This window comes from Homalodisca vitripennis, chromosome 5 (genome assembly GCF_021130785.1).
Source record: "Homalodisca vitripennis isolate AUS2020 chromosome 5, UT_GWSS_2.1, whole genome shotgun sequence".
Lineage (NCBI taxonomy): Eukaryota > Metazoa > Arthropoda > Insecta > Hemiptera > Cicadellidae > Homalodisca > Homalodisca vitripennis.
Window position 1 is genome coordinate 42,821,856 of NC_060211.1, and position 144,179 is coordinate 42,966,034.

The 144,179-nt window shown below is 32.9% G+C and overlaps 5 protein-coding genes and 1 long non-coding RNA gene across 12 annotated transcripts in view; 3 read left to right on the plus strand and 3 right to left on the minus strand.

Moving 5' to 3' along the window:
* Nucleotides 1-1,585: 1,585 nt before the first annotated feature.
* On the minus strand, nucleotides 1,586-3,452 carry LOC124362088 (meiosis-specific nuclear structural protein 1-like). The gene is given in 4 exon segments (XM_046816261.1): nucleotides 1,586-1,802; nucleotides 1,804-1,881; nucleotides 1,883-2,569; nucleotides 2,571-3,452. Coding segments are annotated over 4 exon segments (1,335 nt in total). The 5' UTR covers nucleotides 3,006-3,452; the 3' UTR covers nucleotides 1,586-1,667.
* Nucleotides 3,453-6,451: 2,999 nt separating this feature from the next.
* LOC124362089 (SUMO-activating enzyme subunit 1-like) lies at nucleotides 6,452-13,070 on the plus strand. The gene is made up of 2 exons (XM_046816262.1): nucleotides 6,452-6,557; nucleotides 11,754-13,070. The coding sequence occupies exon 2, from the start codon at nucleotides 11,772-11,774 to the stop codon at nucleotides 12,792-12,794; it is 1,023 nt and encodes a 340-aa protein (XP_046672218.1). The 5' UTR covers nucleotides 6,452-6,557; nucleotides 11,754-11,771; the 3' UTR covers nucleotides 12,795-13,070.
* Nucleotides 13,071-16,720: 3,650 nt separating this feature from the next.
* On the minus strand, nucleotides 16,721-46,228 carry LOC124362091 (mitochondrial amidoxime reducing component 2-like). Its single transcript, XM_046816263.1, has 7 exons — nucleotides 45,894-46,228; nucleotides 40,599-40,893; nucleotides 34,634-34,807; nucleotides 30,587-30,785; nucleotides 29,514-29,716; nucleotides 27,214-27,288; nucleotides 16,721-18,801 (listed from the first exon to the last, which is right to left on the minus strand). Exons 2-7 carry the CDS (start codon nucleotides 40,883-40,885, stop codon nucleotides 18,666-18,668), a joined length of 1,074 nt encoding a protein of 357 aa, XP_046672219.1. The 5' UTR covers nucleotides 40,886-40,893; nucleotides 45,894-46,228; the 3' UTR covers nucleotides 16,721-18,665.
* Nucleotides 46,229-56,890: 10,662 nt separating this feature from the next.
* On the minus strand, nucleotides 56,891-65,983 carry LOC124362092. The gene is made up of 2 exons (XR_006922438.1): nucleotides 65,903-65,983; nucleotides 56,891-57,048 (listed from the first exon to the last, which is right to left on the minus strand). It is a non-coding gene; the product is annotated as an uncharacterized LOC124362092 (long non-coding RNA).
* A 31,763-nt stretch (nucleotides 65,984-97,746) lies between these two features.
* LOC124362093 (GMP synthase [glutamine-hydrolyzing]) lies at nucleotides 97,747-130,990 on the plus strand. 6 transcript variants are annotated; one of them, XM_046816270.1, is made up of 14 exons: nucleotides 97,753-97,863; nucleotides 107,838-107,858; nucleotides 110,448-110,671; nucleotides 110,789-110,883; nucleotides 111,050-111,167; nucleotides 112,452-112,749; nucleotides 119,786-119,951; nucleotides 123,530-123,681; nucleotides 125,236-125,451; nucleotides 126,792-126,971; nucleotides 127,485-127,610; nucleotides 127,792-128,025; nucleotides 129,019-129,207; nucleotides 130,193-130,990. In XM_046816270.1, exons 3-14 carry the CDS (start codon nucleotides 110,478-110,480, stop codon nucleotides 130,292-130,294), a joined length of 2,070 nt encoding a protein of 689 aa, XP_046672226.1. In that variant the 5' UTR covers nucleotides 97,753-97,863; nucleotides 107,838-107,858; nucleotides 110,448-110,477; the 3' UTR covers nucleotides 130,295-130,990. The 6 variants fall into 6 exon arrangements, with proteins under 6 accessions (XP_046672223.1, XP_046672226.1, XP_046672225.1 ...); XM_046816269.1 differs by having other exon boundaries at nucleotides 110,460-110,671; XM_046816266.1 differs by lacking the exon at nucleotides 97,753-97,863 and adding an exon at nucleotides 105,919-105,991 and having other exon boundaries at nucleotides 110,460-110,671.
* Nucleotides 130,991-136,903: 5,913 nt separating this feature from the next.
* LOC124362094 (dynein regulatory complex subunit 2-like) overlaps nucleotides 136,904-144,179 on the plus strand; it is a 19,595-nt gene continuing 12,319 nt past the window's right edge. For both annotated transcript variants that reach the window (XM_046816272.1, XM_046816271.1), the window contains exons 1-4: nucleotides 136,904-137,105; nucleotides 140,658-140,753; nucleotides 141,806-141,919; nucleotides 143,846-143,984. In XM_046816272.1, coding sequence (XP_046672228.1) covers nucleotides 140,658-140,753; nucleotides 141,806-141,919; nucleotides 143,846-143,984 — 349 coding nt within the window. In that variant the 5' untranslated portion in view covers nucleotides 136,904-137,105. The remainder of the gene's footprint in view (nucleotides 137,106-140,657; nucleotides 140,754-141,805; nucleotides 141,920-143,845; nucleotides 143,985-144,179) is intronic.

Here is a 144,179-nt window from a genome sequence, read left to right on the forward strand (position 1 = left end):
CTTACTGAAAAAGTCAAAGATTAACTAATAAAAGACCTTAAAAATGTAAAGAGAGTTTTTTACCAATGGTAATTATCACATGATGTAATAAAGTTTCAAATTTAAATAATATATGTTGTCTAAAGATTTTAATTAAAAATGTAAAATACACATTTTTACTCAACAAATTAAAAAAAACATATATATATATATATGTTTTTTGTGCGACTATTTTCCTGTTATATTTTAACTCTCTAAATCTCTAATCTTCTAATGATATAGCAACCTCATATTACAAGTTGTCAACACAATAAAGATAATTCTATTCTATTCATCTTAGTTGAAACATTAAGAACTTGATATGTACCAACTAGTAAATATGTTAATATCACAATATGTGTTGCAGTAACAAATTTAATAGAATATTGGTCCATTTTTGTGAGTCATGCTGATTTATTTCAAATTTATCTTAACCATTTTAGAATATTTTTATTCAAATCATAAAAAATTGATACACTTCGAGAAAATTAACCACATGACAAAATGTATAAAACTGAAAAAATAGAGTTATTAGAGATGTATGAATCAGGCCATATAAAACAAGTCTTGTACAAAGTAACATTCAATTTTCACAGGAAGATATGAGTAGTCTGCAGAGCCAAGTGAACGAGAGGTACGAGTCTCGACTAGTTCTGGAGGACCTGAAGAGGGACAGAGAGGAAACGTATGGGGAGTACACGCAAGCCCGTGCCAGTCTCAGCCGGTCCTCTAAGCTAGACTCGACACAACTGCTCACTCTCACCACAGAGAGCAAAAATATCATCAAAGTGAGTCTTTCTATATATTGGGTAGTGCACAGACTTTTATTAGTGAACTAGCTGTTTCCTGCGGCTTTCGCACGCTTTTCGTAAGCTTTGCACTGTATGTGCACTTTTGGTTCAACTGAATTATATTTCCAATGCCGATGTAGAGTTTACCTTATTGCCACGATCAAGAAAATCCTCCAAAAGTGTATGTTTATAGCCATTGTACACGTACATGTGCTTTATTATAAAGTGGGCTAATACTCAAGCTTATACCCAGCAGGGATCACTTCTGGCTGGGTTTATACCTTCCAGTGTACCTGCCACTGGGCACAGCAAAAACTGATGGTAACCTTATGGATGTCCAGGAGCAGTACATTATTAACCGCAAATGCTGAGATACTGGGATGCAAGGGTATGTCGACAGGTCTAATCTACTACGGGGATGTTAGAGTTGGTGGAGCACCCCAAGTGTTAAGGGCTATTGCTAGTCTAGACATAAGGACATGCCACCCCCTGCCTGCTTTGGCTGTAGAGGCTGGTACAGGGCTGGCTTGCCCTTCTGCCAAGGAGACATGACTGAGATTAATGCCCAGAATCCTTCTTCATGGCTCTTGACAGGAGGTGGCCCTTACCCACAAACTTATCCATCCAGAATATCTTGTCACTCCATAAGCAGCTGAGGATTGTCAATTTAATCACCTTAAATTACCTTAGGTATACTGGAAATATCTGTAAGGAATTAAAGTACAACAAATTTTCTATTAGTGTTCACAGATTTGATAGCTTGTTTGGCTTAAATCAACAACTAGTCATTGGTTAAGGACATCAAGTTATATAGTTTGCTAAAATGATTTATCATCCAGATCCTTTCAAATCAATTTGTTACAACACATTATCATTGTTCACACTGTTCAAAGACTTGTATTTGTTAAATTCTTCAAGGAAGTCTGAACCCAAATGAGTAAGATCATCTTCACGTAGTACTCCTTTTGGCAAGAAACCAATTAAACTTCGTAGCATGTTTCTTCAACATTCGTAATCGCTCCTCTTCCACAAGTTGTCGTCTCTGTCTCTCCTCGGCTTCCTGCAAACGCTCAAGAGCTGCCAATTGCTGCCCACTGTTCCATTCGATGTCGCTGTCTTTCCTCCATTAAACGCTGTACTTGTCGTCTATGCTCTAAAATCTTCAATCGCCTCTTCTCAGCTGTTAACTGTTCCAGTCTCTCATCTTCTGCAAACTGAGCCAGAAGTTGTTGTCTATACATATTTTGTTCTGCCTCTTCCTCTTCTAATTTTTTTCTTCTCTCTGCTAACTGAACTTTATATGATTGCTGTAGCATTTCCCTATGTCTAACTGCTTTTGCTATTTCATTTCTGAGTCTTGCCATATCTTTTTCTCTTAACTCTTCTGCTGCTAACTCATGCAGGATTTGCTCCCTTTCCTCATCTTCGGTATATTTAGACTTAAGTGAGGCTTGCAGTTTTTCTTGAAGTTTTCTTTTTATTTCTTCCTTTTCTTTACGTTCTTCCAGCTTCTTTTTCTCTTCTCTATCTCTCTGTTCTAGGAATGCTTTAATTCTTCTATCTTCCTCTTCAAGAACTTCTTTTTGTCTCTGTTTCCATATTTCCTGCTGTTGTCGGAAAGTTTCAATTTCTTGTTTAGTTCGCTGCATTCGCTCCATCCGAATTTCTTCTTCTCGTTGATCTTCTTCATGTATAGCTTTAACTATTTGATCCAACAGAGCTTTCTCTTTAAGAAATTCTTGAAAAGCGTCCTGTTGTTTCTTGTATGCTTGAATTATTTGATCTTGTAAATCTATTCTGTATTGAATTTTGGGAAGAGAGTGATTCTTGGTATTGTTTATGTGCCTCTTGCTCTAAATTTTTCCTTTCTTCTTCCATAGCTTCCTTATACTTCTGCTCTTCTAATTTCTGTTGTATAGCAGCAGCTCTCTTTTCAGCAATTTGAGCAGCTAATTCTTTACTCACGTAAGCAGCACGTAATTTTGCCTCTAATGACTTGAGTTCATCACTGGATTCTCTCAATTGTTGCCTAAGTTTTAACTCTCTTAGCTCTTCTTGACTAAGCCTTGCCATTTCAGCAGCTAGTTTTTCTTCTTGTTCTCTCTTTGTAGCTGCAATTTCTGCATCTGCTTTTTCTCTAGCTATTCTCTCTTCCATTTCAGCCTCCACTCTTTCCAATTGTATTCTTCTCTCCATATTGCGATAATCAGCCTTTTTGTCCATTTTCATTCTCTCAGCTTCCAGACTGTCCAGCTTATTTTTTAGTTTTAATTGTTTTAAATCCTCAACAATCATCCATTCAGGTCTACCACTTCTTGCCATTTTTGTTAATATTAAGGTAGACTATTAAATATGGTGGATTAATACTTATTAATTTATGCCTATAAGATAACACATAGGTCGTCTGTACCTAATTTCTTCGGTTACAACTAATATTAGTTATTAGAAGGATACAAAATATTACTTACAATATCAAGTAACAGTCAAATAAGAAAATAATAGACATATTCGTATTAAATTGATTTGGTGATTATAAGCGATAAACACACACATTAAAAATTCCACTGCATACAATCAGGTAATACAACACAAAACTCAGTTTCAAACTCACTTGTTAATTTTGACATTTGTTTTTATTTGATGGGGGGATAGTATAATCTCCAAGACATAGAGTAAAACAATATGACCATCATGATTGCTATCAAAACATACCAAACGAACTATATATATATATATATATATATATATATATATATATATATATATATATATATATATATATATATATATATATATATATATAAAATTAGTTAGTTAGTTAGTTATTAAATATATTATATAGTATATATATATAATATAATATATATAGTTATTTATTATCAATATTATGTAAGGATAAAACTTCGGAATTTAAAAGATCTTAAATCCATTATGAGAATTGCGTTGCAGAAATGAAATGTAATAATGTATATTCTGTGTGACGATTTGTTATATTTTTTATTTTATGATTTGCGTATAACACTCCCATGCTAATTTTGTTTAGAGTTGGAAGCCATTTGAATAAAAAACTGGCTTCCATACAATTCTATACTTAACGTCTTCATCTTTAACTGATGATTGTCAGATCGGTTGTTTCACCAATATACTATCATTTACATATAATATACGTAAACCATATACTAAAGAAGAGCACAGAAAACACGCTAGTGACTCTTCCTCTTTCAATTTATCTAGCGAATATGGTATTCTCCTCTGTAGCTATTCTCGCAGAACAGATTCAAGCAACATTTATATTATCAAAATATTTGTTTAAACTTTTAGAACTTCAGTGGCCGTTTTTTAATAATCGTTGACATATACAATGCATGCATCCTAACTAACTCTACTGTAAACCATGAAATTGTACTTGAGCACCTTATAAGGATGATTTATGCATATATGCTAATATTTAAAAACAAACCGTAAAGTAGTGGTTACATTTTGTTATAACTATTTAAAAATAGGCCGTTAAAGCTTCCTCAGGGTCAATAACTGGTTTTCGAAATTTTCCATGCACTTTACCTTTCATTGTTTATATAAAGACTATTAAGCTCTGATACATAAGTGGTAACTTATTTCCTTTAACAGTTAATATTAACACATACCTTCGTCAAACAGTCCCAATAGTAGTCATAAACGCAAAGATAAAGGTACAAAACATTAATAAATGGTACATGAAATAAAATGTTTGACGAAGCTATGTGTTAATATTAATTTGAAATGCTCTGTAAGCCTATGATGACATGGAAAATACTTTAACAGACCTCTTTACAATAAAGTAGTTATCATAAAATGTATTATTTAGTTTTGTTAGCTCTTTCCTGATCGTAACAACAGGTTCTGTAATATTTACTATCATAAGATATACAATATATCTCGTTTTGAAGATTTGAACTTCAAAGTTTAGCAATTTTTTGTCATTATCAGAGTTCGTTCAATATAACATGTTTAATAGTTTTCTGTGCCACATTTATAAATAAGTTTGTTTCGTTTGATAGTTCGCAATTAGAATATCTCAAGAGGCAACATATTTTAGCATTGTGAATAATCTCCTCATAGACAGTTAAATAAGGGTAAATCTGTATTTTGGTAACTATTTACATAAAATTAATCTGAAAATTTTACTCGGTGAATCATTGATAGCTTGTGTATTCATAAATCACATAGCAAAAGTGTAATGGCTTCGATAGAATATTGTTTCATTGAGTGCATAAACTAATTATTTACTAACATTATTTGACTAGCAACACCTAGAACACGAAGCATTTCAATACAAATCTTATTTGAAAACAGTGCAATCAGTATTAAAACCTTAATTATTTAAGAAATTCCAATTAAGGATCCAGGACAATATTAACTAACATAAGTCGTGGGTTACTAACGAAAACTAAACTTAAAATAGTGTGGAAATTATTTGAATATATTATAGAAGTACATGAAGCACGTTTCCTCAAACAGAAATCTAAAACAAACTCATTGTACACATAAGCATTAGAAATGCTTCAAGACTGCTTTATTTTTTATTTAGCTAAATCTGTTCAGTGTGAAATATCTCATTTTATTTTATTTTATTTAAAAAAGTTAATGTCTATATTTTGCAACATATTTCTAAATAATTATCCAAAGAATGTTAAAGACATATTACATAATTTGAAAAAAAAAAGATTTGAGAAAAGTAAACAAACTATCATTAAAATAAAACTTGAGAGATATTTAATAAACAAGTTATGTTGCGATGATTAATTTCTCATTATTAATTGGTTCCTTAATCCTAATTAGACATAATTGGTATCATTTTGTTTCCTCAATAGTGCAGATTAAAATTATCTATAGTTTGTTTATGTTTTGAACAACAGGTATCGAAACTAGATCACTAAGAGTGCCCGAGTGTGGGTCCTTTCCTTACAATACTTTACAATCGGAATCGGGCACAATTCAGTTTCTCAGTGACCGTTTGTGACGTTACGACGGAGCTTCCCGGCCCAGAGTTAACGCTGCCCCGTTTACGGTCTATATCATTAATATTGGGGTGGATTTGGTAAAACCAAATATAATTAAATGGTTAGAGAATTCTAATTTAAATGGTATATGTATTCCATAATGTAAAGATATAAACATTTAAAGAGCTATTTTCCTTTTATTTGGACGATAATTCTTTCCGTATTGAGATGGTCATTTTTTCCATATTTAACAACAATACAATTTTACAATAAAATTGAAAAATGCGTTTCTGCTAAAAAATACGTGTTTCTTTAAATTTTCGATTGACCTCATTAAACAAAGAATTTTTTACATCGGAGTGGTAGTGTTTAAATTAAATATTAACAGATAAAAATTAATACTATTCTTTATATTATTACTAATTCATGGTGCTATATTTGACACTATATGATATCTCATTTACAACTTACTACAATCACGTTATTAAGTATTATTAGCATGCGGGTAATTTTAAAGTGAGCTGTGGCACTATATGTAATGTTGTAATCGCCTTTCTTCACTCTAAGTTACTGTCTCATATACATGACCACCTGTCTAAAAAAAAGAATAGAAAAGATTGCAATGCTTTTGCAGCTTGACTGTTAACGCTGCATTAGATCTGTTTTGGTTTGGTGCCGGTAAGCGTTTTGTTTATATTTGTTATAGGACGAAAATTCATCAGAGTTGTTTTCATTTACGGTTAAACTTCGTTGGGAGCTGAAATATTAGGTAAGGGCTGTTCACAATTTAATACATACACACCTTATTTATTATTTTCATGTCATTTAGTAATATACTATAGGACCTATGCTACAGCGATAAATTATAATGTATTTTATCACATATATTAAGGTGTTGTCAGACACAAATATAGCATTTCTTAAAAGGTTTACCTTTAAATTTTATTTGCAGATTTTATCATGAGGCATTTAACAAAACGTAATTAGTGATAATTAATTCTGTTGCTTTTTGGCATTATTTTTCACCTATTTTTTTATTATTAACATAAAACCAATGTTTATAGGGGACAATGGAGAATAGAAAATTCTACATTTAACCCTCCACCTGGCAATGTAGTAATTTCTGGAATGACAAGCTCATTTTATATGATTTACAAGGGTTTTTCTAAATTTTTAAATATAATATTACATGCTTTAAGCAAAGATAGGCTACATTTATTATATAGGCTATTTTTGCAAAAGGATACAGAATTTGAGTTGCTTATTGTATTGTAAACAATATTACCAGCCACACAAAAAATAAACATTCAAACATAGCAGTGTGAAACTGCCCACAGATTCCATCCTTAAAAAGAAATATACTCTGACATGAATCCAAACCTGGTTCATGAACTACTCCTAACCTAGTTCCTGAACTACCACCAACCTAGTTCCTGAATTACCACTAACTTAGTTCCTGAACCAGTTCAATTAATAAAACTAAATTAATTTTATTATTTGAAAACAAAAAGAACAAATACCAAAAAATCTACAGAATCTACTTAATAAGCATTCTAAAACCAAAAATATCGGGTTTCATGAACAAAGTGTACTTAATTTCACAGGCCAAATGCAGAAAAACCGTATCTATAAATGACCGTACCTTAAAAAAGTAGGTGAAGATTTTGATAATTGAATTGAACACATTGAATACATGGTCTGCTGAATTATATTACTACCCTCATTCTTAGGCCTCGCCTATTTTTGGAGATTTATCGATTTTACATATACCTATCAAGCGCTGAAAAACTAAATCTATGGATAGCCGTACTTCAAAAACGTACGAGCCGATTTTGATCAAACTTTCTATACACATTCATTACATGGTCTACTATACTACAATACAGCCCTCATTGTTGGGGCACGCCTATTTTCGGAGGCACACCGATTTTACAGTATGAGCTAAAAAATAAAATCTATGGGTAGCCGTACCTCAAAAATGTACGAGCCGATTTTGATCAAACTTTCTGAACACAATCAATACATGGTCTATTATACTACAACACAGTCCTCATTTTTAGGCCGCACCTATTTTCAAAGATATATTGATTTTACATGTCAAGTCATTTTTACTGCTGATAGTTTTTCCTGAAATGATAGTTATGGTTAAAATGCGTTTTTAGTGCCTAGAAATAATTATTATTATTGTTATGATTTAATAATAAATGCCTTGCAAAAACAAAATAATACTAATTGAGTATTTTTTATAGTACAGATACTAAATGTAAACGGTTTTTTTTTTTTTAGCGTATTTAACAGAATTATTATTTGATAATGAACTATTTTGTTCACCGTATTGAAAGGAAAAAAATTTAAAAAACAGATTTAGCCCTTCTCAGGTTCAAAAATATGATTTTGAACTATTTAAATTCAAATATTAAGCACTGCAGAATATTTTGCCTTGGTTCAATTAAAGTATTTTTGCTAAGGTAATTTATTTTATAATTCTTAAAATAAGAAATGTTGCTACTTTAGTAATAAATGGAGGCCACTTTGTCCCTATTTACCATTTCTAGTTAGGATATATAGAAAGTAAATGCATATATTTGTATTATAAATAGAAAATGTTAAAGTTAACAAATACAAACGCTCACAGGACTTGAGTTTGAATAGTACTATCATGAGGGATGTTTATTTTTCACCATCCATAGATTGGTTTTGTCAGCACATAGCCTGTTAAATCGGCGTGGCTCCAAAAATAGGTGTGGCCTAAGGATGACGGTTGTATTGTAGTACAGTAGACTGTACTACAATATATAATATTGTAATATGTATATTATATAATATGATTATATTTTGTATGATTTAAGTTGATGAACTAGTAGGTTAGGATTCAGTTAGGAACTATGTCCGGGTACTCGTTCCTTTTATGGATGGAATCTATGGCCAGTTTCACATCGGCTCAAACATTAGTGGTTGCTGAACAATTTTAGTATAAAAGCACAATATCGAGATTCCTAGTTTTGTACAGAAACTTTTTTTGAAACTCAAAAGGGTAAACTTTAATAAGCTTTAATACACTCGTTATTCGGTTATTTTTATTGAATGTTTTGATTGATTTTATCCAATGAACAATACCATATTACAATTTATTTAACTTAACATATGATTATTATAAAGTACCATAACAAGAAGAATCTCGTAAATTACAATTTTAAAAACATAAATTTAACGGTACTTTGGGATTATACCGACCACACCCAGACATGAATCGTTATTTGACATTTTGCTTCTACTAATTACTAGATTAGCGTAGAAACAATATTTTGTCAATATAAAACAGGAATTGTCTTATCGCAAACCCCTCCCCATCCTCAGACAGAAGTCAAAGTCGAGCGGTCTAGTAGATAACGTGATTGCAGAGTCTCGCCGCCCGTTCAGCTGGTGCGTCGCTTTGTTGTACTTCCGTGTTTTACCTCTACATTTCTCCAAACACGAAAATTCAACAAAAAACAAACATTACCAAACTAAAACTAAACTCTTTATTGAAAAAACACTCAAAACTTGTTTTTATTCTTGATCACACTCCGCCACCCAAAATGTGAGTGCCTCCGGCCATCAGCGCGGGCTTCGGCACCCTGCCCCGCGCTGATGTCGACGAAAGAAAAACATCCCTCGAGATAGTACCTATCAGTAAAATATCAAATTCTAGAGGGGCTGATCAGAAATATAAATTGAATTGTAATGGAAAGACAATTATGTACCGTGCAAATCATGTGATGCCGTGCGGCCTGCCGTAACCGGGATTCTCGAGAAAGATAAGATAACAGCGACGACAATACCGATCACAATACCTGGAAATGCTTGTAAGTTTGTAATTAAACAGTTGTTTTTTCGTTCTATCATGTTTGTTTCTATAAATTTATATTTTTGTGTTCTTCATACTGGTGTGGTCGGTATAATCCTAAAGTACCAATTTAACACTAACATTACAAAACCAAGTATGGCCTAGAATTAGATATCAAAGAAACCTTACAATATTTGTAACTTGCCCAGCTTGATAACAATTAGTAACCGCTTTTTTGAAATGGAGGAAAGAATTCTCCCCATGGGTTACCAGGAGCCAAACCCACATGTTGAAGCCACTTAAACAAATGTTTTCATTTGTGAGAAATATCTCACATATATTCCTCATATTTATCACCATTTTCAAAGTCTCAAAATATTAGTTACTTCTTGTTGTTTATTGTTTAAATTAAAATTACTATAAGGTGAAATCATATGCCAAGTTAAATAAATTGTAATATCGAGTTATTCCTTCGGATAAAACTTCGAACCATTCGATAAAAACAACCGAATAACGAGTGTAGGACACTTATTAAAGTCTACTTGTACTGGCTTTATGTTAACGTAGTCAGACCTGCACTAATGTATGGGACTGTTGTCTGGTGGCCAAAAATGGAGGCCAAGATGGTGGTAGCTTGTCTGGCTGGCATCTAAAGGATGGCTTGCCTTGCTATCACTGGGGCTTTTCCTAGTGTGCCAGGTGCAGCTCTAGACTGTTGCCTCAACCTCGCCCCCCTGGACATTGTTATTCAGGCTATGGCCAGGAGGAGTGCCTACTGTCTTCAGCACGCAGGACTCTGATCGGGCTGCAGCAGTGGGCACTGTAGAATTAGCATCCTGATTCAGGGGGATGCTCTGCACATGATCTCTGATCAGATGCCACAAAAATTTTCCTTTGACTAACCCTTTAGGATTGTGATACCTCCTAGGGTTAATTGGTCGGAGGGAAGGAAACCTCTTCCACCAGCGGAGCTTGAATGGTTTACAGACGGCTCTAAAACAAAAAGCAGCATAGGCGCTGGAATTGTGGGGGTGAGAACATGCAGGGAGCTGGTCATCCCTATGGGTCCGTACTGATAGTGCTGGACTCTTGTGTGTGTTCAAATCCAAACTTGTCTGGGATTGCTATCAAGTCGTTTTCTTCCCTTGCCAGAATCAACAATGTGACTGTTGGGTTCCTAGTCATGAAAGAGGGGGATTCCTGGTAATGAAAGAGCTGATGTCCTGGCCAACCGGGGCTCAGCTTCAATTATGACAGGCCCTCAATTATTTGCAGTATTCCAAGGTGTGAATCCTTTGGGGCTGTCTCGAAATGGGTTCGCACTGAACATGAGAAAAGGTGGAGGTTGTATCCGGGCATGAGAATGAGCAGAATGGTACTACAGTTGCCTTCCTCCGGAGAGGCGTCTGACCTTCTCTCACTAAATAGATCAATGTCTTCTCGGGTTATAGGTCTGATCACAGGACATGGTCACCTGAGAAACCATCTTCACAGAGTCGGTATCATTCAGGAGGATCCGCTCTGTAGAATGTGTGATGAGCAGGATGAAACTGCCGAACACTTGCTCTTTGATTGCCCTTCAATAGCAAGGGAGCGGTATGCCATCTTTGGTAGTTTTGACAAGGGTGGTGAATTTCGCCAGGAGGACCTGATAGGTTGTTTTCTGTGGTTTGCGGAACTGCTGAAGTCATAGACTGGTAGGCCTCATGGTGTGCTTCCGGGGTGCGCAAAAGGCCCGTGAGGCTTAAGTGCAAGGCAGTAGGCCACCCCATAGAAGGAGAACAGGTAATTCAGTGGTAACCTATTACCGGGATAATGTTTCAGTAACAGCTGGGCTGAATAATTTGTTCTCATAACGATTTTTTTGTTTTGGATTACTCAGTAGCCAGTAACAGCTAATGTGATTTGGCATTTGTCTTCGATGATTGTATTTCCGCTTACCAATCTTGCCACGAACTATTTGAAAATAGAATTTGAATTGAACTGATCTGTTACAAAATGCCCTTCCCACCATTGCTCTGGTCACCACTACACTCTTGTGCCTTCAGCCTGATGAACTATTCAAAATAATACATTTCATTCTAATTCTTCCACTAATCCATAGAAGTACAATGTGTAATTCTAGTTTATTTTTTACAGAATACATAATTCTTCAAAATGGTGGAAGCAAATCAGTCCAATCTGACAGAAGACGAAGCTGACCTGTACGATAGACAAATACGACTGTGGGGTCTGGATTCTCAGAAGCGACTTCGAGCATCCACCGTTCTTCTTATCGGTCTCAAAGGCCTAGGTGCAGAGTTCTGCAAGAACGTAATCCTTGCAGGAATAAAAGCTATCACTCTTATGGATGATGGCGATTCAACACAAGAAGATGCTTTCTATCAGTTTCTCATTCCTCGAGACCAAATAGGAAAAAATCGGGCTGCTGCTTCCCACCTAAGAGCTCAACGCTTGAACCCAATGGTGGATGTGAAAGTTGACAAGGAAGGCATCGACAAAAAACCGGATGAATTTTTTACTCTGTTTAATGTTGTAGTGGCAACAGATTGTAATCTAGAGCAGCTCCTTAGAATCAATAAAATCTGTCACAAAGCAAATGTAAAATTCTACTGTGCTGATGTGTTTGGCTTTTATGGCTACTTGTTCGCTGACCTGCAAACACATGAATATGGGGAGGAGAAGAATGTGGCGAGGAATGTGGCTAAAGAGACTGGTAATAAGAAACAGAAACTAGAAGATGTTGAGTTTGTTAAAGTCACAGTCAAGGACACACTGCAGTATTCCCCGCTGCAAGATAGTTTGGAAGTCACTGAGAAAATCAAAGAAATGCCAGCCAGAAAAGCTGCTGACACAATTCCATTCTTCCTTTTGAAGGTTCTGTTGAAGTTTAGAGCAGAGCAAGGACGAAACCCGCAAGCATCTTCACGAGTAGAGGATCTTGAGCTGCTTAAAAAACTTCGTGATTCTGAAATGAAAGACATTGGCTTAAGTGCAGAAAAGGTTCCTGATGAGTATCTCTCATCTGTATTTTCACAAGTGAGTCCAATTTGTGCCATCTTGGGGGGAGTGTTGGCTCATGAGGTCATCAAGACTTTGTCTCAGAAGGGAGAACCTCACAACAACTTTTTCTTTTTTAATCCAGTCAGAAACCACGGCATTGTTATTAAAAACTGTTGAGGTTGTGATTTTATACTACAATTACATTTTAGTTTTAAAAATCAACTACACAAGCTAGTACAAGGGTTTTTTTTATTCAACTGTGTTGATGTGAATATAATTTTCAATGAGTGTAAAATACATTAATTATTTTATAAGCAAATTGTAAAATAAGTAATGAAATCAGTAGGAGTATATTGAAAATCATTTTGTACTCAGCTTGATTTATTGTCTTCACAACTCATTTTAAAAACTATTGTCTTGTTCATTGTTTTGTCAATACATTTTTATCAAAGATTTGTTGTTTGTTCAATTAGTTGTCCTTATTAATTTTACCTAGTCTCATACTTGGTTTATTAATAGGCCTGTAAACATGTACATTATTATTTAATTTCAACAGACATTCAGTTAGTCTTGAGTAACTAACATGGGTGTACCATTTGGGCTGATGCAATAAATTAGAGAATAGATTTATTCAGTATTGGGTTTTACTTTCTGTCTAGGCCCAAAAAAAGTGTGGGTCCCCTAAATCGTGTTTCTGAGTTATTAAAAAATTAGTGATACTACTAAAAAGTGATAACAAAAGAAATTTGTAATTTCTATGTAGTTTGAAACACTTAAGAAGAAAACACATATTTTAACTAAACTAACCTTGAGACAATGTCCAATTGTATCAAAACAATGGTATAATTTAGGTTAATGAGTGTCAAGAATTCATCAATTGTATGAACAGGATGATGCAGCAACCATCTTAGCTCTCTCTTCATGGTATCACAACTGTTCTGGGAATTGATGCATACAGACAATGCATATAAAAGCTTGGATCTTGTGTAGATGACTATTCTGAATACTGTGCTGTTGTGTATTGGTAAAGTAAAATCTGCGCCCCCGCGAGTGTTGTTTGTGTGCAGGTCTCTCTACCCCTTCTCGCGTTTTTGTTGTATACACACATTGTCACTTGAAGTATGTATAAATATAAGTCACTAAATAGTAAATTTTCATAGTTTTTGACAAAAAAGTGTATTTATTAGATTATTCAATTTTCTTTTCAATTATGGAGTTTTCATAATAAAACTAAATCAATCATACTTCCAGCACAAAATTAGATACAGATAAATAAAAATAAGGAATTAAAAACATTTCACTCACATGTTTCTTGGTTAATAATTTTAAATGCTGCGTTACCTTTCAACACAATTCCCAGGACGAAGCATATAAGTAATGAAGTATTTTATTGTCTTCAACCACCACATACTGTTGGAACTAAAAGGAAAATTATCTTAAGTACCACAACCTGTATAAAAAGCGGACTGAAAATGCACACACAAATATAAACAACAATGTAATAACAAAATATTGGCTGCAACATTGTTTGCAAAAAACCAAACAAGGAGGAAAAAACTGAATTCATAATATTTAATTTATTTATTAATTAGATAATATTTTATTCATTGCATTACTGCAGAATTCAATAACTCGTTGGATTAAATATCTTCTAGTTAAGGACTTAAGATGTTTTTTTTTTTTTTTTAAACTTACTCAGGTTGGGTTGATTGTCTCGAGATGTGTGTAAACCCCTCACTGATTGGATTTAATCACTTTCAAAAATTAATACAATATTGATACTGACAAACTTCATTTTCTTTGTCAACTTCTGTTTTTAAAATGACAATACTCAATATTAGAGAATAATATTAAATTGAGAAATAACTGCAGCAATAGAAACAACTGAGGTTTATTAATCATGAAGCAAATAACATTGAAATGGTTATTTATTTATCATTCTTAACAGCAAAGATAACATTACATTTGACAAAATTAACAAAATATATTTATATAAGTAACAATAACAGTGAATAATATATTGTTAAATATAACGGTTTTAGTTTAACAACAGTTATAAAACAACAATATAAAACACGTGTTCCAATCAGCGTTTTGGAACACAAGTTTCAAATAGTGACTGCAGGATAGCCTACAACAACAATCACTTCTACTTCTTGGAATGATGTTTGTATAAAAAGAAGTAGTGTAAACATATTTTCATTTTTTTTCTTGACTGTACCACACATAGTCAAAGTCAAAAAAACATAGTGAAAGAATGTTTGACAATCTAGCTAGCAACTGTAAACACAGCTTCAAGCAAATTATTGTATCTAAGAATGCTTAAAAGAAAATCCAAATTTAAAAACAGACACTATCTGAGTTTGATTGAAGAACATTCAATGGAAATGTGAACTTTAATGCATACATTAAAAATATATATTCAGATTATATTTATAATATAGTAAGAGACATCTTTGCAAGCCTGGGTTGTGTCACATAAAACCGTTGTTTAATGGACTTCAGCTTGAGATATATTGTTTAAACTTCACATAAATATACAAGACTATTTTTTTCCGATAACACTAATATTAAATTTATTAATTGAGATCCTTTTACATTAATAAACAATAAACCCCGGCTTGCAAAGATATGTCTCCTACTTTAGCAATTAAAACACTTAAACATTAATCTTTAACAGTATTATTTTTGTTTATGGAATTTTTCAAGGATGAGCTTTTTTACTGTTATGGAAAATCTAAAATTCAAAATATTCCATGCACTTAAAAATACTTGATTTTGTTATTATTAAAAATTAAGACACAATGCATTAAAAAGTCAACATTTCTATAACAATCAAATTTGACTAGTAACATATCCAAGTAGATAACAATTTTGTGGAATTATTGTGTACGATTTTATATGTAACCCAATATGCTTTGTATTTAGTAATTTAATAATTTTAACATGATTGGCACATTATCAGTCTTACTAGTATTTCCAACAAAATTATCCCTTTGAAATACTTTTTAACAGACAAACAGATGTATAATCAAATCAACAAGTACTAAATATTTTTAAGTCAATAACTTTCTTTTTTACTAAATACGTATTTTCTTATTTATTAGACTAAAAACTTTTATACTACTAATTATTTAAATCACTTTCAGCTTTTTAGCACCAAGCAGTAAAAAAATAGGCAAAATATAACTAGTTTTAATGAAGTGTTAATTGCTCATTTAAAACATAAATAAAATAAAGTTGTTACTTAACAAATAACAAACCTATAAAAGTGTAAACAACATATTAGATACATTAACTATTATTATCAACTTCAGGTGTTAAAACAGACAACAACCAACAATCACTTTCAACAGAACAGACTTTTTTTTTAGTCTGTTTGTAATAGTGTTTTTTCAGACAGAAGGTGGAGGAATACCACAATGAACCTCCTTCAAGTTTTAAACTCACATTTTTTCATGTTTTAATTTCGAGTTCCCAGAACCCATCATCAGAAACACACTGTAATTTAGTATATAAAACATAGAAACAGAACCACAACCAAGAATTAAAAACATAACCAAAAAAAGAATGTTAACAAATACGTACAATAAACAACAAGATTCTACATACAGCTGATTGGAATCTTGTTGTTTATGGTATTTATTTGTTTAAATTCTTGTTTTTGTTATGTTTTTAATTCTTGGTTTGGGTTCTGTTTCATTAAATCAGTGTGTTTCTGATGAAGGGTTCTGGGAACTCGAAAATTAAAACATGAACACTGGATTTTCTGTTTTGTTTAAACTTTAAACTACTTGGAAGACTATTGAAGCTGATTGGTATTACAGAAGATAATATATACATATGAAGAAATAAAATATATATATATATATTATCTAAAATCATATTCTTAATCAGAAGAAAAGAATATGATTAAGAATGTGATTAAAACTATGTGCTGATAATAATGTTTTGTTCATACATACTTGACTGTGTTTAGTAGCCAGGATTTCTCAGTAAATGTTAAAAACACATATGAGATAGTTTTTTTAAAGTCTCATTTACAGCGTAATAACTTTAGTTTGTTAGTTGAATTCTATTTGCAAGAGATAAAAACACTCATGTGACATACAAAACTCATTTACTTGGGAAGTAGAAAAACTCATTTTATATATTACTGCCTTTTTAAAGTACACAATAAGGACTTCAACTTTAACATATCAACAGATACATTCTGCACTTCTAAGAAAAAACTTCCAAACCAGAACGTTTCAACTTGAGCAACTAATATATACTAAACTACATGTCCACATTTCATACACGATTGAGCTTCCAGATCACAATCACATCACAGCCTAAAACAAAAACCGTTGCCTTTCATTTGAAATATTTCTGTGCATAACATTATTACATTCAACCATTCTTTTAACATGTGATAGTAAGAAAAATACATCTACATGGTGGTTCAAAGATAAGGCACTTGGACTAATTCCATAAACTTTCCAGTGACATATTATACTCAACAGCTGATAAAAAACATTTTGCTGTTAACTGTTAATCTCATTTGGTGTTCCTTTCATTATTTGTTCTTCACTTTTGTTTATTAGCATTTTGATGGTTAGGCTTTTTTATGCAGATAAATTAATACTAGCTAATTATTACACTTTATGTAAATCACTGTCCAGGTAATTGCAGAGCCCTAAACATTGCAAGTAGACAAAATTCATAGAAGATTTTCTGGACCTTTTGCTAACCTGACACTATATTTTAATATCATCTACTAGTAAATAGTAATTCAGACTGCTTGCTCAGTTTAACACGTTCGCTGCGGGCCACTGTCCGGACAGTCCCGTAACCCTCGCCAAAACTGCGAGGCACTGTCCTCACACACAATGCACAATGCATTGCTTATTCGTTTCGCTTGTCATGTGCTGCAATCTTGCATGAATTGTTGGAAACTTTTCAAGCTTGTTCTAGATGAAGTATACTTACTTTCTGATACGTCAGTTTGTCCTGGAAATGCGGACCTACTGTCCCGACAGTGCCAGCGAAACAGCTGAAATTTCACATGTTTATTGCTATTATGAACCAGTAGGAAAACAATAAAACACGTGTTCCTAATTTCTTTTCCCTTGTGTTATTGTTTTCGTGAGTAGACGTATCAGCAGCTAGGCTTGTTTACAAATTGGATAGGTTATTACTACTAAATTAAAAGTAAGGTAATCTTTTACCGGTATTGCGATTTTATCTATATGTGTGGCGTCAACATTTTTCTTGTACATAGTATACACATATTTTGCTTTTTTGTATACAGTATGTAGGCTATTGTCTCATTAGTGAATTCATTCAAACGATGCTTTTATTTGTTTTACTGTGCGGACAGCACGCGGCGGCGATCTGCACCGCGGGCTCTGTGGGTATTTTACGCTATGTGCGGGACTACTGTCCGGACAGTAGCGTTGTCTAGCAACGGAACCTGATGCATATCAAAGTCGATTGAAGTATTCTTGATACTTTTGGACATCACACAACACATTTGGTTAGTTATAGTTAAATTTTATATAGCCTGTCATATGTTAACATAAATGATGCCATGCCAAAAATGCGGGCCACTGTCCGGACAGTCCCGATGATTACGAACGCATAAGAACGTAATATAATCGAATATCATTATTTTATAGCGCATCAAACCAAAATAACGCCAATTCAACGAAAATCGCAAGTTTGAATTTTGCCGCATATCGGGTACATCATTGGCCGCTCTTGCCGCAGCGAACGTGTTAAAAATAAACTAAATGCTTGATGATTTTAACTCGAACACCTCCAGTGAAAGCTTCAACATATTTTATCATAATTAAAATTGATCTAATTACTAAATTTGGTATGAAATTGAAAAGCTTATCTACACTATTCAGTACTGATCCGTACCACCTACACTTGATCGCTCAAATTTTATCTGGTGATTTATAAGTAATGAAAACATTTTAAATTTAACAGTGAACCTAAAAAATACATATTTACATACTCTTAAATGACCTTGCAATCGCATTACATGACAATCTACGTATCTTAGTCTGCATTGACGTAAATAGGGTCCCCTATGCGTACGACGCCGCTGCCTATCTGGTGCAATCCTGCATACAATCCCATCACTGGACTATTGTTCTCTAGTTTGCGGATGTCATCCTCCTTTACTTGTCTGTACCTGTAATTAAATATATTACAATAATTGTGGGACAAGGTGGAAATACAACAGAGGAATAAATTACAGCCAACTACCAATTATCAGGAGATGCATTGACCGTATTGTGGATTGGTCATTTAGCCGGGGCTTCAAGTTGTCTTTATTCATGAAATGCACATCATGTACAAGAATAGTGTCAAGTAAAACTCAATAAGAATAGTGTCAAATAAAAATTTGCTGTTGAAATACACATAAATTAATTATATTAATATAACAACATTTCTTACCTTCTTACCAAAACTTGCTGAAATGAATAAAGAGCTAGGTTGAACAAGTAAAATTTTAATTTCATTTTATTTTTAATTTCGTTCTTTACTTTTCACTCTTGGTAGGTATAATAAAGAACATATGTCACATAAAATCAGTTTTCTTTTTGATAAACTCAAGATTATGTTGTGGGACATTTCTGTTATGCCTTGTGTTGTATCGATGACTCATTACCTAGAATTGGAGTGTTGTTTTCTTCTTTTGTTTCGCATAAAGAACTGTTTCATAAATTTATAAATTGTACACCGTTAAAATTCCATTTTATGTAAATAATTTCTTAACAGAGGCAGTCTTTTTAAGGGTAAGGATAACTTAAGTAGAGGTCTCTTTTGTTGGACTAGTAATTTATCCAGATTCTTTTTTGTTGCTGTACCATATAAAAATGCTTTTTCAATATGATAAGAGTGAATGCACTAGAGAAAAAATTATGGATTGTAAAGTTTGTAAACTACAAACCCTTGGCGATTGTTTCAGTGCATAAATACCGGAAGACATTTTATTACTAATAACATGTTTATTCCATGAAAGGTTTTCATCAATTAAAAGTCCTAAATTTTGGTGGATTCAACTTAGCTTACTTCCTCTTCATGTATATTGATGCCAATGTTAATTTTGGTTCTGGTTAGCCTTGTAGAGAAAGAAATAAAATTCGATTTGGTGGAATTTAAAAGTAATTATTTGTTATCTAAATATTATTTTACCAAATTTATGCTGATGCAAGAAGATATTTCAATGTCTTCTTCTGAAGTAACAGATACTGTAATATTAGTATCATCCGCAAACTGACAAATTTCGAGAGACTATTTTGGGCACTCTATTCATGTAACACAGAAACAGTGAAGGACCCAAAATTGATCCTTGTGAGACTCCATAAAGTATGATTTGTAATGTAGATTTGAATTTTCTAACAATGCTGGATAACTTCTGCTTCATTGAACAACTTATGTCCATGCAATATTATGGTGTATCTGCAAATAACAAAGTATTATGAAATATAAAAAAAATTTTATTCTCATATTACTTCAATACGTTGGTTGACTATCAAGAAAACATTTATTGAAAAAAAATGTACTAGGATTGTTCAGAAAGTAACTTCCATTGCTGCCTGTTAGTTGAATGCACAGGGACAAATGCAATTTTGGTAATACTTTCAGTACGCGTCTGGCAGCGATGTTGTGAACACTTTGGACAAGATATACATCCTGTGGAGGAAATGGTCGGCCATATGTGAAACCATAACTTAAAAAATAAATTAAGGGAAAAACAGCTATTTAATATCACAAAGTCTTTTACAAAGTATGGCGTACGGTTATTTTCACATTATTGGAATTACACTAAAGAAACAAAAAAAAGCATAAAGATAACAAAAAATTCCAACAATCAGTGCGATAGCTACGATAAAAATTAACATAAATTTTTAGTAAAACATGAAAATGCCGTAATGTTTCATTTGCAGAAATATAATTTAAATTATAAAAACCAATTTTTATCCAAATACGGAAAGAATTACCTTATGCATCAAAAATTGCGGATTAATAAAATGAGTCAAAATTTTTTTCAGGAGAAATTTACATAATATGAATGAATGAATGAATGAATGAAAAAGTGTTTTTATTTTTGACCAAAATATATAGTACAATACATACAATAAAAAAACACTACATCTACAATGGCTTGAATGCCGTCTGTAGTGGTTAGCAGGAATGATACTGTACTAATCTAAGAATAACAAAAGTCAAGTTAAATGGCAATAATAATTTAAAATTATAAATCAACACACTGGGACACTTTTCCAAAAACTGAATAAGGCTAACTTAAAATTATTTAATTTCTCAATTTTAAACTAATCACAACTTTTTTCAATAAAACAGCACACACGCACACACACATACACATTTTATACACATATAACACCTTAAACTCAGAAAAATTAAAACAAAATTACATTATAAATGGAAGAAAAAACAAGGTGATGACTGAAATATACAAATGTTGTAATTAAAATATTTTCCCCTTTTTCCTACCTTAAATTCGACCCTAAAAATTGAATTCCTGGATTAATTGCCATCTATACTTCCACGCGGTGCTCATGAAACCCCCCAAAACCCGCCAATTCCTACCGTTTAAATAATGTATATATTCATTTTTGTTTAATGTTGATTTACCAAAATAATATTTTCTTATTTCCCTCAAAATTGGACACACTGATACGAAATGAAAGACGGATTCAGCTTCATTTAAATTGCACAAAGAGCAGTTATAATTAAACCCTGGTAACCATGGTTTGTAATTTAAGTCAACTAGTTCTGCCCTGGCTTTGATAGCCCACGATATTGTAGGGATATCATAACGATCAGTAAAAACACTCTTGTCACCGAGGGTCAGGTCCAAGGTTAAATACTGTGAGCGGTTGACCGGGGTGCGGGCCCTGCCTTCGCACTCTGTCCGCCACCGAGCGCTCATTCCAGATACCACCTCCATCAGCTGGTTGCGTAGATTGCCCAAGTTATCGGTCGAGAAATCCACCTCTCCACACTTTTCAACCAACAATTTCCATTGTTTACACCAATAGATGTTTTTCAAAATTATTTGCTGGGCTAAAATGTAGGGCAAACGGTGGTGTTCTAAATTTAAAATTTTACAAATATAACCAGAGCTAATTTTTTTAGTGTATGTAACAATCTTTTCAAAATTTGTTTCTAAATATAAAACATAGTTAGGCGTATTATAAGGTAGATGTAACATTTTTTTAATAAATGTTCTCTGAACTGATTCTATTGCATCATATTCTGTGAAGCCCCATACCTGAGCACTATAGCAAATAATGGATCTAATAATAGAATTGAAGCAGATAATCTTTGCACTCAGAGGAGCTTTATTAGAAAGAATCAAATTTCGCCAAATTGAATTGATTGCAAATTTAGCCATGGTCAATTTTTCTTGAAAATGCAGTCCCCAAGATAAGGAGCTTGTAAAAAACATACCCAAGTACTTGTACTTATCGACGACTTTAATTCGTTTTTCTTTTAAAGTCCAATTGTCGTTAGATTTTAGTTTTCCGCCATTTCTAAAAACCAATATGTTAGATTTAGCTAAATTTATTTTCAAATTCCAAGCTTCGCAATAATGTTCTAGTCTATTAATCATATGCTGTAGACCTGCAGCAGAAGGCGACATGAGAACAATGTCATCAGCGTACATGAGTGTATTTACCCGTGTACTCCCAAAACTACATCCCCCCTCCACCGCTTCGGGCAAATCATTCACAAATAGCGAAAACATTAAGGGACTGAGAATACAGCCTTGCCTTAAGCCTATTTTGGTATCAAAACTCTCAGTTATATCTATCTCCTTTGCACCATACATTCGCACTTGTACCATCATAATAATTAGTTAGAACATTTAACATTTTCGTTGAAATACCCATATTCGATAGTTTAAATTGCAACGCTTTCCTGTCGATGACGTCAAAAGCCGAAGAAAAGTCAATAAAGAAGCAGTATAATTTTCCTTTTTTGTTTGATAGCTGGAGTTTAATAATGTTCGAAAGGTTAAATACATTATCAATTGTAGAGTATCCTTTTCTGAACCCCGCCTGATATTCAGTTAGCATTTTCTTTTCATTCACCCAATTGTATAGCCTATTATTCAACATACTGGTAAATAGTTTACAAATACAATCAATAAAAGACAATCCCCTGTAGTTGTTACTGTCATTTACATCGCCCTTTTTGTACAAAGGAAAAACAATAGACTTCTTAAAACTATCGGGTACTACACCCGTATTAAAAATATTATTATAAATTTCCAAAAGTTTGTTTTTCAGACTGATATGAGAGTTTTTAAAAAACTCATATGGCACTCTGTCTAATCCAGGCGCCTTATTATTTTTAGCCTTTTTCAGAACTATTTCCAGCTCATGCAATGAAAAATTACAATCGAGAAACTCGTCGGCAATATATGGGCTAGCATAGCTGACGCTTGCAGCTAACAGAGGCGGATTAAGGAGTCTTCTGAAGTGTCCGAGCCACTCGTTAGGGGACAAATTTCTGATTATCTTCGGTTCTCGATTTTTAAAACTATTGATTGCATTCCAACATGTTTTGGAATCAGATGCATTATACAAATTATATATAATATTATCAAGATATAATTTATGTTTATTTTTACACGTTAATTTGTAATTTTTATTTTCTTCTAAATATTTTTGTTTAACTTGTATAGAATTTGACTTTCTAAATAAATTAAGTAAACGGAATACTTTCTTTCTAGCAGTGAAACATTCATGGTCAAACCAAGGCTGCTTAGCACTGAAAAAAGTACATGTGTTCGAGGTTTCTTTTAAGTGAGCAGATTTAATAATACATTTTATTATATTGTTTATGTTAAGTTGATTGTCATTGACAAGCTGCACCTGAGCAATTTCCCGACCAACTTTGTCGCGATAATGAATCTCGTCACCTTGTGTCCATTTGAGTTTCGGCAATAACGGTAGGGTTTCGCCCCCCACTCGCGCCCCTCCCACAGCAACAGGAGCGTCCACACTGAGGGTTACCTCTATTGGCAAGTGGTCAGAACTAGGGAACGGTACAATTCTGAAATCTTTAATCATATCAAGACAATTAATTGAAGCCGCCACGAGGTCTATAACTGAATTCCCCATTGGTCCCACAAAAGTAAATTCCCCATAAGTATCACCCGCAGATCGCCCATTCAAAATAACTAGACCCAAATTATCGAATAGTTCTAAACATTTTTTACCTCTGACATTTACTAACCGATCTTTTGAATTTCTACTTTCATTTAAACTGCAGTTAGTCAATCCGAACGTTTCACAAATATTAAAATCTTGTTCAGTTCCAATTCGAGCGTTCAAATCTCCCATAATAACTAAATTGCTAATAAAATTTGCTTTAAAGAAGGACTCTACATTACGAAAAATAGTTTCCAAACCATTAAAGTTTAAATAAAGTGGAAGAATCGATATAATTTTTCTTCCAGTGTTGATTTGTACAAAGTTAAGGTGTTCTATTTGAATATACTGTATTTTTGAATTAAATTTTGAATCTAAATTGAACAAAATAATTAATCCACCACTATAACGACCAACATTAGCTACTCTAGTTGCATAATCAAAGTGAATTCTATAATTTTTAAAATGGTTTGAGATAAAATCTTTGTCGTGTTCTGTTATGAAAGTTTCCAAAAATATAATTATATCGTAATTTCTAATCATTTCTTTAAATCCAACATCACTCACCTTATTCTTTAGACCACATACATTAAAAACTAAAATTTTACATTCTTCTGTTGCTCCATCGAATTCATCTGCACTAACGTTGACCTGCTGCCTCGTCCGGGGTATGGAATTGGCGTGTCCTCCTCACTGCCCGCAGCCTGAGTTGTTCGCACTGATGTCACCTTCCGATGTCGGCTGATGTTGTCGCCCCTGGCTCTCTGTTCTCCCCTTTACTCCCGGTGCGCGAGTTCTAGCTCGAAGTTGCTCCTCTTGCAGTTTTCTCAAGAAGTCGGAGAAGTCATGACCCAGCAGTTCGTTGAGTCTCTGGCTCCCGTCATCACGTCCCGCCATCAATCGTCCCTCTTCCCAGGTGAACCGCACACTCTCGATGGTTAGGTGGTCAAAGGCGAGAGGCATTCTGCGCCGCCCACTGACTCTCTCGACCTCCGCCCGCACAGCAACCAACTTGGCCCGTTTTTCTCGAATTTCTCGAGGAAAATCTCGGTGGACGACGAATCCTGTGCCCTTTAGTGTTCTCACCTGCGACATTATGTACTCGAGATCCCCGTCGTCCGGTATATGAGCAATAATAGTGCTGCGGTCTCGGCCTAGCTGATGGGCTCTGTTCACCCACAACCCGTCACCACTCCTCAACGTGTTCACACAAAACTTCCTGACAACCTGTTTACAATCAGACTTCTGATCAAATTTTAGCCCTTTAAAAATTAAATTATTTCGCCTGGACCTTCCCTCTAAGTCTACCAGCTTGTTCGACATAACCTTACTCTTGGATTTTAACATTACCAATTCTTTGTGAAGGGCTTTGTTCTCCTCTTCCAGAGCATTGACCTTATTCGATAAAGCTAAAAGATCATCCTTAGTAGCTAATTTTGACAACTTAGTGTCCAATAGTTGAGATAGCCCTTCCATCAACTGCTCTTGACTCAGATCACCTACACGACCGGTAGCCATGTCCGCACCTTGTAGGCCTACTGCTTCCTCCACTGCTCCGGGTGACGAGTGTGAACGCTGTCGCTTGAGTTGACGGCCAGGGGTTTGAGAAAAGAACTCGTTGATTTTCTTCCCAGTCATAGAGCACAACACGCACAGTCACTGCGACACACAAGACACGAGCCTGCCATGACCAAACGACCAAAGCCTGCCGACCACGTTGTCTGACCGCACGCACAACTAACTGATAAAAGCGAGTTTTGGCTGTTGTTCGGCACTAATTGCTGCTGCGGTAAACAACAGATAACATTAATAGCTGATTCTGAAAAGATAATTATACAAGGATTCTTATTAAATTGATTATTGAATGAATTCAACGGACCGATGTAAAACCTTGTCTCGACTATTATCGCCAGTGCTGCCAACCCAAATTTACATAATATAAGTATACTATAAGCTGTAAGACTAGTATGCGACATACTATTTATAACATGTAGTAGGTAACATTGTATTAATAGTTATCAGGTGAACAAGCCACCTTCTTTCCCATTAATTAAAAAAATATTAAACTATAAGCAGCATGCAAAACAACAGGGTCCACCATATATTATGATTATGTTGACAAAAAATGTAATGAAGTATGCATTCACTTCAACATCACAAACAGATAGTACAACAGAAACTTTGCCAGTACGTCAAAATATGTGCTGCCTGTTTTTATTGTACCAAAAAACATCTTATGTATTAAAATATTCAAGAGTTTAGGTGTGATTCTACTGAGAGTAAAATCAGAAAAAAGGAAAAATATGTTACTGATATCAACCATTTTTAGGACATTATAATCTACTTAATCCAACACATTTTGTATTTCTTATAAATAGCAGAGAAAAATTTAACACTGTGCTATGAGTATATTTAGCTTATCCCCCAATCGTGACAAAAAACAAAATTAGAAATCTCACTTGAAATTGGATATATTCTCAATTCATTAATTCTCAATTAAGACTCAACATGAATAACTTGTACAGTAAGTCAAAACAATACATTATTTTACATTATTCAACCACGTCAACTCAGATCGTTGTAAACCGCATCCGATCTGTTCTGAGCTACTCCTCCACCAAAATTCCATGCTGCTACATGAGGTTATGAGATGTAATGTTTGAATAAACACAATTATAGTGTGAGACACATCAATGCAGCCTGTGTTGTGGTGCGGTGTTGCCAGCTGTAATGAAAAAATATCTAGTGATGGAATAATCAATTTAATTCACCAATTGAGTGATCTCTACTTCTCATCTATCCTCCTAAATTCTTTACCTTCACAATTTAAATTAACATGTGTTTACACTATGACAAAGAATGTGATGAAATAATACTAATAAATAAAAACATGGAAAGTAATTTAACACTACAGAACACGGTGTAAACAACTAGAACGAAGCAAAAACATGCAAAATAATTAAATGCCACAGAACATTATGGGTGTAAATAACTGGAACAAAGCAAAAACATGCAAAATAATTAAATGCCACAGAACATTATGGGTGTAAATAACCGGAACAAAGCATAAACATGCAAAATAATTTAACACCACAGAACATAACAAATGTAAACAACCGGAATGAAGCCAGACATCGAGTAATTGTTGAGAATCAGCTGATATGACAATGTGGTGATGCTGTATGGTGAGGGAGGAAGTTGGGTGTGGTAATTGGCTATACATACCAAGGCTTGCAATGATATGTCCCGTACTATATGAGTGTATGGAAGATCAAAAATAGTGAGGACAGTACGAGCAAGACATTCATGACAAAATTGCAATGTTTAATTTTTCTATCACCAGTTTTTTTCTACTGAAGAAGAGTACACGTGAGAATAGATGTTTACCATAATTGTATGAAACAAAAACTTACTTCCTCAAAGTCATGAGAGGTTCGAATTTAGGATCCTTTTCAGCAGTATCAGGGTTGATTGTTGTCACAATGCATCTGTAATATATTATCTTAATGTTATCTAATTTGTTATCTTAAAACGAATATACAGACATCTTCATGATTATTATAACATGATTATATAATACTTTATACACGTGTAAACTGAACCTGTACAATCGTTTATTTATTTAACATTTTACATTAAATATAACTATTGAGTTGACAGAGTCTGAAAATTAATCTATAAGGATTATAAACAGGTATAAATTTATTTTAATTGCGTAATTATTAGAAAAATTCAATTAAATGGAATAGTTAACTTAATTTTAACTGCCATAGATTATATCTCTCATATATAAATTGGTTGATATTGATTGACAGAAAGCTTTGTATTTTACTAACGTCATGTATACATAAAGTCAAAAGCACTACTGGAAAAATCCCAAAGTAGTATTTTAAATTTGTAACATTTTAATTCCAGAGTAAATTCCAGTATCATCTTTGTATTTGAAACTTTTGATTATGTTATTCGCAAAGTGATAAAAATGATATGAACAGGAACACTAAAACAGATTTTCAAACTCCATTATTTCTGTCATGTCTCCTCATTTTCACTGTGTACGTCATTCATGCTCTTTGCCTGCCTCTTTCGTTTCTTTCCAGCCTGATTGTACTTAAGACTATATCTTATATTTTATTATTTGTGATGTTTGAGAGTGCTTAATTAATACATCTATTTAAAGTTTGTTTTTGACGATGGAAGGATTTGAAGGAAACTGAATTTTTCTGGACATTTGCCATTGTTTAGTGATACAAAATATCAGTAAAACTACATGAATAACCTAACCTAACACAAAACTACAATCTAGGTTAAACTAAACAAATCATACCAGAGTGCTGTGACACAGTCAGGAATCATGACAACTATGTTGCATGTCAACTCCATGCACACTAACTCTAAAATATGCACTTAAAAAAGCAAAACACACCCATAATTATTAAAACTGAACTACAGAATACAGGTCAAAATAGGTCTGGACTCACCGACCAACCACTCGAAACGTACTGTTACTGATTATTTTTGTATCACTGAATGATGGCAAATGCTTGGAAAAATGAAGCTTCCTTCACATGTACAGGGTGTATCAAAAAGAATCATCCAATTTAATAAATTCATAACTATTCTGTTTGTTGAGTTAAATGCGCCAACTACATACAATTGAAAAGAGTATCTTTTAAAGCTTTACATGGTTCCCACTAGGTAGCAGCAGCGCGCTTGAGTGAACGCCTACTTCATTTCTAGTGAAAATGGCATCTGCACCACAAAAAGCGTTTTGTGTTCTACCTTTTTTCGCAGTGTGAGTCTGTAATAACTGTTCAGTGTGACTTTCTTAATAAGTATGGTGTTGATCCTCCTACATCACAGAGCATTAGATGATAGTATGCACAATTTAAAGAATCAGGTTGTCTGTGTAAAGGCAAGTCACCGGCCTGTCCCAGAGTGTCCGATGAAGACGTGGAGCGCGTCCTTTGCTGAGAACACTGTTACAGGAATAACATATCTCGATATGCTTGAGAATTATCTTTTTCCCCAATTGGAGACTGATTTGAACGACTTCATTTATCAACAGGACGGGGCACCGCCACATTGGCATCTGGCAATATTTAAATCAAAGAATTCGTGACCGGTGGATTGGCCGCACTGGACAAAATGACGCATCCTTACATTTCTGGCCTCCGAGGTTACCGGACCTTACTGTATGTGATTTTTTCTTGTGGGGTTTCATCAAAGACTCTGTATATGTACCGCTAACAACAACAATGGATGAGCTGAGGAATCGCATTACAACAGCAGTGGAATCAGTAACTCAGGACATGCTCGCTGCAGTGTGGGATGAATTTGAATACTGCATAGACATATGCTGTGTATCTAAAAGTGGACATATTGAACACCTTTGAAAAGGTATGAAAAAAACTTTATGAGTTTTCCTTTCAGCCAAAAAAATTAGTAATTGTATATATTTACTACTGTTCGAAATATAGACATGCCAAATCGGATGATTCTTTTTGATACACCCTGTATTTAATCTGTCAAACAACTATTATTTCTTAAAGTATAGTTTTTACTAAAAAAAACCAAAGCAATTTATACAATTCTCACCTGTTAATAGTTAATTTACTTTACTCTGTAATAATGTAAGTAAAGTGTAAAGATAATGTATAACACTACACAAAGAAACACTCAACTATATAGAAATGAATTATGGAATGAACTTTACCTGGTGCAATACTTAAAGCCCCTAAATACATTGTCGCCAATCTTGATCCAATCCCAACAATCTTCGCTGAATGCCGGAGAACCTTTCACTAGTATATTGGGCCTGAAGTTGATGTGTGAAACTGGTTTGGCCAGACGATTGTTCAGATCCTTCAGTGACTCTTCGCCCATCAGCATATAACTGGCAATGTCAGAGTATGCTCCCTGAGAGAAATCCGAAAGGTTGTAACGGTTCAATTCTACAGGAATGAATAATAACTACTAACTGACATGTCTGTCAGTATAATAACTATTTCACATATTTGTATTCTTTTATTTTCAACCACTCCATTACATGATGGTCTTCTGCTCTGCTCTACACTGTGATTTCTGAGTGTATCAGTGAATTCTCTAGGCTATTTTAGGATGTGTTGCACAGTTACTTTTCTCCACTCACTTTGGTTAATTAACGATGAATTAGTGTTACCTGAGATGCTGGCAAAGCCAATGTATGTTTAATGCAGTCAGGCTTAATTAGACCTGCGTACTACTGTACCACCTTGGAACATATGGTTGTTGGTGAATGATTATATCAGAGTTGCCGGCAAAGTGGTGGTGCACTTTCTATCCTAACATGTCTGGTAACATAGGGTTGACAGTTAAACTAGTGTTATTTCCAACCTTCTTAAGACAGGGTCCGAGTCACCGACAGAGCTGGTATATTCCTAAATCCATCCCTTTAATTTCTCAACACCAACGTGATAGAGATAAGACACGAGTTTTGTCTAAGCCAGCGTATTTCAATTTTAATTTTGAGACTCGCACTGAAGATATAATTTTTAGTTCAGAAACACTTTTCAGGTAAATTAATACATTTTGAGAAACGGAATTTAAATAAAAGGTAAAGTTTGTTTTTGCTTCTATTAGAAGTTCAATGAAAACAAAGTCTAACTAACAAATTTATAAGAATGTAAATTCAATGTCGCAAGTATAGTGCTCGAACAAGAACACATGTATAATATTTGTAAGTTAGATCTTGGATTGTAATAATAATTATTATTCTATTTTCAACTAACAAAAACAATTCAATGTTACCAGATAATCCCCATGAAGTTTTTTGTAGTACTTGGAGTATTCTTCCACTAGACCATCCTTCACAATCCTCTGATTGACCAGAGACTTGATAAAGCAGCCCAGCCTGAGTCCAGTCTGCTGGTTGAGAAGCCTTTGTGAGAACCAAGTCGCCGCTTCGTCGCCACAGTCCAGTGTCTCAACTGTCTGCTTGAAATCAAAGCTACAAAAAAAATTTAAACTGGTAAAACATGATCTGAAATGTGTTTGCCATCTCATAAAGAAACAAGAAACCAAATAAAGTGGTAACTCATTAGATTAATATTCTTCAAAACGCCCAAACCTACAATATTTTCAGATTGTTAATGCATATAATCAATTTCAAACTATGAATATTACTTGATTCCCTAAAATGATAAAAGTTAATGGTTTACATATTCAATTCTTTCTGTTCAAAGGGCAAAATCACCTCAATCCAGCAAATTTGAAATAACTGAGTAATACACAAGATAAGAATACTACTTTTTTAAAAATAGCATACATCAATAATCGAGTGGGCATGAAAGTATGTAAATTTTTGCTGCATAACCTTGCATTATTTCTTGACCTCTGAAACTGATGTAAGACCAGACTACATTGCTGTCAGCTACAACCAAGCAAACAGCCACAGCAACAACTATAGGAATTTAGGCATTGATCACCTGTTTATTTGAAGTTGTACTACCTGCAGGTTGCAAAAACTTTCACTTAGCTTCATTTAGCTCAAATCTCATATAGATCACACATAATATATTTTTCACTGCCATATTGGAATGGGAGGAGATGATTTCAGTACTAGAGATACTATAAACAGTTTGCTTAGAACATATTTTCAAGTATCTTACACATACACTAGATCTGGTGAGAACTTACTCTCCACTTGATGATCTAACTTGAGTACCAAAAAAATTGGAGTGCTCTCAACTTATGTGTCTGATACATGCATAAAATACTGCAGCACTCACAACTTTTGTATATGACTCGTGCACCAGACTGAAGCACTGAAAACTTATCTGACTTGAGTATCAAAAAATTGGAATGTTCTCCACTTGTGTGTCTGATACAAGCATAAAAGACTGCAGCACTCACAACTTTTGTATATGACTCGTGCACCAGACTGAAGCACTGAAAACTTATCTGACTTGAGTATCAAAAAATTGGAATGTTCTCCACTTGTGTGTCTGATACAAGCATAAAATACTGCAGCACTTACAACTTTTGTACATGACTTGTGCACCAGACTGAAGCACTGAAAACTTATCTGACTTGAGTATCAAAAAATTGGAATGTTCTCCACTTGTGTGTCTGATACAAGCATAAAATACTGCAGCACTTACAACTTTTGTATATGACTTGTGCACCAGACTGAAGCACTGAAAACTTATCTGACTTGAGTATCAAAAAATTGGAATGTTCTCCACTTGTGTGTCTGATACAAGCATAAAAGACTGCAGCACTTACAACTTTTGTACATGACTCGTGCACCAGACTGAAGCACTGAAAACTTATCTGACTTGAGTATCAAAAAATTGGAATGTTCTCCACTTGTGTGTCTGATACAAGCATAAAAGACTGCAGCACTCACAACTTTTGTATATGACTCGTGCACCAGACTGAAGCACTGAAAACTTATCTGACTTGAGTATCAAAAAATTGGAATGTTCTCCACTTGTGTGTCTGATACAAGCATAAAAGACTGCAGCACTCACAACTTTTGTATATGACTCGTGCACCAGACTGAAGCACTGAAAACTTATCTGACTTGAGTATCAAAAAATTGGAATGTTCTCCACTTGTGTGTCTGATACAAGCATAAAAGACTGCAGCACTCACAACTTTTGTATATGACTTGTGCACCAGACTGAAGCACTGAAAACTTATCTGACTTGAGTATCAAAAAATTGGAATGTTCTCCACTTGTGTGTCTGATACATGCATAAAATACTGCAGCACTTACATTTTTTGTGCATGACTCGTCCACCAGATTGGGGGGATCTTAGCACTTGTGTATTAAAAGACTCCAATCTGAGAGCACCATGAGACAAGAAGATATGTCATGGAATAGGTATATGATGTAATAAAAGTATGATACTGTTTATCTTGAACAAAAGTACTTATTTCAGTGTATATATTTTACATCACTGTACATGTCAAGGCGACAGTAAATTCCTTTATTTTTTATGCTACATATGTATGAAAAGAAATAAAATATGTGGGGTTAAAAGTAATTTATTTTGTATTTATGTATTTCATGTATTTAACTGTCATTGAAGAATTATAATAATTTGTAATGCACTAACAGTAACAAACAAATCTTGTAGCTTAGATAAGAACTAGCTTATGAGAGGCAAAAACTTGATAAGATAATGACTTTATTACATCATACTACAACCTAACAAGTAGTAAATGCACACAAGGTTGATATTGTATAGTGTAATCATTTTTCAGGATGATAACAGTACAGTGACTGTTAACTGAAATAGGATTTGGCAATAAGGTAATAGGATTATTACTAAATAAAAACTTATTATTTATAATCTATTACATTAAAAACCACTTCCGTGTTCATATTTTTCATTGAAATAGTTTAGAAGTAAGTATTATGAGAGTCCACATTTATTATTTTAGTGTACAGTAAATATATCTATCTCTGAAACATATAAGTAAATACAGTAAAACCCTGGTCTGGTTAACTGACAAAGGGGGCACAGTAATATTGGATAACCAAAGTTTTTGGTTCACCAAACTACATCTAAAAATAACCAACTGGAATGGGTGCATAGGGGAAATGAATTATGCACAAACAATTTCTGTAAGTTTTAATTTGGGAATGGTGGCAAGAGTGGAGGAGACGACTAATAGCAGTGACGTAAGTCAGCAGGCACTGGCGGGATGCAACAAAATGGTGGTTGGTGAGGGAGGGCGAGGTGAATCATATCAAGGACACATTATTTTCCCAGCAGATGTGTCACACACATATTCTTCTGCCAGAGGCAGAGGATTGAGACAGTGTTCTGCTGTTGAATATACTTGCTATTATATGTGTATATTGCTTGATTATTTATACACATATTATCATTCATAAAACTGTTTTGGTTGATCTGAATTTGGTTAACCAGAGTTTTACTGTAATGGGTCTTTTTAAAATATCCAAACAAATTGGGTACACAAGAGAGAAATAAAATGTGATTTTTTCAGTACATTGTGTCACATTTTTGTTTTGGTTTAAAAAAATTATGGCACACACATAAAGAAGGTTAATTCAGAGCCTGTAATAGGCAAAATGTTGTTATTAAGTAAATGGATAAAAATAACAGTATCTTTAAATAATTCAATATTTATGAAAAAGAAATGAACATTCTATTGAAAATATATAATATATTTAAGTATTTTTTTCAAAATGGAAACTGTGTGTGTATATGATTGCACCTCAATTAAGTGCTGAGTAGATTCTGTGGTGGAACTTTTGCGAATTCAAGATAATTGTAATTCAAGACCACAGTTTGATCTAAGTGTTCTCTCTTTTAATGAGTTCAATTCGAGGCACATCATATTGTTAAAAGTCTCACTTAGTATATATCACCTGTTGTATCTGGAATGAAGGTGAAAATAATGTTATGCAATATTAATGCAGCATTTCAGTTCAAAATCCGCTACAATAAAAATTACTGCAGTACCAAATCATGTTGTCCTGACAGTTCTAATAAAACCATTTACTTTGTCCAGTGGTTTTGAATCACTACAACTCGGGACCTTAGCTTCCAGATATAAAAGTACACCTTTCTACCACTTCATCAACATGAGGAAATAATTATTTTATTTGTGACTAGAAACAAAAATAAAGATCAATAAATAAATTATAAAATGAAATCATTATCGTAGCATGTAACAAGGATTTATCTCGCTACTATGTAACTTTCAATGCTTACTAGACCTAGCCTCTATAAATTAACGATTACTTGGCATAGTTTCTGTGAATTATGCTACAATCACACAGAAATCGTAAACAAAGTTTGAGCAAGTTTTACTTACCCAATTTTATTTAATGTAGACTTGTCGATAGGTAACTTCACAATAAGGTCCTCGGAGTCTGGGAATGAAAATCGTACTCTTGCCTCATCTACAGCTTCAGTATCCACTAACAATAGCTTGATGTTTTTCTTGACATTTATAAACTGATTATCTTCAGTAAAGACAACAAAACCTCTGCAAAATTGTAAATTGTATTGAAAGACTGCTTCAACATTTACTAGAACATTACTGTCACTTAAGTAAATTTATATTACAATAACAAGACATTAAGCACATAAAGCATTACAACATAAAAAAACATTAAAAATTGAATTATATTATGTATTAGATTTAATACCATACAATATGAGATAGTTGTGAAGGTTAAAGACAAACAACTGATGTCAATTAAAATTAGATAGGTTATGATCCGAACTTATAGAAACCGTCATCGAATTATTAATAACAGTATTCCAAGGAACAAAAATTGTTTTATGTATTATATGCATGTAAAATTTAGTAACAGAGTTATTGGTGATGTTTTTTTTTAATGATCAATAATGGAAGATACTCAAAAAAGAGCAAACATCAACAAGAAGTTATATAGGCTAAACTGAATTGCTTTACTAAAGATGATTTCTAGCTAGGGTTTATGGTAATATGCAAAAATATATAATGGAGCATCTGCTATGATTGGAGATACAAAATTATCAAAAAATCATACATACAAATATAATATTATGAGGGAATGATTGGTTAGATCCAGAAGCATGTTGAAACAAAGAATTGGGATTACATATATCAGACTATCTTGTTAGATAACATGAAATTAAAAATAAGACAGTGAATGACTATCTATAAAAAACCTACAAAACCCTAAATTTGTTGTGAAACTTAATAGTGTCATTCAGGAAGTAAGCTTCTTCTGTAAATGAAAATACTCATAAATTTATAGCTTTCTAAGTAAGAAATTTCTAAGGGCATCTATTTATCTATTTTCATACATAACTAATCTTTAAATTTAATCTGTAATCATAGATAGCTGAAAGATGTTCAATGCTAGTGAATGAGACTCTGTTAAATCTGCACTTGACCACCCATTAACAATAACTTGATGGGAAAGTAAATTGGAAACGTAAACCAAATGCAAACAAATTGCTTAACATTTGGAAATAAATGATCATTAGAACAAAAATGATTTGTAATAATGACAATTCGATTTTCCATACTTTTCCACCGATTTTTGTGAACAAGGTTTTGAAACACTGGATGCCCAGCTACTATACTGTTCATCATGAATGCTAATGCATATTAATAAAAAACACTGGAACATTTTCTTACTGCAACATTTTTTATAATTTTTTTCTCCATATTATGTAAACACATTCATGATAACTCTTCATGAATTGCAGTTTTTGCTCAAGGAAATCTAACAACAACAAATCTCATAGTTGGTTGGAGATTCAATTGTTGCAGCCTTTTAGAACTCTAGTTCAGATCATATAGAGTGACAGAACACGTTATCACTCCCAGAATACTGACCATAGTTACACAGCGCCACCAGGATAATGTTTCTGTCTCCATCTATATAGCATCAAGATGGCAAAACAACTTCCTAAACAACTCACACATATTTATATACAGAGTGATCAGTAAAAGTTTTCCAATCAATACTTTGGAATTTTGTTCTACACATAAAAAGTAGAAAAAAAGTTCATATGAAGGTAGATCTGTATGTGTTTTTTATAAAAAAACTATATCTTTTGAACAAGTTAAGATAAAGTTATGAAACTTGAGAATTATATTAAACTTTGGTAGACCTTTTTGAAAATAAAATATTAACAATATCCTTTAACCCATTTTAAAATGGCGGACGTTAATCGTTTTTGAGTTATTTTGATGGAATAATTTCAACGTCTACATGAGCTTTTTTATTCATTTTTATATGTAGAATAAAATCCTAAAGTATTGGAACACTTTTAATGAACACCCCATAGAATGGATGAAAAGGGACCATTTTAAACGTTCATGTAAAGCACTAAATAGTGGAGCAGTGACTCATAAAATAAGTTATAAATTCTTACTTCTGTTCTAAGTATTTGTGAAGTAAACAGGAATTTTTGAAAGGAATAAATGTGGCAGAAAGAGCCAGTACAGAAACACAAATAAAAGAGTGCTTCAAATTTATAAAACATCTAAAGATAGATGTTGTTCAAAGTGCAATGAACCTACAATGTGCAAATAAATATGCTAACTGAGAAGCTACATACAAGTTTTGAATATAATAATTTCATTAGGCATCTAACAAATACAAGTTTATTGAAATTTATTGTTTTTGATACAAATTATTTGAGCATATTTAAATTTTTTTATAAATTATCAAGATTAATTCATACTGAAGAGTCTCATTATCAGATGTTAAGATGCGGCCAAGTGGGTGAGTTAATAACTTGTTGATATGTAGCAGATTCTAAGAAATACTTAAACATAATAAATGATCAAAGATAATTCATCATTGAAGAAATCTCTATCAGAAATTAAGTTGCGGCCAAGTTGGTGTTTTCAATAAACTTGTTGTTATGTAGCAGATTCTGAGAAATTCTCAAACATAATAAATTATCAAAAGTAATTCATATTGAAGAGTCACATTATCAGATCTTAAGATGCCACGATCGTTTTCAATAAACTTGTTGTTATGTAGCAGATTCTGAGAAATTCTCAAACATAATAAATTATCAAGAGTAATTCATATTGAAGAGTCACATTATCAGATCTTAAGATGCCAAGTGGGTGTTTTCAATAAACTTGTTGTTATGTAGCAGATTCTGAGAAATTCTCAAACATAATAAATTATCAAGAGTAATTCATATTGAAGAGTCACATTATCAGATCTTAAGATGCAGCCAAGTGGGTGTTTTCAATAAACTTGTTGTTATGTAGCAGATTCTGAGAAATTCTCAAACATAATAAATTATCAAGAGTAATTCATATTGAAGAGTCAATATCAGATCTTAAGTTGCCAGCCAAGTGGGTGTTTTCAATAAACTTGTTGTTATGTAGCAGATTCTGAGAAATTCTCAAACATAATAAATTATCAAAAGTAATTCATATTGAAGAGTCACATTATCAGATCTTAAGATGCCACGATCGTTTTCAATAAACTTGTTGTTATGTAGCAGATTCTGAGAAATTCTCAAACATAATAAATTATCAAGAGTAATTCATATTGAAGAGTCACATTATCAGATCTTAAGATGCCACGATCGTTTTCAATAAACTTGTTGTTATGTAGCAGATTCTGAGAAATTCTCAAACATAATAAATTATCAAGAGTAATTCATATTGAAGAGTCACATTATCAGATCTTAAGATGCCACGATCGTTTTCAATAAACTTGTTGTTATGTAGCAGATTCTGAGAAATTCTCAAACATAATAAATTATCAAAAGTAATTCATATTGAAGAGTCACATTATCAGATCTTAAGATGCCACGATCGTTTTCAATAAACTTGTTGTTATGTAGCAGATTCTGAGAAATTCTCAAACATAATAAATTATCAAGAGTAATTCATATTGAAGAGTCACATTATCAGATCTTAAGATGCCACGATCGTTTTCAATAAACTTGTTGTTATGTAGCAGATTCTGAGAAATTCTCAAACATAATAAATTATCAAGAGTAATTCATATTGAAGAGTCACATTATCAGATCTTAAGATGCCACGATCGTTTTCAATAAACTTGTTGTTATGTAGCAGATTCTGAGAAATTCTCAAACATAATAAATTATCAAGAGTAATTCATATTGAAGAGTCACATTAACAGATCTTAAGATGCCACGATCGTTTTCAATAAACTTGTTGTTATGTAGCAGATTCTGAGAAATTCTCAAACATAATAAATTATCAAAAGTAATTCATATTGAAGAGTCACATTATCAGATCTTAAGATGCCACGATCGTTTTCAATAAACTTGTTGTTATGTAGCAGATTCTGAGAAATTCTCAAACATAATAAATTATCAAGAGTAATTCATATTGAAGAGTCACATTATCAGATCTTAAGATGCCACGATCGTTTTCAATAAACTTGTTGTTATGTAGCAGATTCTGAGAAATTCTCAAACATAATAAATTATCAAGAGTAATTCATATTGAAGAGTCACATTATCAGATCTTAAGATGCCACGATCGTTTTCAATAAACTTGTTGTTATGTAGCAGATTCTGAGAAATTCTCAAACATAATAAATTATCAAAAGTAATTCATATTGAAGAGTCACATATCAGATGTTAAGTTGCAGCCAAGTGGGTGTTTTCAATAAACTTGTTGTTATGTAGCAGATTCTGAGAAATTCTCAAACATAATAAATTATCAAGAGTAATTCATATTGAAGAGTCACATTATCAGATCTTAAGATGCCACGATCGTTTTCAATAAACTTGTTAATATGTAGCAGATTCTAAGATATACACGAACAATATCACTGAATAGGCTCCTTTAACACCTCCACTGGTACATGTACCACCACGGCACCAGCTTTAGGATAACCAGAGCAAGGTGCCACAATAAGTGTGTTAACAGTGAAATCTCAAAATTAATTATATCAATAAATTTAGTACTAATGCACAATAACCTAATGCATTTAGCTTAACACCTTGTCATAGTAATATAATGCTAACTGTCTTAATAAGATCTTGAACTAATACTCTACTCTGAGAGCTTTGAAATGGAAATTGAACATTAGATTAATAGAGTAACTTAATAATTAATCAAATACAGGTTTAATTACAATTTTATAACGCATGTATTTTATCACAAACATTAAAATTTGTTAACGTGGGTTTAAAGCTAGACTCAGAAATACAATGTCAGAAATATAAGAACTGAGCTAGCTGTAGTGAAATGATCTGAATTTTTATTCCATAAGAGCAATGTTAAACCTCATGCATTTTTATACATTTATTTTTGTTGTATAATTATGTGAAATGTCTCATTTTTATATGAACCAAATGTCTATCCAAAATTCCTTTTAGTGTTTTTCTAAAAAATGTTTTTTTAGTGCTTAATTGAAGAAATTAAAAAAGTTTGAGATTTTCTCAAATAATCAGTAAAACAAAAAAACAATAACATAATCTTCTAAAGAACTATATTCAGTTATTATATGAAGTACAATGGCTATTACATCTAGTCTGGTGGTTCAGAAAAAAAGGACTAAGACAATCTAAAATGTTTAATCTCTCTTTATGATAAAGAGGGGTAACTCTCCTAGAACAAAGTAAGGAGGATATAAGATTGATATTAGGGATGTTAATAGGACATGTCCCCCTTAGAAAACATCTTATGAGGGTGGGTCTCAGTCAGACTGATGAATGCAGACTGCGGAGAAGCAGAAGAATCAGTGGAACACATATGACTAAACTGTCCTGCCATATCAAAAAGTAGAAACAAATTCATAGGGACGTATGTTCTCAGCCCCAGGGACAACAGAGAACAGGAGCCCTCTAATTTGATTGGCTTTTGTAAAAGTCTCAGATTCTGAGGGCACAAACATAAGTAAGGGAGGCGCAAATGTTCTTTTAGGACTACGTGCAGAGGCAACTGTCTCTTTCCCTTGAGAATAATTTAAAAAAATGATACATCACAAAATGTATACACTGTCTCCTCATATTAACTTTGGGACAAAACATATGTCAAGAGGCATTCAATACAGGAAAAAAATAATTACTATGGGTTTCATAATGTCCTACTCCCATATAGCAAAAATAGAGAGATGGAAAGAATTTGTTTTTAAATATGACACACATAAAAAAAGAAGACCAACTTCTACAAATTCTGTACAGGTGGTATTTTATCCTTCATCAAATTGAACATTTGTTATTTTACATTTAGACAAAGATATGAAACTCTTACATGATCTAAACACAAATTAGTATGTGCAAAGAAAAGGACTATTGTTATAATATAATATATAAGCTGATCAAACCTGTCTTGTAACGAAATTTTATTGGACTGCATCTCTCGCAGCCCACGTTCTGTAAACTGAGCTTCCTCCAGATGTTTCTTTTGAGCTCCTTTCAGTGGATAAATAACGAGATCACTAACTTCTCCAACTTTTGTCCATTTCGAAGGAACCTCTATTTCTTCAAGTGAACGCTCAGAATAAAAGAATGTTTGCTTCTTCTTCTGACGCCAAAAGAATACTCCCGCAAATATAACTGCAGCTAGCGTCACAGAAGCTGCTATTACCACAGGTGACTCTAGTTGTTTCATTTTATCATCTAAAAGAAAAATTAAACAGAGATGATATTCTTGAGACCATGATTATAATAACAGTTCAAGTTTTAGTATAGCCTAATTAAAATTCTATAATTTATTATAATAGATGTCTAAGTTACAATTAAAGCATTTTTATTAGAAAAATGTTTATACAACAGAAAACTTTCTAAGTTGATACAACAAAGCTCAGACAGACACTGAGACAAATTTACTCAACAATAAATTATTATTATTTTTATTATTCAGAAAACCACTATTATTTTATGTATTAGGAATTATGTTAAATAAAATGAAACAAAAACGGAAACATGGACAAACTGAAGTACTTTATTAATTATCCACAACTATGTAATAAAGCATCTATAATGATTCAAAGTATCAAAGAAACAAAGAATATTTGATATTGTTATAATAAGAGATATTATATGGTTGAAGGACGAGGTTGTAGTCAGAGATGGAAACCATTCATTTGATCCAAACCATGTACTGACAAAGACTTAGCATAAAGATGCATAAGTTATGAATTGAAAAACAGAGTTCTGTAGGTTCAATTGAAATACAATACCAGAATAAAAGACCAAAGTAACGACATGATCAAAATATAAAATGTTTAATAGTAAAATTACGTAAAATGTGAATATACCTAATGATTCTAAATTCATTGGATTGATTTAATTGGACAGAAATCCCACAACTAAGACCTAGCTAACTAGTTAAGTTTTCTTCTGTTTAAATGACGAGCAGCCTGCACAAAAATATCTCATGGTGCCTGGTGCATCATCTGAATTCCCTCCTATACACCCCAAGCCTAATACAATTGTCAATTTTACCCATCTCTGCATCTGTTGTCATAAACAAAACATCACCTGTTGCCGTAAATATACGATTTCATTCATCTGCTATATAAACAAGTGGTAGAATTATGCCACACCATGTGTTGCATAACAAACTTCGTTGAGGTTGCATGCAAAATTTCAAGCCTACGGCTCATTTAATTTTTCAGATATCCTGCAGACAGATAGACGGACAGAATTTCAAAAAGACAAGAAGTTTATATCTTCCTGGTAGACAAAAAGGAAATAGTGTTAGTTTTCTAAGTGATTGACTTCAATTATGATCAGCTAATCCATGTTTGGACTTGCACCATAATAGAACTCATTCTTGTCTATGTAGCAATTGGGTTTCATACAAAATTAAAGAAAAAATTTTTCTTTAAATATCTCCACATAATAAGCCTACATTCACTTTTTCGTTTATTAAGTGGGTTTCATAGCAGTGTTTAACACGTTCATCACGATGTATACTCCATCGGGTACACACTATACAACTGCCTTTGTGTACTCCATCGGGTACACACGATATAACTGCCTTTGTGTACCCAATCGGGTACACACCAGGCTTTCGTAAAGCGCATTGTGCACCTGATGGTATACATGTTGCAATGCATTTCCTTATTGCGTTTTTATTGTTTGCATGTCTTGGTTGGTTTGTTAAATTTGAATAAACACCTCAGACTAACGTGTACCCCGTTGGGCGCACGATTGCTTCATTTTTTAGGTAAATTTATTTTTTGAGGTACCTCTAGGGGTACACAGAGAAAAGTTGGAAAAAACATATTGAAATAATTGTTTTGTGCACAGTTGCAAAACATACTTTTCTCGTTACACATAGACATTTAAAATAAAAAAACCAATTACGGATTTTTTTCCCATTATAATTGAAAAATTCTATATGGCAAATAAAATAATACAGACAAAACCCGCCGTTGTGAACATATTAAATAATAAAAGTCTAACACTTATCTTTTTACCCTAATGGTACACACCAAGTAATTAATATGTATTAGGATAGTTAGTAGGCTATATGTTTTAATGTCACATGACAAAATCTAATATGACTGTATTCAGTTTATTTATTCTGCTATTTCTTGTTGTTGCCGTCATGGTTACGCATGTAGACTAATGTAGCCAAATCCTATGGAGTGACATGCACTGTCATCGAACTCTGTGTTGCATATACAGAAATGAAGTTTCTTGTCTATAGACCGGTTTGTTTTTGAGATATTGTGCGGACAAACAGAAGTGAAATTTTTCAAGCCCTTTGACTGATAGGCTTCACCAACAAGCGTTTAGTAGCCACAAAGTATTTAGGGCTTACATGTTAATACTGTTGTACTTTAAATAAATTAGAACATTGCTTACATTCTTTTCAGTGTTGTATTACATTATTACAGTAAGTTATAGTTAATATTTCTTTTGACATTATTATGGAAATGTGCAAAGAAAACATTGTCAATGATCAGATTAGTTAATTACAAGTAACCTACAAGACAATATATTTTATGTATCAAAACTTAGTAAATAACTGTAAAAAAGAGCATTAGGCCTAACAATAGTATTTGCATTACATATTTGTTTAATTAAAAACAAAATTAATTACTACAGTACTACTTATGTATTACTGTACTATAGTTTATAAACTACACACAACGAAAGACAAAAAAGATATACAAATTAATTAAATAGATATTTCACACAAAAAAAAAACATGTCCAAAATACTACTTATGTATTACTGTACTATAGTTTATAAACTACACACAACGAAAGACAAAAAAGATATACAAATTAATTAAATAGATATTTCACACAAAAAAAACATGTCCAAGCACAGCATTTTGGTGTAAAATATTACATTTGGTCGCATTGCCTATTAATTTTTGGTTTTGAAACTGTTGGTATATATGGCTTTTTATATGGGACATTATAAAAATCAGTATTTAATAAATATTAAATACACAAAAGTTGGTTTTTATTTTTTTTATAACACAGTAAAAAAGTGTATTTTCTAAAACTCAATTTTAATGTTTTTTAAAATATTTTTGTTTCAACATTATTAGAATATATGGGTAGGGTACGATAAACGGACCCCGTTTTTTATATTGATATTGACAAACGATATTACTTAATTATGACTTTCGTTATAACCAACCGATTATGATTTTTGAAAAATAACTAACTTGTATGAACTATAAATACTTTTTCATATGTATAATAAACCCATTTTCTTTTTTAGATAATAACAGACAATTGAAAACTCGCGAAGGACCATGAACAAAGTTTAAAAAGTGGCATACCAGCCGACCTGCTTGCAGATCATCTCTGTATGTGTACAGAAGAGAAGTACGGTTTTCCAGAGAAGATGCTTCAATAACTTCTCAAAAGCGGTTAATCATTGCTACCCAGGAGAAAAAAGTATTTCCTGTTATAAATGTTTATGTTGTTATCTTTTCATTATTATTTATGAGATTTTCCCATTTCCAGTTTTGATTGTTTACGTTTGATCGTTAGAGCTCATTTATTGTTTAAAAGATTATATTATGATTATGACTATAGATATCTTGATATGATTTAGGGTAGGGTACGATAAGCGGACCCGGTTTTTTATATCGAAATTGGTAAACGATATTACTTAATCATAATCATCGATATAATCAATTGATACTGATTAATTATTTTTAACAATTAACTTAAATAATCTATATTAGCAGCTGTAAACACTTTAAAATAATACAAGTAAGGTAATATTTCAATTTTATATAAGTAACATTTGTATATTAAAAATGGCAGTCAATCTTAGAAAACTACACGACATTGCTTTGAAAGACGGTAAGACATGTTCTTCGTGGCTTCAACATGTTAGACTCGTACCGAAAAACCCATTATGTGAAATTTGTGGGAAAGAAACAACTGTAACTGTGAGAGGAGTAAATATGGTCGTCTTCAGTTTTCCTAATTTTGGTTATAATAATTTGTTTGATCACTGTAAACATTAAATTCATATTTTAATTTAAAACATATTATTGATGTGGAGGACTATAGATACTTTTATATCGATTGATAGTCTAGGAGATACGAATATCAGGTATCGATGATTACATTATTTGATTAAAAAAACTGGGTTCGCTTATCGTACCCCACCCATGATTTATAAACCCATATTCAATAAATGAATATTAAGTATCGATGATTGTACTAATCGATATAAAAACCGGCTCTGCTTATCGTACTCTACCCAAATATATATCATATTCGTTACTTTATTGCTGAAAAAGATTTATGAAACTCAGATGATTGGTGTACATTGGATTTTTCCTCAAAACTGTACGGAATATGACTGGCACCAAGCGGCTGGCAACTGGCCGTGACACTCAAACAGACAGTAATATCAAATGTTTTTCGCTATGTGATTAGGTTACAGTATCTATATCACACTATTAAACAACCTCAGCACACCAGCATATAGAGTAGTCCATTATTAAAGCTTTACAAGAACTGTATTACTTATTTGGGCAGAGTACAATAAGCGGAGCCGGTTTTTACATCACATATTAAAATCACTATATATTGAATTGAATATACTTTATATATTGAATAACAGAACTATCTAAAACATATACGTCTAAAATATAAAATTAAAGTCACTTGTCTCAAATTAATAAAAATAGTTTAAACAATTTCATGTCATAAATAATAAAGGAACAAACACCTTTAATCAACCGATAAAACTTGGACAGGTGACAGGAATAATGTTGTTTAAATAATAAAGAAAATGTAACAACAAAACAAACATGTATTAAATCATATTTGTGTTAAAGTTAACTATCATTATTTATTTAAAAGAAGTTACTTATAGAACAAATTGTGCTTAAAATATGAAAATGAGTGTACAGTTGGTGCAGATGATTTAGATACAAATTTAGTTGTAATAATATTTAGTAGTTAATTTTGTAGTTTAATATTTAGTTGTTCAAATTAATTATTATTGGTTGATTATATCGATGAGTATTAAATTAAATATCGTTTAATTTCGAAGTAAAAAACCAGGTCCGCTTATCATACTCTACCCACTTATTCTCAAGGACAAGCAATTTTAAATTGTTATTTCATTTTGTCTCTGTATAATATCATGGACAAGCCATTTCTTATTGTGAATTTACTTACCAGTGTTCTCTGCAACTTAAATTAAAACAAGAGAATGTTAACCTCTCTTTAAACAAGTAAACGAGTACAATTAGTTCCAGGCACTTGACAGCTATCCTACACTTGCTCAGTAATTCGAGACTGAAATATATATTGCAAAAAGTTGATAAAAGTAGCCAATCAGAAAGAACCAACAACGAACTAAACTAATTTGATAGATTAGAAAAGTATTTAAACTGTTTCTTTGACCTTTGCGCCTTCGTAGTCTACTTATAACTTTACTAGTGACTACTGACTTCGACTCCCACAGAGCACAGAGACAGATCAGAGCTCAACTCACGTGCGACCGCAAGTGTTTGCAACCAGTGCGACGCGAATACACGACGCGACGTGACATTAATTAAATTGTTGATTTTCAAGGCTGCATCAGCTGTTTTCCTCTCTATGTATTAACATGTTTTTATTTCTTTATTTTAGAACAAGCAAGTGCGCAAAACGTCTTAATTTTACCCCATTAAAAGTACTTTTATTATTTATTGTTTTTGATCTGTTGGATATTCCTCTCTATCTGCTCTGTTTTTATTTTATTGTAATAATATATGCTAATGCTTTGTTAATGTTAATGACAAGATTCTGAAATGCCGCTTCCTATTGATTAACAGAAATTATTGGATTGTTTATTGTTAAACCTCGTTGTCTGGCGGGAAATTTTATTTTGAAAAACATAATTTGTGTTATTTGAAGTTTTAAATTCTGGAACTGGAGAAGATTCTTTGGTTCTTTTCCGTTAATTCACTACCAATCCAATAGTTGAAATATAAACTATTCGATACAAAACCATTCATTTTTTCTCGGGTTCCGTTAATTCACTGTCATTGAAAAAAAACCATTCGATACAAAAACCTGTCTAGGATTCCTGGATTTATTACCTTATCTCTTGGCGATAGGAGCAGCGTGGCGCGGCGGGCGGCCAGTCTAGACAGTCATTGTTGCGGTAGCAGTAGCCATGAACATATTGCGAATTGCTAGTGAAAGTCGATACCAAACAACGCGACTGTGCAGTTTTTACAAGTAAGAGGGCAATAACCCGAGACTGTGTGCTAATAACCATGAAATGTTATTGCAGTTAAGTGACAGTCAAGATCGTTGGTCGTGTTCTAAAACGTACGTGTAGGGAATACAAACCAGTGCGTGCTGATACCTTTTTATCAGGCTCTAGTTTGGAATACAGAACAATTATTTTGTTCATCTACTGTTGAGCAAGGAGTACAACCTCAGTGAAATTTTGTCACGACGAACTTGACATGAAACCATAATACAACTGTTGATTGGAATATGTATATGCGCGAGGTATGTGAATACACACTAAAAGCCGCGTTTACACCGGAGTTAATAACAAAAAGTTGGTAACTTTTAGTTATTAACAAGGTTACAGTAACTAAAAGTTAATAACTAAAAGTTACAGTGTCACCAGTTTGTGTGTAACATTTGTTATTAACTTTATGGCCCCGCCCCGCCTTTTTGTGCATGGGCCAGTAGTGACTTTGAACATTTAATAGTTATGTTAGGACAATGTAATTGGCAAGCAAGACACAAAATTATGGAAAAGCAATCCCAGTACAAGAAAATCTAGCAGTGACCTTACGTGTCTTGGATAAATAGCAAAGCGTCAAAAGCGTACCACTTGCTCCCGATAGCCCCGGAACCACTTTTCCCTTTTTTAGACTCTCTTTGAAACCTCCGATCTTGACAGTTTCATTGCAAGGGCTATTTCAGTCCAAGCACTGTTCTTCAAATTCTTATCTTTAAATTCTCAGCAAGTAGGGTCCCACAAAACAGTTTTGTTCGCGGTACAGATCTATAAGTTTGAAAACTCGTTCCCTCGGCCATTCCGCTTCACTTAAACAAGTTTTTTCATTTTGAGAACAAAACAGTGCAACAGTAAAAACAAATAAAAAAACAGTTATAACGTCTGGTACACCAAAACACTTCAACAAGTCGTGTGTGCGCACAATCACTCCTGTCTTGCAACTGAGAAACTCACAACTAGTCCGGTAGTGTGCGCGCGGTCATGTTACCAACAAAAGTTACAACGCCCGTGGCGACTGTAACATGTGTTATTAACAAAAGTTACACCCTTCCTTTGATCTTTACCGACATTCGGTGGATAACAAAAATCGTGTTATTAACATGGGGTTTTGGCGTGTTATTAACAAATGTTACAGTGAATTTTTGAACTCTTTTAAAATGTTATTAACTTTTTGTTGGTAACACGTGTTATTAACTCCGGTGTAAACGCGGCTTTATGAGCAATAATGCAGTTATTGGTGGGCCCAATACTACCGTTGAAATTGATGAGAGTTGCTTTGCTAAGAGAAAGTACAATACAGGTAGGTTTGTACCTAATCAATGGGTTTTTAGGAGGAATTTGTCGGGAGACAAAAGAATGCTTCCTTGTGCCTGTTCCGAACAGAACTGCTCGTACATTGCTGCCTATAATTATTGAAAAATGTTTGCTCCGAGTACTGTACAACAATTATTACCGATGACTGGGAGACACCTATGAACACTTGACAGTTAATCATTCTATTAATTTTGGTTGATCCGAGACTTTAGCACACACTAACACAGTTGAATGTTTGTGGGGTAAAGTCAAATCACGAAATAAGAAACAATGGGGTACTTACCGTCCAATGTTAAACAGTTATTTGTGTGAATACACGTGGCGCAAGAAATACGCACATGAAAATTTGTTTAAGAAAATGTTGGAACATATTTCAATCTTCATGCGACCGCAGTGATCAGTACTATTTACAACAATAACAATTGTACATTGGTTATCCTTTTGAATTATAAAATAAAACATATGACGGCGTGTAAAATGTTTTTAGATGCTATTTAAATCACTTCATTCCAGGTATTTACTATTATTAACTAACACAATTGGCTAAAGAAAACAAAATTTTAATCTAATTTAAGTACAAACATCATTGGTAGTGAATTAACGGAATTCCAGGACCATAAAAACTAATGGTAGTGAATTAACGGAAAAGAACCGATTCTTAATCAAATGTTTATGTCGTGTTTGTTAAATAGTAGCACCCTAATATCGGTACAGCTCTTTGGGTGTATCTCACGTATAATATTTTTATGTCTATTGCTATATATTCTTATATTCTTCCACTTATCATATCAGCTGCGCGCGCATATGTCGTCATCAGCTGTTATGTTATTATTATTCCACAAAACATGGTGATGTTTCCTATTATTTACTTGAATCAGCAATATCAGTAGTGGCCAATTTTTTTGACTGATCGTCAATGAAGCCTATTACTGAGGGGCTGGGAAAGTTTTAATTATGTCTGTCTATCTGTCTGTACGATACCTAGAGAAAACAAACTGACCCATACGTTCTAGTACGATGATAGTGTATGTCACTCCCTGGATTTTGCTGAGAATTAGTGAACATTTTTCCATTCTTTTTATGGCCAAGGTGGTAACTAGAAAATTGCAGAATAAATAAATTTGTAAAGAAACTGAATGCAATCATAAGACATTTTAACATATGACATGTAACGCATGTAGCCCAACCATCCCCAATATATCTTGAAAAAGATGTAATTTTGTAGTCTTTAATTTTTGAATGAAATTTCTCATAAACAATAATGAGTTGTGTGGTAGTGAATGTCTTTATCAATGGGATGTGACCTAGCGTCATTGAAGCCTATTACTCAGTTATAGGTACAAATTTCTAGTTATAGGCCTATTATTTGTTTACTCAGTAAACTGGCACAAATTTCTCTCTGTCTGCCAGGGGGATGTCAAATTTTCTTTTCTGAGTTTGACTGTTTGTCCGCAAACCACATTGGAAATGAAATTTTCTATAGACTTTTTCAATTTTGCATGTATCCTCAGTGAAGCCTATTACGCAACTGTGATGTGGTGTACTCGTACTATAGATCACAATTTCAGTGATCTTTTAACTTTCATGATCTTTCAAGTGACAAAAAAAACTGTTTGAACGTGAATAAGTACAGTAAATATGAAGTTTTAGATCTAAATGATCAAAAAAGGGACATTGTGATGATAATTTAATCACACATTTCAACTTTCCTTGGTTAGGTAGTGATAGAAATGTGTCACAGATTCATAACTTTGGAGAATTTTCACAAGCTGTATGGATCCATTAACTAGAATGCACAATATAATGTAAGACCTTGTTTAACACCTTGACTGCAACAGAATCCATAGTGCACATGCTGTGGTATTAGAATATTTAAGGTCACTTAATATATAACTATGGAGATGGTTGTTAAACAAAGGGAAGGTCCTGTTTAAACAAAATTTTTGTATACATCATTGTTTATAGTTGATTCAAAACTGGATATATTTGATTCAGTTGAACTTTTGGAGATTTTGATAGACTGGAGTAAGGAGTTGGATAAGATTTTAGGAGAATGAACAAGGGTAATTTTTTCTCTGACGTTTCTTGAAGCTCAATAATAAAGACCTGGTAAAATACCAACTCAGCTCGCTTAAATCAAATGTATCTTACTTCATCAATGTCTCACGTGAAGTGACCATAAAGACCAACAAAACTTTCACTTCAGTAGGAAAACTAATCAGAGATATATTTTGTATTTACCACCACTCACACACTGTAGTAATTTATTCGTAGTTTAAAAAGTGTAGTCTTTGCCTTCTTTACATCTCTCCAAATGTGCAGTATAAATTAAATCACAAATCCTACAATATTTTAATGATGTGCATATTAATACTAGGCATAAATCTATTTGGCCGTTTATTATAAACCCATTCATTAAAAAGAACTATCACTGGTAACCGTTATTGTTGAAACCTTTCTTGGTCACTTAAATTGAATTATCCAGTTAGGAAGATAAGATATGTGGAAAATTTAAGATTGGCTAACAAATTTAACTAATAGGTGTTTTATGGCATTGAACCGAAATAAAATTCTATACACTTCCAACTCCTGCTGAACTACAAATATATAAGTAAGTAAGTCTACGAATGGTGCACCCGAAAATAGGGCTGACCTAATGTCATTGGGACAAAGACTTATATCAGTACACACATTTTTTGTCAAATGGAGGATCCAATTGAAAATCTAATAGCAATGTTGGAGCTAAATCACTTACTAGCTTAACACTGTGAAACCACTTACCTTGTTGTCTTATATAAGCTACTCAATAATCTTTTGGAAAGGGCACACAACTTTTACAACTACGATGTTAAAAGTCCATTGGTACATCTTCAGAGCACGGAAAATGATGTTACTAGTGATCCTGAGGATGTCAACTTCTTCAGCATGACCAGTCTCAGCAGAAGTTTTGAAGTTGGTTTCAAGAGTAGTTCATTTTCCAGTTAACTTTCCACTCTTAAATGCTAATAGTTGCCTTTTGTTTATTTGTTGTTACTTTTTCTAAAATTCTAAAGTCACGTTTATACAGCAGTTTACAAATAAAAAGCTTTACATTTCTCAGCGTTGCTCATTGTTGAAGATCTGTGGCAGATGAATAAAAATATAAAATGTTTAAAGTCACTGCTTGTCATTCTAATAAAGTTTTTAAAACTGCCATCTACCAATTCTCGTAACAGTGGGTCATCCCTGTTCAGATCTATTAAATGTGCACTGCCACTATATCTGGTTCTTGCTCATAGCAATGCTCTTACTCAGCATCTTCTTGGTGCACTTTGGGAAGCCAAAATATAACAAGTATTTGCAGCTGCAATTATGTTGTCTTCCATTCTTTACATCTTAAATAACACCAGCCTTCCAAATACAAAAATTCACACTTTTAAAATGTTAACGTAGCTTGTTTGCAAATCTTTTGCTTCAAACCAAAAAGTCTGAAACTAAAATTTTGCAAACAAATCTAATAATTGTAAACTTTTTAGTTGCAACATGCTGTGTAAATGCCACTTAAGTTTATGTTCATACACTGTCTTCTGTAAAAATGCAGTTTTTGTAATGTAGTTTACTGTTGGAAAATAATAGTGTTATTCTCAAAGGTTACTAAGACCCCTAAAAAATTCCAGTTGATTTGATCAGTGTTTCAATTTAACTTAGAATGGGAGCTCAAATGAAAATATTCGAATGTGACTATTGGTGAATGATTTATGTATGATGCAATGAATGCAGCCTTCGCTCAGTTCTTTATTCTAGATCAACAAATTTGTATGGATGAATCTTTATGATTAGAATTTTAAATCATTTAGTATACGCCAAACAAACAGATTTGTTATTAAGTTTTAAGTAAGCAGCATCAAAACACATAATATTGACCTAGAGTTGCTTGATGACAAGGATTTGTTTATTGTAAATAAATCTCAGCTTTGAGACAATAGGGACCGTCTGTTTACTGATAATTCTTATACAAAAATTCCATTAAGAATTATCAAAGAACAACACATATCTTACTTTTATAATAAATACAAGTTGTAACAGTTTCTTTGAAAAATCCATTACAAAAATTGTATCCTGGTAACATTATTTATGTTCAAAAGGATAAATGACACTAAAAACACAAAAAAATCCTAAATAAAAAAAATCCTAATATATTTTTATTATATTTGTAATTCTATGAAAAAATCCGAGTACCTTTTGAACCACTGGTTGTCATGCAGAAGACTATTTGCAGCCAAAGTGGCAAGGAAAGTCTAAAACCTGTTCTTGTTGCTAAATATAATCCTAAATGGGAAAAAAGACAATAAAATACATTTACATTATGTGTGTTGAAAACCAACAGAATACTTTTTTATAATATTACAAACATGGTCTTGTTTGATGCTCAAACTTTATATAAAAATAATACTGACAAACCTTTGAAGGCACAGAAGTTTATATGCACTATTTATTATTATAGACCCCATAAAATAATAAAACATATTGCCTCTATATGTTCCCATTCAAGGTGATAGTATACATACTGTAGTATCTAAACTGCATAATGACAACAGTTGGTTAAGTTTAGTTTGCTTATTTGCAGAGATCAAGAAATAGGTAAGTTATGTACTGGCAACATGTAATAGTGATATCACAAGTTTGGATCATTTTATTGATCGAGGATTTTAATGGATGATGGACATATATAATTTTTTTAACTATTAGGAATCTTATTATAGGGAAAATATGTTCCTAAATTTACATAAAATATCCTAAAGAATGTCAAATAGAATGCAGTATTGAAGAATAAAAGGTATAAGGTATTTGAGAATCTTCAAAATGCGAGAACCACTGTTTCGATTTCTTATTTGATCTTATTATATCAAAGCCTAATTTTTGTTTGTACTACATAAGAAACACAAATATTGTGATTTGTATTGATAGCATAACAGAAGAAAATATGGAAGATACCAATCAAAATGGTTTAACATGATCACAACGATGGTTTCTTCCTGACTTTTATTTGCTGTCAAATTTTTCAATAATAGTTTTAAAAAAACCGTAATTGGTTTTTTTTACGTTTAACGTCTAGGTATAATGAGAAAAGTATGTATGCTTCACAATTTTGCACAAAAAAATTATTTCAATACGTGTTTTTAATTTTTCTCTGTGTACCCCAGGAATACTAAAAAAATTCATTTACCTTAAAAATTAAGCAATTGTGCGCCAGACTGAGTACATGATAACTTAAGGCATTTATTTAAGTTCGGGATCAAATTTAGCAACCACCAAGACGTGCAAACAATAAAAATGTAGTAAGGAAATGCATAGCAACATGTACACTAACGGGCGCATGACACTTTACGAAAACACAATTGGATACACGATGGCAGTTGTGAAAGATCGCATGTACCCGATGGAGGACATGTCGTTGTGAACATGTTAATATCAAACTTTTTACTTCCAACTAACAATGGTCAGTATATATTTGCACAACAATTAATAAAGAAGATTTAGACCTTTTAAGGTTTATTTACAAAATGGAAACCAATTTTTAATATAATACTAATGAATGAATAATCTAAGTATTTTATAAAGTGTTAATACAACAATACTTCTACTGTAATACTATTTAATTTAAATTTTTATGTACTTGTTGATTGTAACTCATCCTGACACAATGCTGTATCATAATAAGTTCTCTGATACAGTCTAGGCTAAATAATAGAAAAGTAAAACTGGATGAGTCGTATTTTGCTAAGGAAATGCTAAATCTTGGTTTGTAATAAAACAACAATGTATAGTACTGTATTTTTGTAAACTGAGTACACTGATGCAGTGACTATGTTAGAAACTTTGCAATCTCATAAATAAATGAAAACCAGAAAGCAGTGACACATGTTAAAAATCAGATTGTAATTTACATTCACACCATGTTTTGAAAACAGTAAGTAGATACAAGTCAAAAAGAAATTTAATCAGAGATTTAGTGATGAAAAGGTCATCCAAACTGAAAATTCCTGATGGAAGAAAGTATTGCTGCAGACATTTTTTTTCAAACAGTTGGCATGCAACTTCAGTTCTATATAGCTATATAGTTGAATTGGAAGATAATTTATGTCCCTCCATAGCATTCGGCCAATGCTCACAAGAAACCTCAAGAATAGATTGAGCTATAAACTTGAAGTTTTGGTTATTTTTCTATCTCTCAGAGAGCTCACAAGATTCTTCTCCATCTGTTTGTCTTCTGCAGGATATCTTGAGAATGAATTGAACTATACATTTGAAATGTTTCATGAAACATAGAACTTAATAGAAGCATTTCAAATTACCTATAGTTTGGTGTACTGCTACCTTATAATAATATAGCACCAAATAAATCTTCATTGATTGAAAAACTGTTTTGCAGCATTTCACTTCTAAATTGAACATTTGTACAAAATATGAGTCTTGGATTTCACTTACACTTGTTTTGTGATTGTTTCTATCTAATATGAAACATTCCAAAACACCCGTTTTGATTCTCGTTTGGTAAGCTACAATTTCATAATAACACTAAAAAACTTAATTTTATTACCAGCTCTGAGTTTTGTTGACAACAGAACTTATTTTTACAAAGGTTTATTTCAGATTTAAAACCAAAAATATCAGTTTATCTTTGTAGGTATTTTAATAAACATAGCAAGGCATATACTCTTGAAAAAACAGTACAAAACTTCATATTAAACAAAAAAGTTTTGTGGCAGAAACCCTGTAAACTTATCTCAGAACTGCTGGCCTCCATAATTGACCCATGACCTTCAAATGAGAGACACATCATACATTACTAACTAAGCTACTAAACTTAGTTATTCATGACTTGTTTGGAACTACACTAAAACTGACCAGTAGTACATTCTACATATTGATTGATACATAGTATTTGTAAGACTTCATTAAACAGATTTGCATGTGAATTTTATGCTTGACCTACTTAGCATTTCAGTGCTATACTAATGTTTTCCATTAAAATTAGGAACAATAATTCATATTGTATTGATAATATTTATTTTTACCTCTTGAGTTAAAAATTGTTTAATATGATATTATCCAAATGATAACTTGGATGAAATTATTTATAATTTCAGCATTTAGCTATCTATGGAATATTAGACTTATCTTCAGATGATGGTTGCTGTAGTAAAAATGATTTACCAGTTTTTAATTTTTGATTGATCCATTAATTGAATTTGAAAACTAATTAATATGCTATAATGATTGTGATTTATTAACTGAGTATTAGCAAAGCCTATTATTCAAAGGGCTGGGAAACCATTTCTGTCTGTCTGTTTGTACATCTCGAAAATGAACAGATAACATGCAGACTTGAAATTTGATGATCCGTTCAAAGCATTTGGCTGAGCATTAGCAAATATTTTTACTTTTTTTTTGTGAGACCATGATGACAATGAGAATAATCATAGAATAAACAAATTTGTAAACCTACTGAGCTCAATCGTACTACATTGTTACATGTAATACTTGGTGGGTTGGTTGGCAAGACTTTTGTTGCATTCTATTGGTTTATTCAATTCTCCGTTGTATCAGTATTTTTGTTTATAGACAAAATAGAGTTTGATAAGTCTGCTTGTCTCTCCATCAGATTTTTATGGGTGTTATAGCAAAGTGTTATAACTCAGGGTGATATCTTGAAAATGAATTGAGCAAGAACATAGCCAGGAACAAATTTTGGAGAGGGTAAAGATGATATTTTCTGTAGTGGATATAAAGTAAGGCTAGTGCAGTTAACCGCTGATTTCCCATTTTGTTCCTTAAAAAGTTCTTGACCCATTTCAATGATGAGAATGATCTTTCAGCAGTACATGTCGGTAATACTGAATTATTTAAATAATAATAATTGTTCGCTAATAAAGTAATTGAAAAACTTAAAAACTTGAGGGGTCCAAGCCCCTTGGACCCCCATGCTGGCTATGTCCTTGGAATTGAGCTATAAAGTTGAAATTTTATATATTTTGGTTATAGCTATCTCTAAAAAAGGTTCTGGAAAAATTCCTCTTATGCCTATTTGTGTTTTCCTCTGGATATCTCAAGAACGAATTGAGCTATGGATTTGAAACTTTTATGTAACATCATTTCTAACTAAGTAATGTCATGTTTGACCATGTGCATGTAGCTGACCATTTACATAGTCTGACTATCTACATAGTTCTTAAGAACGGTCAATCTGTAGACTTTAAATTTTGCTTGAACTTAATATCTAAATTGACAGGAATTAGCTTGATGAAGATGCATGTCTATCGATAATATTTTACAGATCATCATTGAAGTTTATTACTCAATACACTTGCAAGTTTCTCTTCTGTCTGCTTGGGGGCTGTAAAAGTTCCTTTTCTATCTGATTGTCTGTCTGTCCATACAACATCTCGAGAACGTAATGATCTATAGTCTTGAAAAAAACCTGTTACACAACACATGCTATGGCATACTCCTGCCTTATAACAACAGGTTCCACATTAAAATTGCTCTCTATGACAGATTTTTAAAACTAAACAAAATTTTAAGGCATGGTGTTGTTATTCACTTAAGTTAATATATCTTCATAAGATTGAAGGAAAATATATGAAAGGTACTTTTTTATTTTACTTTTACAGGTTTCAACTACAGTATGATATTTGTTCAAATTAATAGATCATTAATATTGACCCACACATATCTGTAGGAAAGACCTCCCCCAGCATGGACCATGGAAGTGTGGAGAACTCCAGTGTACTGGACAAGACAAAAAAGAAGATGAAAGCCAGCCATCCAATGTGCGTGTGGGAAGGGGAACCATGGAGACAGCAAGAGCTAACACTATCACCTAGGTATCAGCTACATAACATGTTTATAATACAATAAAATAACCTTGCTGTATTAACCTAGGAGCTTGAAATGTATTAACCCTAGAACTAGTAGTTAGTAATTACACACTTTCCAATATTATTTTATTTTTGGAACAAGGCATTTCAAAACCAAAGGTGTCATCCACACATTTATTTGTGGAGCTGCCTGCTGATGAAACCTTTGGTTTCAAAAGGCCTTCTTCCAAAAATAAAATAATATTATAAAAGCGTTTTGCTACAAACTACTACTTTTCAATTTTTTAAAAATGCTTCAAGAATCTTCAACCTTATGGCAGTTTAATTTGCCTAAATGGCAGGAAAGTTCCCCAACTTTCCTGGATTTCCTAAGGTTTTTTTAAAAATCTATTAAATATATTAATTTGTTCTAGACATCCTGCTATGTACCATATTATTTTTTCATCATTAGATATAGATTTTAGGCATATGGAATTTACATCATTTTCCTATATTATTATAACTATTATTGTTTTTTTTACAAAGTAATTTTTTGTGACCAATATACCTGTGTAAACTTTCAAGGCTTTTTGTAATTAAATTCTTAGTATTTTTCTTTGTTAGTAAAAAAGGTTATGTAAATCAGACAACTTCTGAGAATAGTAAGATGCAAATAAAAATGAGTGTTTTGATCATCTAAAATAGACAGTTGCCATCACAGCAACAGACTTTTATAATCTAAAAAAGATGGTTGCCAAATCATAGGTTCAAGGGAGTCGGTGCACCATTTTATATATAGTATATATATGACAATAAAAACATGTTTTAAAGGGTTTTAGTTGACTTTTCATTATACTAATATAAAGATAACCCTATAATGTGGAGTTAATAACATAACAGATATTACTAACAACCAATCCATTGTCCACAAATACAAATACCTCTCACTTAAGTTGGCAAAGGTAAAAGAAGATAATATATATATATATATATATATATATAATATATATATATATATATATATATATATATATATTGCAATTACGGTTCAATATATATATATATATATATATATTGCAAAAACGTTTTTGTTGCTATTTTACAGCCTGAAATCATCTGTTTGCAATGGTATATAGGGTGTAAATTAAGTTCTGATACGCCTGGATATGTGAAGGAAACAGGATTTTTCCGGAAATTTGCCATTGTTCAGTGAAACAAGAAATCAGTAACACTACGTTTCGAGATCTGCAATCTGATCTATTCTTCAGGTATAACTAACCTAATACATAATTACAAACTAGGTTAAAATAAACAAATCATACCAAAGCGTTGTGACACGCCTAAGTCATGAATCACAACCACCATGTTGTTTGTCAACTTCACAAATTCTAAAAACATGCACTTAATAAAAAACTGATTTTTGTACTGATTTTTTGTATCACTGAACGATAGCAAATGTACAGAAAAATCCTGTAGCCAACTCTGGGATGGTTCTGGGGTTCCCCTTTGCTGTGGTGCTCTCTCAGCTGGGTTCTGACTCAGGTCTGCATACCTTTGTCAATCAGGCATCTTGAGTGGGTAAGTGTCAATCTTTTGATAATATCAGTCTAAACATGGTTAAACACCCTAACTGCACCAATGGCTGTTTTCCCTCACACACCTGGTATTGTTTTCCATCAACCTGTCTGTCTGCGCTTTTGTATAAACATATTTTTATTTCAAAACACTGTGTATAATAGTGAAAAATATAATGCCATTTACAGTTTCAAAAGAATGAAAGTTTTCAACTTGTAATAACAAATTTCATATAAACTAAACACTTCACTCATATGAAATAAAATAAAGATGTGCAATAAAACCAATGACACCTGTGTTCCAAAGTCTTTCAAGAATTAACTGAGACTTTTCTACATAATCATATTATTGTATTTAAATATTAGTACACCTTTGTTTAAATATATTTACAATTCTTATAAACTCTAAAATTTAATCCAAAATCCATTTTCTCAATCCAAAAATTGTGAACAGCTTTTGACGTGACAACGTCTTAAATTAGGTTGCGGCTCGGAGTCACTCATGAAAAAGTGTAACGCCCGGTAACGTTACGATGCCCGTCCAGTGGGTCCGCCGCACGGGATAAAGCAGATAACTGTGGGTCCGCCGCACGGGATAAAGCAGATAACTATGTTTATTCGTGAAAATGTGGAGTGCTTAGATTCGTCATTTACAACAACTACAACAATAAAGGTAAATAATTGTACACTGATATTTCATTATCGTAAACTATGATTGATTGATTAATTGTTAGATTGACACAAAAGTTGAGAAACTGAGTTTATAGGTTATGTCATACTATTGACAAATGTTGATAGTGTTAAGTAAATTATTAGTTTAAATCACTCTGCAATCAATCGTAATTTAGTCGATTGAGAAGAAACAGCGCGTATTGCTAGTCAAACATTTGAAATAACAAATTATAACCTCTAACCTGTCATAACAGTGCGACCAAACAAACGAACTAAACCGACCAATCACCACGCGCGGAGTTAGAATTTAACTGTGTTTAGCAAGAATTTCAAATTCCAATTTTAGTAAATGTTTTATTCAACTTTACCATTTACAATAACAAATTTTAATTAATTTCAAATTATGTACAATATTTTAGTAAACAAAATATATTTCTATAGTTAAAATTTGTGCAATTCTTATTTTCATTCAATTCCTTGTTCCTATTGTGCAATTTAATAATATTCATATCAATAAATATTCTACCGAGAAAAAGACGTTGTCACGTAAAATCTTCACCCGTAAAACCGACTTTACAGGCAACCATAATTTTTTTATATCATAATAAATCAACATTGTTTACTGTTATATTTTACACCTGCTATATGTATAAGAAAGTCTAATATTAAAAAAGCACTAGTTTCTGAGAAAAGGAACATAAGTAACATAACATGAGATAGGGTACACACCCACACACTTAACATGAAGGGGTCAGAAGCCAAGGGGTACAAGTGACTTTATGGTTTTTTCTGAGTTAACTGCAGAAGCCATATCCTGAGTGTATTAAAAATGTTTGTGGCCAACAGGTATAAGTAAAACTCTGTTAAATGCTGAGATCTAGCGGCAAAATGAAAAACTACTTTCAGCATCAGCTGTTTTAGTTACAGGCCAAAGGGTACAAGCACTTGTATCCCTTGGCCTCTAACAGCTACAAACATTTTGTTCAGGAATGTGTTCTGTTTACTGTATTGTTCATTCAGTGTAACCGCAGACAATGTCCGAAGACAGTATTCCAAGTATTTTTGGAGGTAAGTGTATAAGCTCAATTGATTCTTGATAGTTTCCAAAATATGTGATTATTCAAATTCAAATTCAAAATTTCTTTATTCAGCCATGTAACAGATTACAAGAATAGCGTCACAATAAATCTCAATATAAATTTATAATTGCTATATTAAAACATAAAAATCAGTTTGGACACTCACTGAAAAAAGTAAGATTTGGCTATGTAGCCTTCTACAGAGTAAGTTAAAACAATTTTTAAATCAAGACAGTTATTAGTTAAGGTAATTATTAGGTAATTTAAGGGGATTTTATACATTTCTAAAACATACCCAACAATACTTAAATGTTACTTACATATTGTAAACAAAAAAAGTCTTCAAAAGAATACAAGGATAATGTTAATAAATAATCTTTAAGTAGTTTTTTGAATTTTTCATAATTTTGCTCATTTTGAATATTGAGAGGAAGGTTAAACAAAACTTTTTGTGCCAATGAAACCAGTTTTCTTTTCATAAAACTTTCAGTCTATGTTGTTCCACATATCTGCTACGTCTTAAATTATGATCATGATGATTTAAAATACTAATTGGGTTGTTGTATTTTTTTACGTATAAAAACAGTTTCATAAATGTATAGATCATATACAGTCAAAAATTTGAAGTTGAGAAAAGTATGGTTTCACTGTATCTCTTTGTTTTTAGGTTAAAAATTTATTCTTAGAGCTTTTTTTTTTTTGTTGTAATAAGATTCTGTCCAGATTTCTTTTAGTTGTGGCTCCGTATATTCCTATATTGTAAGACATATGGGAATTTACCATAGCAAAAGTAGATGGCTTTCAATGTCTCAATGCTACACACCCTTGACATTTGGCGTAAAGCAAATAGACCGGAGGACATTTTTTTTTTACCACATAATCAACATGTTTCTCCCAACCCAATTTCCCGATCTAATATTATTCCAAGAAACTTTGTATTGTCTACTTGATTCAATTTTGGAATTTTCTAAATATATGTTAGGCTCAAATTGTAATCTTGATTGTTTAGTACTGAACGATACAAAATTGGATTTATTTGGGTTTAGCAAGAGATTCTTGGAACTCAGGAAATCTTTAAACAGTTAAAAGGTTTTAAAAAGACAAAAGCTCAATGTCTTCCTGTTTATTACCTGAAACCGTAATACTTGCATCATCAGCATAAAGGCATATTGAGCCTCCACCTAGAACCGTCCCAGGGAGCCCCTTTAAATAACAGAAAAATAAAAGAGGGCCCAGGATAGAACCTTGAGGAACGCCATGTTTAACTATTTTTAAATTTTGAAAAATAGGTTCTAATGTAATTATATTGACTTCCAGCATAGTTTTAAAATGTGTTGGATTTGAGTACACTGCTGTCTATTCTTCAAATATGACCTAAACCAATTGTATTCCTTGCCTTTTTATATTAAAATCACTAAGGACATTAAGCAACCCATCATGTGACACACTGTGAATGCTTTGGTAAGATCAAGAAATAATTCCAATAACTTTTTCATTTCTGTCAATTGAGTCTATAATCGATTCAATAAATTTAACACTTGCTGTAGCTGTGGATCTGCCTGGTCGAAAACCATGTTGCTCGTTTATCAAGTAACTGATTTAGTTCCAAATATTTCATAAGCTGGTTATAAACTACTTTTTCATAAACCTTTGAGAATACGGGTAACAATGATAATAGGTCTGAAACTTGATGGGTCATTTGTGTTTCCTTTTTTATGAAGAGGTATTACCTTAGCAATTTTTAATTGACATGGGAAAAAACCAGAAATTAATGATGAATTAATAATGTGCTGTGAGTGGCCTGGAGATGAGCGGGAAACGATTGTTTTACCAAAGCCATGGGAATATCATCAATACCAGTTGAAAATTTATTTTTAAAAGTCATAACAATTTTTTTTACTGCATCTTCATTAACAGATTCAAAAGTGAATCTTCTTGAACTTTGTGTTTTAAAGGACAACTCACTAACAATTTTAGGTTGGATGTTCGGAATTACTAAATTATCTACAGCATTTACAAAATAATCATTAAAAAATATTGCTGACAAGGTTTGGCTCTGATACAGTTTTGCCCTCTACAAACAATATGTATATTTTCATTTGTTTTAGTAGTGTTGTCAACTTCAGATTTTATAATTTGCCATGTAGATTTTGATTTATTTGTAGAATTCATTATTTTATTATCCAAAAACTGTTTTTTTTTTCATTATCAATTTGTAATTTAACTTCCCTTTTTAACTGTTTAATTTTCTGTTTTAAAAACTCGGTTTTCAGCAATCTATACTCTTTTTCAAGTTTCACAATTTCATCATTTTTAATTTTAACATCATTTGAAATCCATTTAACATTGTTATTTTTTTCTATTGTTAGTAGTTTGGGAAAGCTAGTTTCAAAGGCATAAGCAAATTTAACAATAAAAAACATTGTATTTAGTTTCAACAGTAGCTTGATAAACAGTATTGTTAATGTAATAATTTGCCTCTACAATTCCTTTAAAATATGAAACTTTCTATTGCAGTTTTTAGGTTATGTTTCATTATTAAAGAGTCAGTGTTTAAGTGTAATATTTTTGTTTTAAAACAGTGATTTAATATTTACTACATACTTAGTTTTATTTCCAGATGACAGTGATAACGATCCTGACTTCAATCCGATCAACGAGGATTCAGGCGATAATTACGATGAAGGTGAGCCTAGATCCTTAATTTTATCTTTCCTTTGGAAATAATAGGTATTTTGAGGCAAATGGGATGAAGGTTGAGGGGTGAATTACAAGGTTGTAATCTTGTTACCATACAATAAGGGCTGAATATCCCCCTTAAGGATAGTGGCCATGAACATTTAGTCCCATATTTATAGGCATAACGTCCCCCCTACAAAAATGTCATGTTAAGCCTACACAATCATCTAGAGAGCCTCAATTAACCTTTTCTAGTGTTGGATACTACATTATAATATTTTTAAGAATTTCCAATAGACCTATTGAACAATCAAGAAGTAATATTATTCCCAAAGTCGGCTTACAGCAGTTTAGAACAAGCTGTTTAAAATAAACACAGTTTCCACAGGTGTATTTTGAGTCGCTAAGACACTGCAAGACAGACTAATGACAGACATACGATACGCCTCCTACTGATTCTCCTACTACCTCGGTGTCTGCTATACTTTTTTTTATTTTTAGGTGGAGTCACAGAACAGGTCCAGAGAACAGAGGGAGAAGAACAGCAAATGGATGAAGAAGAACCCCTCCTAAGCGCACCAAGCACCCTGGAAGAAAAAGGACTCGACGAATTGAGTCATGGAGAAGGAAAAAATCTTCTATACTTCGCAATTCGGGACACGAATACACTGACCGCAAAGGTAAAGTACACCAAAGAAAGGAGCTTAAGCCGTACAACCATCAATGTCGTTACAAATGTAATGAAAAAATTGATGAGGAAAAGAGACAAGAATTTTTTAACAGTTACTGGGCTTTGGGAAGCTGGGAACTACAATCTTCTTATTTGAACTCGGCTGTTAATATAGGGGCGCCTAATAAAAAGAAAGATGGCGCAGTGCAAGGGAAATCCTTTTCTTGTCAATATAATCTAGGATATGTCAGAGTTTGTAAAGAGTTCTTTTTAAAGATTCTTGATGTGTCCAACAAGCGAATTACTAATGTTGCTTCTAAGAAACACATATCTGAAACAGGTATTCCACCTCGAGACAAAAGAGGGCGTAAAGTTCCTACCAACAAAATTGTGCAGGAAAAAACTGACTTGGTCAAGGAGCATATTGCAATGTTTCCAAGATACTCCAGTCACTATTCTCGACATCAAAATCCAAACAGGAAATATCTTGACAGTAACCTTAACATAAAAAAGATGTATGAATGTTACAAGCTTTTCTGTGAAGATCGGGGCGTGGAACCTACTACTGTATCTTATTACAGACACATTTTCAACACCTGTTTCAACCTTACTTTCCATCGACCACACACAGACACTTGCAATACGTGTGATAAAATGCAAAACACCTTCGAACACAGAGATGAAGAAGCAAAGGTAGCTGCTATTACAGCTAAAGAATTTCACCTCCGTCAAGCTGAGAGTGCTAAAACTGAAATGGAACATGCGAAAAAGGAAGGTAAAAGATGACCCAACACATGTTGCGATAATTATGTTTTGACCTCCAAAAAATGTTGCCAACCCCAATACTAACTTGTACTAGAATTTACTACTCTCGTCAACTTTGGACCTATAATTTCAACGTCCATGATATCTGTACAGGTAATGCGTTCATGTTCATGTGGCATGAAGCACAAGCTTCTAGTGGGTGCGAAGAAATTGTCTCTTGTTTGTTGCAGTATATAAAATCATTTCCTCCAACTGTAACCCACTTGACAGCTTTTAGCGACAATTGTGGGGGCCAGAACAAGAGTCACATCACAGTAAAGTTCTGGTTTCACGTTGTTAATACAACTAACATTGAGACCATTGATTTGAAGTTTCTGCTTACTGGGCACTCTTACAACCACTGTGACAGGGACTTTGGGAAGATTGAAAATATGAAGAGGAACACGAAGAGGGGCGTTTATGTTCCTGACGATTGGATGGAGATTATTGCCGGAGCAAGTAAAAAGTTCATGGTAAAAAAGATGTCAGATGAAGATTTTGTTTCCCTGGAAGCCATTCACAAGTTCTATGTTAAATCTGTGAAGGGTATCAGTAAGATGCAGTGGTTACAATTTAGAAAAAATCATCCTTGGACTTTGTTCTACAAAACTACTTTCAATAAAGACTTACCGTTTTCAGAATATAGCATGATCGCTAAGAACCCAGGAAGGATTCCGACCCAACTGCCACCTTTTCTTCCAAAAAAAAACAAAAAGAAAATAAAGGCATCTAAGTACAAGGATCTTCTTAATCTGCTGCAATTTGTACCTCCGGTTCACCACAGATTTTTCAGATCTGTAGACTACCAAGGGAATACTTTAACAAGACAGGGCCAATCAAGAGAAGATCAACCTTGTGAGGAACACCCTCATCATGAAGAAGACAACATTGAATTGGAAAACTTTTTTGACAGTGATTCTGACTAAATATTTAAGATAGGAGCTTACTCTTTGTAATAAAATGTGGTTTTTATTTGACATAAAAGCCTGTGTTCTTAATTTTTTCCTAACTCCACTTGGAAGCCAAGGGATACAAGTGGCACCTCTTATCAGATAGTAGCCCATATCATAAAGAGGGAAATTCAAACCAATATAAAAAAAGGTTTTTTAGCATTTTGAAATACCAGTAAAAAATAATGTGCTAAATTTACTGAACATATTTGTTCCTGGATTTGATTATATAACTTAAACTTTAAACCTTGTTTTCTCAAAACTCAAAAAGAGTCACTTGTACCTTGGCTTCTGACCCCTTCTATTGTATTTTACCTTACTTAGAGATTACAGCTGATAGAAGTGTAAATTGGCTTACAGAGATGACCATGATGGCAGATGACAGTGAAGCAGACCTCCGTTCATAGCGATTACATGTCCAAGCAGTCAGTAATAAGAATAAGAATAAGAATAAGAATCATTTATTCCATTGATCTGTTTACAGAAATAGGACAAGTCATTTTAAAATTACATACATTGTTAGAGCTAAAAATTACATTAACACAAAAGTGTTGTAAAAAGTTCACATGAAATTTAAGTAATGTAGCAATAAATAAAAGTAATTATAGTTAGTTATAAACTAAAACCTAACATTAATATGGCAATTCATGAATTCCTCAATGCTGTAAAAAGGATTTTTCACTAGCCAATCATATAACTTTTTTTTAATATTTTAAAGGAAACAAGTCTCGCATCATCAGGCAGCTTATTAAAAAAATTTATAAAATTCAATTTAAACGAGCTTTTAGTTTTAGCTAGTCTGTGAGGAAATATATATCAATCTTATTCCTTCCCCTAGTGTTGTATTGATGGATCTCCTGTCTTGTATGAAAAAGATTCAAATTAGATTTTGTATACAATAAAACTTGAAAAATATAAAGATTTACTATTGTGGGAATTTGAAATTGTACAAAAAGAGGTTTGCAGTGTTCAAGTGGGTTGGCTCCTCCAATATTACGAACAGCCTTTTTCTGTAGCACAAGAATGTCAATGACATGTGAAGAATGACCCCATACAAGTAGACCATACAATATGTGCGACTGAAAAAGCCCAAAATATGCCAATCTTAAATACTCTGGACTAACAAAACTTTTGAGTTTCCAAAGTAAGTAATTTACTCTAGAGATTTTGTTACAGACAGTATCTATATGAGTTGACCAGTTTAATTTTGAGTCTACATTAATTCCTAGGAGCTTGACCGATACCAAATTGATTTCCTGTTTGAGGCTTAAAGTAATACACTGTGTTTTATCCAAATTGCATGCTAGCTTATTTGCTGCAAACCATTCATAAGCCCTTTTCTCAGATTGTTGGGTAATTTGTGCCAAACAGTCTAAATTATGATGACTAGAAAGTAAGGTGGTATCATCAGCGTAAATCACTGAATGAGTATTGAGGTTTTTAGGAAGATCATTAATATAAACGATAAAGAAAAAAAGCCCAAGAATAGAACCCTGTGGAACACCAGTTTCCACGGTTTTCATTTGAGAGCATTTATTTCTGACACATACATATTGCAATCTATTGGAAAGATATGACTTAATAAGTCTTAAAGCACAATCACTAACACCGTAAAATGCAAGCTTATCAAGAAGAACATCAACAAGGACACTGTCAAATGCTTTACTGAGGTCACATCAAACTAATGAAGAGGAATCCTTTTTTTCAAAAGCCTCTAGGGTATGATCAATTATGTTTAATACAGCCGAAGTTGTAGATCTTCACTGGCGGAAGCCATATTGACTATTTGAAATTAAATTATGAAACTCAAAATAGCCATTCAGCTGGTTGTACATAATTGATTCAAAAATTTTAGAAAATATAGGGACAATTGAGATTGGACGATAGTTATGTACACAATTTTTGTCACCTTTCTTAAACACTGGAGTAACTTTTGACACCTTTAGTAAAGGTGAAAAAAATCCCTCATTCATGCAGTTATTTAAAATTATCGCTAGGGGTTCACTTATAAATTCAATAGTACTTTTAATAATGAAATTCGACAACCAATAATAGTCCATAGCTTTTGAATTTGAGAATTTTGACACAGCCTTTATAACATCCTCGGCTGTAACTGTTAGCTAAACAAATGAATTTTGATCAATCATTCGTTCTCCCAGAAAGTAATCAGGACTATGGTGGCTGGGGGGAATTCCTTCACTAAGCTCTCTAATTGAGTTTATGAAATACTGGTTGAATTCCTCAGGATCCAAATTTACATCTTGACTGTGTGTAGGTGAGTGTTCATTACTAATCACCTTCCAAGCAGCCCTGCATTGGTTAGGAGCTTTACTAATATACTGCTCAACTGCAACTTTTTTTGCTAGTGTTAATTCATTCCTATACCTTTTTTTATGTTGAATATATACATTATAAGCTGCCTGAGTTTGTTCTGACCCCCTTAAATTCAAACTTTTATAAATTGTGAATAATGCGAGCATTTCATTTCTTGTTTTGGCTAGTTCCGGTGTATACCACTTGACAAGTTTACTGTTATTAGACCGTGATTTATTTGAGGTTTTTACTAAGGGTGAGCAATAGTGCCAGAAGTCAACAAATTTTTTAATAAAACTATTAAAAAGTGTTTTAATGTCAATTTTATTTTGTTTAAAATCATCTATCATGTCCCAATTTTCTTTCTTTAAATAATAAATAAACTGATCCAGACTTTCATCACTGTGCCTTCTAATAAAACCATTACTAGCTTGCAACATGTTTTGATTGTTCTGTAAGTGCTTTGTGGAAAACATTTTTAAAAAAAGGGGTACATGGTCTGCAAGACAATGTTCACCAAGTGTAGTAGTAAATAGCTTTTTATTAAAATTAACAATAATATTGTCAATGCAGGAATTAAAACGTGTAGGTTGATTATTTGTAATAAAAAGATTAAATGATCTGAGAATGTTACTAAATTTAGAAAAATCCAAATTACCATTATCACTATTACTTATTTCAATATTAAAATCCACAGCTATGAGTACCCTCTGGTTATTAATTAGTAACCTTTTGACAGCATGCTCAAAACAGTTAAAAAATTTGTTAATATCTCCATTTGGAGATCTATAAATGCTCACAATCAAAATATTTTCTTGTATTAATTTTATACAACATATTTCAAAATCTAACTCAAAATTAAATTTAGATACATCAACAACAGAAAATTGTATTGTATTTTTAACATAAATACCAACTCCACCATTTTTCCTAGTTTTTCTACAGACTACGCTGGCTGGAGTAAAATTCTCTGGTACAAATAGATCTACTTGATTTTGTTTCAGCCAGTGTTCTGATATACAAATTAAGTTTATATTTTTTTCTTTACATATACTTTCTAACTGCAATATTTTGTTTCTTAAACAACATACATTTACTTGCATTAGTCTAAAAAAATTGTTGAACCTTTGTTACAATTTTCTGGGACACTCGTAACTTTTTCACTAGCTACATCAAACTGGGAGGAGCATATAGGTAATTGTGAATTTTGTTTGCAGAGGGGAACAACATTATGATTAATCAAAGCTGGTGGTGGAAGAGGGGGAAAATCTTCAAGAGATGTCAAAGAGGCCGACAGTGTTTGATTATGAATTAAAATATCAGCTGAGAGATCATCCGTTGCCGCAAACAGAACTTTTGGCTCACCCACAATGTCTGTTGTTTGGTCTAGACTTTGATGAGTAGTACTGCTGGCATTCTGACTTGCACTAATAGGATCTACAAATGTCTGTTCATCTGACGTTTTTTTAATATCAGTCTTTTTCAGACGTTCGGTTATTATATGTGCAAGATGGTGTTTTCCTGATAAATTAAAATGGAGTCCATGTTTCGTATGATGATGTCTCTGCATTGATCTTAAATCAATAAAAGAACCCGCATTTAAACCGTCTAAAATAAGTTTAAGGTTATTGTTTATTTTCCTGATTGCATCGTTCAGAAATGGTTTATCAAACCTAAAAGGGATGCTTATTAAACTTAAATTTGTAATCTGTGTAACTTTACTGAAGATTTCATAATCAAAACTATTGGGTTTGTTGGATGAATTACCAATGTCATCAATGTTGTTAGTTCCAGCCAAAAATATAGCCTGGTCATTGAAAGTGAAATCTTCTGTCAGTTCTAGGAGATTTTTTGCAACATAATTAAATGGTGCTCCAGAACTACTCACTACTGTTACCTTGTATTCACAACCAAGTTTATTTTGTAAAATATGTCCCAAAAATCTTCCATGACTGTCCGCCACCAACATTACTCTTTTCTCCATTTTATTTTGATCAACTTTTTGTGTCTTCAATGAAGAAATGAAGAAAACATACAAGCGAAAGCAATATCCAGAGCTGTATGATAAACTTGAGCTGCTATTCCTATACTTCAGGCAAAATCTACCTACAACCAAAAAGGAGTTTCATGTATTAAGTGACTATGTTTTATAATAAAACCATTATTTGTCTAAATATTTAGGATAATATTTCTTCATTCAAAATAATGATTTCAGTAACAGATATAGTTGTAAAACTAAACTAAAACCTAAAAAATTATAAACAAATACATATAAGTACAGTATAAAAGAACAATATGAAATTATCTTCTTACAAGTATCACTTCTGGCTGGTTTATATCTTCCAGTTGAACCCACCACTGGGCACAGCAAAAACCAATGTGTCACTTAAATCTAGGTAACCTTATGAATGTCCAGGAGCGTACATCACTAACCGCAAATGTCGAGAATCTGGGGTGCAAGGGCAATTAGATAGGTCTAGTCTACTGTGGGAGATGACTGTTGGAGTTTGGTGGGGTTCATTCCATAACTATCAGAGGTTCTTGCTAACCTCAAATAGGGTGTGCCACCCCTGCCTGCTTTGACTGGAGAGGCTGGTTCAGAGCTGGCTTCCCCTTCTTCCGGGGGACATAACTTTGAGATTAGATCCCTAATTCTTCTTCATGGATCTCGATAGGAAGCAGCCCCTATCCCCTAACCATCCTGAATACCCTGTCACACCGGAAGCTAAGGTTCTTACAGGACTGTGCAATTTATAAGCTTCTTCTACTAAGAGAACAAAAAAAAATACTTCTTACAAGACATGACAAACTTCCTTCTTACAGCATAAGCGATGACTATTGATACTCCTGACATAGCTTGAAGAATGAAGAAAAGGCTCATGATGATCAAAGACTTGTAGGTCTGAGGCTTCTTGAGCTTTTTTGCAGTAGAAATCCATGAGGAAATCTTCTTCTTTGCTCCAGTTCATTCTGTAAAAGTTACAAGCTGAGTCGAAGCTCTCTGAAGCCTCAGTAGAGCCTGAACAGCTTCATCACTTCGACCTTGAGTAAGCAGCCACTGAAGACTTTCTGGCAAGAGTGGCATCATCAGCAGTGACAACAAAGATAGTACCAAGCCCAACGATGCCACCTTTACCCAAGATTTCTATAAAATACAATCCTTTAAGTCAAGGACAGCTATTTTCTGAAACTGTGACCAGAATTGTTTCAGATCTGCTAACTCGATTTCTATAAAATACAACAGAATGTAACTGTCTTTATGTATAAATATACAATATGATCATCATACATATTTCTTACTGTTTTCTGTTTTCATTGGTGGAGACACTGCATAATGGATAGTTAACATCTAGGATTCTAAAAGACTCATTGTGTAAGTCATTTGGACACTTGAATCCTTTAAGTCAAGGACAACTATTTCCTGAAACTGTGACCAGAATCGTTTCAGATTGGCCAACTCGATATTTTAGAAGATTTGCAGCTAAGTTTATTCTTTAAAGTTGACTGACTAGTTATTAGTTATTTACTACCTTCTGTGTAAGTTCACTTCAGGAAGTAGAAATGATGGGAAAGTGTCTGAAGTTGTCTTTTTTTTCCCTTGGGGCGGCCTACTGCCATGCACTTAAGCCTCAAGGGCTTTTTGCGCACCCCGGAAACACCATGAGGCCTACCAGTCTACAACTTCAGCAGTTCAACAAACCGCCGAAAACAACCTATCAAGTCCTCCTGGGAAAATTCACCACCCCTGTCCAAGCTACTAAAGTTGTCTTAGAAGAATTTTATAGCAATAACTTTAAGTGTGCAGTTTCCTGGGACAACATAACTCTCATTGACATGATGACTGCAGCAGATACGTATATGTGTTACTTCAGCTATCTTAAAGGTTATACGTCTGTTTATACACTGAAGGTGTTAACAAGCATGTACTAATCCTAAAACTATGATACAAATATACAAGTATGAAGTATTGTACTTTAACATGACTGCATCGTTTGTATTTATATATGGTAGCTATTACTATGGTCAGCATCAAAACTTTGGGGGGGACGAATAAGGGGGTCCAAGGACGCTCCCACGGAACATGTAGGGGGTCCTCTACCGGATATTTTTTGCAAAATTGTGACCTTGAAATGACGTTTGAACATTAGTTTAAACCCAAAATTTTACATTTTTACAAGCAGGTTTTTCATTGAAACAATTTGTTTTTGGTCTGAAAACATGTCTAAAAATAAAATTGAAAACTCATCCTAAAATATATATGTAGGTATTTAATAAAAACTTATTATCAGGTTTAATATGCTTTAACACACACTACTGTAAATGCGGTCTATCACATCAAAATGTAAACGTTAACTTTAAATTGTAGACTTGTCTCTCTTTACAGTACATAATAACAATCCAAAATGACCCCTTGCTTAAAGGAGGTGTACTGGAGATACACGCAATGCGGGCTGACTGCAGAGCCCCGAGCTGCGACGAGCCAAGCGAGCACAGTGCTTGCTGGCAGCGACCGATCTGGTGGGGCGGGCATGGGTGTCTTCTGTGTTATTTATGAACTTTAAAAAATGGTATTACAATTTCTTTTCAATTTCTTATAAAATTTAGGGGGGGGGAGGGACAAATTACACGTCCCCCATGCCCCCTATGGCAGCGATGCCTGTGACTATGGCTGTCCTAAAGTTGGTTCTGGAATGCTATGTTCATATCATTGAAGATTGTGTGAAGTGAAGCAGATAACATATTTGGCACTCAGTAAACACAAACCTGGTAGCACATAGATCCAGTGCCATCATGACTGGAGAGTGACGAGTACAGTGCGGCTAGTGTCCGAGGACACCTCTGCAGTGTAGGTTGCAGTGACACAGGTGTTGACCCCACCCAGCAGTCGCCCCACACACAGCCCTGTCACCCTGTGAGATACAGCCAGCAAGCGCTGTCACCCCACCGAGTCTATCACTGGTCTCACCACCAGGCATGCCACCAAGAATCAAGATCTTTATTGACCATTAAGTAATACAAAATTACAATAGGCTTCGTCAGTTCCAACAATAAAATATCACAGCTTGCTAATTTAAAGATACATACAAATAACAATACTAATAATAATATAGTAATTTTTTGGTTAGTTCACATATTATATAACAATAACATATTATGTGCAATAAATAACACAAACACCAATACTAATATAATACAATACTACATTACATAAAAATTTTAAAATACCCACAATCAACCGTCACTAATATTATATTCTAAAAATTCTCTTATGGAGTAAAATGCATGACTTGACAGCCAACTAGAAACCTGCCTCTTAAATGGATTAAAATCTAATAATCTCCATGATTCAGGGAGTTTGTTAAAAAATTTTATTTGTAAATATTTATGACTCTGCATATTTGTCTAGTCTAGGAATAGGCAGGACTAAGTTGTTTACATTTTTCTTGTTTGATAACTATGGATACCATTAAAACAGAGGAAGTCATTAATATTCTCTTTTACATAAATTAAATTTTGAAAAATGAAAATGCAAGGTACAATCATTATATTATGAGTAGAAAAATAAGCCTTACAACTACCAAATCAAATCAAATCAAAAATATCTTTATTACGTTATCGTCAAGATAAGTATAGTGTCATACAATATTACTGAGGAGCAAGTACAATTCTGAGTAATTTTTCAAAAGTCTGGTTGAGTTTGCCAGCTCATGAATTCTTCAATGCTGTAGAAGGGTCGATTGAGAAGCCAGGTCTTCAAGTGACGAGCGAATTGTTGTTGATCCACTTTTTTCAGCATCTCTGGCAAACAGTTCCACATTTTGGCGCCGATGTAACTTGGCTTATGTTCAGTGCTGCGGAGTCGGTGCACAGGAAGGCAGTAGTCAGTGGCCCGTCTGGTGTTGTAGTGATGGAATTGCTCACCCCTTTCTGCTATGCCTGGAGTCTTGATGTGGACATACGTTACTGTTTCCAGGATGTACAGGCCTATGACTGTTAAGATTTTGAGGTGCTTGAAAGCATCCCTGCAAGACTCTCGTGGTTGGAGATTACCCAGTATTCGTATGGCTTTTTTTTGTTTCAAAAGTATGCGTTGCAGGTTGCCAGAAGTTGTCCCTCCCCAAGCTGCTATCCCATAGCGGATATAGGATTCAAACAGGGAGAAGTATGCAATCCTCGTGGTCATGGTGTTTCCTATATTTTTTATTCGTCGTATTACATACAGTCTGGTGCTTAGCTTTTTGCAGAGGTTGTTGATGTGTGGTGTCCAAGAAAGGTCTTGGCCAACTGTTACCCCAAGGTACTTGGTAAAGGTGGTGTCATCGGTCTCTGGTAGCCTTGGAGTTTTTTTTCTACACCTCCCTAGAATGAGCTGTTTTGTCTTCTTCTCGTTCACAACGAGTCATTGTTATGACAATATTGGATAGCCATATTCACTGCTGTGTATGCATCTATTTCTAGTTGACCAGGAGTTCTTCTGCCGAGCAAGAGCACTGAGTCATCAGCATACATGATGCAGTTGCTGTATTCCTGTATATACTTAGGGAAGTCATTTGTGAAGAGAATGAACATAATGGGTCCCAACACAGAGCCCTGGGGTACACCTCTTGTGATCTTTTTTGTGCTTGACCTGACCTTTTCCGTTTCTCTATTACTGTTGTATCTTAGCTCGACCATTTGTGTTCGTTCCGTTAAGTAGCTGGTAAACCATGCTTTTGAGGTTCCACGAATTCCAAGTGTCATTAACTTTTTCAGAAGGTGTTCATGGTCAAGACTATCAAAGGCTTTACTATAGTCTAGAAAAATGGCAGTTGATGTGTTCCCATCTTCATGCTGATCTAGTAGGAACTCTACAAGATTAATCAGTGCTGTGGTTGTAGATTTACCAGGTAGGAAGCCGTGCTGATATTCTGTTAAGAGATTGTTGTTTGAAAGATGTTCGAGAAGTCTAATCAGCACTAATTTTTCTATTACTTTGGATATGGTTGGGATTAGTGAGATAGGCCTGTAGTTGCCTGCTTTTGTGGCATCACCTTGTTTGAACTTGAACTTGGGGTACACTTTTGAAAGTTTCAGGGCAGACGGGGAAAACGGGAAAAACTCCTGATGAAAAAAACCCCTAAACCCTAAACCAAAAAGGATTCTTATTGCCTTTTTTTTGCCATAAAAAAACTCTTTCCGCACCAGTACTACCTCCCCACAAAATATTTGAATACAATAAATGAGCATGAAAAAAACTAAAATATGACATTTTCATTAACTCTTGGCTTACACAGGTCTTTAACTTTCTCAATAAAAAACAAACACGTGCCAATTTAGAGATTAAGTTGTTTGTATGATCCTCCCATAAAAGCTTCTGATCAATAGTGACACCTAAGAGTTTTATTGGCTTTGTCATTTTACTATCTATCTGCATTTGTCTTAAAGTAAACACTATATGTTCCGTTTTACTTTCATTTATTTTAAGATAGTTAGAATCAAACCATACATTGGCTGTGTTAATTACTCTATTAGTTTGATTGAGCACTTTATTTAAACAATTTCCATTTACTAAGATAGAGGTGTCGTCTGCGTACAGTATGGTATCACAATCTAAATTAACAGGCAAGTCATTAGTATATAGTACAAATAGCAAAGGACCTAGGACAGAACCCTGTGGAACTCCAGCAAGAACCTCCTTAGCAGATGAAATCTGATTTCCAACCGATACCATGTGCAATCTGCCACATAGATACGTCTGAAAAAATTGTAATTGCTCGTTATTTATTCCGTAATATTCAAGCTTTTTCAAAAGGACACCATGAGAAATTCTATCGAAGGCCTTGCTGAGGTCTAAAAGGGTCATTCCCACAAGTTCATGATCCTCAAAGCTCCTTAAAATCTTTGTCACAGCAATATCTAGGGCCTTAACTGTAGAGTATCCTGGACGAAAACCAAACTGGCTACATGAAAGAATTTGATATTTAGCAAAATAATCTAATAATTGTTTTTTAATGCAAGTTTCTACAATTTTTGAAAATACGGTACTGATACAATTGTTATGGTCCTATAGTTATCAATACACATTCTATCACCCTTCTTAAACAAAGACAAACGTCAGTCCCGCTAACACAGGTGACAATAATTCACTATCAACCTAACCAGTTTGCAGTAGATTATTTAATAGAACCTAAACACTTTATTATTGGAGAAAATTAAAAGTAAAAATCTGTAAAAAAAAACCTTTTAAATATGTTCCATCAAGATGTTTCTTACTTTTGTAAAGTAAAACCCATCTTGTTAAGTTGTGAAGGATACAGGATTTTTCTGTACATTTGCCATCATTCACTGATACAAAAAAATCAGTAACACCTGATGTCCGGAAAAATTCTGTTTCCTTCATAATCCTTCCATCACCAAAAATAATCTTCAAACAAAGAACTTGTTAAGTTATTGTATTCTCAAAAAATACAAACATTTGAAAAATAGACATTGTTGGAGAGAACTTGTTTTTAAATAATCATCGTTATGAGAGAACACTTTTGTATTGTGTTGTTGCCAACATTTTAATGATTCATTATAGGCGGTGTTTACTTATTGTAAATAATTCCTCATTCATTTTAAATCAAACAATTCAATAATTATATTTTATTTTGTGAGGCCTTTCACTTCCAAGCAAAATATCATCAGTCTCACATAAATGAATAAATGTTATACACAAAAGAATAAAATCTTATTATTGGATTTTTTTGTAATTTTAGAGTTTATAAGAATTTTAAATATATCTAAATGAAGGTGTACTAATATTTAAATACAATAATATTATTATGTAGAAAAGTCTCAGTTAATTCTTGAAAGACTTTGGAACACAGGTGTCATTGGTTTTATTGCACATCTTTATTTTATTTCATATGAGTGAAGTGTTTAGTTTATATGAAATTTGTTATTACAAGTTGAAAACTTCCATTCTTTTGAAACTGTAAATGGCATTATATTTTTCACTATTATACACAGTGTTTTTAAATAAAAATATTTTTATACAAAAGCGCAGACAGACAGGTTGATGGAAAACAATACCAGGTGTATGAGGGAAAACAGCCATTGGTGCAGTTAAGTTGTTTAACCATGTTTAGACTGATATTATCAAAAGATTGGCACTTACCCACTCAAGATGCCTGATTGACAAAGGCATGCAGACCTGAGTCAGAACCCAGCTGAGAGAGCACCACAGCAAAGGGGAACCCCAGAACCATCCCAGAGTTGGCCTACCACCCCAACAATTGTCTAGTTTCACATTAATATAAATTATTACCTAATTTTTACTTTGCTTGTTATGAAGTAGATATTTTAATAAGAAACTATATAAATTTGCTCAGTATAAATGAAAACACTAAAGTTACAGTATAAGATGTTATATAATAAACAATAGTAGGCTATGTTTAAAAGTACTGAAATTGAAAACTTTTATATTTTTTTTAAATTTTTTTTTTAATCTTATAAGTCTTGAATTCATTATATCTTTAAATATCTTGACATTACAATAAAAAATTTAAAGAGGAAATAGGAAGAAATACAATTTAGACAAACAGGAGCTCAAAGTTGCTATTGGAACCTGTTCGAGTTATTTGGAAGCAAACTATTAACCAGAAGAACAATACTAAACATGTATAAGATAATAGTACAGTATGTATGGAGCAGAACACAAAAACAAAATGAAAAAAGACTCATAGGTATTCTTTGAAAACAAAATTTTTCACAGAGTGTTTGAACCAAAATAGAGAATGATATATAGGGAAAGATTGTGAACTCAGGTCCCTGTTCAACAATACAGATATTGTGCCACTGATGAAGAACAGAAAAGTGAGATAGCTGGTGCACATACAAAGAATGGGGGAGAACCAGATATTAAAAAGAGAATAGGAGGGACAACCAGAAGAAAGAAAACTAGTGTGGAATCCACACCTCAGATAGAATGATCAAGTGGAGAATGCTCTAAGGAAACTGGGAGCCAATAGGAGATGGTAGGCGACAGGAGGAGACGGAGGCAAATTGGGGGGCAATGGTTGGCAAGGCTTGGGATTTTTGTAACCACAGGGTAACAGAAGTAGTAGTAGTAGTACATTTCAAAACCACTACTGAGGTAAGGCAAAGTGGTCACAAGATATAAAACGTCCGATTTTGTGTCTAGCTTACGGGTATTGTAGATTTAAATACTAAATGACTATAATACTGCTTATAATACAAATTCTGTTCACCTTGTATTGTATTGTACTCTACTGATTATTCCCCTAATTTTTATTACATCTTTGTCTGTGGCTTACAGGGATCGGCATAAAGCCTATAATAATGTTCCATTTCAACTAAAATTTTTAAAATCAATACGTTTTGCAAAGCATTTAGTGAAGTGCTTGAATAACTTCATATTATTTTTAATTTATAGGTCTCGGCAATACCGGTAAAATTTGTTTGCTGTGTCACATTACTACAATTATAATGATAATAAATGTTCTTTGTTTAAAGTTTGTTATTGACGATGGAAGGTTTAAAAGGATAACATGATTTCGGACATTTGCCATAGTTATATGTTTCAAAACGTATAGCACTATGTTTTGAGGATTGGAATCTATCCTCTTCGTCAGGTTGGGGAGGTTTCCTTCTTTTTAGGTTTCCAAGTTAGTTCTTTTTTAATATTGGTAGCCATATAGTTTTTTTTAAACGCAACTTATTGAGGCTTCATCCATCAAATTAGCAGACCAACAGTTAAGTCAACATTTGGTTGAGGTTAGACCACTTTAGATACCAAAGGAACTAACTAGGAAAAATGTTGTTCCAATTAAACAAACCTCAACTCACAAAATTCATACACACACCTTGACTTTAAGTTCTAACCAAAAGATAGGGCTGGAAGCGGCATGCCTTTACCCCTTCTCCCTCATGATCATTGCCTTTCTGTCCTATTGTTTCAGATGTCACAACATGGTGTCGAAGATGTATGATTGTGTTTCTCACACTCATGACTTGTGCTCGGGACTTGCATTCTCTGCAGTGACAACGCCTGGACTGGTCTCCAAGCAGCTTTCAGGTGTGTTTGAACCATTTTCTTTCTCTTTTCTTCTTTCTGTTATTTATTTTTGTTATGTATTAATACCTCCTCCCACCTGATGAAGAGGATAGATTCCAATTCTCGAAATGTTGTGTTATACCTTTTTGTAACACGTAATGACGGTAATAAATGTACGTTTTGAGAATGTTACAAACACCGATTTTCACTGTTTGATTGGAAAGAAGAATACTACAATCAAATAATTTCTATTAAAATTTATCATAAGTCCATAAAAGTTCCTTCTGCTACTGAAAAGATGGAAATTGTTTGTTCATACTAAGGTTTTTAATTTAAAGGAAATCCATAAATTTCTCATTCTACTTTTTTATATCAAAGATGTGATTTTATATATTGAATAAGTTACAACATTCAAATCGAACACAGTAGTTGGGACACTCACTACAAAAGACTCTCCAATGTGTTGACTGTTATCACTGATTATTATCACTGACAGAAGTATATATCTCTGACAGACTGTAACTGTCTTCATATTATGATTACAACTAATCATATTGCAATGTAATGTCCACTGTTTTAGGATTTAATTACTATCTGAATTGGTTTTGTTGAATATGGTTTGTGGGTAAATAAAATATTCTGAGAAGTCTGCTTTTATCTTGATAACTTTTTAAAGATAGTGGATAGAGAAATTTGTAGATCAATTGAACATGCTTTTGCCACATCCAAAATATTTAGAGCATACCAAAGGGATATGCTAAGTTAAAGGTTTTGATAGCAACATCCCTTATGCATAATCTTTATTGAATGGATAAAAGCCAAACATTTTGTCACAAATGAGGTGTTTTATCTTTATTCAGTTTTGGTATTCTGAGTTAAGTTTCAATAAGAACACTTCGAAAATTCTCAACTTTTACTTAATCATCCAGAAAATGTTATATTATAGGCAGGTAAAAACTTCTCAGTTCTATAATACATTTTCAGAATGCAAAAAATCATTTTACAATTCCAAATTATAAAATTAGCCATGGATATGTAGATACAGTATTAAATAAATATATTTCCAGCTTATGTAAAATATTTTAAATTTTCTTTTGGATACAGAATACAGAATAGAATACAGAATACAGAAAGCTTTATTCATAAACGTCAAGTTTAGAACAGGTGTCAAATACAAAATAATATAAAATGAAAATCAAATACAATGTAATGGAAATCAATTGCCTTTAGTTCCTTGTAAGTTTTTTAACAGTTGTTGCGACAATTTGCATGTTCAAGGAATTTACTGATTGTGTAAATTGATTTCTTCACAAGCCAGGAATACAGTCCTTTTTTTAGATTTTTTTTTTCAATTGTCTTGAGCTCGATAGGTAGAGCATTATATAGTCTAGCTCCAGCATATGAGGGGTTTCTTTGCGAACAGAGCGGTCCTGTGAGCAGGTAAGGTTGTAGTCAAGACCATGTCTTGTGGTTCGACCATGACGATTGTTTTTTGGCAAGTTTAACTTAGCAGCAAGCATGATGACTTCAAGTATGTAAAGAGATGTGATGGTCAGTAAATCTAGGTATTTGTATGCATCTCTGCAGCTGTTCCCGTGGTGCAATGTCAGCCATTATTCTTACTGCCCGTTTCTGAAGAACCATGACTCGTTTGAAGGTTGTTGTTTGAGGATGCTCCCCATAAGTACAAATTCCATATCGGGCCCTGCTCTCAAATATTGCATGATAAGCTGTTCGGGTGGCTTCAGGGGTACTTACAGATTTTATTCTTCTTAGGGCAAACACTGTTGTGCTCAGCTGATGACACAAAGAATCAATATGAAAGCTCCAGGAGAGAGAGTTATCTAACGTCAGTCCAAGATGTTTTGTGTAGCAAGAAATTTCAAAGTCATGTGGGATTGTAATTTTGTCCTTGTTTTTTCCAAATATGATGTGTTGAGTTTTTTGATTCATTGAAAACTAGGTCGTTTTCTAAGCAATATTGATGGGCCATGGCTAACAGAAATGAAGGTGTCAATTTCAAGAAGCTCTGTCGATTTTGTGAGAGGTGGTCAGAACAGTGTCATCTGCATACATGACTGGGGTAGCAGTATGTGTCAATATAATTTGGTAAGTCACTGGTAAACAAGATAAACAAAAACAGGGCCCAGCACCGAACCTTGAGGAACACCCCGAGTCATGGTTAGTGTGGGGACGTTGCTGTTTTGGTTATTTCCATTAGTTGTGTGCTGTATTGTCACTATTTGTTTCCGGTCACTTAAGTAGCTCTTAAACCATTGTAGTGCCGTCACCTTAATGCCAAAAGAACTTATTTTAGCCAAGACCAAATGATGATCCAAACAGTCAAACGCTTTACTTAAGTCAAGAAAAGTAGTGGGTGACATTGTTTCCTTCTTCAATGTTATTGATTATGTGCTCTATTAAATCAATAAGGGCAGTGTTGGTGGATCTTCCAGCTAGAAAACCATGTTGTCTTTCTGTAAGAAGATTGTTGGTTAGTAAATGGTTTAGGAGCCTTTTCAGTACAATTTTTTTCTAATACCTTTTGAAAATGTTGACACAAGGGATATAGGCCTGAAGTTCTGTAGCTCATGTTTGCTACCTTTTTTATGTAAAGGGTAGACTTTAGATAATTTTCATTTTTGAAGGGAAGATTCCCTGAGTCAAAGACTTGTTTATTAAATTACTCAGCGGATGGCAAAGTTCGTAACTGCATGTTTTAACCATCCTTGATGAAACTTCATCTGCTCCTGCAGGAAGAGGAAGATTTTAAAGACTGAATAATTTTGAGCACCTCATCCGGGTTTGTCAACTGAAAAGTAGTTAATAAACAGTCGGTTTTGTCAGATATGTTTAAATTAGTGGGTCTGTTTGGAGGGTTGTTATTTTTTAGTGTTTCTTCAGCAATCGATGTAAAGTATTCATTAAAAAGTCTTACTATTTGGTCAATATTGCTTATAATGCCATCCCCCATGTTTAGCTCCCATGTACTGGTCTCTGACTGTTTTTTGGATGCCCGTTCACTGTTGATCACGTCCCAGATGGCTTTGATTTTATTGCTATTTGTATTTATATGATCTTCATTCGCCATCCTCCTAAGGTCTCTTAGTTTTAAGTCATAGGCCTTTTTCTTTTGGATGAAATCTAGTTTATCTTCTGGCTTGTTACTTTTTAACATATTTTTCTTGTGCCCATCATAAATAGGTTTTCTTACTTCTTTCAGCTTCATGGTAAGATATATTTTTAAAATTTCAGACATTTAGGCTTGCACCTTGATGTTTTTAAGGGACATGTTATATCAAGAGCTGACGTAAAGGTGCCGATCAATTCTGAATAACTTTCCTCAGCTTGAGGTTCCTGGTAAAGCCTTTCCCAGGTTTGTAGTGCAAGTAATTCTTTTAGACTTGAGAGGTTTCTTTGCATTTAGATGTCTCCTTGTCGATGTTGTTAGTTTTTTGGGTAGAGTTAGAATATTTAATTTGGTGAGTTGTCCTGTGTGGTCAGAGAGGCCCGAGCAGAGTATGTCAACTTTAAGGCTGTTATGGTCAAGATTGGTGCAGACCACGTCAATGGATGAACTAGAACTGCTGGAGATTCTCGTTGGTGGGAGTTTCAGTCTCGTTATCTCGTACGAAGCAAGGAAGTCATCAAGAGCCAACTTTTCTCTTCTTGAACTGTCTAACCTGTCTATGTTGAGATCACCGACTAGGCAAATACCACTATTATCATGAGGTATCCTGTTAAGAACGGTAGTCAGAGTGGCAAAGGTATGGTTTACAGATGCACTGGGTGGACGATATACCCCAAGAATGTAAATGTGCTTCTTGTTTGTTGTGCTTACTTTGATCCTGACATTTCACAAATTAGCTCTTCACTAAGATTTTCTATGCCAAGACTCTTAACTTCGGTCTCAAAACTGTTGTGTTTATAAATAGCAACACCTCCTTTGAGGTGAGCTTCTCTGCTGAAAGCTGATACAAGAATGTAGTTAATTAGACAAACCTCCTTAATGGTGTTATTATTTAAACCATGTTCTGTAAGTTACTAATATGTCAGGGTTTGTAGTGGTGAGGAATATGGTTGAGTCTGTCCAGTTTGTTAGAAAGTCTGTCAAATGTTCTGATGCAGAATTTTAATATTCTTTGCTGTGACATTTTGGTGATTTAATTTTGATTTTCATTTTGCATGGACTTTTGTGGCTTATCTCTAAAAAAGTTACATCAGTAGGATCTGAAAGTTTAGTTTTTTCCTCATGTTCTGCTTCCTGCAAAGTCAGGTCTTCCATGGACTTTATAGATCTTGGAAAGGTGTCTTCTATAGGTGTTTTTATATTCTTCAATATGATTTGAGAAGAAGTCTTCTATGCTCTCATTTTTCTTCCTTATTTTGGCTGTTATGGGAGGGCCGTTAGTGAGTTGAAGGGGAAATCTAGTGCCACATTCAACCATTTGCATATCACCTGCAGATATGTTTGTATGAATCATATCCTGAGTACTTTAGCTTTGTACTTTGCAGCTTTGAGAGACACACTGAACACGTTCTTTTTTTGCACAGGGTTACTTATCTGGTCGTTATTTGTGGTTTCGGTCATGAGATCTCTACTAACTGAGGAATATGGATTTTTCTGTCTTTGCAATGTGGATTTGATTTTATTATTCACTGAAATATTTAAACAGTTATTAAAGTTAGAGTTCATAAAGTTGTCAAGAAAGGAGTTAGTGTAAAGTTTAAATTTGTTTATTTGCTCAGTAAACTTTAGCTGCTTTTTTTCCGCATCTTCCTCCAGCTTAGACAACATGACTTTGTTATCCCTTAACTCCTGGTCTCTTTCATTCCCTAAAGTAATTAAATGAGCAATTTTTGTTTTTAGAATAAGAATTTCATTGTCTGCTTGTTTTGTGGTGGTAATTAATTCTGCTTCTTAAATATTTTATTTTACTCACTGACTTGGTTTGTAATTCCTGCAATTCTTTAAATCTAGCATCGCTGATTTTCTTTTCTTCCTCTGCCTGTGCCAATAACTCTTCTTTGATATTTTGTTCCTTGATGAGGTTTCTGCTAAGGTAGTCATTCTTTTCAGAAAGGTCCCGAGTGTAGTCCGTTAGTGCTGCTACTCTATCTTCCAATTCTTCTAGTTGCTTTTCCATGTCTTGCTGTATTGAAGATTTACTATTTTTGGTTTCCCTGAGTAGGAATGTAAGTTTATCGTTTTGCAGTTTGAGGCTATTAATTTCATTCTTCAGGACATTGTTCTCACTAAGTAGTGCGTTGCCGGCTTCCGCTGCTAAAGTCAGAGAAGTTTCAAGGTCAAAGATCATCAGATAGCTCATATTCTCTGATTTTATCTTGTACATTGTTTATGACTGAGGTGTCAATCAGTTTCTTCAGGAGCAACTTCTTGAGAAAAATTATGTGGAATAGTTAAATGAGCATCTGTGATTGAGCCTATGGCTGCCTCAGCTTCTTGTAGCGCTTTATTAAATATCTTGTTTTTAAAATTGTCTGTCTTGGGTAATCCATACACATATTTATGTGTAACATACAGGAATAGGTCATTAGATTTTAAATTGGCAGTTTTGTTATCACCAAAAAAAAGAATGGTATATTTTTAAAGATTTTTCTTTGTCTTGAGCAGACATATCTATTATTTTACCAGGCCAATGTGGGTGATATTTAAGTTTGGCAAAAACAATATCTCCCAATGGAGAAAGAGACGCTAGAGTTTTGCCATTTTTAGATAGTGCTCTTAGTGATCAATATAGGGGTTTATCACTGTAATATACTGTTTTTTTTATACTAAGTTTGCCAGTCTCTTAGTGGTCAATATAGGGGTTTGTCACTGTAAAATACTGTTTTTTTATACTAAGTTTGCCAGTCTCTTAGTGGTCATATACGTGTTTGTTACTGTGATATACTGTTTTTTTTTTATACTAAGTTTGGCAGTCTCTTAGTGGTCAATATAGGGCTAACTTCCCTTGTCAATGCAGTTGGTCAATATTATATGAGCTTGATTAGGTGACAATCAAGAGTCAGTCAGTCAGTTGCTACTGTCAGCTATTGTGACGGTAGGTCAGGTTTGCTGTGACAGCAGTGGTGTCAGGTCGCTCACACTTGCACACTACAGCTGTCTGTCTGTAAGCCTGCCACCTCCACTGTTAATGAGTGGAGGAAATGATGTGTTGGAGCTTATGTGGTGTGAGTTGGCTCTGACGTCACTTTTCTTGAGTTATTTTTATAAAATGAAGTTTGTTATGGCATGTTTTTTTGCTTTAGATGCCTTAAAACAGTTTTACTTACTATATTTTTTAGCTTGAGATCTTTTAAAATTCTTGGATATATATTTAATTTAACTGAGCTTAATATTGAATGTGCAAGATTCTTGAGTGGTTGTGAATGTTATGAAAATGTTAATATATTGTCTTCTTTGGTGAGTTAAATCTTGCTTAATTAGTTCATAATTAACTTACAGATTTGATGTTGTTGAGAGGTTTTATAGGAATTTGTTGTTTTACCTACTAAAACTTCAATTAAATGGGGAGCACTTTCACTAGAGAAGTTGTATGTCCGCCATCTTTGAATTGGTTGAATTGGTTGAATTGGATAATGAATAACAAATAGTTGTTGTTTGAAAATTTTGAGTTGAAGATAATGTTCCCTAAGAGTGTTTAGTTTGCCAAAATGAGGTCCCAATCACCTAAAAATATTCCCATTTTCTGTCTACAAATGCTGAAAACTTAGTAGATGGCAGATTTTTTTGTGAGGCTATAGAAAAACCCTCAATTATGACCTAAATGTCTTTGGTTGAAGTACATGAAGCAGTCTCACCCAATCAACCTGTTTTATCCCACTCCCAAAAATGGGAAATGCCAAACAAATGAAGAAAGCTTGAGAGTGAAAATACTTAACTTATCTGAAAATAATGGACAGGATTTGTAGACTTCTTTCATTGTAGCTGCTAAAGCAGAGAGAATAGTAACTTCAAACAGGGCATTTTTGAACTCAAATGAAGTACAATAATCTTTTGATGGAATTTGAAGATACACAAAAATCTGCAGACAACCAACTAGAGAATCTCTTAGTAAAATAAAATAAAGATGTCTTATTTTACCAGGCGAAGTTAGGGCTAAGAAGCCCTCTCTAACACTTAACCTGAGGACCAAAGGCTAAAAGGTGACTTCCGAACCAACACCAATAGCTGGACAACTGGGCTGCCTGCAAGGACAGGATCGCTAAGCAATCAATCATCCAAGCAGCTCGTTGTTGCTTGACTCGGTTATCTTGCGATAACCATTGTGCCCACTACACTGCACCATTGGCAATCGCTTACACAGTATTGAAGAATTTTTAAAATATCATATTTTGGAAATAACTTTATGGAGAATAAACTCTAAAATAGTCTAACCTAAAAGTCTAAACTAAAATAATGGGTAGTACATATAAAAATGTGGCACTAAATTCTAAATCTCTCTTATCTCATACATATAATAAAATATATAAAGGTAAAATTATCTCAGTTCATCACAGAGTGAATTTGTATGAAAAAACCTATGTATACGGGAAAGAAATTTCTAAAATATTTGCAGAATAAAATTGAGTCTGAAAATAATATCAATGAGTTAAAAAAAATTAGAATCAATAAACTAATTTATTCATTGGATGAGTTTTTCCATCTCTATTCACAGCATAATTAAAAAAGTCTGTAGACATTGTCATAAAGCTTATGAATTTACATTATTTTAAAGGTACTCATGTGCATGATATGAAGAAAGAATTTTTGAAGTGATGGAAGACTTAGAAGATCAGCTAAATAAAGAAAAGGAGATTTACGAAAACAATACATGTGTATTAAAGGAGCACCTAAACACCAGAGTTCCTGAAATTGTGATTTATAAAATAACTAACGATAGAAATGGCACTGAAGCATTGTCAAATGAAATATTCTACAATAGAGGAATTAATTGTAGTGCTTGTATTAGCAACAAACAGGATGCAGTGAGGGCATAGTACTCTAGTTATAACAACTGTATTATGGAAACAATTACTCCATACCCAATTACCCACCATCCAATGAAGAACTGTTGCAGAATGTTCAGAACCTTTCAATGCAATTTGAACGATTACAATATAAATTGACTGAATCTGAAAAAAACAATATTTATGAGATTGAGTATGACAAGTTATCTGAAACTGAAGAAACTTGAGTTGAAAAGACGATTTTAAACTCTGTAAATGACACGGAGAAAATTGAGTGCCTCATAAACTACTGGCAGGAATATTGAGAAAATAAATGTTTCCAATACTGAAACTAAAATGTTGGAAATAAAATGTTTTATGACTTTCCAAAGTATTGGTCTTATTAAACACAATAAGTCCAAAAATTGTAGTTCTACAGGAGGGTGGAGGTAAATTTTACTCTTCTTGATCATCTGATGACGCTATGGGCTATCTATATTCTCTAATAAATGTGATTAAAACAAGTTCTTACGGTCCAAATTAGTAGTTAATAACATTATAAGAAAGAACATCCCTTATAAACTCCTAATTGATGTGAACCCCTTTGCTCATATAAAGTGGACATAATAAAACTTGACAGTACTAAATCCTTATTTATTGAAGATCACGCGAACATCAACTCAGCTGTCGATTTAAGTAATGATGATGAAAATGTTACAGCAGAAAACAGATAAGTGATGAAAACAGTCATTTAAAATGTTTCAGTAAGTTCAAACATGGGAACATTATCTAGACTACATAACTTGTATTTGATTCAAAATTACTTTAAGAAGAGAAAATGCAGCAAGTTACGACCTAGTTCAAATTATTTTTCCTTGATGTGTGAGTAAACTTAGTATGCAAAACGTAAATATACGGTTGACAACTGGATTGACAGCTGTGGCCTGTGCTTTTATGGCAAAAAGACTAGAATGTATCATAGGACCCTATCATAGTGCTTTCACTATGTACATCAAGTGCTTTCACTAAAAAAGCTATGAACTTTGACTTTTGAGTTCCTCTACATTGGTCGAAAATAGTTCAAGTGTTACTGAAATTGAGGGAGCTATTTGATGAAATAAACTGAATGTTATATAGAAGTTGCCGGTGAATCCGAATATATGTTGCTAGTTAATAATATAAAATAAAAGATATGAAGATTTCCAACATCATTTTGATTTTAATGTGTTTAACTTAGTCAGCAACATATTTTAGAAATGCCACATAATAAAATGTAGCAGCTAAACAAAAATTGTTTTGGATTCACAAAAAATGCATTTATTCAGAATTATTTAATGAAAATTATTTGTGAAAATTCTTTTCTTACTCCTTAAAAAAGTAAACAAACATATTTCTAGCTTTAAAAACTGAAATTTTAATTATTTGCAAAAGAAAAATAATAATTTAAAATTTCAATAAAAAGTGAATGGATCTGATTACTAACTTACAAAATAATCTATATATATATAAATGAATGTTTGTATTTTTGTCCTTTATGGAATCGTGAACTATTGGACCGATCATGATGAAAATTTGTACGTATATGTATTTTTCCACGGAGAAGGTTTATAAGCTATGCCCATCCCTTTCCCGATTCAGGATTCCGCCCCACTGGTTACAGAAATACCCATAAGAAATGCATTGCAGCAAACATATGTTAACGTCTTTTCAAATTTTTAATCAGCTGTTCTTTGTAAACATATATTACACTTATAGTTTTAAAGCATAGAGTAAGCTTAAGAGAAACGACAAATTTTGTTTAAACTGTTTTTGCAATCACTGTTAAACATAGACTTTACTATCCAGATAATACAATTCAAATTTGACGTAAAAATTCACCTTTAACTGCAATATTTATTTAATATAAACCATGCTCATGCTTGATCAGAAGAGTAATGCAGATATCATAATTACTATCTTACGTTGGCTACAAATATAAAGAATGTTATAAAATCAACCTTAGTTGTTTTTTTTGACAGAAGTATGGTTCTCAAAACTCCGTGTGTACATATTCTCTCGATCGAGACAACAAAGCAAGCTCAATCGTGGCATCGGAGATATAACTAATTTAATCTAAAATTTATTATAGTAAAAAAAAAAAATTTACTAAGTAATATAAGGACTTCGGTTCTTAAGATTTGCGTGCGAAGCCGTGGGTAACAGCTAGATAGAGGCAGGAATATGGTACATACCTTCATAATACGCCCAAGAGGCTCACGATGGAACGACTATCAATTATCTCAGCAATGTTTAGAATGTGATAGAAAAAGAATAAGTGAATATAGTGTACTGTTTTCAACGGGAAATTGCGTGCGAAGCCGCGGGCAACTTTTGCAAAAAATTATTGAAATGCGCAGCAAAGCGCGCCGGGCCCGCTAGTAATATATAAAAAATGTTAATTTATATTTAGTTAGGTTTTAAAGCAATAACAGTGTATTATTTACACTAATACCATAATTTGACTTCAATACTTATTAGTATGAAGTGTCAATAAAATAAAAAATTAGGATTTACACAACATTTAACTTTTGTTAAGTTGTTTTACAGACTACAAAGTTATGTAGTGTTCTAGATTGGGAAGTGCAGTTCCTTTTTATCACTTATTACAGCATGATCTACAAATAAATCATCTTCATTCAATAAAATGTGTTTAGACTTCTAGTTTCTGAATTTTATTTTAATGTACACAGGTATAATTCTATTGATTGTTTTACATTTTCAAGCGGCTAGACACCTCCACACTATTTGATCACTAAGTATTTTATGTCTATTAATCTCAGATCTCTGCCTCTGGAACAAAATGGCCAGGTGCATCTACTAATTAAATATAATTCAAGAAAGCAGTATGTTTTAAAATAAAAAAATAGGCCTACCTACATCACTCTATGAAGCTATAACTCATGTACTTAATACAAAACTTTCAAATGTTATTTTCCGTTTTTATTTGGGCCTGATTGCAAAATGTGTACATTTTTTACATTAATTAGGCTAACTGTATTTTCACATGGATTAATAATAAAATGTTTCTATTTTTTCTGTATTTAGAAAAGTTATTTTAGAGAGCTATGAATTTAGTATACAAATGTTTTCTAAACCCAAAGTCTTTACACTATCCTGTGTTATTACAAATCACGTTTCCAAAAACAGCTACATGACGCCTAACAGCTGTATTATTAAACTACACATTGCCATTTAGTAGTATTAATTCTCTTGTACCAGTTTGTATTTCTCAGTTGTCAATAATCACGCTTTACGCATTTCCAAAACTGGATTGAAACCGACGATTTTCCTCAATTTCACCTAGAAATAGTTCTACAACAATAAAGGAGCCTCAACACGTTAAAAATGCCTTTGAATAATGGATGGCGACCTTCGACAGGAAACTCATATCGTAGATTATAACAAACACATTTCCCCTCAGTTGTATCACTAACAGAGACGAAACAAGAAGCTTTCAGGCAGTGTTGTGTACAAGCCCGTACTAAGACTAGTTTTTCGGATAATTTTACCGGGGCCCCGCCACACATCTATTTGAAGTGACCGTATCGATGGATATGACGGCCGAATATCTTTCCGGGGCCCACTAAGTACGGCCCTGGTCATGTGTGCCGAGAACAACAGTGGCATGACACACGTTTAACTCCGTTGTCTTACAGAGTCAAAGACGACCTTAATCTTCTGACAGATTAGTGATTCGTCGCTGTTTTAGCGAGACAGCTGTTCTCACGTTGTTTTCTTTGGTTTTTTTTCATATTAATGGCTGTGCAATGTGCATACTCTTTTTTATCATAACCGTCTTCTTGTCATCAGTTGTAGTCAAGAGTCAATTTAAATAACATAAAGTCTTATACTAGTCTTATTCCTTTTACGTTTTAGTATAAACATTTGATTAGACGAATTAAAACTAAAATAAACAAACGTATAACAAATACATCTGGGTTACATCTTTAAACGAACCCTTCATCAGCCGTCAGGTAAAACTAACTAAAGAAAGGTCTTCAAATATACAACATGACAGTCGAGTGGTAAATTAAAATTATAAGGCATTTAGAGATAAATTTATGAAACTAAGTTCTTTTTCTGTGAACAAGTTTAAAATTAAATTCTTTGGAATAATATTGTTCTATCTGTATTTTTATGTTGAAATATAAATCGTATAGTTTTAGAACAAGTATTTACATAAACTGTACAATCAGAAAATTGATTTTATTTTTTATACATTAATTAAATTACTAAATACTTGTGTTATACAACAGACAGAGCATTACAGCAGCGCTACTAGCAGATGCAGCGGGAACTAACTCCTCAATCACTGGTCACAATGACAACTATTTGTGCTGCGTTCTAGTGGTAGATGACTGAACTAACGGTTAACTGCTGGAATGATATGCCTGGATGGTATATAGTGTCCCTTAACTCTGGACAAGGTTATACCAATTTATTGCTCAGGTTAAGACAAACATATTTCACCATGTGCACATTGGTCTCCGATGCTTAGTTTCCCATCTGTCTGTAAGTATGAGTTTTGTTCTATCTGTATTTTTATGTTGAAATATAAATCGTATAGTTTTAGAACAAGTATTTACATAAACTGTACAATCAGAAAATTGATTTTATTTTTTATACATTAATTAAATTACTAAATACTTGTGTTATACAACAGACAGAGCATTACAGCAGCGCTACTAGCAGATGCAGCGGGAACTAACTCCAATCACTGGTCATAATGACAACTATTTGTGCTGCGTTCTAGTGGTAGATGACTGAACTAACGGTTAACTGCTGGAATGATATGCCTGGATGGTATATAGTGTCCCTTAACTCTGGACAAGGTTATACCAATTTATTGCTCAGGTTAAGACAAACATATTTCACCATGTGCACATTGGTCTCCGATGCTTAGTTTCCCATCTGTCTGTAAGTATGAGTTTTTTTTATAATAAAAATAATATCTTTAAAACTAATGAATAAAATTGGGCACACATGTTACAATAACAAGACCAGTTACTTAAAATAATATCATGAAACGATCTGGAGTATTTTCAAAATGGCGGCCATTAAAACTTTTAGACTTTGAATATCTTAAAAACTAGCTTTTTCTCAAGAATTACAAGAATAACAGTTTTTAGAACGTTTTATTAAAAATCTAATTACACCAAAATCATTTAAATTGAACAATAAATAATTGATTTAGAGCGGATTTACTATGACAAGACATGGCTCACATTGAGAGCTGCCTTTTATTTAGTTTTTATATTGTTGGCTATTTGCTGAGAGAACCTTAATGTGGGCCATATCTTGTCATAGTAAACCTCTAAATCAGTCATTTATTATACGATTTAAATAATTTTGGTATCATTAGATTTGCGATAAAATCTCAAACAACTGTTATTCTTGTAATTCTCAAGAAAAAATACTGATTTTTAAGATATTCAAAGTTGTAATAGCCGCCCTTTAGAAAATAATAAAGATAATTTCATGACATTTCTTTTAAGTAATTGGCCTTGCTATTATAAACGTATGAGTCAAATTTGGTATAATTTAATTCATTAGTTTTTAAGATATCATTTTTTTATATATAAAAAACACAAAGAGACAGACAGATGGAAAACTAAGTATTGGAGACCCATGTGCATATTTTAAAATACGTTTTTCTTGACCTGAGCAATAACGTGGTATATCTTTGTCCCGAGAGTTACGGGACACTCTGTATAGAGAATACCATAATACGTTTAGGCTTAGGCTACGTATGGACATATGTTAGTTTAGACCTAATTAAGCAAATGACTTAATTATATTAAGCAATGAATATATCCATTGTAAATTTAGATATAACAATGGGCAGTAAGTACTTTAAATATATAATGCCACTTGTGTTCTTATATAATTGTATCCATAACCCCAAACAACGTGGAAAGTTTTGGTCCACCAAACCTCCAGTGGTTTAAAATCTGGCATTTAATAGATTATATTGTCAAACTGTCCGATCATTTGATTATCTTATTAGTTCAAAATAATTTAAACACAGTAAGGATTCTCTGATGTTTTGAAATAACATATCCAGTGTTTATAAATAGTAATATAACTATTATTTACAAATGTTACCCCCCATCCCAGTTGCTGATGACAGAATTCGATTTCTGCCTTTCTGTATGTATTCACGATAACAGTCGAATTTGATCTAGAGGTTTTAAAATTGACTGGTGTAACCCCGCAAATCAGGGAAATAAAGAAAAACATCCCTCAAATCGCGTAGGCGATATGCGTACAAAAATGCAGACATTCAACAATAATCGAAATTAACAGTAAGTTATATTGCCATTTCTCCCGACAAAATAAATTCATGTGTCTTTACAATTTAAAAGTATCGATAAAATAAAAAATAAAACATGATTAATCACTTTAACAAACTTAAATCATTTAATATTCATAATGGCAGTATAAAATAATAAATCAAACAGGACAAATCACTATGGCCAACCTAAACCAGGTAATATGTTAATAGCTATATGTGATTTAATAGAGCATTATGGATCACTTTGACCAAAATCACTTGCTATTATTTATACACAATGACTAAATTATATATGATAGCCCAGTTAATTACTGGCTGTGACATATATACTAATATAGGCCTACCCGTGTAATATGTCTACTGGTTAGTGAAAAGTCCTAATACCCCACAAGCTCCGAATGTTAAATTATAAAACTCTGGCGGAAAAAACACGAGTCAAGAACGGGTTATCAGCAGCTGAGCTGGAGTACCAAAGTAAGAACCGAATCTTCGTGTCTTTGGTCATGACGAGTGAGACATAAGCACTATTGAAACATAACTAAGACTTCAAGAAAGGCCACACTTATATAAACACGCATAGGCGGATTGTTAATCAGGAATGAGAGCTTATCACATCACTAGACTAGGAAGCAAGATCTGGATCGGCTTAAATAATAACTTGTTTTTTTTTTCTTGGTAACGTTTTACTATTAATTTGTTATGTTAATACTACTATCAGTAATATTTATTATTTATCTCCATTAATTTTAAATGTGCATTTTATTGTTTATTAAGTTATGTTACGTATTTACTCGTAAACTTAAGTAGCATAACACACTAATAAGTATTAAAAGCCTCAAAATTAAAACAAATGTCCTTAGGCTAAGAATGTATTCCCTCGTATAATTAAAGCAGTTTGTTTGTCTTCTTTTTATTTATTAACTCTTTCAGTAACGAAGTTAGTATTACCTGAAGTTTGTAAGCTTGCAAGATTAGTTCCAATCTCTCAAAAGAAGAGGGTTAAAATTTGAAAAAAATCTCAGAACCGTTACTATTTTGTCTCTCGTAGCGAAGGTGTTTCAGTCAATTTTATTTAATAAACCGTTTTCACAGATTAAAAACTATATTAGTGATTATCAACATATTTTTCCACAACAGATAACTCAAGTCAATCTTATTTTACATGTTTATAACTATAATTTACGTGTCTGGACGTTGTTTTTAAGTGTATCAAGCTGGAAAAGACATAATGTGACAAAAAAATAAACGTCATATTTTTAATCCTTTTCATTCCTTCCTGTTCCCATCTCTTACAAATCTAACATGGCTGACTATCAATTTCTTTCTTAAGAAAATATCCACTATCGATTTCAAGTACAAAACTTTGTGTGTTTATACAGTGTAAATTAGATTTCGGCTCCTAGATATTATCCTAGAGTAGCACATCCTGATCGTCACAAACACCACGTACAGTATTGTGAACAAAGAGTGGAATGAAATTGAAAACGAATGAGGTATGCAGTTTTCTGTAATATGCAAAGATGCACTGCGACAGTAATAATTAATTTCGTTAAATGTTTACAATTAAAACATTATTAATAAATTGTTTATATGGTTATGTTTGTAATGTGCTGTACCTCTCTGTACTGTAAATGTCCCTCCTCACCACCACCACATGAATGGCGTACGTGATAAAGTCACGTGACCTAGATTGTCTCCCCATGCGCCGGCGCCGCGCCGCCGCCCTGCCAGCCGTCGGGCGTCTGCTTGCTCGTCTGACAAAGCAAACCTTGACTCTCTCACACTTCCCTTCCTAGTTCTGCTCAGTCTCACTCTAGGGAAACAGCGCTGTTCTTACTTCATTGCTCGTTTGCGACTGTGTAGTGAGCGTACTTCTGATTGTGCGTGGTGTGATTGTTGTATTATTGTTATAGTAATACAAGTGACATAGTGTGCTATTACTTATTACAAATAATTTATTACCAGATGTCAAGATGAAGAAAAATACTGTTATGGACAGATTTATAATAAGAAACGTGCCAATAATCGATAAATCTTTCGATAATGGTAATAGTTCTGACGGTTCTGAAGTGAAATGTTTAAATGTTGATAATAACACCGTTGTGACTTCAATTTAGGATGAAACATCATTATCGACCAAAAGCCCCCGGCCAAAAATACCTCTTCGCCCTGATGACCCTATTCAAAGAATTCCTTCGAATAGAATCGAAAGGTATGATAGGTTATCTCACTTCCATATCAATATAAACTTAATGTGTACCCTTCTAGTAAATTTGTAGAAAAAGTGAGGATTTTTAATCAAGTTGGTATGCAAATTACAACTATACTGAGTACAGTCCCACACCAGATTTATATTTTTCAATGCCGTTTTTTTCTACCAACAATTCAGGCAAAAGGGTCACACAGATAAAAATGTTGTTACAACGTGATGTAAAAGTTGGAACAATGCTAATGAGTGTTTCAAAGCACAACAGGCCTCAATGCCACACTCAAAACTCAAAATCATTTGCTAATATTTCTTCTAATGCAGAAAACTTCTCATCAATCGTTTTGCACAACAAATAAAAAGAAGAGGTGATATCCAAAAAGCGGGCTGGAAAGTAACAACCGTAGTATAACGGAAAAGATTAATCGATTTTGTGGTTTAAATAATAATACCTGATAAAAGGCTTGTACAACATTATTTGAGGAATGTTGTACAGACTGTGCAAGGAAAAACATTTCTTCAAGTCGGAACATCAGATTTTGGGCACAATGATCAAATGTTGGTAATTGTAAAGTATTTTGATGAAGCCAATAACTGTCCTATTGAAAGATTTGTCTGCTTGCAGAAATTAACCAAACAAAATTTAGAATAGATTCAGAGTAAAGAGATCATGTTTATACACTGCTATGGTCATTGCTTCAATATAGTTTTAGTTTATGCGTGTACTTCAAGTAAAGTAAATTGCAGTATTTTCAACCTCCTTTAGAATTGTAAGGCCTTATATTGCTTAATACAAGTGAGTACACTACACTTTGATCTGTTTACAGCAATGGCAAAAAAAACAACTCTGAAGTCCCTCCCTACAATTAGGTGGGCTTGTAGGGCCTCGGCTAATGCTTTGAAGAACAATGACGCGAGAGAGGTTGGAGTTTTTTATGGTGCTGTTCACTAAACAAGAACTTCGCGTGAATGTTAATTACTCAGACATTATTGAGGAATTTAAAGTATTAATTGCTTTCTGGACAAACGCGAATATTATTGTAACGTTTCAACGTGTGTTTTTCTAAATTTTAAACAAATAATTATATTTAATAATCATATTTTGTCTAGACATTTTCCCCCTTATTTCTTTTTTTGCTTATTATCAAAGGTCAATATTTATTAACTTTATTATGACTGAATTACCTACAGCCGAGTGCAAAATAGTATATACTGTGGTTTGTAAGAGTTGTTGAAAAACAATTGTCAACATTCATTATCCTGAGTACATTTTCGTAAATTTTCCGGGGGTGGGTCTCCCGACCCTCCATTCTTTTTTTGAGGTTCTTCCATACCCTAAACTTCCGAAATGTCAGGCACCTCCAAATCATGACCCCTGCGCACGTCTATGATATATATTGTATATACTTTAACGTACCTTCAAAATGAATTGTATTAAAATAGTGTTATAACATATACTTCAGACTCCTAAGTACCTTTTCTTTCTCCTAAATATCAAACTTATTTCATATGATCGAGGTGGTTTTTGATAATCGATTAGATAGAGTTTGCAGGAGTACATAATTTTTTCGCGATACTACGTTAAATCAAAGCGTATATCATATAAAACACAATGGTATTTTAATGACAATATTAAGAATAATAAAATACATCCAAGCCGAAGTTCACTGACGAAGGTTCATTTAAACTTTTCGATAACATTATAAAATACATATCTTCCGAATGTATTTTGAAATAAATTATGCAATGTTAATAAGCACAGTACACATTTTATTATGTAATATCGTGAAAAATAGCTCAAAACTCGTGGAGAAAATATCTCTTTAAAGTGCTCGTCTAACGATTTGTATTTTAAACACGACTCATTATAGGATAAACACCATTTTCTCCATGCTTTATTTATATTTTAACCTCGTGGATAATAATACTGTAAAAAATGAAACATATATTTTGATTATATTTATGTTTCTGTTTTATGTATAACACACACAAAAAAACAATATTGCAGAGTACAAAGTTTAGCGAAAATTGATATCTACTAAATAATTTTAAGTACTTTACTAAAAATAGTGGATGATTTTTTTTTTGAAAAGCGACAAACATTCAAACTAAAATATTTGAGAGTTCGAACAATAATTTTGAAATAAAGGCCCTCTTATACAGCAAAGTCAGAATATAGCAATTTTTGACGTAAAAACAACAATTAATGATATTATTACATACTAATGGAAAGTTTACATTCCTCGTGGCTATAATGTCAGACTTATTATGTTATATATTATCTTATAGTACACATTCTTTGTTTATATCAAACAGTTGACACTATCACAATAGCAGTAGCTTTTTCGTTCATATAATCATACAGTCACTAGTCAGATTGCCTGTACTTTGGTTGTGTGAACTCGAGAGTCGATCTAGGGTATAGTTTGTTAAATGTCTTGTTAAATTTTGTGTTAACCAGATTTTTCTTTTTTGGTAAGTCTATTGTGTTAAATTATTTTTATCCTAATTTACAATTTATTTTCGAATATAGCGCACCGCACATTTACCTCTAATGTTCCAGTTACGTAGGATGTACAACACGGGTTGTCGGGACATCAACGCGGCTTCATCTCTGCTAAATGAACATTTTATTTGCAAATGCATTATGCTTGCCCACACAAATTAAACTCATTTCATATCATTACAATTTAATAATAATTGAAAAAGGTAAAATTATATAATTTTATAAAATTATGTTTTAATTAATGCTCCTAACTTGGTGATTACTTGTTTATTTATAAGTAGGTTTACTTACCTAATCTTATAGTAAATTGCATTTTATAAAAGTATTATATACCTTTTTACACGTTGATTTTTGTATGGGCTTGTATTGAACTTAGGCTAATGTCTACAGAAGGAGGGCTTGTAAAAGTCATTTCCATTAATAAAAATAAGAGTTTAGTTCATGATTATCTAAAGTAATATTCAGTATTTATCATCATGGAACAAGCTTAAAAAAAACTCTGTATTTGTTTATAAGTCCCACGTAGCATATCGTTAAATTTTTAAATTGAATAAAGGTTACTTATAGTGACTCCGAAGCAAATATTATTACCTCTCAAAAATGCTGCACTAATTTTTTTAAAGCCTTATAAAACATCCAGATGCATGTATGTACAAAAATTATTGTTTTAAATCTTATTAACCGTAAATATTGCCATTTTTCTGGTACCAGAATTTGCAGATCAAATTTTGAACTAAATTCAGAAATGGATTGATTATTAAAAGCTAGGCAATAATTTGTTGTCATGTGTTTTTGTGATTATAAGTATAAAAAATGCATTTAATTAATTAAACACAAAAATTTCATGATGTTAAAGAAACAATTTAATTATAATCAAACAAAATATAAATTTTATGAAAAATACAAGAATTAATTAACTAACAGAGTCATCAAGTGAGTTCCTACTAATGGGCTTATAGTCTATTTCTCACATTTTCTCTCATACTTTGTCATAAGATGTATGCAGGCTATACTATTGTGTTTAGAGTTTCTTAGACTATTTTATGTAGCCTATTTATAGTAAGTATTTCCCCTCCATTTAAGTTAAAAAGTAATAATTTGGGTACGGTCCAATAAGCGGACCCGGTTTTTTTATATCGAAGAATATAATCATCGATACCTAATATTCGCATATCGAATCATAGACTTTATCAATCGATATAAAAGTAATAACAATCATATGTTTAAATTAAAATGTGAATTTAATTATAACAAATAATAAATGAACATAACCAAAATCAGGGAAACTCATAACTTTAACTAAATGAAACAGAACGAAAACGTTTTTACTAAAGTTGTGTCCACCATTACCTTCTTTTTTTGCATCTGAAGACGACCATGTTAGCTGCTCTGACAGTTACATTTGTTACCTTTCCACAAATATCACATAATGGATTCTTAGGTACTAACCCAACATCCTGAAGCCATAAAAAACATATTTTATCGTCTTTTAAAGCAATTTCGTGAAGCTTCCTAAGATTGACAGCCATTTCAATACACAATGTTACGTGAAATTTAAAATATTACCTTAATTGTATTATTTGAAAGTGTTTACAGCTGTTCATATAGATTATTTAAGTTGTTAAAAATAATTCATCAGTATCGATTGATTATATCGATGGTTATGATTAAGTAATATCGTTTGCCAATTTCGATATAAAAAACCGGGTCCGCTTATTGGACCCTACCCCTTAGCTAAAAAGTGTTTACAAACGTATTGTTACTATAAATTAACTAAATATTGAAAAAAATACAACACTTTCAGTCCCAACAGTCTATATCTAGGGTATAGTATGATAAGCGGATCCAGTTTTTATAATGATATTAACAAACGATATTGCATAATTACACCCTTTAATATAAACAACCAATACTGATTAGTTTGTCATCTTTACCTGATGTAAACATATTTTAAGGTTGTAAGTTAAACATGATATTTGTTAAGTGGCTTCAGTTAAATAAAAATGTTAGTTAACTTTAGAAAACCAAGAATTTAGGGTACTTTGGGATTATACCGACCACACCCAGACATGAATCGTTATTTCACATTTCGTTTCTACTGATTACTAGATTAGCGTAGAACAATATTTCGTCAATATAAAACAGGAATTGTCTTATCGCAAACACCTCCCCATCCTCAGACAGAGGTCAAAGTCGAGCGTCTAGTAGATAACGTGATTGCAGAGTCTCTCGCCGCCCGTTCAGCTGGTGCATCGCTTTGTTGTACTTCCGTGTTTTACCTCTACATTTCTCCAAACACAAAAATTCAACAAAAACAAACATTTACCAAACTAAACTTTTTATTAAAAAAACACTCAAAACTTGTTTTTATTCTTGATCACATTCCGCCACCCAAAATGCGAGTGCCTCCGGCCATCAGCGCGGGCTTCGGCAGCACCTTCGGTGCTGCCCCGCGCTGATGTCGACGAAAGAAAAACATCCCTTGAGATAGTACCTATCAGTAAAATATCAAATTCTAGAGGGGCTAATCAGAAATATAAATTGAATTGTAATGGAAAGGCAATGATGTACCGTGCAAATCACGTGATGCCGCGCGGCCTGCCGTAATCAGGATTCTCGAGAAAGATAAGATAACAGCGACAACAATACCGATCACAATACCTGGAAATGCTTGTAATTTTTGTAATTGAAGAGTTGTTTTTTCGTTCTATCATGTTTGTTTCTATAAATTTCTATTTTTGTGTTCTTCATACTGGTGTGGTCGGTATAATCCCAAAGTACCGAATTTAGTTACATTGAATGACAATAATCTGTGTTTTTTTGGTTTTAGTATGTTTGTTTTGTTATGATTTCTCTATTATTTATTTGAGATTATTCCTGTTACCTATCCTAATTGTTTGTTTGATGAGTATGGTTGTTTGTATTATTATGTTGTGTCATCGTATATATTGAACTAATACTTGATTTAAAATCTGTGACTTTCAGTGTTTTAGATGCTTTGATATAGATTGATATTTCTAATTCAATATATGAAATAGGTTTTCTTGTCGTAGTTTGTCCAAGTGTAATTCGTAGGATATACTGTAATATCTCACAGGCCTATAGTCCATGAGAACAGACAGAATTAGGCTTATAAAGAAAGCCACATTAAGGTAATAAAAATGTAAATATAAACAACCAAAGTTGTTTGTTTGATGCCGACTTTGGACATCTGTGAATGTCTAAAATACCAAGTAGTATTTAAAAAAAAAATCAAAGGCTATAACCTATGAGTTATTTTTAATTATTACTGTGCCCATGAACTAAAAAATACTATATAAACACAATTAAAAAGTCTCGTGTCCAATATAGGCTAATTGATTTACTATAATAGTATGAAATCAGGGAGCAACAATTGTCCTCCCATCCGTTTAGTGGAGCGAACAATATGTTATCTGCCTGTATTTTGAATAGTTTTTGGAGGACAAGTTAGTCTATACAATATATTGTACAGTTAGTTAGAAGGCCTCGGAAGTGAATAAGATAGCAATATTAATTTTAAAAGTTTATAGAGGTCAAAAAACAAAAATGCTCCGCAACAAAAGAGACATATCTTCATTGTAAGGAATTGTTAATGTATCCTATAATTTATAGCTACAATAATGTAATCAACCCAAAAATTTATTAAAATGTTTTTAACTATAAGCACAAAAATATTACTAGATCGAGATTAAAAGAAAAATGTACCTAACCAAACATTTGATTGTCATTCACTTGCTTACATCTACCTCACCTGATGGTGAGAGCTAATTTCTCTACCTGAGGGTTAAACCACTCTAGCAAAGTATCTTCTCCCTTTTTTGGAGGGGGATGATTTTTTTAGATTTGCAGGTCATTCCCCACTTTTATTTAATTGATATTGCCATCCTTCACTTTTTTGAAAAATTAGTAAATAGCGTGAAGCGGCTGTTGTGAACTAGTAGACTACAAAAATCTCTATTTTTTATAGTTATAAAATACATCAGGTAAAACAGTGTTTATTATCTATTTATTTTATAATATAGAAGCAAACATGTGATTTATTTTCTTTGTATGAAAAATAGTACAATTTGTAACGAAACATGTGCTTGCCCTATGATTAAAAGTCTCTTGAGTGGCAACGAGTAAGCTACCCATGTAATTTGGCCAGTAAATATGGAAATAAGAATGTTGTCTATTGCATCTAAAAGGGGGAATGGAAAGGGTATACTAGTAAAATGTCTAAAAAAGTCAACTTTTTTTTAAAGATTTTAAAATTGTGTTGAAAAGAATTGTAGTTTGTATTAATAGGCCATAAAAATATAAATTACACAGATAGCCTACTAATTTTATCACAAATTAACTATCCTAATACATATTGCCGTCATGATTAAAAAGTCAATGAGCAGTCATTTCATATTGACAATTTTAAAACTTACATTATCTACTAAAATTAGGATTAATGTAACCAAATTATAGGAATTAATGTTAGTTATTAATTAATATTTTACTGGTTAAAATAGATAAAGATAGTTTCTAGAATTAACCCTTTGGCCTCGGCAGTCCAATTGTGACTTTAGATGATATTTATGATCTACACAACTTTTTAAAGTTTTACTTTGAACTAGCAAAGCCAAAGAACAGTTTTTGAAGAACTAACTGATATGTAATTTTAAAAAGCAGGCATTTTAACAAAAACATAACATGAATTTGCATTGAAAGTGTTCTCACTCTTTGGAAATATGAAACCAGTGATTAATTTTACCGTGACTGTGATTGATTTCAAATAGTGTGTAATCCGTTGTATGTGATTTATAAATATTAATTTCACCATGTAATTAACATTTAATTGCTTCAACTAAAAATTATAAATCTGTTTATATGGAGAAGCTTACAAGCTGAAGTCATTCCTAGACGATAGAGACCTGGCATAAGAAGTTACTGTTTTTATGTGGCTACAACTCTACCTTCACCATTCTCACCCAAAGTTTTATATTTTTTGCCTTTAAACTGAAATATGCCCTCAGTCGAGCCTTTGAAATGCACCTCAGAAATTGGCAAAATCTTTTTCACTATCCAACACACCCATGTAAAAATTAATAATTTCACTGAGAGACTCCTTGTTCTCACCTAAAGCTCATAAAAGTAGCATTAATTTATAAATAAATTAAAAATGATTGGACAATTTTATATTTTCTTTTACAGCAATATAACAACAGCACATAAAGTTATAACTAAGTGATATTAAGTTGGTTAGTGGATTGATAATAATTCTTAATGTCAATGTTGCAATTCTGCTCGTTAATCAGCTATTTTAAACCAAACAAAGATACTCTATAAGTCCCAACATTGGTGGAAGCCCAAGGTCCCAAAGTTGGATGTATTTCAAATTCACAAAAGGCATATCTTGAGTATACAAGCTTTCAATCGATACCACTTCAGCTTTCAATGTAATCACTTATATCAATATGATATTTATGTTTTATATCTATATTAAACTCACTTACAAAATTCTTCAATGAGGCAGCGATTTATCCAGTCTTCATATATCATGGGTAGATGATGTACAACTAGAATTGTAAACTCTAAAGCGGCCCATACACTAGACGTGCATTGCACGCCGTGCAGTTTTTTTATACTGGCACGCCGTGCTTGGCATGGCACTTTGTGCCCCACACACTGACAGTTTAGTCAGTCCCGTGACGTGCTAGAAGTTGGTTGTGGTATTGTGATATTGTGTAGTATTATCGTGCTGTGATATTTTACTACTAAACATAAAGCGTTAACAGTATTGTTGATTGGTGCGATTCATGACGATAGCAAAGTGAACAAGAGAAGAAGACAATTATGGACGAAAAATTGGTTAAAAGAGAGAGAAATGTATTCTGATATGAGACTACTGAAAGACTTACGTGAAAATCATAAAAATGATAACAGGATCTACTTGCGAATGGATGACGAAACATTTAGTTACGTGTTGAAAAGGTTAGGCCACGCATCGAAAGACAAGACACTAATCTGAGAAAAGCTATAACGGCAGAACAACGGTTAGTTGCCACGAAAAATTTTTGTGTCAGCAGTCGACATGATAAATATAGGAGAGTATTTGCCGCGAGAGAACGAAAAATAACCTCAAAAGACACTCCACTCTCAGCACGTGGCGCGGGACTGGTCCACACACTTGCAGGATGACACGGCGGCAGGTGGCACGGCACGCCGAAAATCAAACCGATCTTGATTGCCATCGTGCCATGCAATGCACGGCGTGCTTAGCACGGAGACCTCCACACACTGGCACGTTTCGTCTAATTTTGGCACGTCGTGCTTGCACGGCGTGCATTGCACGTCTAGTGTATGGGCCGCTTAACAAACTAAGCAAGCTGTGTTTAATATGAAAGTACCAACATTCCTTGTACGTGCCAAATAGTGCTTTAGAATCAACATGTTTATATTAGAGATGGGACTACAATTTTATCAGAAATGAATATTGTTTTTGTTGTGTTTATAAAGTAATATTTTTATATTGCCCCAGAATCATTCTGAAGTTTGGAGATTTGTATGTGCGATTTGTTTATGTAATTTCAGATTTTTTATAAAGTAGTTATTCTATGAATCATATTTAACTAGTAAATATTAATCTTAAAACACTTATTTTAATATACTGAATTTAACTGGGACAAATTAAAATTTTTCATTATTAATCTTTCTTGAATGGTTGTTTCTTGCTATGATTAACAGTGTAATGTTTGTTTTAAAGATTCTTGTCCTTTTAGCATAAATCAATAATTTTATTTCTAATAACAATAATAAATTGGGTTTTAATCAAACAATTAACTGTTGCATTAGTTAGCCATAAATGTTGCACAATTCAGTGACATAAGTTCCTTGGAGCTCCTGGATAAAATTCTTCAAACTATTATATATGATTACTCAAATTGAAACAGGTCACACAAAACCTGGCCATCTCAGATGTGTTCTAAATTAAATTAAGTTTCGTTAACTAGGATATATGTTAGGACTAGACTAGGTTAAAAATGTAATCTTGGGGTCTCAGTAGGAACATGTATATAAATTAAATTCGAAGTGAATGTTAGTTTGAAATTTGAATTTAAAACTCCATTTACCCATTTTAGTAAATGGGTTTAACAGACAAATATTATTCAGTTGTGTGTAAGTTAATAACAAGTTAGTATGTTTAAAATGTTAGTAACAGCTTGTGTTTGTTACGTAACCTGCAAGTGTTTACACTACTTACTATTGTATACTAACAATTTGGGTTTTGTTTCAACTTCTTCTGTGTTGTGTATTAGCAGTTTCATTTATGTTCTCTTATATTGTCTAATCTTTGCATCTGGTTCAAATTGATAGATTGATCACAAAATTTCTCTGTTGTTCCACCTGCCTGTATTCTTGATTTTTAAATTTTTTATGTTATGAATCTAATGATTTTTCAATTAAAAGTAAAGAAGATTACCAGTTTTTGAAACTTTGCTTCAATTCCTGTAACATATGATAATAAATTTTACAGTTCTGGTATCCTTTAAATGAAATATTAGATAAGATTGTAAAGAGTGCATTAAGCAATTTTAGATTACTGATAATACTTTACCACTTTTCAAGAAACAATATAAAGTACATGCCAGAGAACATGCGCCTGAACTAATCCGTCAATCACCATAACTATCAAAACAATATATAATAGTAGTGGTCTGGCAAGAGCTTACAGGTTTGTCGCAAGTAGTGTGCCTCATATGAAACATTTCTAATAGCTTCATCAGATCAAGAATTGAAATCCATAAGTATTATTTATATTAAAGTAACAATTAGCAGTATTTAAAATCGTGAACATGCTAAATCATCATGCGTGCTACGCCTACAAGTAGAAGTTTATTATTTACTCATCGGCCATTTTGATTGAAACCAGCTGATTTTGGCATTACGAGTTGTTTGACTCTAAATTTAGACAGTCCCCACTGCTGCAGCCATCACACTTGAGTCTAATTTTGGGTCAGAACAATGTTGTCACCATTGCCACTCACTGCCGCCACTCTGTCCCATGCACTTTTATTGTTGGTAATACACTGCATGTTGTGAATGGAGGTAAGCACTCATTCGTCCTCTTCTAGCAAATCTGCTCAAGATTGTCAAATTATTAATTATGTATTAGGGATTCTATTGAAGATTTCATCATAATAGCGATTATCGAGACTTTGTACAGGACAGCTTTTCTTTGTTATGATTTATTACATTTCTGTATAAAAACCAGTTACGTTAGGATTGCATTTTAAATTGTACATATTTAATAATATCTTTACTCATATTGATAGTTTGTTTTGATCTCACTGATGTACAAGATGTTTGTCTGTGAAGTTATTACAAGACAACTTCTGCCTATAAATGTTCAATATTAAAATATGGCTTAAGATTAATTGTAAAAATATTAAAATTACTTAATAATTAAGTATATCTAATTTCAAAATATTGAAAATTAATTCAAAACAAAATTTTAAAATGTTACTTTTTTAAGACTAGTGAAGTAGTAAAACACTTTGTTGTTCTGGTATTTTGTAACTAATGCAATAAATAATAAGTTACAGTGATTGGAATTTTAAATTTAATTTATAGCAATTTTAATTTTAAAAATTATGTAAAACCTGAAAAAATATTAATAACATAATATTAGTTTGTTCTCGAAAAACAAAACCTGTGCAGTGTGTGTGTGTGTGTGTGTGTGTGTGTGTGTGTTTTTTAAGTGACTGTTCACGAAATTCTTTTTCTTTTTTTTGTTACGTTTAAATATTTTTTAGCATTGGAAGCATAACTATTTACATATTGGATGTAATATTAATAAACACACTGAAATCTTCATAGGCAGATATTCATTGATTGATGGATAACCATTATATTTATGAGTTAAATGTTTCCATTTGAAACTGAAAAAATAGAAGTAAAAGATAGTAAAAGCCTTTAGTCCAATTATGTAGTTTGAATGTTGAACATATTAAAATTCACTTCATAAAGAGGAAAGGATTATTATTTGAAGATGTTTTTAATGGATTTAAAATTAAAACTAATTTGTAGAGATTGTATTCTGGAAAAAGGGTGTGGATTGAAGGAGGGCTACTTCAAAACTTCAGTACAAAACATTTTTTGAGATAGAAATTCAAATTTAATGGATTTGATCAGGCAAACAAAAAGTTCTGCTGTGGCTGTAAGATAAGTTATAAATGACAGATATAGTGTATAATTTGAAACTAGATGTATTTAACTAGGATCAGGCAACATTAATTGGTATCAACACGATAGATGGGTCAATGGTACTAGCACTCATCTAGCACATTTATAAATATTTTAGGTCAGATATATATTTTTCTCTTTCCTGTGCTTATGGATTTTTTTTATACACTTCAGTCACCTCAGGAATAAATAATGCATCATTTGTAAGTATAAAGATAAAAAGAAGAATCATCAATCAATAACAGTTCATTTTTATTCCTTGAAAATATTGATAATATGAACTTAACATTTCAAACAAAAATAAACAACAATTTAATGGTAATTAATAATAAATTTAATCACATTCATGAGTGTGTGAAGGTGTTTAATAGTGATTATTTTCTTATGTAATACTTTTACAAAATAAATTACGCTGAATGGTACGTTAGAAAAACAATTGGACTAGGCCTGTGGAATTGGAACAGTTATTTATGAATAAAATTTAGGAAAAGTAATATAAACCAGTTAGTGATGCCAAGGCCAGCCTTGTTATATAAAACAACAAGAATGTGTTATATAAAATCAGGCTCCGGTAGGTATATGACCTGTTGCTTGTCTGAGTTCCAGTTGATCAGTAGCTCCTCCTTTGTCCCCAATTATATAAGTCTATAATCAATCTACACAAGTTTATCCTCACTTTTGCCTTTAAAATACTTGTTTTCTGTTACAGCAAACTGCTGCTTTAGTAAATGTAAGTAACAGTGTTTGAGTATTTTACTAAGTGACTACATTACTAACAAGTCATTTTACCTAGAAGCATTTATAAATTAATCCTAATTTAATTATTACAATTATATATATTATATCAAAACTGAATGCGTTTATAAACTGTGGCTAATTGTATATTATAACAATAATAAATAAAAATGTAATGTTTTAGTCACTGTAAGTTAAAAATGTGCTGTGGAATTAGAGCTAAAATACAATAACTTAGTGTACAGTACTTTTAAAATTAAATATGAAATAAATGTGATGTTAATTAATACATATATGATTGCTTTTAAGTCATTTTCTTGTTTGTATGTACTTTTCACTTTCCAAGTGTTGGTTGGTCCTATGTTATAAATATAAAATTACTGTAGTTGATTGACCCTGTATTCTTTTGGAAGATTCTGTACATTTAACATGATATTATGATGTAATATAAATTTCTCTTAGTAGTTAATTAAGAACTTATGTTAAACTTAAATAGCGTATTGAACTGTGTGAAGGCTATGAAAACAAAATCAAGTTTGGCATGTGACCAAAGCATTTCTGAACTAATACATTTGTTTCTCTTCTGTCTGGTCTGATTCTATCATCAGAAATGATAAATTTAAATTATTCTCATTGCTAGCATTACTCTAACATCGAGAAAAAAATTGTGATAATCATTTTTCACACAAACTAACTCATGGTCCAAAATATACTTGATCAATTAGCTGTCCATTTGTTGTAATTTGTAATAATTTCATTCAATAATGTGCTTAATATTATTATTGTATTATTTATTAACCTCAAATTAACATAAAAAATGTCTTTCAATTTTTAAACTTCACATAATTTACCATCAGAAATATTTTTTATTTTAATCTAATTTCTTGATAACAATTATCTAATTATAAATGTCTAATTAAGTTCTATTTTATATTTAAGAAATCATCTTCATTTGAACAAGTAGGAATATTGTTTTAGTATTTGGCATCAGAAGTAATTGTAAGATATGTTTTCACTGGAGTAAAAGTTTTCAAACAGATTGTTTTTTGTACCTTATTCATCACGTTATTTATTACACAATTAGTATAAAATAAGTATATCATATATCATTGTATTCAGTGTTATGAGATCTTGGTACTGTATCCCTATAGGCTAGACGACAGCACCCGATATCAAGGCAACATGGTCAAACAGTATTGGTTTTATTGCTAATCCGAAAAGGAATGCTCATTTTGCATGGATAACAACTCTCTGACCATTTAAATGTTCCGTGACACATCTCTATGTCTCATAATTAATTGTAACTGTGATTAATCGATCGAAGTTCACTAAACTCTTGTTATTTTGAATGAAACAGGATTTTTCCGGTCATTTACCATCGTTCAGTAATATAAAAAATCAATAACACTGTGTAACTATTAGTCTTATAGTTCATTAACACTATGTTACTGATTTTTATGTATCACTGAACAATGACAAATGTCCGGAAAAATCCTGTTTCCTTCACAATCCTTCCATCGTCAAAAACAAACTTCCTGTTATTTATTACAACAGAGTATTTTATATTTTATTTGTTTGTGTTGGTGATTATTTGGATATCTCACTGATTGTTTAGAATAATAATATGTTTTTAGTAAGTTACCAACAATGGATTACTATTTCGGTGATTATATAAGAGATCCAAGATGACATGTAGCCTTAGTACATAATTTTAAGGTATCAATTTACAATAACGTGACCATGGAAAGGTATGTTCATTTTTTTCCCCTGAAAAACTACAATTTTTCCTGAAAACAATAGTGAAGAAAAAATTCGTCGGCAACGAAAATCAAAGGAGTTACGATTTTTTGAAAACTCTGTTTTTGACAGTATTTCTGGCAATTTTACTGAAATGATGCTGACAAGTACGTTAATTCTGTCAACGATGCCTGCCCGCTGCGCAGTGCTGCGCACTGCTTGCTCTTTTAGAAAAAAAAAATTAACTCGAGTTTGCAAAAGTCGAATCCCAGATCACGTGATGCCCCTGATCCTTAAACCCTCCAAGTGTTGTTCGACAAAATTTTGTTGGTTATTTTCCATTTTTAACGCAATAATGCCCGAAAGGCATCAATATAATACAATAATATACTTTCCCCCCAGTTTATATGCACCTGTGATAATAATACTTGGCTATAAATGCCCAACCCATGAAAAAAAGTCCATTTTTCATGGTCACGGTATTGTAAATAAATACCAATTACAAACTTATATAAACAAATTTTTTTTGCATTTCAACTTGTAAAGTTGTTATTTTTTTTATTGTGAAGCATGTAAGTTAAACCTTATATTTTTTTTAGTCAAAATAAATTGCTCTATCTTTTTATGTCACACATTTCATAACTGCGGTGGTAAAGATCACAAGTTTTGAATGAACTTTTTTCATTAAATACTTTGTTATATTCTAGACTATGACTAAATCACCTGATATTGGGAGCTAGTTCCAGAGTTAATAGACAGAAGGTCATTTTAAAATACTGTAATATGCATTTGTTTTCTCAATTTTTAATTTCATTGTCTGAACCACAAATTATGTTAACGGCAGTAGTGGGTGTTGCAGTGTTGGCGCGGCGGCGGCATGACCGACGTGACGATGGTTGACGCCAACCACCGAGCCAACGGTGCGGGTGCGGCACATGATAGAGTGGCCATCCTGGACGCAGGTGCGCAGTATGGCAAGGTCATTGACCGCAAGGTGCGGGAGCTGTGTGTGGAGAGTGAGATCTTGCCCCTGGATACTCCTGCGTTCACACTGAAGGAGAAAGGATACAAGTTAGTGCACTCCTTTTTAACACTTAATACCTACAATATGTGTTATAATATAATTTCTTCCTGAATTTCCATTGACCATACCCCCTTCAATTTAAAAAAATCGATGTCCTATTTCAGGGCTATTATTATATCCGGAGGACCAAACTCGGTTTATGCAGAGGATGCTCCAAGGTACGACGCTGATATTTTCAGGATAGGAATTCCAGTTTTAGGTAAGTTTAGATAGTTCTTACATTATTTTAATGTATTTCAAAAATATACCGCCTCTTTTTACAACCTGTTAATAGAAATGAAATCTGTAATAAATGCTTCTCTAATTAAGATAATAATTATTACATTATATTCTCAGACAAAGTGAATTTGTATGATCCAATATAGGTATCTGTTACGGAATGCAGATGATGAACAAGGAGTTTGGTGGACAAGTCATTAGAAAAGATGGCAGAGAAGACGGTCAGTTTGTTATAGATGTGGACCCTAAATGTATTTTGTTCAAGTAAGTTTGTCAATTATACACTTAGCCTAGTTTAATGAATTTTGGATTTTTTAATTGTATATACTGTGTATATATATATATATATATATATATATATATATATATATATATATATGTATGTATGTATATATATATAAAAGTATGCTTAATTTTAAGTCATATAAAATGTCCAAGAATAATTTTTAAAGTAAATTAAACTATAAGGCTCTAATTTCCTCTTTTTATGCACACTAGGTATTGTATTTAATTATTTCTATACTACCCAAATATTTTGAAACGTTTTGTAGATTTCTTGAGCATAGTCTGGCTTCTCATGTTTCAACTTTATTTTTTGGTTTAGTCATAATTAATGTTTTTGAAGAGAGAATTTAAATTTAAATTTGGCTTATGACATTTAAAATAATTTAATGATCAAAATTAAGCCATCACAGTCTTAATAAATAAACCTTTTAAACCATGGTTTTTGTAAGTTATTCATGTATGCTCTTTCTAAGATTTTAGTATAAACGTTCTATTTGAAAAAAACTATATAATTTTGATGTTGTATTAATGGAAATGGCCATTGGCTTTATGCAGTACTGTACTCAAGTATGGTATTATACATTTTGTTTGGAATCATGTAAATTTGATGTTGACCATTATATTCTTTCATTGGATTCACATAGGACAAATTATTTGCCAGATTCATAAGTATTCTTAGTGTAGGAAATTTCAACAATCAAAAACAATAAAGCATCTTGCTATGGGCATTTAACCTTTCCAAAAATTATGTTTAATACATAATGGCATATCCAAAATGTTTATTTACCCCATAATATTGCCAATTTAACATAATATACCTAGTTTAAGAGTGTGTTGTTAGAAAATCATGATTAGTGACATCACTTGGTGGAGACAAATCATTTTGTAGGAATTATGGTGTCAAAAATTAAATAAATTAATTGTTAAAACAAGGTAGATTACGCTAAGCCATGTGTCACGTAACAGGCTATTTATTATATTTTCTTGTTGCCATCATGGTTAACTATAAGACCAATTTAAAAATATTCGCTAATGCTCAGCCAGATCCCATGGAGTGACATTCACTGTCATTGAACTTAGTGTTGCTTATATAAAAATGAAGATTCATGCAAACTTTTAAGTCTATAGGTCAGTGTGTTTTTGGGTTATCATGTAGACAGACATACAGTAATGAAATTTGACCAGCTTCTATAGTGATCTCTGAATTTTAGATTATTTTGCTGTGATATATATGAATAGAAAGTTTTTGTTTGTGACTTTTAGGGGTCTGGATAAGTCACAATCAGTGCTATTGACACATGGGGACAGCATAGAGAAGGTTGCAGAGACGTTTAGAGTGATTGCACAATCGCGCAACTTCATCACAGGAATTGCCAACGACAAGCTACGGCTCTACGGGCTGCAGTTTCACCCTGAGGTGGACTTGACCACTAACGGCAAGGCGATGCTCAAGTCCTTCCTGTTCGATGTGGCCAGTCTCACACCTAACTACACCATGGAGAGTAGAGAGGCCGCATGTATTCGCTACATCAAGGAGGCTGTCGGCACCAACAAAGTTCTGGTGAGTTTAGTGAAACTTAACCTGAGATTATACACTGTCAAGTACATGACCTCTTTTGCCAATCCATGAAAGGTTGTAAGAAATGTTTACCCCTGTGTGCTAATGCTGGATTATCGAGCATTTCTGATTACCATGTATTCTAGAGACTATAATACAAGAAGAATAGTTAATTTTTGAAAGAAAATTACATTATTTCTGATGTGCAGATGTTTTTCATAAAAATTAAAAATACAAGTACCAAATAATTTGGTTAATAATAGTAATTTATTAGATAGAAACTTTTGTGAGAAAGGTGTTTTGTGACGTCAGCAAGGATTTTGATTGTGTAAATCATGGTATTGAAGAGGAAATAAACATTACAGGATTCATATTTGTCCAAGCAACTTTTAAAATTCTTATTAACCCATTGCGGATCGTATTGTTTTGGCGCGCGGGCACTAGCGGGCGCGAATTAATTCACGGTCAGCGGCCGCACAAACAGCAATGGTGCGCCACATCGTATCGCTCGCTATTGTATACTAGAAAATTCAGCTGTGAAGGTATTCGTTCAGATGGAACATGGGCTTGCTGGGGTATCCGTGATGTAGGAACGATAACACGTGAGCAAGGTTACGGCGTGTCAGGGATGATGTCTGAATCATAGTCTAAATAAAGCGGCTCGGGCGAATCGATTGCAACATCCGGGTCATTGTCTAGACTAAACCCACCAACATGTACGTCTGCGTCGTTTAGTTGTGTCACTAACCTCAAAAGTATTATAATAACAACTGAGGAAAACACCCAATCAGAAGCGCTAAAAAGCAGAGAGTAAACTCATATGAATGATTTTTCAACTTCGACATAAGATAAGATAAGAATCTCTTTATTCATAGTTGTATACATTTTATACATGAATAGTGTCAGCATTGTATATACAATATAGTTGACTAATCTTTACATTAACAAATTAGAATTCTGGGTATATTTTCCAATTTAAAATAGCCATACATAATATATAATGGTTAATCTATAAACATTATATTTCTGTAAGTAAGTTCATATTACAAATTAAAGAGAACTTTAAATTCTTAAAAATAAGCTTCAAATTAATGAACTAACTAATGGGCCATCTGATTCATAAAATTCCTCTATTGAGTAAAGTGCCTTTGCTGTCAGGTAACTTGTTAATTTTTTCTTAAATTTTGGCAAGGTTTGTTCCGATCTAATGTGGCAAGGTAATCTTTGAAGAAATTTTAGTCCCACGTAGGTTGGGCTTTTTTTATAGAACTCAAGATTATGATGCCCAATTATTCTATATCTGGAATTCCTGGTATTGTATTTTTGAGTAGGATGATCTGATATTTCAATACATTCTTTTGCAGTTAAGATTGTGGCAGTAATATATAAGGCAAATACTGTTGGAATTTGTAGCTGAGCAAAATAAATTTTAACGTGAGTCTCTCCATCTAAGATTTAACATGATCCTGACAGCCTGTTTTTGTAATTTCAGAATTCTATTGAGATTTGCTTTTACTGTCCCCCCGTATAGGTTAATTCCAAAGTTGATGTGAGAAAGAATGAGTGAATAATAAATTGTTTTCAATGTTTTGAGATTGCTCAGCTTTGACATTCTTCTCAGAGCAAATAATCCAGATGATATTTTGGATGAAATTCTATTTACGTGGTTTGTCCAGTCTAAATTTTTGTCAATCGTCAACCCTAGAAATTTTGTGCTGTCTGTTTGATTCAGTTCATGATTCTCTATTAGGATTTTAAGGTTGGTCTCTTTATTAGAATTTTGTTTTGTGAAAAATTGCATAAGGTGTGTTTTTTCATAATTGACTAATAAATTTTTGTTGGGCCATATTTTGAATAAGATTGGAAATATTAAGAAAAGATGATAATTCAAGCTGTTTTATATTGTCCTCTGTTACAAGAAGATTAGTGTCATCTGCATATAAACAAATTTTCCCGTTTCCCATGACCACACTGGGCAATCCCTTCAAATAGTATACAAACAGCAAAGGGCCTAAAATGGAACCTTGGGGGACGCCATATTTTATGAACTGTTGTCTTGATTGAATTTTGTTGATTTGTTTTCCATTTTGCTTTGTTATCTCAACATATTGCTTGCGGTTTGTTAAATAAGATTTGAACCAAGCAGCTGTTTTTCTATCAATATTGAGGTTTTCCAAAATCTGTAGTAATTTAGGATGTGAGACACTGTCAAATGCTCGGCTCAGGTCAAGGAAAATGGCAGCCACTTTTTTCTTTTTATCAATATTTTCAATTATTGACTGCACAAAATCAGTTGCAGCTGTAATCACAGACTTGCCAGATCGGAAACCATGCTGTTCCTTGTCAAATAAACTATTAGATTCTAGATAAGAGGCAAATTGGTTGTACACTACTCGCTCATAGACTTTTGAAAAACATGATAACTGAGAAATAGGACGGTAGCAAGATACATCATGAGGGTCACCCTTCTTGAAAACTGGGACAACTTTGGCAATTTTCATTTGATCAGGAAATATACCTGTGACAAAAGAGGAATTAATGAGATGAGCCAGAGGGCCACTGATAACTCTACCACATTGTTTTAAGACAGCCACAGACACATCATCATGGCCTGATGAGAATTTATTATTGAGAGAGGCAATTATGGTGCTAACTACATCTGAATTTACTGGTTGAAAGTAAAAGGACTTATTCACTTGAACATTTATAGTTTGGGAATTCTCATTTAGAACAAGGTTATTAGGCAAGTTTGGTAAAATTAAATTTTCTACAGTTGATGAGAAAAAACTATTAAAACTTTCGGCTATACATAAAGGATCAGAAATTTGTCTACCATCTACATTCAGAAGTAATTCTGAGTTACAACCAGTTAACTTTCTACCCAATTCATTATTAATTATTTGCCAGGTTGATTTTATCAAGTTAGTAGAGCATTCAATCTTTCTGTCAAAAAACTTTTCCTTTTCTAAAATGACATTCTGTTTTAGTTCTTTCCTTATGTGTTTTAACATTTCTTTGGTATCACTATCTTTAGTACTCCTAGCCTGTGCACTTAAATTAACTAATGTAGCCTTTTTATTCCTAATACTGTCAGTTATCCAAGATTTACAATTTGCATTAATTTTGACTTTGGTTAAAGGGAAATGTACATTAACCCTTTCAGGGCCAGGACCAAATATGAGATGTTGCAAAATTTTTTCACATATCATATCCCCTTGTGACTAGTCAAAAGTGCCAGGCTAAAATTGGCGATTTTGCAGTCTCTTAGATTAAAATTTATAACTTTTCATAAACATTAGAGAATGACCTAAAAGTTGCACCAAATTACTCGTATAGATATATACTATCAACAAAAAAATATATAGATGTAGTTTTAAGTAATTTAAAATTTAAAAAAAAAAATAATGTTTTAATGGATTACATAAAAAAAAATTTTATTTTTTTATTTTTTTTTTTTAATAACTAAAAAAGGAAAAATAATTTTACTGTAGGAAGCTATGTTGTTATATTGTACATTTATAAAGGAACAACCATGCAAAATTTTGTGTTATTTCTCTCATAAATAAATTTTTTATGACACATTTTGTAAAAATACGCATAATTGTACTTCGCAACATTTTATAAGTGTTAAAGCAACTGACTCTTACACTGCAAGAAACTTAAAATAAATATTCACATTATGGATGTACCGGTAAACAGATGATTGTAGGATCCATAAGCAGTTTCAATACAGTTAAAAACACTATTTACCAAGAAATATTTACACAATTTTATTTGAAATTTATTTACACTTTTTCTATTTACAAATATGCTACTTACAATTTCACTCCCATGAGAACGCAAATTGTCAGTCATTGTAACTACTACAAACAATAGCTAAGCAGGTAACACTACTAATATTTACAACCACAAAATAAAATAATGAAGAAGAATCCAGCATACAATAGTACGATTACACTAAAGCATAAAGAATTAACAACAATAGATCGAGTCACCTGATAATGTCACGTGACAATTACGAAATAAAAATGCATAGACCTCTAAAATAAAAATTATATTCATATTAACTATCTACAAATATACCAGGGAATAAAAAAACATAAAACTTTAATCATTTGACGTCGTATTTATTTAAGAAAACGACGAATATCAAGGCGGCAATATATTGGCGCTTTTCGCGTATGTCACCGACGGCAATATATTGCCGCCTGGCACTTTTCAGACACGATCTATGGCGGCAATATATTGCCGCCTGGCCCGGAAAGGGTTAAAATGATACATAAATGTGGTATAAAAAACATTGAATTTTTCTTCAACAGGAGCACAATACATATCCAACCAGTTTTCTCTCTCCAAAACTTTCACAAATCCATTAACACTGCTTTCAGAAATGTTTCTACTAAATTTATAAAAGCTATTGGATGTACTTTTTGTTTTTACATTGTGTAATTCCAACAATTGTCCATCATGGTCAGAAATTTCAGTTACTATGCCAGTTACACATGTAAGTTTTTTATCTATATTTGTTACAAAATTGTCAATGGCAGTTCTGGAGTGATCAGTAACTCGAGTAGGAAAATCAACTAAATAATAAAGGTTAAAAGCTTTCAGAATATTTACAAATTCTATATATGTGTTGCTATGCTCTAATACATTTATATTGAAGTCGCCTCCTACTACAATATTACTTTTACCATGTCTTTTTGCTACTGTGCCTAAGAGAGAATCAAACTTAGTCAGGAAGGAAACATCATACTTTTTGCATGGAGATCTATAAATACATACTAGTAAGTAGGAGTCATCACCAAAAAAGAGTTGAGAAAGACAACATTCAAATTCTTTGTCTTTAAGCAGAGACTTAATTTGAGGGTACATTATTGGTTTTACTTTAATATTACTGTTACTACGAGTTAGTATCATTGTTCCCCCACCAACTGTGGTTTTTCTACAGTAATAACTGCTTATTTCATAATTTGGAATTTTTAGGTAAGCAAAATCACTTTCAGAGCATTTATGCTCAGTTAAGAATAAAATTTCAGGCTTTGGCTGGAATTCAGACAGTGTTATGTCAAGCAGATCAATTCGAGATGGTAGGTGCTGAATATTTTGATGAAATATTAATAAATTACTACGCTTATATTTTGAAAAGGGTTTTTGAAACTTTGATTTTCCCTTTAAACTAGGCCTAATTTTAAGTACTTTTTCTCTAACATTATTGTAATTTACATTTGGTTTGTAATATTGGTATTGTAATAAACATACAACTGCAATCTGTAGGATATTTATAAAACTTTTGAAAACTCTAAAGTTAAACACTCTTAGTAGACAAGTGAAGACGATCGCCCGATCTATCAGACATTAACAGAACTATTTGGAGGGAAATTTAAAAGCAGACCGCTTTTGCGACCTGAGCTTGTCACCCGTTAGGCCCGGCCGCTGCGTGACGAGCCCAGCTCGTCAGTGATCCGCAATGGGTTAACCTGAGAAAAGAACAATGATCGAAATTTGTCACTTTAAGACCAAAGCAGATTTTTCTATAAGCATATATATATATATATATATCTTTTTGATTGTGAAGCAGGGCAAAATCAACAATGGCACTAGAGATACTTTAGAGCCAAAGTAAATTACAAGAGCCAGAAGCATACGCTTATTGATCAATGCAGGATTTTTAGACTCAGAGATATATATATTTACTAGAGCAACAAGGCAAACTTAACCAAATTGTTGGAAATATAATTTATATGAACCAAAACTGCCCATGCACGTGGAAAGCCTAAAATAACAAAACTGACTGCTAGTTAAAAAAGACATTCACAATTTTGTTTAACATTAAAACTTTTAACGGCAAACACTGATATAAATTACATCAATTTTAGGATTTCTCCACACCAGCCTAAAATAGTTCAATTGTTACTGAAATCGTAGGAGCTATTCAATGAAATATCATGAATGTTTGGTAAATTTCATGAAATATAGCATAATTGAGAGTAATTTGTAGATACTTCATTGTTTTATTCTCAGTGTCCCAAAACACTGCTCTCAAAACTTAAATACAAAATATATCAGTAGATTGGAATATCTTTCATTGACTATCGCTTATCTCAGTAGTGTTTAATGTAACCGCTAGCAGATAAAACACATAGAATATTTGGATTCCACGTCACACACTGTCATATGAAAAAACATTTAGAGATTACCACTGCTTATTGATTTATTTACAGTGCAACACATGCAATTTGCTTCCCAATGGTCATAAATCAATACTTTTACGCATTTTCAAATTTCTGCAGTACTTGTGTTAACTATAAAGTACACAATATACTCAAATAAGCCGATACAGTTATTTTTGTGTGACATAATGAGAGCGGTTCCTATGGTACAGACATTATATGTTGCATTTTAAGGGTTAAAAGATTTTTTTGTAAACAAGTATTTTATTCTTTTGATTTTTTTAAGACTATGGAAATAGTGCAATCTGATGTATAATCTAAATATTTAATTACTTTGGTGTTGTTTTAATTTAGTTTATTTTAAAATTATCATGTAACTTATTATACTGCACATTGTTTATGGAGTGAATAAAATTAATAGTTGATTAATTTTGTTTGCAAAGAATAAAAAAAAAACAAATAATTAAAAATTATACTAAACATTCCCAGTAATATTCAAGTTACGCGAAACTATTGGGTGTTTTGAATTGTACTTGTGCCTAATTATATAATATCTACAGTTTTGTGAATTTCAGTTTACGTAACAGCTTCTTCATAGTGCATTAAATGTGCAGCTTCAATGAATTTGACCTGAACTTCAATTATTAATTAATAAAACATTGGTAACACAAGAATGTTTTATATATCAATACAAATTGTTATTATTATAAATCTGTTTATAAAAACTTAATTTCTAAGTATCTGAGCTCATGACCTTGTAGCATGCTTTATGTGTTTGTGTAAATATGTAAATATTTGTTTGTGAATAAGATAATCAATCTATAAATGTGAAAACTCTGCATCAGGCCTGTGATATTGTGTTGTAGCTGATGATCAGTGGAGGTGTAGACTCAACCGTCTGTGCAATGCTGCTCAAGAAGGCTCTGCCTGAAACTGACATAATCGCAGTCCACATAGACAATGGCTTCATGCGCAAGAATGAGAGCCAAACCGTTGAACAGCTGCTCACAAAACAAGGCATCAATATACAAGGTGAGTTTTGGACACTGTTGAGCGATAAACTGTCTTTTTAGGTTAACCATAATAACTGAATGAGAAATAATACAAAGTAGTAAGAATTCAGAGAATTTTACATTGATTATGGAAAGTGAGATCAAAATCAGGATTTTGTCACATTTCAGGTTATTAAGGTTATAAAAGCTAATTGTCTTTATTATTAATAGGTAAATTTCAGATACAACTATTTTTAAGTAAGATATTTGGTTGTATTTTATGTGGATTAGGCCTGACATATTTAATGTATATGTCTGAAAGTATATAATATACCAGCAGGTACCCGCGGCTTCACACTTTTTGCTTTAAAACTCAGGACACTATATTCACGTTCTTTTTTATATAACATCTAAACTTTCCTGAGATAATTGATAGGCTCTCAAAGCCAATCTCCTGATCCGTTTTAGATTTAAGTTTAAAGAACAGTGTTTTAAGACCCTGAAATCATAGAGTGAAACAGTTTTATCATATTCGAATTTCCCCCCAACATTCCATGATAATTTATTGAATTGCTCCGACAATTTGAATAACAATTGAACTATTTTAGGCTAGTGTGGAAAGACAGTAGCAATTAATGATATAATGCATGTGGGGTTCTGTGCAGTTTAGGAATGGAAGTAAAGTTATCTTTAATATGTATTATGTTAGTGTCCGTGGTTAACAGCTTCAAATGATAAGCAAAATTGGTAATGGTTCTTATTTTGTACTTTGCGTGGAGATGAGTACTTCTGATTTGAATAATATTTTATATACCATAGCTGAGTTTGCCATGCTGCCACGATGTAGAAAATATGTCAAAAAGTGTGTACTAATAGCTATTGTAGTTTAATGTGGTCCAAGATACTACTAGTGCCACAGCTGAGTTTGTCTTGTTTCTCCGATTAAAACACACACAACACACACACACACACACACACACACCTCGTGTATACATATACAGGTCTGAGTAGTATACACGACCACTGAGATTTTATACCTTGATTCCCCTTGTTTTTCTGGGGTTAATACATATTCGTATGTATAGTACATGTTCTTTTGTTTAATTTTAATACATACTTTATTATTTGAGCCCATACTAATGTTTGAATAAATATTTTAGTAACGTAACGTCTTGTTGCGGCCAACGCGGTATCTAAACTCTGATCACGCTCACATTTTTATGGGGTTATACATATATGTATATGTGTATTATAGTTTAATTTTAATACTTAAACTTTAATATTTGATATAAACAAATATTTCATAATGTATGTTGTCATCACGTACCGTCTCGTAATCAGTGTTTTGGTACCGCATCGGCTGTCAAAAGACGGTACCGTGATAAGTGGTTAAGGGGTTTTAAAATAATAATATCTAGAAACTAATCAGATATTCAAAAACATTTAAATAACCTTATAATTTTAAATTTGCTTTTAATCAATCAATCATTCTTTATTAAAATATCATCAAGACATGTGATAGAGTCAAGGTACAAAATTAGTGATTCAAAACTAAAGGCTTAATATTCTGCTTCAAATATTCATGTTGTCCTGATGCAGTTGGTGTTTTCTATAAATTCTTGAAGAGTGTAGACAGGTCTCTCAAGCAGCCACCTCTTAAGTTCCTTCTTCAGCTCCAGTCCTGTCAGGCTTTCCAGGGTTGGCGGGAGCAGGTTTTTCAGTCTTCGGCCAGCATATGTTGGTGTTTTCTCCTTAAGGGATGTGCGATGTATTGGCAGGATGCATTGTGACGCATGTCGGGTATCATAGGGAGTACTTCCTGTAGGGACATTTGTTCTGTCGATGTGCAGTATGACTTCCTGTATGTAGAGAGCCACCACAGTCATTATTCCTAGTGTTTCGAATGCTTTTCGGCAGGGACTCCCGCGGCCCAAGGTCTGCAAGAGCCCTTATTGCTTTTTTTTGAAGGATAAGTATTTCGGCTGACATTAGCAGCTGATGTTCCTCCCCATATAATGAGGCCATATCTGATAATGGGCTTCTATTAGTGCATAATATGCTGTTTTTGCTGCTTGAGGGCCACCAATTTGTTTGATCCTTCGCACAACGTAAAATACCTGAGCTGATCTTCGTTGCACATGCTGTCTACGTGGTGATTCCAGGAAAGTTTATCATCCAAGGTTAGCCCGAGAAATTTCATATGTCTTTCCATCAGTACGCCTGGGGTCTCAAGAATTTCTTCTCTCTTCCTGCTGAAATTCATCTGGGATGTCTTGGAGGGGTTTACTGCTAGGTCATTTGCTTTACAGTATTGAAATGCTTTATTCAGAGCGGTTGCTGTGTCTGTGTAAAGATCATTTGCACTGGTGTTTTTTGAGCAGTATCGTTGTGTCGTCTGCATATATTACTGTCATTGTATTCGGATTCTGCATATAGCTAGCAAAATCGTTAATCAGCAGTATGAATAAGACTGGTCCCAGGACGGATCCTTGGGGCACACCACGTGTCACTGGCAATGGGTTGGACCGGTGCTTGCTCGTGACACGGTTCTTGGTTTTTTTGCAATTCTGTGACCTGCGTTCGGCCTTTCAGGTAGCTTATGAACCAGCTTTTTGACAATGTCTTACTCCAAAATGTATATTAAATCTGTTTTGTAACTATAAATATCCATTTAATATAAAGAGAAACCAGTTTAAACAGTATATACATCCAACAAAGAGAGATTTTTATTGCTAAAACCTACTTTTACATGTAATGGCCCAGTTTATCGAAAGTCCTGTAGGAAGCATTTTGCATTCCTGTGTTGATACAAAGAAAATGTCTTAAGTTGACTACTAAATGTGCTCCTGGTAGATATCTGGATATAAAAACACCTTTACACAATCCTAACAAACTCCTCTACTGAACAAGCTAGCCAGTGTGAACTGTGGCTAGGGCATGGTACAAAGATTTGGGCTGTATATAGATCAGTTTTGTACAGTAAACTGACAATAATTGATCACCTATAGTTGGTATACAATATTAACTAAACATGTGTTTACAAACCTCATCCCATAGTACAGTGCATAGTAAACGATTGTTCCTTTTTATTAAATATCTGTTTAGCAATTTTTAAATTGGTGTGCACACTTCAATGTATTTAGAACATGTAGATCATTAAAAAGACATATTTTATTTACTATTTATTGGTTTTAGTGATAATGGCATGTGATATTTGATTTTATGAATTTTACTTAACCTTGTTGATTGAATCATCATCATCATCATCATCCTGATGAATACTTGGGATTTAACAAAAATCCAATTTGTATTTTCAAAATAAACTGCTATCAATCACACCAATGTAGAGACAGAGAATAATCAGAATCAGAAATTTATTGTCACGTAACGTTACATAATTGTAGTATGGTACAGGTACAGGTTATAATTTTATTCATATTAAAATTAAATAAAGCAAATATAGCTATTCTTATCCTAAAATAAAATAATGTACAAAACGTAAAACACATTTAAAAATAATGAATGATAAAATTATAACTAATAAGACAATATATTTAATCAGAATAATATTTTGTTTTCAATGTAAAAAAATTACATGATTTATTTATTCTGTGGCAGTGATAAAAGCAGGACACCAGTTCCTACACGGGACGACGTCAGTGCCGTTGGACAGTAAGGAGCCCAACGCCAGGACCAGAGTGACCAAGATGTTGTGTATGACAGCAAACCCTGAGGAGAAAAGGAAGATCATAGGGGATGTATTTGTGGAGGTCAGTCTATAATATGCAATACGCAATACACTGGTTATTTCTAATAGAAATATGTTGTTTAAAATATTCTCAACTGTATGTATTTAGTTTAGCAGTGTTTATTAACACTTACATGACTAATGTGTTATGCCTATTAGGTAACATTCCAAGAGCTTTGTTTGATCTTGGCCTCTAGTGTATAAAGTTTGTTTGTTCAGTATGCAGTGAGTGTACATAAGACATCATCTATTATTATTAAACTTTTGGGATCCCTCAGCATTTCTCTGTGTGTACACTGTTTCATTCTAAGATTGTTTTAGTACATTAATTGTTAACTGCAGTATGGTTCATCACCAGTGACTCGTAGTTAGTTTTTTTTTCTTAGGGCCCTGTAGTATTTCATCAAAACAACTTTATTTTTTGTAACATGTATTTTTAACAATTTATATCTATTTAATTGCAAATTGAAGTGGTGTGAAGTATATTTTATAATTATTATGTGGGTTTTGGGTGACTCGTGCTGCACATAACTTGTTTAGCTTATACAATTATTTCTCTTGTTCGGTCTGAGTCACAAGTGACTCAGACATCAGCTGTTGTATCCCTTGTTTGGGGCATGCGGATTTCTACTGCCGTAATATTGTCTGCTACATTATTGCATCAGACCCCAAGCTTCAGAGAGATATTAACATTTGCCATGTTTTGGAACTTTATTCAATAATTGAATTTTGGTCTATTTGAATGTAAATAATGTGCATCATGAGTCATGAGTGAATCATGACAATAAAAAGTAAACACTGTACAAGGTGGCACTACTTTTGGTAGTTCCTTCAATTTCACCTAGAATGCCTAGACACTGACCTACACTAAACTACGAGACACTGTGTTTTGTTAAGTGTCTCATTTCCAAGATTCTATTAAAATGTATTGAGTACAATATATTACAAATTGGAATGAATATAGAAAAATAACAGTGGAAAACTTTTTGTACCTATTAAAAAAGTGACAATAAGTAGGCAGATTAGCGAAATGGTATTGAGTTTGTCACTGAAAATCTGACTTCTACTTTTATGTGAAAATCGTTTTAAGTGCTGTGTCGATTTGGGAACCACTGTTTAATCTTGTTGATACTTGTTTTATAATTTTATGTTTTAACAAGGCAGTACTCTTGTTGTTACCATTCATGAATTTTCAAATTATATTATTTGCAGTAAATCAGTTAAAGGATAATTTCTGATATTATTTTAATGCATTAGTGGTTACAGGTTAACTGTATGGCCAAATGTGATTAACCTGTTTCCACTTTTAGTACTCTCTAGAAACAAAATAAGTTTGCTATTCCCCCTTCTGCCTTAGATCATCAAACAACAACCACTTCAAAAGGATAAAACTCATCAGTGATTGAATAGTTAAATCAAATGAATCTCCTAACCTCAATATACGATTGAAAATTGTGCCTAGCTATGTATCCATCTAATAGACTCGGTTTAATCTATGGGCTTCGTAAATGAATTTGAACATTTTTTTACACAAAGATCAATGCTTGTGGTTGTAAATAGAGATATGTTGCGCCAGGTGGCGAATGAGGTGATAAGTAACCTGAAGCTGAACACGGAGGAGGTGCTACTGGCACAAGGTACCCTGAGGCCTGACCTGATAGAGTCTGCATCACATCTGGCCAGCGGTAAGGCCGATGTCATCAAGACACACCACAATGACAGTCAACTGATCCGAGCCCTGCGTGACCAGGGACATGTCGTCGAGCCACTAAAGGACTTTCACAAGGACGAGGTGAGTCATAGTATCAATTTCTTGTAGTTTTAATGGAAATAATATTAGAATATAAAATTGGGTACGTCATTTACTAGGAGATGTAGAACTTAACCCTTTCAGTTCCAGGACAGAAATTGTTTCCAAAAATGCTGCGGATTTTCAGTGCCGGAAAGTAATACTGAAGGATGCCCGGTCTATTTCATTCATTTTGCAGTTTGTTATTAAAAAAATTGGTTAAAATTACAAATATTAAGATATTTTCATATTTTCATATTTTTAAATGTAAAGTACCTTAAATAACTAATAAAGAAAAATATTTATTTACAGTATACTTTTTCCTGTTTCAAATGAGAAATAAAACTTTCAAAAAAATATTTAGTTATCACTTGAAAGAGAAAATAAATCTGAACGCAAACATAAAAAGTTTTTATTAATATTTTTATAAACTGTAAAAGTAATATTAAGTGTCTTAGAAAGCTACATTTTCATTTTGTTGTGTTATTTTACACTAAATTTAAAACTGAAAAGTGAATTAATCCTAAAATATTGTCATAAATACTTCTTTCATTTTATTTAGTTTATTTTGATTGTTTATCTGCTTACAATTTTATAATACGTTGAAAAATAATCATGGTAGATTTTGTCACGAATATATACTTATGTTGGCATTTTTTGTAGTTTTCACAATGTCATAATATACAAATGTTGATGTATCTCTGTAGTTTATGAAACATCCGTATACATGGAGTTTGGCACAAAAGGGGTTAAGGATAAGCCCTTTATAAATGTGATAGAATTTGTAAATATCACTAAATTTAAAAATCACAAAAACCAATACTTTGTATGAGCTAAATTTAATCTGAAGTTTTTGTTAGTGAAATGAACCAAAAAATGTGCAAATTATAAAAAAAAGTTTTATATTTTGTTTTATTTTAAAAGTGTAGTTTATTTTAAATAAGTGTTTGTATATTTCAACTACTTTTTAAGGAGCTGATAAAATATACTTTAAAAATTATACAACATTTAGCAATTTTATCCTTTTAATTATCATTTAATTTTTATCTTTGTGCATTAAGATGATCTGTTTGTCTTGTCTCAACTCTTTTCGGCAGTCATAGTATCACACCACACCGCTGAGTGAGATCTAACTGTTATTAGTTGGCTTTGATTTGGTCTATTGTACAAATAGTCTTAGATAATAAATGCTTGATTAATAGAGGTTCTCTCATGACTGTACTCTGTGTCCATGTCAATAAAGAGAATTTTGCCTTGTCTTTGTCTTATCTTTCTAATAATAACGTAAATAATTCGTGAAACAACCACAGTTCTATAACTGTAATGATTGAAATGTGGTGCAGGTACGAAAACTAGGACGGGACCTGGGGCTTCCAGCTGATTTGGTGATGAGGCACCCGTTCCCGGGACCTGGACTGGCGATTCGGGTCTTGTGTGGTGAAGAGCCGTTCATGGAGCGGGATTTTGCTGAGACCCAAGTTGTTGTAAAAATCATCGCAGAGTACGACCAAATGTTACAAAAAGTGAGTTTGACATATCTTAAATGGTTAAGGAAATTTGTTTTAACCGTATCCCTTTCAATACTAATATGTATATGAAATTTTGCATGTAATCTCAGCAAAGCGTGGTGTGTGACTTACTCCTACCTTGTTTTAAATTATAAAACGTTACAAATGTTTTATGTACATAATACAAAAATCAATCGATTCTCATATTGTACTGAACTTAACTTTGTACAATACTCTACTAACAAAGTAGAAAGTATAATTTTATAGTATATTGAAGATAAATGTTACAAACCTTTCACTTGCATTATACAAAAATCAGTCTTTCTCTTATATTATTTGTATGAAGTTAACTAGAATGTATAATAGAATGTATAATCACACAATGTAGACTGTTAATTATTCAGTTACTAAACGTCTTAATAAAACCCAACTTGAACTTCGCTTAATTCGGGAAATCAGGTGTACTCTTAGAAAATATACTAATTTTGTGTAACATTCCAGTGTTATTTATTGTAATGTGTGTGACAGAAACATGCACTGCTCAACCGAGTGGAGAGTGCAACAAGTGAGGAGGACAGAACGGAACTGAAACGAGTATCAAGCAGACAACACCTGGCCGCCACATTACTACCCATCCGCAGTGTAGGTGTACAGGTGAGCAAGTCAGAATTGTATATCACAGAAGTTACACACTCTCTTCATGAGAGGTAAGGAAAACTGTTATTGGTCAGTTGACCTCATCATTTGGAACAAAACATTACTCATAACATGGCGGCAATTATCCATAAACTCAAATGATTTGGACTGTGTGTTGACAGTTGTGTTGTTGTTACAGGGTGATTGCCGGAGTTATAGTTACGTAGTGGGTATATCCTGTGATCGAAAAGAGCCAAACTGGGAAGACCTGATGTTCCTGGCTCACCTGATCCCGCGGGTGTGTCACAACGTGAACCGGGTGTGTTACATTGCAGGAGACCTGGTGCGTGACCAGATCCTGGACATCACCCCCACCTTCCTCACCTCGATCGTGCTGGCCACGGCTCGGCAGGTGGACCATGTCGCAACACAGGTTAGAGCTAAGTTTTTTTTCTTCTGAAAACTACTAATAATTTTTGATAAAAAACAAAACTTACTTGATTATAAAATCTCATAACAACTAGTCCACTTTAAACTGTGATTTTCAACTATTTTAGGTGTTGTTAAAACCCTTACAGTGCTAGAGTCTCATGCAGACATTATGGGAGGAACATCTAGATAGTGTCAAGTAGCTTGAGATTGAATTTAAGGTGTTTTAGTACTCTTTTTGGAACTTCACACTCATTAAGTTAAGCAACTTGGCAATCTTGGAATCAAGTTACAAAAAATGCCTCTTTTGGAATGAACTTTACTATGCCATCAAGTTTTGCCTGGACTGTGCTTCAAATTTTTATTTTGTCTCTGTAATGTTGCTTCTACTGGAAGTCATGTTTAATTCTCTGAATGATTTGGTCTCAAGATCATTGAGTTTTCTGCTACATTTCGTGTAATGTTACTATTCAAAATGTTCATGATACCAAACCAAATAAAAGTCAAAAACTTTATACAATTACTTATAATAAACTCTCTATAACCAATTAACATAATGACATAGTGATCTTTTATAAACAAAAATACTAATATTTGCTTCATTATTATGCCTACAGACTTCAAATTATTGTCATAAAGTGAACGTATTCACTAGAATATCACATTTCAGTTTCATTAAAGCTGGTTCAGTTTTGGTTTGTTAGAGAATTTTAAAATTTACATAACTAAAAATATCATGACCGGTGCACAGAAGGTGACTTGAAAGTGATAAATTAAAATCAACTTCTATGGCTAAAATGAGTAATGATTTTTAGAAACCACAATTTAAGGCTTATGGTCCTGCATTCCGATGATTTTTTTAAATTTGGTTTCTCAATGTATCCTTATAACTAAAATAAAATTACACCAATTCTTAAAATTGATACATTTTTAAAGTGTAAATTAATCTATTTTTCTTATAAAAAAATGGTAACACAGTTTGCGGTTGTTGTTGAAGGTTCTAGTAACAACCAAAACCGCACACCTGATCAGCCAGATGCCTGTAGTGCTGATACCCATCCACTTCGACCGAGACACAGTGACCAGAGGCCCGTCCTGCCAGCGGTCTGTAGTCCTCAGACCCTTTAAGACTCAGGACTTCATGACTGGTGCTCCTGCCATTCCCGGCAAAGACCTGCCCATTGAAGTTAGTATTACTTTACTTACAGAGACAAATTATAGTCATTAGATTCTTTCTCTCTTTATTTTGAATAGAATAGAATAGCATTTTGTTTCATTTCCACACATACAGAACTTTCAAATTAGACCAATTTTTTACTGATAATAGATGAATATTGAATACCCCCAAAACTAACACGATGTAATTTCACTCAAAACAAAATCGAAATCATATAAATCCTTGTATTGAAATTAATGAATACCACATTGGACCAAATTGACAATACAAGTTTTTGTCCCTCTCCATTGATGAAAACCTCAGCTGGTACACATATAAAGAGTATATCATTAAGAAAGTAAATTCTGGAATATATGTGATAAATAGATTATCAAACATATGTAATTTGCCCGTTTTAACGATGGATTTTTATTCACATGTGTAATCCATGATGTTGCATATGGATTAAGTGTGTATAGAGGCACTTCAAATAAAAATTTAATAATATTCTTATTTTGTGGAAAAGCCCTTAGAACGATATTAAAAATGAAACGAGATGAATCTGTAAAAAATTATTATAAGAACTTAGAAAATTAACTGTGTATAGCTTTCTATATTATTTGTTAGAAGCCATCACAGTCACATCAACTGTGAAAATCACCAAATTTTAATTGTAAAAACTTCCCGTACATTATAAGAAATGCAATAGTCCTCCCTAAACATAATATAGAGTATTTTACCAAACAAACTTTATATGCAGGAACCAGATTTTTCAATTTATCCCTCAAAACATAAAAAATACAGATCTTTAAGTTTAGAGATCCGTTAAAAGAATATCTAATAAATAACGCTTTTTATATTAGCTTATATAGCTAAAATATAATAGAGAAGGGAATTAACTATGTATTTTAAAATTTTAATTATTATCATGACTTATAGTTAAACTGACTCAGTGCATGAGATAAATATAGATGCTTTGACTTGGACTTTACTTCATGTTGTCTGTTAACCGCAGGTTGTAAACAAGATGTTCTCCGAAGTGGCCAGTGTACAGGGGATCTCAAGAGTGCTGTACGATCTAACGTCCAAGCCTCCGGGTACTACGGAGTGGGAATGATGGCCGACCACACCCTAGACTCCGGTTGTCAGTGTTGCCAACGGACATCAATAACAGTGTTTTGTGTTAAAGTGTTGGACTCACTGTTTCTCCTCACTTCTGTCTTGAGGTTTGGTGACAGCATTCCGTACACCAACTTGCAGTTATCAATGGTTTATAGATAATTCACTGACTGACTGTATTATTTTATTAATAAAGCTTGTTTTACCATAGTTTAGCGAGTGAATGCTCCAGCCCGTGCGCCACTGCGGTACAAATATTTTTTTAATTGTAAATTTTAATATATAAAATTTCTCATTTTCTCTGTTGCTAATTTTTAATTCTAAATCATCGGATAAGAAATGTTAATATTAACTTTAAACATTCTATTTATATTTTACTATTTATATTTAATTTACGAAATAAATTTTAATACAGCAAAATCTGTCATATTTCTTTTCTGTTTATGTTTTTAAGAGGCAGTTTTTGCTGTATTAATATTTTGATTGGTTGCAAATTATGGTTTGTGTATTCTTTAACAAAAACCTTGAAATATTTTCAAGCAATGTTTATATATGTATTTTTTATACAGCTGCTATGTTTCTACTTTAAGAGACTTGTATTTTGTTTTTATAGATTACTGGAATTGTAAAGATTATTAAATGAAACAGTAGAACTCAATAATAGTGGAGATTGTAATAAATTATTTTCATGCGACTCTGTTGAATATCCTATAACAGCTCAATAAATGTATAACTTAAAAGTGTGAATTGTTTTCTCAAAGTGAAATAGTAACGATCCATATTTCAATTACCAGTGGATGGTTGCAAAGAAATCAGTTAAGTAAATATAAAGAATGTAAGAATTAAAATCTTTTTACTGTTGTAGTGAATGTTGCTTAGACACAGACTGGCTTAGTAAGCACATCAGATTATGACATCTTTCACTGTAATCTTTAAAAAAAATTGGTTTAAAAATCTTTTATAATCTGACAAAACAATAAAAATTTCAATTGTAAAATATTCAGAACGAGAAAACAAAAGGAAGAGGTAATATCTGTAAAGTGCACTGGTACTTATATAAACTGACTACAAAATTTTCACTTATAAAGTTATAATTTTATTTAAGAAAACTTTGTTTTACAAAACAAAGTAAAGCAATTACAACAAAATCTGTTTTGTTGTATCTCTTAAGTATCAAAAGAGAAAATAAGTTCAATATTTTAAATTAAAACAAAATCACAGTTATATAGTCTTATACGTGTTTAATATAGAATCTGTTATCTTGACATCATAAAATTCCTCTCTGAGATCAAAGCATGTTTCAATATGCAAGAATATTAATTTCTAGTAAATATGGTGTTTCTAAAGGATTTCACAAATGTATTTGTTCAGTTAAACAGCAATGTTAAATAATTTCAAGAAGCAGCTGGACGAAACAAACAATAACCTACTGAATCTGGGTTGCATAGTTGTGAGATACGAAATTTCCCAAACATGTGCAGAACAATTTCCTTTTCCTGTTTAAAAGGATGGAGGACAACACCAACCTGCCTAATTTTCAGTTAAGAGCAAGTGGTAAACAACTGAGAATCATTTAAAAGTCACCCATTACATTGTATTGTACAGTAACTCACAATTCCATTTTTGTTTAAAGTGCTTTTACTTCCAAAAATATATATATTTTTAGTCACTGTTCATACAAAAACATGTACTTAATAGCACAAACCATCAATTATACAAACTCAGTTCAAACATGCCATTTTACCTGTCAGGAGAGAACATTGCCACAATGACAGCGATTTACAAACCACAGGGGTAAAGAAATGATACAATACTTCCGTATGTTCAGGATCATGTAATATTCAATATCCTCTTGAGCAAATGCCTCAGAAGCAGGACCTCCAGAGATGACTAGCATCTTCAAGCTAATGGGACAGTGGGCATTCTGAGTTTTATAAAGTCCACGATGAAGCTTCCATGGCAACAACACTACGGATACTGGCCATCTTTTTGGACAGTGTTCTAGACTGGTCTATTCACACCAAGATGATGGAGGAGTCGGCGACAGATGGGCTGGTCACACTTTATTCGGTGGTTAAGTGACCGCCATGATTGACTTCAGGGCAGTGTAGCATTGTAACACAGAAGTATCCTTCTACACCTTCATTAGATAGAACAAGCCACTGAAGTAGTGATCAGCGTTCTCCTGGATATAGACGAGGTGGTGCTTTCTTGATGGAAGACGGTTTTCACCATCAATGGGAACATCAGACTGCGGTCAACCAAAGGGCCAATGAAGAGCTTGCTCATCACTCTGACAGAGACAGTGAGCGGGGAGTTAGGTAAGTGACATTTACAATGTCAGGAGCCTGCTCCACGTCAGGGTCACCATAACGCCATACAAGAGGCCGGTTGGCTGTAGAGTAACATGGTTACTAATCATCACAATTTGGTTCAAAAACTCTCCTTCATCATAACGCTGGGTAAGAAATGTCTTGGCACTGTGAAATTGTTTAGGGGGTATCTTTTTGGGAACACAGCGATCGGTTACAATATCATGTAAAATTATTCTTTCAATTTTAGAAAAACGCATCTAAAGACATAGACATTGTGAATCATCAGTTTGCTCCATTTAATTTTCTCATCCTTCCTAACCAAATTAATCATTAGCAAAAGAAGGCCTGCCATTTTGTGTTTCATTGTGAACATATTCATCCATCCATCATTGAACCCACTTACGCAGGATTGCACTTTCACTATAAATCTTCATAATGTGACAAAGGATTTTTTCATGCAATCCTAAACCTAATAACATATCAAATTTTAGCGACAGTGGTAACGTCAGTTAATTGTTTTCAAGACTAATCAATCGTAATTCATTGTGGAGTTCTCAAGTAAAGAAACAAGTGCAGATTGTTGCACTGCAGTAGCATTACAATAAAATAATTAATTTCCAAACACGCCTCACAAATGTCTGTATATTAAAATTTTAGTCCTATATTTTGTTTTATAAGATACATCATTTTTCCTTGTCTTCCTCCTCAGACATACACAAGCCACAATAACTTCATAGTTAATGCTTTGTTTTACAAGCTCTTAAATTGGGCAATAAACTTAACAAACCCACTGCTTCAAAGTCAAAATCTCTTTATTTACAATTTTTGTAGAGAAATGTATTGGCGTCAAAATACACAGTGTTAAAGTTAATATAAGTTGGAGTTGAGCAGTCTTGATGTCTAAGATAGTCATGTTTCATGTAGATATTCTTGCAGCAGCGTGTTAGTAGTACGGCCTGGTCACCAGCCATCTGTTTAGTGCCCTCTTCAGGTTCTTCCCCTGAGTCTTTATCTCAGTTGGCAGCAGGTTGTAAAGCTTGCGTCCCATGTATGACGGCTTCCTCCCATACAGTGAAAGATGGTGTGCTGGCAGGATGAAGTTGTCAGCAGATTAAGTGTAAGAAAGGGCCATGAGGCCCTAACTTTGCCTGTTTAAATAAACAATTTTTCATGTCGAGTGTTGTACTGGTGTACATCTGTTCCCCGAGGGATTTCATCCATGTCGGCAAACATAATCACTTCCTGGATGTAGAGGGCCACAACTGTCAAGATGCGAAGATCCTTGAAACCTTCACGACAGCTGTCCTTGGGTCCTAGGCCTCTAAGAGTTCTTATTACTTTCTTCTGGATCAGGAGAAGTCTCTGTAGGTTAGTGACTGTAGTGCCTCCCCATATAGCAATGCTGTACCTCAGATGAGACTCAAAAAGGGCATAATAAGTTGTCTTTGCAGTGTTTAAATCACTGATGTGGTGAATTCTTTTAATGACAAAGAGGCTGGTGTTAGGTTTCTTGCAAAGGTCGTCAACATGCTGAGTCCATGAAAGAGTTTTGTCAATTGTAACACCAAGAAATTTTGCCTTGGGTTGCATGTCAACTTCTGGAAGAGCTGCAATTTCATCTCGTCTTCTACCAAATGCCAGTTGTTTGGTCTTGGTCATATTGACTACTAGGTCGTTGGAGTGGCAGTACTGGTAGTGCTGTATATGAATCAATTGCTAGTTCTTCTGTAGAGTTCCCAGTGAGCAGAAGAGTCGTATCGTCGGCATACATTAGCAGTAGGTATTTAGAAGATGAGGCATGTCATTGGTAAATAAAATAAACAGTACAGGGCCTAAGACTGATCCTTGTGGCACTCCTTGGCTTACATGTAGCGGTTTCCCCCCCCCCCACCCCCCCCCCCCCCCACCCCCCCCCCCCCCCACCCCCCCCCCCCCCCACCCCCCCCCCCCCCCACCCCCCCCCCCCCCCACCCCCCCATCATTCAATTCCTTGTTCATATTGTGCAATTTAATAATATTCATATCATTAAAAAAATAATTTACCGAGAAAAAGACGGTGTCACGTAAAATCTTAGCCCGTAAAACCGACTTTACAGGCAAACCATAATTTTTTTTTTTTCAGCAAAGAAGAAAGGCCCTATTATGCAATTTCTCCTCACACCACACAAAGCATTAACTTTAGGCGAATGGCGTTGTTTCTCAACAATTACGTGTGGGTTTTTCAGAGCCCCATATCCGTGAATTGTTTCTTAACACATTTAAAAATTATATAATCTAAAAAATTATTCGTTTTCACTTATTCCGCCTAACATTGCAACAGCGAAATTGTAACGTTTTACACAATTATTAGGTTTTAATTCCTGTAGTATGTGTAGATTTTATACGCGTTTAATTTGAGTTTTTTATGTAAAACTTTGTGAACTGGTATTTTTGGAATACCTTATTCAACGCTTCAACGAGGGATGGACTTCTAATTTCCGATTGTTTAATTACCTCAACCGTTTCGTCTGGTACACCTGGTCGGTTGATTTCTGTTTTTTAACTCATTCAGTTTCTTCGAATTGTGTAAACCAATGTGTTGTGATATTCTTGTGTGGTGTATCTCTTTCAAATTCACGTCGTAAGGGACGTTCAATTAAAATTACGGATTTTAATTCATCTAACAACAAAACACACTTTGCTTAATCTTTATCCGAGAACACAGTAACTGACTAAACTTACTGCAACAGCAATACAAGAACTGATTTTGAGGTTATAACAGCTTATAAACAAACTTTTGGGTTGGAGGCTTTTAGAGATACCAATATAACATCTAGAAATTTTCCCTTACTATCTTCCTACGAATTACTGAAACCGCGCCATTCTTTTATGATAACCCTGTATAATCACATGCTTTACACAAAAACTTGTCATTGATCAAACACATATTAAACTTTATACGGTACTTTAATTACTCACAGTGGAGAAACCGTTAGAAATAACGGAGTGGGTCATTTTGTTACTTAAAAATGGTCCTTAGTTTTGTTTTTCCTTCAATCACTTGTTTTGAATTGTAATTTGAACAGAATATATTATGCATCGTTTTATAGCGTCGTTTTTAGGCGTACTGAATTTTGAGTTTTGTGGTAATAGTTTTTATTTGAATTAAGATTTATTGGAGTTACCATTCATGGATAGTATTTATATTTCAAGATAATTAAAGTAAATAACAGTAAAATATTATAAAAGTATTTTCTTTTTTATTTGCAATTTGCAAGCACAAAAACACACCGTACCATTTTAACATGATCAAAAATTAAACATATGTTGAATAAATGTAGTTACAAACATTCAAATAATACCAAGCGGTGGAATCATATTTTATAAGTTTTTTTTTGTTTTCTACATGGCGCTTTTCTGGATTATTAGGATTAGAATTATTGTGGTGTTCTTATCTAGAAAACTGGTGGATTACAAGTTAGATTCCTTTCTCTCTATTGAACAGGCAAATGTCACCCCATGAGGTGTATTGTTTATTTCTCAGCAGCCTACAATTAATTAATACGTTTAAAAAAGAATTATTCAAGGATTTTTATTTCATGTCTAAAACTATGTTATAATCGTAAAAAACCAAAACAAAAGTTTCTTACACATTTTGGTATTTATCTTGATTTTTATTGCTGCTATCTTCTTGGAAGGGTTGGATTTTTGCTAATATTGAGCGATTAAAATATATAAAAATTGACAATGTTTAATAAGTTCAATAAAATTATATTTCTTTTTTTACAAAGTGCCTTTCATAAAAAAATCATTTATAATTAATATAACTTGATATTTGTAAATTGTAAACTAATAGCCTTGTTGCTGATTGTAACTCTCTCCTAAGGCCCAACATAATCTTATACCTATTTTAATAACCAGATTCAGTGACATTCATCTTCAATTTTGAAAAGAGATATATGCTACTTCCTTATCTTCAGTACGAGGTCAGTAACATGGACAAGTTTCTGAAAATGTCGTTCATATATATAATACGGTTATTTGCTTTTTTCTTTTTACAAAGAAGGATATTTTGTATATAGGCAGTCCCGATACAAGTTTATTTAAAATAACCATTTACCAATTGTCCATTGCTTTCAACTGGATGCATAATTATTCATAATATTAAACTAGAAATCATTTCGTTCAATAATGAGTTCTATGTGATAGTTACATTACAGTTTATTATTATGCCATTTACCAACTCTCGCTTTAGCAGCTCTATTAATAGATGTTTTAAATTTGTCCATTAACAGCTGTTAACAACTTTTTATACCGTTCTTTGAAATAAGTCATTTTCTTTGTTTATTTTTAGTAATTCTTTTATTTTTGTTTGCAGAAAGCATTAGTTTTATTTTCTTTATGTGCTTCATTAAAGTACCTAATACAAAATACATAAGTTGTAACTAATTACCTTCGTGACCAGTAAACGTTTGATTCGAGTTTTTTCCAACTTTCTGGTGGGATATCTTAGAGGTAAAGTACTACTAAAGTTTCCTTTTTATATCAAACAATTTACAATAGTTAAACAATATATTATGCAGACTTATTTGAGAGCATTCATCAAAGTTCTGGCATGTTTAAGAAGGAATAGAGAAGCTGTTTTGTTAAAAAGTACATTTGTATAAATTGCACATTGTGTTTTTTTAATTTAATTTAATTTAATTTTTAGAAATTAAATTAATTTTTAATTTCTATGAAAGCATTGGTTTTCTTGGCATTGTATATAATGTATATTGTATTAAACAAATACCTTACTTAATGTGAGGGCATTCATATTAATTTTATATATAGCCTAGTATTTATTCTGTATAGCCTAGTTCAGATCCTATCTGTGATCGTAGCTCTTTTTATAAGTATCATGAACGTTGTACTGAATCGACTCTCTCCCTTATTCTGTTTGATAAGATCCTCCCACAGGCCAATAGCCCAAAAGGAAGGGTATAATAAGGCTTGGAAGGGGGTCAGAGTCTCCTTAAAAAGTGCGAAATTTGGAGTTTTCGTGTTCTTTACGATGACTTTTACTTAAGGACTGTGAAAATTTCTTTATTTATACACCACAAACTTTACTTATGTCCTCAAACACAGGTATATTTAAATATTTATGACATTGCTTAAAAGTAATAACAAATACGTTGTATATTGAAACCAGTAAATGCTTAAACAATGCGTTAGTCTTTACGTCTTGTGCAAATACCACCATTTTGGAGTGATTCCGCAATGTTTTATAATAGTGCATGAGTGTGTACGCGTATGTTGAGTTTACTCCAGTTCACCTTCCTCTTAATGCAGCGTCTCGAATCTGACACTGTCACAGATTTGACTCCTGGAATTTAGAGTCATGTTTATCTGAAGAGATCTAAAGAAAGTCGGTGCGACGAAGAAGCTCAAAATGAACACTTTACATTGTTTCAGCGCCAGAAACTCCTAGAGTACAAAATATAATTAATCTAGGCGAAGAGCTATTCTAATTGTCTCACCAGGTACTCTACGATGTTTTAGACACGATATCTAAGCAAGGTGGAGCAACCGAGGCTTCCACACATGACGCAGCTATGGTGGGAAGATGCACTAAGAGGAAAGTGAAGGTGTAGAGCTAACCTCAACATTCACATTGAATGAACCCTTCTCACCATAGCTACGTTATGCGTAGAGTACGTGAGTATTCAAGTTAGTAAATATTTTGTTTCAGTGATATGTTAAATAATGTTCAGTCGTAGTTTAATTTAAAGTATTTTGTCCGTGTATACGTAAACATAAAATATATAAATTAATGTTTTAGATGTCTACACCAGTCTCGTCTTTTAACAGCTTGTTCAAGCTTCCAAGGAGAGAAATCATGATCATTATAATTTCCGAGGCGTGACAGTGATTATTGCTAAAGCAAAACGTGTGCTCACCTTTCCTTGTATGACAACTTAAAATGGTATCATCGTTGTACCTGAATGTCACAGTGCATTATTTGATTAACTGAACCTATTCAATTGCTTGTATCGAGTAACAATTTTGAAACTACGAGTATTTCCATTCATGAAGTATTAACCTTAAATATGATTAACATCACTATTAAAAAAATATGTCTATTGAGAATCAGCTATAATGGCAGCCATATTAATTGCGGCTCAAAAGAAATTAATGCACATTTTTTCGGACTTAATTTTACGCTTTTTAGCTCATCCTATATTTTTATAGGGAATTCAGAAAAATATCTTGAACATTTTCTGTACTTCATCGTTTAAATATTAAAAAAGTATACGCTTTGAAATATAAACTAAAAAAAACGCTTGGGTGAGTACCTAGTAATTGTATCTCCCGTATGTTTATTTTAATGAGACATCTCTATATCACTACGATCAAAAATAAAACAGTATACCTACAAGAGGTTTAACAATGTTCTTATGAGGAAAACTCAAATCGTATCACTGCAGCCAGCTCTAGTTTAGTTTTAGGAACCGGTTTTATTTCATACTACCATTTTATTCAACGCCTGAACACTTTTGACGCAATTTGCACTTCTGTACTGCTAGCAATTTGCATCAAATTAATTCAGGCGTTACAGAATGCCTATTTTTATTCTGCACACTTACAGGTACAATGATTCTTTTTCGGTGATATTTTGTTGTAGTATTCATTCTTGGTTTAATACCTTTATAATACCTGATTTAGTCTTAAATATGTTATTTTTAATATCCCGTTGCTTTCGTTCTTTAAAGTTTATTACATTTTACAGTTCCGTGTAATAATTCCAGTATGACAGGTAACTTTACAAGTATAACACGCTGGAATAATTATTTTTGTATCCTATAATATAAAAAATTTATAAAATTTATTACAACTAATTATAAATCATATAAATTTACAACGTAGTTTATGACAAAAATGATAACTGCAAAGGATTACTCTTTATTTTTTTTATTTTTTCAAATTATTTACTTGGGGCATAATAATTAATTATCGATTTATGAGATTCAATCTATAATTCTATATACATTAATTTATACTTATACTGTAAATGCAATTTAAAATGAGATTGTTATGTAGAGGAGCCAGAAATGATAAATTTTAATTTCTGACTTGCTAGAGTATAGTCCTTGGTTGTAAAGACTTCATATTAAGTGTACATGTTTAATTATTGAGAATATGACAGTTAGGTACATAGGCGTATATCAGGGGGGCTCAGGGGGCTTGGTTTCTCCCCCCAAAATATTAAACACAACCAATAAAAATGCACCCAGTAGTTTTGTTTTAAGCTACAATACATTTATGAGGATTTAAAGCTCATCAATTTCTCGAGTAAGATTCCTGGGCCCCTGTTTTTTAGGGTATTTTATACATCCAAAACCTCCCAAGGGACAGCCCTCTCCAAAATAATTTTCTATATACATCACTGGTTCACTTCAGAAATTTTCACAACTAAAATTCATGAAGATGGAAAAATGTCTTTCCTGAAGAAATGGTCTTGTAATAGTAAAAATATCTAAGTTGTAAGATGGTGTCATTTTATAGAAAATCCTGGAATAGACGAGACATGGTACCTAGCTCAAAATTCTGAGTTTTGTAATTATTATTAACACGTCTTTTTACCTGAAATTATGGATATTGGCTTTTGAACATTTTAGGCATTGATAAGTACAAATTGATAGTAAATATCACTTTGGAGAATTTTAAAATTTATCTACATAACTTACCTATAAAATTTAAACTTTTAGCCAAAAATATGTAAACTATGTATACAACTCTGTATTGATTGTGGTCTACCATTATTCGCCTTAAATTTATTTCTAAAGAATTCAATACAGAGTTTCTATCCAAACATTCTCATTCTTGACAAAAAATAGGTATACCAAGTGTAAATTTTTCATAAGTTATGTTGAAATTCTAATTTCGGGGACATTGAACATTTAATATTAATACATATATTCTACTTATACAAATGGAATTTCACTGCTGGCATTCTTGAAAAATGATTAAAAAATGTATTTGTTTGACAGTTGTAAATTTACACAACTCAATGACCCAATTTTTCAGATGCCTTTGACTGAGGAAGAGAAAAAACGGCGGAAAGCAGAGAAGAAAGCTAAGAAACTTAGAGAAGCTGAAGAATTGAGGATAAAAATACGAAAGGTTCAAACTAGTAATAAATAATAATTCATTAATTAGTTATTACATACACCTTTTTATTGTTGCTTTAAATAAATAACAAAAAAAAATTCTAAAGTCTTATAGACTCTAAAGTTGTTCTTTTAACAGTATAGTACGTATATAGAAATATAATTCTAAAATGTAATTATACAATATCACCTTTATTTAAGTAAGCATGAAAGTAATGATTGGGTAAATTTTGGAACTCTTTTAAGTTACAACTAATGTTATTGTATGTGTCAAGGTAAGTTTTTGGAGCATACCATAGCATTTGTTAATGCATTTGTTTGTGGCATTTGTTGCATTTGCTTAATGGGGTTTCACAATTTATTCAATTATTACTTTTATGTTACTTTAACAAATGGTTTTATTTTTAAAGACACTTTAGAATTTTATATCTACATACTATTGTTAACAGAATAGCTTCAAATTCTTCTATTGTTGTTGAAAACCTAGTCATTAAAAAATAGCTTCAAACTTAATCTTGTATTAAAATAGTATTGTGGAACAATTTCTGCAACAGTATTTTTATACCAGCATTTCGATTTGGATTTAGTACAAGTAATCATTATCCATCTTGTTCTGCTACTTTGTCAAAAAGTCCTTAGCTAAAGAGGTGAATTGAAGCCAAAGCAGGTTACAAAGTATAGTTTGTGTCAAAGCAGCAGATATAAGCTACAAACTTTAACTTAAGGCAGGATGGTAAGAAATCACCATTACCACAAACTGTTATTACATATTGTCAAACATCTTGTTTGATAAATTAACATCTTTCAAGTACGACAAGTAAGTAATCGGTGTTTTTATCTTGATGATAAGAACTTTAACTTGCTATAGTTCCGGAATGTTTTGACAGTATGTCACGTTTTCTACCTGCATTATTGCTCACATATCAGACCATAATAATCATTAGACGAATTTGAAACTTCGATGCCAGATGATGTTAACTATCACTTATTTGATGCTTTTAATGGTTAAGGAACATCACAGGTAATGTTGATCAACGATTCACCAATATTCCGATGGTGTTGCAGGATGAACTAGCCAGGGAAGTGAAGACCACCCAGGGAACGATAGCTAACCGGATGAAACTGTGGTACATGCGAAACTATGCTGCCCGTTTCCCTCTCATTAAAGATGATATGGAGGTTAGTGCCAGTGGCGTAACTAGGACTTAGCTTTGGGGGGACTGAATCTGGTTGAAGGGCTCACCACACCGGGGGTATAGATAAATCTAAATATGAAGAAATTAAATATATCTAATTCAAAATAAAAAAAACGTGACTGATTTATTTAAACAAGTTTTATATTTCCTAATTTTTATGACTTTTTTGGGGGCTTTATCTTCCCCAATCTCCCCCCACCCACCCACCACCTTTAGTTACACCACTGGTTGGTGCCAGATGGACTCCATTAAAGTATCAGTAATAGATTATGTTTTATACTTTTAAAATTAATGTACATTATTTACTGGTGAAATATAAAGAACTAGCGACTACCCGTGGCATTGCACATATATGATCAACTTCTGTTTCGAGTGAATTATATTTTCTACGTTAGTGTTGAGTTTGTCTTATTGCCATGATCAAGAAAACGTGTCAAAAAGGTGTTTGATTACAGCTCATTGTAATTTACTTCAAACTTAGTTTTTTTTTTTTTGCCACAGTTGATTTTGCCTTGTTTCTCGGTCAAGAAAATATGTACATATACACAGGTCTGAGAAGCCTGCTTATGTGAAAAGAAAACTAAGATGAGTTTTATAACAGTCTTTAAATTTATAGTAAAAGTTAGATAGTAACTGTATATTTTATATCTGCATTACAATACTGACCAAGCACTGGATGCTTAATCTTTGCGAAAATGCACAGTTAAAAGTACCATATTTTTACTAAATCTTTTAATTTTATTACCTGACTATTTTCTTACTTTGTGCTCAACAGAGGTTGCAGATAAAGTTGAAATAAGAATTACCAAGCTTACTCTATGCTTTCACTCTATAAATTTAAACAAATTGAAAATAGTGGTTAAATTAATTAAACATATGGTTGTGCTGCCATAAAAAAATGTGTATACAAAACAGTTCATCACATTTAGTAGGCTCTTTGAATTTTTTGCAACTTTAGAGACCAGTGAGGTGTAGCTCGAAGGGATTTTCGAAATAGGAATAAACCTATTCATACCCGAGACCCAAAGGAGCCTTCTGACCAATTTTAACGTAAATGCGTAAATTATATCTGACATGGAAATTGATGATTTTATTAGGAAATTTTATAATTTATTAGGGAAGGAATCAGTATAATTTAAGTTTAGTGCTGTAGTGTAGTAATTAATCTAGTGACTTATACTGTTTATTTTGCCGTGCAAAGACAACTTTTTTTATCGTTAGGTTATTCTAAGAATAATGTACATTCTTTCTTTAAAATTTGACAAAAATATCCTGACAAACAAGATTTAAGGGGGAGCACAAATATTTTCAGGCAAGTGGCTCAAAAAATTCTCCACTGCACTAATTGTTTTGTTAAGTTATCATTACCAATGAGTTATAAAATTAGTGAATTTTGTTTCGCTTATTTAATCTAATAAATCTAAGGCGCAAAATAACAATCAATACATGTTTTACAATAGTAATCAAATAATCTTGGCCTATTATTAACCGCAAATGTTGAGATATTGGTGTGGAAGAGTGATTTGATGGGTCTAGTCTACTGCAAAGTATGGAGTGGGTGGAGCTTCCTTAGTGTGAAAGGCTGTTGGTAGCTTGACCATGACAGTAGTTTCTCCTGCCTGCTTTGACTAGAGTAGTCTGTAACAGAGCTAGCCTCTCTATCTTAGAAGATGACATGACTGAGATACATCCGCTATTCCTCCTCTTGGGATCTCAACAGGAGGCAGTCCCTACCATCAACCTTACCCATCATGAAAATGCTATCAATCAGGAAGCAAGCACAAAGGACTAAAGCTGCAGTAGCAGAATATAATGTAATGATAGATGCCTTTAATTTAATTTTGCTACTAGCAAATAATAAGTTGGAAGATGCAGTTCAAGTTTCAGTACTGGTAATTGATCCCTCCAGATTGCCTGGCACTCGTTCGAGCACGCCCTAGACACGAAAGACTTCATCATCTGCCAACTCCAGGACAGGATGGATGAGGCTAAGATGCAAGAGGCCATGTCTTGGCAAGACTTTGTCATCAAAGTGGACAATATGATACGTGAGTCTCTTTGGGGCGAACAGATTGAACTGAAATAAATAAACTATGTTGCTGTTTTTTTTTTTCTGGATTATAGTAATTTGAGAAACTTTTGTATTTTTATAAACAGAAATGGTTGCTTTGCAGGAAAATATTTCTTTTCAGTTAAAATTGTAATTTTTCATTAAGTCTATTTCTTTCTTACATTAATAAATC

Bases quoted from the DNA above. Each gene is read 5' to 3' on its own strand.
- LOC124362089 (XM_046816262.1), top strand. From the start codon at position 11,772: ATGGTGGAAGCAAATCAGTCCAATCTGACAGAAGACGAAGCTGACCTG.
- LOC124362093 (XM_046816264.1), top strand. The intron at 112,750-119,785 runs GTGAGTTTAGTG...ATTGTGTTGTAG, and splicing joins TCGGCACCAACAAAGTTCTG to CTGATGATCAGTGGAGGTGT. The intron at 123,682-125,235 runs GTCAGTCTATAA...ATGTTGCGCCAG, and splicing joins TAGGGGATGTATTTGTGGAG to GTGGCGAATGAGGTGATAAG.
- LOC124362091 (XM_046816263.1), bottom strand. From the start codon at position 40,885: ATGAAACAACTAGAGTCACCTGTGGTAATAGCAGCTTCTGTGACGCTA. The intron at 27,289-29,513 runs GTAAAGTTCATT...AATATATTACAG, and splicing joins GGCTTTAAGTATTGCACCAG to ATGCATTGTGACAACAATCA. The intron at 18,802-27,213 runs GTAAGTTTTTGT...ATTTAATTACAG, and splicing joins CCTCTCATGACTTTGAGGAA to GTACAGACAAGTAAAGGAGG.